This window comes from Heterodontus francisci, chromosome 1, assembly GCF_036365525.1.
Source record: "Heterodontus francisci isolate sHetFra1 chromosome 1, sHetFra1.hap1, whole genome shotgun sequence".
Lineage (NCBI taxonomy): Eukaryota > Metazoa > Chordata > Chondrichthyes > Heterodontiformes > Heterodontidae > Heterodontus > Heterodontus francisci.
Window position 1 is genome coordinate 86,390,562 of NC_090371.1, and position 144,179 is coordinate 86,534,740.

General features: G+C 42.9%; 2 protein-coding genes across 8 annotated transcripts; both read right to left on the reverse strand.

Annotated features, from left to right (window-relative positions):
* Positions 1–6,081: 6,081 nt before the first annotated feature.
* On the reverse strand, positions 6,082–62,515 carry fancg (FA complementation group G). 3 transcript variants are annotated; one of them, XM_068032715.1, is made up of 14 exons: positions 62,364–62,515; positions 59,587–59,671; positions 54,442–54,567; positions 53,126–53,316; positions 50,042–50,201; positions 47,682–47,812; positions 46,612–46,758; positions 43,019–43,185; positions 42,282–42,348; positions 39,811–40,205; positions 36,665–36,714; positions 16,646–16,813; positions 12,176–12,311; positions 6,082–9,184 (listed from the first exon to the last, which is right to left on the reverse strand). In XM_068032715.1, the coding sequence occupies exons 1-14, from the start codon at positions 62,436–62,438 to the stop codon at positions 9,055–9,057; spliced, it is 2,028 nt and encodes a 675-aa protein (XP_067888816.1). In that variant the 5' UTR covers positions 62,439–62,515; the 3' UTR covers positions 6,082–9,054. The 3 variants fall into 3 exon arrangements, with proteins under 3 accessions (XP_067888816.1, XP_067888817.1, XP_067888818.1); XM_068032716.1 differs by lacking the exon at positions 59,587–59,671 and having other exon boundaries at positions 62,364–62,445; XM_068032717.1 differs by lacking the exons at positions 54,442–54,567; positions 59,587–59,671 and having other exon boundaries at positions 62,364–62,445.
* Positions 62,516–66,080: 3,565 nt separating this feature from the next.
* On the reverse strand, positions 66,081–114,326 carry pigo (phosphatidylinositol glycan anchor biosynthesis, class O). Of its 5 annotated transcripts, none has more exons than XM_068032718.1 (10): positions 113,363–114,326; positions 109,652–109,795; positions 105,169–105,292; positions 99,999–100,158; positions 89,560–89,736; positions 82,890–84,498; positions 73,944–74,147; positions 70,215–70,390; positions 69,745–69,815; positions 66,081–67,794 (listed from the first exon to the last, which is right to left on the reverse strand). In XM_068032718.1, the coding sequence occupies exons 1-10, from the start codon at positions 113,868–113,870 to the stop codon at positions 67,665–67,667; spliced, it is 3,303 nt and encodes a 1,100-aa protein (XP_067888819.1). In that variant the 5' UTR covers positions 113,871–114,326; the 3' UTR covers positions 66,081–67,664. The 5 variants fall into 5 exon arrangements, with proteins under 5 accessions (XP_067888819.1, XP_067888820.1, XP_067888823.1 ...); XM_068032719.1 differs by having other exon boundaries at positions 67,683–67,794; positions 70,223–70,390; XM_068032720.1 differs by lacking the exons at positions 66,081–67,794; positions 69,745–69,815 and adding an exon at positions 72,725–72,804 and having other exon boundaries at positions 70,306–70,390.
* Positions 114,327–144,179: the final 29,853 nt, after the last annotated feature.

Here is a 144,179-nt window from a genome sequence, read left to right on the forward strand (position 1 = left end):
GTTACTAGTGGTGTACCGCAAGGATCTGTTTTGGGGCCACTGCTGTTTGTCATTTTTATAAATGACCTGGAAGAGGGTGTAGAAGGGTGGGTTAGTAAATTTGCGGATGACACTAAGGTCAGTGGAGTTGTGGATAGTGCCGAAGGATGTTGTAGGTTACAGAGGGACATAGATAGGCTGCAGAGCTGGGCTGAGAGATGGCAAATGGAGTTTAATGCGGAAAAGTGTGAGGTGATTCACTTTGGAAGGAGTAACAGGAATGCAGAGTACTGGGCTAATGGGAAGATTCTTGGTAGTGTAGATGAACAGAGAGATCTTGGTGTCCAGGTACATAAATCCCTGAAAGTTGCTACCCAGGTTAATAGGGCTGTTAAGAAGGCATATGGTGTGTTAGCTTTTATTAGTAGGGGGATCGAGTTTCGGAGCCACGAGGTCATGCTGCAGCTGTACAAAACTCTGGTGAGACCGCACCTGGAGTATTGCGTGCAGTTCTGGTCACCGCATTATCGGAAGGATGTGGAAGCTTTGGAAAGGGTGCAGAGGAGATTTACTAGGATGTTGCCTGGTATGGAGGGAAGGTCTTACGAGGAAAGGCTGAGGGACTTGAGGTTGTTTTCGTTGGAGAGAAGGAGGAGGAGAGGTGACTTAATAGAGACATATAAGATAATCAGAGGGTTAGATAGGGTGGATAGTGAGAGTCTTTTTCCTCGGATGGTGATGGCAAACACGAGAGGACATAGCTTTAAGTTGAGGGGTGATAGATATAGGACAGATTTAGAGGTAGTTTCTTTACTCAGAGAGTAGTAGGGGCGTGGAACGCCCTGCCTGCAGCAGTAGTAGACTCGCCAACTTTAAGGGCATTTAAGTGGTCATTGGATAGACATATGGATGAAAATGGAATAGTGTAGGTCAGATGGTTTCACAGGTCGGCGCAACATCGAGGGCCGAAGGGCCTGTACTGCGCTGTAATGTTCTGATGTCAAGGGCAGTCACTTTCACGTCACCTCGAATTCAGCTCTTTTGTCCATGTCTGAACCAAAGCTGTAATAAGGTCAGGAGCTGAGCGGCCCTGGCGGAACCCAAACTGAACGTCACTGAGCAGGTTATTGCTAAGCAAGTGCCGCTAGATAGCACTGTTGATGACATCTTCCATCACTTTACTGATGATTGAGAGTAGACTGATGGGGTGGTAATTGGCCGGGTTGGACTTGTCCTGCTTTTGTGTACAGGACATACCAGGGCAATCGACCACATTGCCGGGTAGATGCCAGTGTTGTTGCCGAACTGGAACAGCTTGGCTAGGGGCGCGGCCAGTTCTGAAGCACAAGTCTTCAGTACTATTGCCAGAATATTGTCAGGGCCATAGCCATTGCACTATCTAGTGCCTTCAGTCGTTGCTCGATATCACAGAGTGAATCGAATTGGTTGAAGTCTGGCATCTGTGATGCTGGGGACTTCAGGAGGCCAAGATGAATCATCCACTTGGCATTACTGGCTGAAGATTGTTGCAAATGCATCAGCCTTAGCTTTTGCACTGATGTGCTGGGCTCCCCCGTCATTGAGGATGGGGATATTTGTGGAGCCACCTCCTCCAGTTAGTTGTTCTCCTGAATCAATACTGTCACCCCATCTCCTTTCTTCCCCTATTTATCCCAAATGTCTTGTATCCAGGAATATTTAGTATCCAGTCTTGTCCTTTATTAAGCCAGATCTCCTTTATCACCACATCATCATATTCCCCCGTGTCACTCTGTGCCAGTAGCTCACCAGCCTTACTTACCATACTCTGTGCTTTCACATACAGTAAACCTAATTTATAACTTGTTGCATTCCCTCTTAATCTGACCCCACCTAATACCATACGACTTCTTAGTCTAGTGCTAGCTGTCCCTCAGTCCTTTGTGCACCTTGTTTTCCCTTTCTAATGTTACATTGTTTCGAGCAGGCTCGAAGGGCCGAGTGACCTACTCCTGCTCCTAATTCGTATGTTCGTAAATAAATTGTCCATGTGACAAATTCCATTTGATTTTGCCAATTACACATTTAAAATTTTTTTATTGTCATATGTAAAATCATGTTATGTATAGTTTGTTTTCACATATTCTTGGTAATGCATTATATATTCCAAAGGTTGCTAAACTAACTGAATTCTTGTTTCTCTAAATATCTAAAATATCTATAATTGAGAGGAACTGGCAGGAAAAAGGTAACAGTGCATTTATTTTCGGTATTAGGTGATGAATCAGACTGAGTGACAAGTGAGTTACCAAGATCAGCCTCAAGTTCCAGTCATCAGTAAACCCAGAGCACTAGTTTATCCCACTGTAAAAGTGTGGTGCTAGATATTGGCTGCCACTTTGCTTATCTCTTTTCCATTGAGATGGTGGTGATTGATGGAACGTAGGAGCAATGGGAGGCCATTTAAGCCCTGTTCTGCCATTCAACGAGATTATGGCTGATCTGTGACTTAACTCCATCTATCGCCTCTGCCTCCCTTATTAAAAAAAATTCATTCACAGGATATGGGTGTCGCTGGCGCGGCCAGCATTTATTGCTCACCCCAATTGCCCTGGGATGGTGGTGGTGAGCCACCTTAACAAATGAATGGCTTGCTAGACCATTTCAGAGGGCAGATAAAAGTCAACATTGCTGAGGATCTGCAGTCACACCTAGGCCAGATCAGGTAACGACAGCAGAATTTTTCCCCTAAAAGGACAGTAGTGAACCAGATGGGCTTTTAACAACAATATATTAGGTACATGGTCACCATTATTGTTACTAGCTTTTTATTCCAGATCCAGAACTGAATTTAAAAATTTGGCCGCTACCATAGTGAGATTTGAATTCACACTCTCCAAATCAAGAGTTTAGACCTCTGCATTATTAGTCCAGTAACATAAGCATTATGCTACCATTCCAGGAATAACACTTAATACCTTTGGTTAACAAAGATCTATCAATCTCCAATTTCAAATTAACAATTCATCTAGCACTAATTGCAGTTTGTGGAAGAGAGTTCCCAACTTCTACTACCCTTTGTATGTAGAAGTGTTTCCTAACCGGAAAGTCCTGGGTCCATTTTTTTTGACTATACCCCTTAGTCTTAGACTCCCCAACCAGTGAAAATAGTTTCTTTCTATGTACCATATCAGTTCCCTTTACTATCTTGGAAAACTTCAATCAAATCACTCCTTAACCAGCTAAATTTCAGGGCACAACCCTATTTGTAACTGCTCCTCGTAAATTAACCCTTGGTATCACTCTAGTAAATCTACGCTGCATTCACTCCGAGGCCAATATATCCTTCCTAATACGTGGTGCCCAGAACTGCTCACAGTACTCCAGGTGTGGTCTAACCAGGGCTTTGAATAGCTGAAGCTTAGCTTCTACACACTTGTGTTCTAGTCCTCTAGATATAAAGCCCACATTTCATTAGCCTTTTTAGTTATTTTTGTTATTTCATGTCCACGACATTTTAACAATCTATGTACATGGAGCCCCCCACCCCGCCCCGTCTCACAGAGTCAGAGTTATACAGAACAGAAACAGGCCCTTCGGCACATCGTGTCTGTGCCGGCCATCAAGCACCTAACTACTCTAATCCCATTTTCCAGCACTTGGCCCGTAGCCTTGTACGCTATGGCGTTTCAAGTGCTCATGTAAATACTTCTTAAATGTTGTGAGGGTTCCTGCCTCTACCACCTCTTCAGGCAGTGCGTTCCAGATTCCAACCACCCTCTGAGTGAAAAATTCTTTCTTCAAATCCCCTCTAAACTTCCTGCCCCTTACTTTAAATCTATGCCCCCTGGTTATTGACCCCTCCGCTAAGGGAAAAAGCTTCTTCCTATCTATGCCCCTCATAATTTTGTATACCTCAATCAGGTCCCCCCTCAGCTTTCTCTGTTCTAAGGAAAACAACCCTAGCCTTTTCAGTCTCTTCATAGCTGAAATGCTCCAGCCCAGGAAACATCCTAGTGAATCTCCTCAGCACCCTCTCCAGGGCAATTACATCCTTCCTATAGTGTGGTGCCCAGAACTGTACACAGTACTCCAGCTGTTGCCTAACTAGCGTTTTATACAGCTCCATCATAACCTCCCTGCTCTTATATTCTATGCCTCGGCTAATAAAGGCAAGTATCCTTTTGACTTCCACTATTTCTAACTTTTCACCATTTTGAAAGTACTCTGTTCTAAATCTTTTAGGTCCAAAATGGATGACCTCACACATGCCTACATTTGAATCCTTTTGCCACAGTTTTACCGATTTGTTTCACCGAATATCTCTTGTTACTTTTATACTTCCATCTACAATGCTTGCAATGCTGCCTATCTTTGTGTCATGGGCAAAATTGAATATGTGGCTTTTTATCCTGCCAATTACAATACCTGCCCATTATCCTTACTCGGTTTCCTGCTGCTCAGCCAATTTCCTAAGCAGGTCAATAACTTGCTTTCAATTCCACGAGCTTCAACTTAGCTAACTGTCTCTTAAGAGGGACTATATCGAATGCCTTCTGGAAATCCATATAAGATATTCACCTGTCCACTACTTTAGCTAACTCTTAAAAAGATTCAACAAGGGTAGCAAAGCCAGGGCTCCTCTGATGACGAAGGAGATAGACGACATAACAAAACAAAAAAATGGAGAAGTGTTTGATGCATATCAGGTGAATTTTTCAAGCGAGAACCAGGCCAAATACAATAAGTTGAGAGGGGAAGTGAAGAGGAAAGTAAGACAGCAAAGAGAGAACATGAGAACAGAATGGCAGTTAACATAAAATGGAACCCAAAAATCATCTACCAGCATGTAAATGGTAAACAGGTAGTAAGAGGCAGGGCGGGCCTATGCGAGACAAAGAGAGTGATATACGTTTAGAAATGAAGAGCAAGGCTAGAATACTTAATGAGTAGTTTGTATTGGTGTTTACTCAGAGGATGCTGACAAAATATCAGTAGAAGTGGAGATGATAAAGATAATGGATGGGGTGAAAATTGATAGGCAGGATGTACTGGAAAGGCTGGCTATGCTTAGAGTGGATAAGTTGCATGGTCTGGATGGCTTGCATCCTAGTTTGCTAAAGGAAGTGGGAGTGGAGATAGTGGAAGGGCTTACTATAATCTTCCTATCTTCCCTATTTACAGTGGGGATGCCAGAGGGTTGGAGAGTGGCAAATGTAACATCCTTATTTAAGGAAGGGTGTAAGGACATTTCTGATAACTACAGACAAGTCAGTTTAACATCAGTGGTGGATAAGGTTTTAGAAACAAGAGAAGAAAAAAAAAGGACACTTGGAGAGGTTTGAGTTAATTAAGGAGAGCGTGCTTTACTAATCAAATTGATTTTTTTAATGAAGTAACAGAGAATATTGATGAAGGGAAAGTAATGGATGTTATCTATGGATTTTAAGAAAGCATTTGACAAAGTCCCACATAAAAGGCTGATTAACAAAATTGAGGCTCTTGGAATAGGAGGGTCAGTGTCAGCTTGGATAAAAAATTGGCTTAAGGACAGAAAACAGAGAGTCGTAGTACATGGTCATTTTTCAGACTGGAGGAAAATACAGTGATGCTCCCCAAGGTTCGGTGCTAGGAGCAGTGCTTTTTTTAAAAATATATTGGAATAGAGTAAAATTTCAAAATGTTTTCATGGAGGTGTGGCAGACAGTCAGAATGATATCAATCAACTGCAACAGGACATAGCTAGCCTAGCAGAATGGGCAGATGTGGCAAATGGAATTGAATGCAGACAAGTGTGAGATGATGCATTTTGACAGAAGGGATAGGAGAGGTAATATAAACTTAATGGCACAGTTCTAAAAAGTGTGCAGGAACAGAGGGCCTGGGTGGGGGGGGGTGCATGTGCATTGATCTTTGAAGGTGACAGGACATATTGAGAGAGCAGTTAGCAAAGCATATGGGATCTTAGGCTTCATAAATAGAGGTACTGATTACAAAAGCAGGGAAATTATGCTGAACCTTTATAAAGCTCTGGTTAGGCCACAACTAGAGTATTGTGTCCAGTTCTGGTCACCACACTTTAGGAAGGATGCAAGAGTCCTTGATAGGATGCAGACATTTACCAGAATGGTTCCAGGGATATGGGAGTTTGGCTGATCGACTGAAAATTTTCAAGGTGTTCAGTTACCCTATCCTTAATTATAGAATCTAGGAATTTACCAACCACAGATGTTAGTCTAACTGGTCTACAATTCTCTGGTTTCCCCCTCTCACCTTTCTTAAATAGCAGAGTGACATGCACAATTTTCCAATCTAAAGGAATGGTTCCAAAATTGAGAAAACTTTGCAAGATTATAGTTCGGGCATCTGCAATGTTCTCACCTACTTCCTTTAAAACCCTGGGATGGAAAGGATCAGGTCCTGGGGATTTGTCACTCTTTAGTGACATTATTTTCTTCATTACTGTTATTTTGCTTATGTTAGTTTTGGTGAGTCACTATTCCTAATTCAATATTAGTTTATTTGGGATGTCTGGCATACTATCCTCTTCTACTGTAAATACTGATGCAAAGTTAATTTTTCAACATGTCTGTCGTTTCCTTATTTTCATTTACAACATCACCATTGAGTTTTCAGGGGGCCACACTGCTCCTGATCATCCTTTTTCCTACTATAAATTGTAAACATGTTGATTTTGATATCCGCTGAAAGATTTTTTCCATTCTCCTTTTTGTAGCTCTTATGATGTTTTGTCACCTTTTGTATTTCTCCCAGTTGCCTGAATCTGTGCTAGTTTTTGCTTGTCACTTTTTTTTTCTGCAAGAGGTACCTATATTGCCTTTATGAGTGAATTGAGAGTATGGTGCATTAGTATGGTTTTGGTGGTGCTGCAGTGAGAATCTGTAGGGTACAACAACTTGCATTTGTACTGACACCTTTAATGTACTAAAACATCCTAAGGTGGTTCACAGAAACCTTATCAAACAAAATTTGACAGCCAGCCACATAAGGAGATATTAAGACAGGTGACCAAAGGCTTGGTCAAAGAAGTAGTAGGTCTTAAAGGAGGAGGTAGAGAGGTTGAGGGAGGGAATTGCAGAGCTGAGGAACTAGGCAGTTGAAAGCATGCCCGTCAATAGCGGAACCATTAAAATCAGAGATGCACAAGAGACCAGAATTGGAGGAGTGCAGAAGACTCAGAGGTCATAGTGCATTCTGACCTTCAGCCCAGGGCTCTCTCATCTCATCTTTCCCTCTCAGTCTGACTAACATCAATCTTTAATTAAACTGACTAACCCAGCTCATGCCACTCCCTGCCCTGAACAAAATCTAATTTAGCAAATGAACAGATTTCTCACAATAGCAAAGAGTGCGATCAATAAAATGTTAAGACATGTTTTCAATATCTTAAGTACCCCAGTTCAGAAAATCCATGAGACCCAATCCTAATCTCCCAGACCTGCTCCCTAATGAATTTAACCTCATGAGGGTTAAGTTTAGCTCAGTAGTGTAGGTAGTTTTGGGGTGGTTAGAATTAGCTTTGCTTTATTCTTTAATTTGATACCAACACATTAGTTAAAGGAATCAGTTTTATTACCAATGTATTAAAAGAAATCAGTCACAATTAATCCTAAAAGCTTGATTGAGTTTTATGAGGTCTATATGTATGAAATTGTGCATGCCTTGATTATGTAGCTTGAATACAGCTTTAATAATGTAGATATATAATGATAATGTATTGCCTGTATCAGCACAAAAGAATTGCAAACCCTGACAACCTTCAGTAGCCTAGCAAAGAATAAGTTTGTGTACAAATTTCATATTGTCTGTGTAAGCACAAAGGGATGATAACTAAAATGAATAGAGACTTTCACAGCTGCTGACAGGTATCCCGTCACCTCAAGTCCTAATTAAAATAGGCTAGCAACTGATATCACAAGGTCTGAGCCAACCATCAGACCAAATGCAAGGTGGCCTGATGGTCAGAAAGGGTTAAAAGTCAGGGTCTGCAATGCCTCAGTACACAGAGAACCAGAAGATTTCCAGAAGTGAAACCACAGAAGTAGAAGAACTTCAGCACGTGGCATGGAGAGAACAAAAGAATCATTAGACCAAATAGACTGAGGGTTTTTGTGCCACCTGCAACCAAAACTCAATCGGAAAGTGCAACCATGAGAGCTGTAAAGTCACAACCTGAATTTTGCAAGTATAACTCACTATTTCTGAATAAAGTTTTCCTGAATTACTACACCAAGTATCCTGTTGCCATATTAGTCATAGTCTTATTGGGACAAGAGTTAAGAGTGAGACCCACTTATAGTGGTAACATTTTAAAAATTAAAGAAAGGTCCTCCCCTAAGGTTGCAGGGTCAACTGAAGTTTTCAAGGCTGAAATTGATAGATTTCTATTGGATAAGTATCAAGGGATATACAGCAAAGGCTGGTAAATGGAGTTGAGGTACAGATCAACCACAATTGAGGCGAATAGCAGAACAGGCTCGAGATGTTGAATTCTGTTCCTATGTTCTGTGGTGGCACAGTCAGAAATCCTAAAGCATGACCTCTTATTAGAATACCAGAATCTGGTCTTGTTGCTCATTCGTGAAATTTGAAGTCAAATATGTTTTTATACAAAGGATACTTGGATCTCCAGAGATAATTCTTTCTTCATGCAACATTTGTTTTTGTACAAAATGTTTCATACTTGGAAATATATAAACATGCACTTTTGTCTTCGTGTGATGAGAACTTCATAAATATACATACAAAATCCTAACGCAAGTTATTTAAAATTAGTTCATTTCAATAGGTTGAATCATATAATAAACCAGTAAATGGATTTATTTCAAACCAACAGAAAAAGACACTTTAACATCTAGTAATGACGAAGTTAGAAATCTTCTTGTATTCTTTCAACACTGGTTTTTGGAGTACAATCGACACAAAGGTTTGCGTCCTGGGCAAATTAAACAATAGACAGACAGACAATGTCTGTTCTTGGACATCATTTAATTTGATTGCTTACTCAGTATATTCACCACCGTTTTCTTTGAGTTGGACCTGGACAGTTTGTGAAGGTCATGAACAAGATGTGGGTCACAGAAATGGCACAGTTAGTTTCTCTTCGGAATGACTGCTGCAATATGTCTGCAACTTTTTAGAAACAGCTTCTTCCTCTGAAGTACTTACTTCTTTGAGGTGAGAAATCAAGAATAAGGGAAATTTTCTGAAAGACAAAACAGAATTTTTAAAAAAATAATCCAAGATGGGAGTGCTGGGTAATGGGATATTTTTCTAGTTTGATGCCCACCTTCAGCGTTCGACATTAGGGTATGGTACATCAAGGGCCAGATGGATATTAAGCATACCTGCACATTGCTTCAGTGTGGAGACCTCAACCTTGGAAGAGTATCCTTTAACAATCAGTATAAATGTTTCTCTTTCCTCAAGACTCAATTTAGTCTCTTGTGGTGGGATGCTGCGCCCCCAAGAACCAGGTTGAAACTGCCCAAACTTATTTTGACAAAAAAAGACTTGCGTGCCAACAGGCCACTGGATTTAAATTGGAAGTACAGAGTACTTTGATATCCCAGGGCCAAAATAAACCATTTTTCATATTTTGGACCTTTCAATGAATAGATGTTGTCTACGAAAACATTTGTATGCATTTTTCCATAAAAAGCAATGGGTTATTAATATATTAAGGCCTGGATTTTCTGCTAGGTTGTACTGTTTTACAGCACAATTCACCTGAAAAAGTTTTTGCAATCTTTAGCGCTAGTTTAAGAGAAAACTTTGCTTAGAAGCTAGCCAGAAGCAGAGTCCCAATTGAATTCATCACTATTGCGAGCTTCTGCTAATTGTGCCTGTTTGCTGGCCTTTGAGGTGGCTCTTAAAACTGAGCTTTTATCGGGCACGAGGACACTAATGGGCACATTTTAAAAGCTTTTGACTATAATTATTTTTCTTAGTTTACTAAGAAAGTGATATGTGTATACCAATATAACTAGCAAATGTTCCTGTGTAGTTCGGTTATTTAAAGTTGGGCTACTCAGAGCTGGTGGACTAGACAAAAATTAAAAATGGCGAGTGGAACATTTCCCCTATCCATACAAGTGTCATCACCCAATGTCAGCATTAGGGACTTCCAGATCAGGTATTGCACAGCCAAACTCCTTTCACTCGACCCGTGTCAGCCGTGACTAAGTTGATAGCACTCTCACCCGAGTCAGAAAGTGGTGAGTTCAAGTCACATTCCAGGACTTCAGCACAAAGATCAAGCCTGACGCTCCAGTGCAAAACTGATGGAGTCTTGCACAGTTGGAGGTGCCTTCCACATGTGACTGAGGTCCCATCTGGTGGATGTAAAAGATCCCATTGCACTAAATCTAGCCTAATTTAGTTTAGTTAGAGATACAGCACTGAAACAGGCCCTTCGGCCCACCAAGTCTGTGCCGACCATCAACCACCCATTTATACTAATCCTACACTAATTCCATATTCCTACCAAACATCCCCACCTGTCCCTATATTTTCCTACCACCTACACTAGGGGCAATTGCTAATGGCCAATTTACCTGTCAACCTGCAAGTCTTTGGCATGTGGGAGGAAACCGGAGCACCCGGAGGAAACCCACACAGACACAGGGAGAACTTGCAAACTCCACACAGGCAGTACCCAGAATTGAACCCGGGTCGCTGGAGCTGTGAGGCTGCGGTGCTAACCACTGCGCGCTGTGACCATGAAACCACTGTTGATTGTTGTAAAAAAAAAAAAAAATTCTGGTTCACTAATGTCCTTTAGGGAAGGAAATCTGCTGTCCTTACCTGGTCCGGCCTACATGCGACTGCAGACCCACAGCAATGTGGTTGACTCTTAACCGCCCTCTCAAGTGGCCTAGCATGCCACTCAGTTATCAAGGGCAATTAGGGATGGGTAAAAAAATTTCTGGCCTTGCCAGTGAAGCCCACATCCCATGAAAGAATAAAGAAAAAAAAACTATTTCAAAGAAAAACAGCAGGGTTATCCCCTGGTGTCCCCCTGACCAATACTTATCCCTCAATCAACAGCACAAAAACTGATTATCTGGTCCTTATCACATTGCTGTTTGTGGGAGCTTGCTGTGTCTCCTACATTACAACAGTAACTACACTTCAAATGAAAGCAAAATACTGCAGATGCTGGAAATCTGAAAGAAAAGCAAAAAGTGCTGGAAATAATCAGCAGGTCTGGCAGCATCTGTGGAGAGAGAAACAGAATTAATGTTTCAGAACTCTGATGAAAGGTAACTGAACTAAAAAGTTAACTACACTTTAAAAGTATTTTACTGGCTGTAAAGCGCTTTGGGCAGGGGGGGGGCAGGTCCTGTGGTCGTGAAAGGTGCTATCGAAATGCAAGCCTTTTTTTTTTCTATCAACGCAACCTATTCCAAACTTTTCAAAAGCACCTTGTTACTTTAAAAAGGTGGGATTTTTTTTTCTGCTTCCATGCCTACCATATTGTCTCCAAGTGGGATACACAATTTAGTGCTGAATTGGGAATAGTTCTGGGGGGTTCACACCTATTTGGAACTGGATTGAGACTGACCCAACATTTCAGAGGATCCTTACAGATAGTAGAGACAGGAGCCTTTCAAAAAAACAATCTGGGATGGAATCAGCCCTAGCCTCAAAAGGTGAAAGTACAGTGAGTTAAATCACCACATCACCCACTGTTCTTTTTAAATTTATTCTCGGGATGTGGGCATTGCTGGCATTTATTACCCATATCTAGTTACCCTTGAGAAGGTGAAGTTACATCTTGTAGTGGCTTAGTAGGCTATTAGAGGTTAACCAGGTTGGTATGGCACAGAAGTTACATACAGGCCAAACTAGGTAAGAATGGCAAGTCATCTCCCATCAAGGAGCTAAGTGAACCAACTGGGTTCTTAAAATAATCCAACAGATTTCATGGTTACTTTTAATGGTACCAGCTTTTTATATCTAGATTTTAAAAAATGAATTCAATTTCTAAAATTGCCATGGTGGAATTTAAACTCATGTTCTCTGCATTTTTTGTCCAGACCACTGGATTGCTGGTTCATTAACATCACCACAACACTGTCATATCCCACTTTTTTTTTAAATAACAAGAGAATCTTAGGATTCCTTAAATAAATCTTTATGCTTCAAGGTGCTTTAGACTTTTAACATAATGTTTCAACTCAATTTTACTTACTTTAAAGCATTCCCTTGCTCCACATTTTCTGCTGATTTTGCTGAACTGCAGGATTTTAGCCACAAAGAGATAGCTTCCTGCTTCCTTTCAAGTTTCCACAGAACTTGTACCAGATTATAGATGGCTTCAAAACTACCTACAATGAAAAGAAATTAAACTCATTTTGCAAGAAATACCCTGGATACTGGTTTTATAAGTGCTCGACATAAAAAAAGTAGATATGCATAGCTCAGTAGACATTTATTTAAGGATTTACAAGATGCTTACTTCTCAGGCATTTTTTGTTGCTGCTGGAAACTGGTTTATTATTTACCAATGAGTCATGCCAAATGCTGCAGCCTAACTTAGAACTTAAGCTCACCACAGGCGCCACACTGTCAGTAGCAACAGAGATCACATCCACCCGTATGTTTATGTTAAAAGGTTATTCCAAACTGCCATTGGGAACAGGACTTAATAGCCAATCAGATTTGCACAGACACATAAAAGAAGTCACAGATGCATTGGTTGCTAGAGCTAAGAATTTTGTTCCCATCCCTTATGGAGGACTGGCGACAGAACGACTGGGCATGACAAAACGGCAGGATTCCTCAAGGTCCAAGGTGTCTTAAGTTCACATATCCAGCCAGATATTCTCCTTTGTTCAATGCCACTAGCTACATCAACAGGAAAGGATTCCACTCTCTGAGGTTCTGCTGAGGGAGTATAAGCAGCTAGGGACAAAATTAAAAAGCAGAACCATGTAGATACAAATCTCTGGATTATTAACCGAGCCACAAACAAATTGGCATCAGGTCAATAAGATCAGAGTGTTGACTGTGTGGCTCAAAAGAATGGTGTGGGAGAAATGGGTTTCAATTCATGGGGTGCTGGCACCAGTACTGTGGAAAGAGGGAGCTGTTCCATTGGTACCGGCTTCACAAGAACTGTGCTGGGACCAGTGCCCTGCTGAATCATAACTAGGACTACAGATAGGACTTTAAACTAAATAGTCGATGGGGGGTTGGGGGGGGGGGGGGGGGGGGGTGTTGGCTAAGGGGAAACTTAGGATGTTAAAGGGAAAGGACAAAGCAATAGTGCAGGGTAGTGACACGGGTAATGATAACCAGAGTGACAGGAAGTGACAGAGAGGTGGTTGCAAGGTGACCAAGGCTGGGAACTGAATATTCAGGCGCATTTGACATTTTGGAAGGATAGGCAGAAAGGAAAAGGAGGTGGGGTTGCTCTATTAGTAAAGGATGAGATTAGTACAGTAGTGAGAAATGATCTTGGCTCAGAAGATCAAGATGTGGAATCAGTTTGGGTGGAGATAAGAAATAGCAAGGGAAAGAAGTCAATGGTGGGAGGCCCCCAACAGTAGTTACATTGTAGGACAGAGTATAAATCATAGAAATAATGCGGGCTTGTAAGAAAGGTACTGCAATAATTGTGGGTAATTTCAATCTTCATATAGATTGGACAAATCAAATTGGCAAAGGTAGCCTTGAGAACGAGTTCATAGAGTGCATTTGGTACGGTTTCTCAGAATAATACAGTGTGGAACCAACCAGGTAACAAGCTATCTTACATCTGGTAATATGTAATGTGATCTCATATTAAAAGGATCGTCCAGGAAAGAATGATCATAAAATTATGAATTTCACATTCACTTTAAGGGTGAGAAAGATGGATCTGAAAGCAGCATTTTAAACTTAAATAAAGGATATTACAAAGGTATGAAGTCAGATTTGGCTAAAAAGGATTGGGAAAAATAGATTAAATGATAAAATGGTAGATAAGCAATGGCAGACATTTAAGGAGATATTTCATAATTCTAAACCAAGATAAATTCCTTTGAGAAAGAAAGATTTGAAAGAGAAAGATGAAGCATCCGTGGCTAACTAAGGATGTTAAGGATAGTATCAAATTGAAATAAAATGCGTACAATGCTGCAAAGATTAGTTGTAGGCCAGAAGATTGGGAACATTTTAATAACTAGCAAAGGATGACTCTTAAAAAGAGAAAATGGATGAGAGTAAACTGGCAAGAAAAATAAAAACAGACAGTAAGAGCTTCTACAAGTATATAAAAAGGAAAAGGGTAGTTAAAATAAGCATTGGTCCTTAGAGGATGAGACTGAGGAATTAATAATGGGAAACAAGGAAATGGCAGAGACTTTGAACAAATATTTTGTATCTAACCTCATGACAGAAGACTATAAAAAAATCCCAATAGTAGTAGAAAATCAGGGGGCTAAAGGGAAGGAGGAAGTTAAAACATTTATCATCACAGAGAAAAAGTACTAGGCAAGCTAATGGAACTTAAGGCTGACAAGTCCCCCGGACCACATCCTAGGGTCTTAAAAGAAGTGGCTGCATTGGTTGTAACCTTCCAAAATTCCCTTGATTCTGGAAAGGTACCAGCAGATTGGAAACTGCAAATGTACCACCCTATTGAAGAAAGGAGGGAGACAGAAAGCAGGAAACCACAGGCCAGTTAGACTAACATCTGTCATTAGGAAAATGCTAGAATCTATTTGTAAGGAAGTAGTAGCAGGACATCCAGAAAATCATAATAAAATCATGTTGACACTGCTTGATTGTATGAAAGGGAAATCTATTTGGCAAATTTGTAAAGAGTACTTTAAGGATGTAACAAGCAGGGCGGATAAAGGGCAGCCAGTCGATGCAGTGTATTTGGATCTCCAAAAGGCATTCAATAAGATGCCACATAAAAGGTTACTGCACAAGATAAGAGCTCATTGTAATAATAATATTATTAGCGTGGACAGAGGATTGGCCAACGAACAGAGAGCCAGGATAAATGGGTCATTTCAAGTTGGCAAATTAACTAGTGATGTGCCACAGGGATCAGTGCTTGGGCCTCAACTATTCACAATCCATATTAATAACTTGGATGAAGGGACCCAGTGTATTGTAGCCAAATTTGCGGACGATACAAAGTTAGGTGGGAAAGCAAGTTGTGAGGACACAAAGAGCCTGCAAAGGGATACAGATAGGTTAAATGAGTGGGCAAAAAATTGGTAATGGAATATAATGTGGGAAAATGTAAGGTTGTCTACTTTGGCAGGAAGAACAGAAAAGCAGATTATTTAAACGGAGAGATTACAGAATGCTGCAATTCAGAAGGATCAAGGTATCCTCGTATATGAAACACAAAATGTTAGCATGTGCAGGTAATTAGGAAGGCAAATGGAATGTTGGGCTTTATTGCAAGGGGGATGGAGTATAAAAGCAGAGACGTCTTGCTAAAACTGTACAGGACGTTGTTGAGACCACACCTGCAATATTGCATATAGTTTTGATCTCCTTACCCAAGTAGGGATATATTTGCAGGGATATACTTGCATTGGAGGCAGTTCAGAGAAGATTCAATGGGTTATTCCTGCAATGAAGGGATTGTCTTATGAAGAAAGGTTGAGAAGGTTGGGCCTATACTCATTGGAATTTAGAAGGATGAGAGGTGATCTTATTAAAACATAAGATCCTGAGAGCGCTCGACAGGGTAGATGCTGAGAGGATGTTTCCCCTTCCAGAAGAATTGGGGGTATAGTTTGAGAATAAAGGGTCGCAAATTTAAGACAGAGATGAGGAGGAATCACTTCTCTCAGAGGGTCGTTAATCTTTGGAATTCTCTTTCCCAGAGAGCAGTGGAGGCCGAGTCATTGAATATATTCAAGGCTGAGATAACCCAAATTTTTGAACCATACGGGAGTTTTGTGTCATGGGGAACAGGTGGGAAAATGGAGTTGAGGCCAAGATCAGATCAGTCATGATCTTATTGAATGGCAGAGCAGGCTTGAGGGGCCGTATAGCCTACTCCTGCTCCTATTTCTTATGCTGTCATGCAGTTGGCACAACAAATCACACAAATCCCATTCATGCCACCTAGTGAAAGCAACACAGCAAGCCAAAAACAATGCTTGCACATAATTACATAATTTTATTCCAAACCATATGTATGTGCCCAGTGCTTCCAACCAGAGATTCATTACAGCACAGAGGAGGCCAATCAGCCCATCGAGTCATGCTGGCCCTCTGTGGAGCAATCCAGTCAGTTCCACTGCCCTGCTCTATCCCCAAAGCCCTGCAAGTTTATTTCCCTCAAGTGGTTATACAATTTCCTTTTGAAATCATTGATTGTCTCCACTCCTACCACCGACGTAGGCAGAGAGTTCCAAACAACATGTTTTTTCCTTTGTTCTAGTTGCTATGTGCAGTTCTACAATTAAGGTTGTGTTTCTAACCCCTAACGATGCGAGTGCAGGTAGATAAAACCATAAAAAGGCCAACAGCATTTTGGATTTTATGAATAAGACTGGGTTTATATTGATCTTTATCAGCAAAAGCATACATGAAAGGAACCAGATCCACAAAATGCTGTTAGCATGAAATACTGATAGTTAGCATGCATGGGGCAATTAATGTTTACTCATTGGAAACACAACACTCAGTTCCAAAAATAATGTACCAGGATACGCTTGTAGACTCAGCTGGAAATTTTGCAGAGCTTCTCGGTCCTGACCCCTTTCTGCCAGCTGCATTCCTCTTCCAGTAAAAGCCAAAGATTTCAACTTTTGCAGGGTTTTAATCTCCATAATATCCTCTTTCAAGGTTTCAAGCTGATCGTCAGGCTCTCCTGCAAGACATGCATTTAGATTCATTTCTGTTTGCAAATTTTATGCAGGTGTATTTCATTATCTTTGGAAGTTTTTACACTGCTGGCAGATCTTACATACGAACATAAGAATTAGGAGCAGGAGTAGGCTACTTGGCCCTTCGAGCCTGCTCCGCCATTCAATGAGTTCATGGCTGAACTGATTACTCCAGATTTGCACCTACCCCCGATAACCTTCCACTCCCTTGCTCATCAAGAATCTATCTACCTCTGCCTTAAAAATGTTCAAAGACTCTGCTTCCACCGCCATTTGAGGAACAGAATACCAAAGACTCACGATCCTCAGAGAAAAAAATTTCTCATCTCTGTCTGAAATGGGCAACCCCTTATTTTTAAACAGTGACCCTAGTTCTAGATTCTCCCATAAGGGGAAACATCCTTTCCACATCCACCCTGTCAAAACCCCTCAGGATCTTATATGTTTCAATCAAGTCGCCTCTTACTCTTCTAAATTCCAGCAGATAGAAGCCTAGCCTGTCCAATCCTTCCTTGGAAGACAGCCCGCCCATTCCAGGTATTAGTCCAGTAAACTTTCTCTGTACTGCTTCCAACACATTTACATCCTTCCTTAAATAAGGAGACCAGTACTGTACACAGTACTCCAGATGTGGTCTCACCAATGCCCTGTATAGCTGAAGCATAACCTCCCCTACTTTTGTATTCAATTCCACCCGCAATAAACGATAACATTCTATTCACTTCCCTAATTACTGGCTGTACCTGCATACTAACCATTTGCGATTCATGCCCTAGGACACCCAGATCCCTCTGCATCTCAGAGCTTTGCAATCTCTCACCATTTAGATTATATGCTTCTTTTTTATTCTTCCTGCCAAAGTGGACAATTTCCCACTTTCCCACATTATACTCCATTTGCCAGATCTTTGCCCACTCACTTAACCTATCTATATCCCTTTGTAGCCCCCTTATATCCTCGTCACAACTTACTTTCCCATCTATATTTGTATCGTCAGCAAATTTGGCTACAATACACTGGGTCCCTTCATCCAAGTCATTTATATAAATTGTAAAAAGTTGAGGCCCCAGCACAGATCCCTGTGGCATACCACACGTTACATCTTGCCAACCAGAAAATGACCCATTTATGCCTACTCTGTTTCCTGTTAGCTAGCCAATCTTCTATCCATGCCAATATGTTAACCCTACACCATAAGCTTTTATTTTCTGCAATAACCTTTGATGTGGCACCTTATCAAATGCCTTCTGGAAATCTAAGTACAATACATCCACAGGTTTACCTTTATCCTTTATTGTTACCAGAAAATAAAAGGTAGGGACAGAACGTGTGAATGTCATATTGCACCAAGGAATCGTACAAGAGTAGGGAAATTTGATAATAGAACTTTAGGGCGGCGCAGTGGCTAGCACCGCAGTCTCACAGCTCCAGCGGCCCGGGTTCAATTCTGGGTACTGCCTGTGCGGAGTTTGCAAGTTCTCCCTGTGACCGCGTGGGTTTCCGGTTTCCGCCGGGTGCTCCCACAGCCAAAGACTTGCGGGTTGATAGGTACATTGGCCATTGTAAATTGCCCCTAGTGGTAGGAGAATTGTGGGGATGTGGTAGGGAATATGGGATTCGTATAAAATGGGTGGTTGATGGTCAACACAGACTCGGTGGGCCGAATGTGCTGTATCTCTAAATAAATAAATAAACAAACTTAAAGGCTTTGGTATCTGAATGCATGAAGCATTCGGAATAAAATTAATGAGTTAACTGTGCCAATAGAGATGAATGGATATGATTTGGTGGCGAGTACTGAGACGTGGTTGCAGGGAAACCAGGTTTGGGAACTGAACATCCAAGGGTACTCAGTATTTCGGAAGTATAGGCAGGAAGGAAAAAGGAAGTGGTGTAGCTTTGTTAATAAAGGAGGAGATCAGTGCTGCAGTGAGAAATGATATTGGCACTGGAGACCAAGACATACAATCAGTCTGGGTAGAAATAAGAAATAGCAAGGGAAAGAAGTCCCTAGTGGAAGTAATCTATAGGTCCCCAAACAGTAGTTCCACAGTGGGGCACAGTATAAACCAGGAAATACTGGGGGCTTGTAAGAAAGGTACGGCAATAATCATGGGTGATGTTAATATGCATATAGACTGGATTAATCAAACTGGCAAAGCCTCGAGGGAGAGTTCATTGAATGTATTAGAGATTGTTTTTTTGGAGCTATATGTTGTGGAACCAACCAGGGAGCAGACTATTCCAGATTTGATATAGTGTAACGAGGTGGCAGAACCCTTGGGAGTGTTGACAGGCAGAGAGATCTGGGCGTACAGGTCCACAGGTCACTGAAAGTGGCAACGCAGGTGGATAAGGTAGTCAAGAAGGCATATGGCATGCTTGCCTTCATCGGTCGGGGCATAGAGTATAAAAATTGGCAAGTCATGCTGCAGCTGTACAGAACTTTAGTTAGGTCACACTTAGAATACGGTGTGCAATTCTGGTCGTCACACTACCAGAAGGACGTGGAGACTTTGGAGAGGGTACAGAAGAGGTTTACCAGGATGTTGCCTGGTCTGGAGGGTATTAGCTATGAGGAGAGGTTGGATAAACTTGGATTGTTTTCACTGGAACGACGGAGGTGGAGGGGCAACATGATAGAGGTTTACAAAGTTATGAGAGGCATGGACAGAGTGGATAGTCAGAAGCTTTTTCCCAGGGTGGAAGAGTCAGTTACTAGGGGACATAGGTTTAAGGTGAGAGGGGCAAAGTTTAGAGGGGATGTGCGAGGCAAGTTCTTTACACAGAGGGTGGTGAGTGCCTGGAACTTGTTGTCGGCGGAGGTGGTGGAAGCAGGTACCATAGAGACGTTTAAGAGGCATCTTGACAAATACATGAATAGGATGGGAATAGAGGGATACGGACCCCGGAAGTGGAGAAGGTTTTAGTTTAGGCAGGCATCAAGATCGGCACAGGCTTGGAGGGCCGAATGGCCTGTTCCTGTGCTGTACTGTTCTTTGTTCTTTGATTAATAAATGATCTCATTGTTAAGGATCCTCTAGGGAAGAGTGATCACAGCATGATAGAATTTCAAATTCAGTTTGAGGGCGAGAAACTGGAGTCCCACACAAGCGTTCTGGAGTTAAAAAAAGGTAATTACATAGGCATGAGGACAGATTTGGCCCTAGTGGACTGGGCAGGAAGACTAAAAGGTAGGACAGTTGATGAGCAGTGGCAGATGTCTAAGGAGATATTCAATTCCTCCCAACTAAAATATATTCCAGAGAGGAAGAAAGACTCTAAGAGGGGGAAAATACATCCATGGAAGTTAAGGATAACAAAGACAAAAACGAAGGCATACCATATTGCAAAGGCCAGTGGCAGGCTGGAATATTGGGAAACTTTTAAAGATCAACAAAGGGTTACTAAAAACGTAATAAAAAGAGCAAAGTTAAATTATGAAAGAAAACTAGTGCAAAATATAAAAACAGATAGCAAAAACTTCTATAAGTATATAAAAGAGAAGGGAGTAGCTAAAGTGAATGTTGTTCCCTTGGAGGATGAGACTGGGGAGTTAATAGTGGGGAACACAGAAATGGAGGAGACACAAAATCAGTATTTTGCCTCAATTTTCACAGTGGAGGACACTAGTACCATCCCAATGGTAACAGGTAATGTGGAGGTTATAGAAAGGGAGGAACTTAGAACAATCATCATCACTAGGGAAAAAGTAATGAGCAAACTATTGGGATTGAAAGCAGACAAGTCCCCAGGGCCTGATGGCCTACATCCTTGGGAATTAAAGGAAGTGGCAACGGAGATAGTGGATCCACTGGTTATAATATTCCAAAAATCCCTGGATGCAGGAAAGGTTCCAGTGGATTGGAAAAATGCTAATATAACTCCCTTATTCAAAAAGGGAGGGAGGCAGAAAGTAGGAAACTATAGACTAGTTAGTTTAACACATGTCGTTGGGAAATTGTTAGAATCCATTATTAAGGAAGTAAGAACAGGATATTTAGAAAGTCAAAAATGCAACCATCAGAGTCAGCATGGTTTTATGAAGGGTAAATAGTGTTTCACTAATTTGCTAGAGTTCTTTGAAGCTGTAACAAGTAAAGTGGATAATGGCATCCTATAGATGTAGTGTATCTGGACTTCCAGAAGGCATCTGATAAGGTGCCGCACAAAAGGTTAATACACAAGGTAAGATCACATGGAGTTAGGGGCAATTTATTAGCTTGGCTAGAGGATTGGTTAACCAACAGAAAACAGGGAGTCGGGATAAATGGGTCCTTTTCTGGTTGGCAAGATGTAACTAGCGGGGTGCCACAGGGTTCGGTCCTCGGGCCCCAACTATCTGCAATCTATATTAATGACTTAGAAGGTACTAAAGCCAAATTTGCAGATGATACTAAAATAGGTGGGATAGCAAGTTGCAATAAAGAAATTTACAAATGGATAGGTTAGGTGAATGGGCCAAAATTTGGCAGATGGAGTTTAACGTGGATAAGTGTGAGGTTATCCATTTTGGTCGGAAAAATAGAAATGCAAATTATCTAAATGGAGAGAAACTTCAGAGTGCTTCGGTGCAGAGGGATCTGGGTGTCCTCATGTATGAGCAGCAGAAAACTAGTATGCAGGTACAGCAGGTAATAAGGAAGGCAAATGGAATATTGGCATTTATTGTCAAAGGAACAGAGTATAAAAGTAGGGAAGTGTTTCTGCAACTGCATAAGGCATTAGTGAGACTGCACCTGAAGTATTGCGTACAGCTTTGGTCCCCTTACTCGAGGATGGATGTAGTTGCATTGGAGGCAGTTCAGAGGAGGTTCACTAGGTTAATTCCAGAGATGAGGGGTTTGTCTTATGAAGAGAGATTTTTTTTTTAATTCATTCATGGGATTTGGGCGTCGCTGGCCAGGCCATAATTTATTGTCCATCCCTAATTGCCCTCGAGAAGGTGGTGGTGAGCTGCCTTCTTGAAACGCTGCAGTCCATGTGGGGTAAGTACGCCCACAGTGCTGTTAGGAAGGGAGTTCCAGGATTTTGACCCAGTGAAAATGAAGGAAAGGCGATATAGTTCCAAGTCAGCATGGTGTGTGACTTGGAGGGGAACTTGCAGTTGGTGGTGTTCCCATGCATTTGCTGCCCTTGTCCTTCTAGAGTCATAGAGAGATACAGCACCGGAACAGGCCCTTCGGCCCACCGAGTCTGTGCCAACCAACAACCACCCACTGATACTAATCCTACATTAATCCCATATTCCCTACCACATCCCCACCATTCTCCTACCACCTACTTACACTAGGGGCAATTTACACTGGCCAATTTACCTATTAACCTGCAAGTCTTTGGCTTTGGGAAGAAACCGGAGCACCCAGCGGAAACCCACGCGGTCACAGGGAGAACTTGCAAACTCCGCACAGGCAGTACCCAGAACCGAACCCGGGTCACTGGAGCTGTGAGGCTGCGGTGCTAACCACTGCGCCGCCCCAAAGCTAGTTGGTAGAGGTCGCGGGTTTGAAAGGTGCTGTCTAAGGAGCCTTGGTGCATTGCATCTTGTAGATGGTACACACTGCTGCCACTGTGCATCCGTGGTGGAGGGAGTGAATGTTTGTGATGGGGTGCCAAACAAGCAGGCTGTTTTGTCCTAGATGGTGTCGAGCTTCTTGAGTGTTGTTGGAGCTGCACCCATCCAGGCAAGTGGAGAGTATTCCATCACACTCCTGACTTGTGCCTTGTAGATGGTGGACAGGCTTTGGAGAGTCAGGAGGCGAGTTACTCGCCTCAGGATTCCTAGCCTCTGATCTGCTCTTGTAAACACGGTATTTATATGGCTACTCCAGTTCAGTTTCTGGTCAATGGTAGCCATAGGATTTTGTTAGTGGGGGATTCAGCGATGGTAATGCCATTGAATGTCAAGGGGAGATGGTTAGATTCTCTCTTGTTGGAGATGGTCATTGCCTGGCACTTGTGTGGCGTGAATGTTACTTGCCACTTATCAGCCCAAGCCTGGATATTGTCCAGGTCTTGCTGCATTTCTACATTGATTGCTTCAGTATTTGAGGAGTCACGAATGGTGCTGAACATTGCACAATCATCAGCAAACATCCCCACTTCTGACCTTATGATTGAAGGAAGGTCATTGATGAAGCAGCTGAAGATGGTTGGGCCTAGGACACTACCCTGAAGAACTCCTGCAATGATGTTCTGGAGCTCAGATGATTGACCTCCAACAACCACAACCATCTTCCTTTGCGCGAGGTATAACTCCAGCTAGCGGAGGGTTTCCCCATTTCCCACTAACCTCAGTTTTGCTAGGGCTCCTTGATGCCATACTCGGTCAAATGCTGCCTTGATGTCAAGGGCAGTCACTCTCACCTCACCTCTTGAGTTCAGCTCTTTTGTCCATGTTTAAACCAAGGCTGTAATGAGGTCAGGAGCTCAGTGGACCTGACGGAACCCAAACTGTGCGTCACTGAGCAGGTTATTGCTAAGCAAGTGCCACTTGATGGCACTGTTGATGACACCAGAAATGTTGGAAAAGGTTATGAGACACAGGATTTATAATCATCTTGAAAAGAATAAGTTCATTAGCGATAGTCAGCACGGTTTTGGGAAGGGTAGGTCGTGCCTCACAAACCTTATTGAGTTTTTCGAGAAGGTGACCAAACAGGTGGATGAGGGTAAAGCAGTGGATGTGGTGTATATGGATTTCAGTAAGGCGTTTGATATTGATAAGGTTGCCCACGGTAGGCTATTGCAGAGAATACGGAAGTATGGGGCTGAAGGTGATTTAGAGTTTTGGATCAGAAATTGGCTAGCTGAAAGAAGACAGAGGGTGGTGGTTGATGGCAAATGTTCATCCTGGAGTTTAGTTACTAGTGGTGTACCGCAAGAATCTGTTTTGGGGCCACTGCTGTTTGTCATTTTTATAAATGACCTGGAAGAGGGTGTAGAAGGGTGGGTTAGTAAATTTGCGGATGACACGAAGGTCGGTGGAGTTGTGGATAGTGCCGAAGGATGTTGTCGGGTACAGAGGGACATAGATAGGCTGCAGAGCTGGGCTGAGAGATGGCAAATGGTGTTTAATGCGGAAAAGTGTGAGGTGATTCACTTTGGAAGGAGTAACAGGAATGCAGAGTACTGGGCTAATGGGAAGATTCTTGGTAGTGTAGATGAACAGAGAGATCTTGGTGTCTAGGTACATAAATCCCTGAAAGTTGCTACCCAGGTTAATAGGGCTGTTAAGAAGGCATATGGTGTGTTAGCTTTTATTAGTAGGGGGATCGAGTTTCGGAGCCACGAGGTCATGCTGCAGCTGTACAAAACTCTGGTGAGACCGCATCTGGAGTATTGCGTGCAGTTCTGGTCATCGCATTATAGGAAGGATGTGGAAGCTTTGGAAAGGGTGCAGAGGAGATTTACTAGGATGTTGCCTGGTATGGAGGGAAGGTCTTACGAGGAAAGGCTGAGGGACTTGAGGTTGTTTTCGTTGGAGAGAAGGAGGAGGAGAGGCGACTTAATAGAGACATATAAGATAATCAGTGGGTTAAATAGGGTGGATAGTGAGAGTCTTTTTCCTTGGATGGTGATGGCAAACACGAGGGGACATAGCTTTAAGTTGAGGGGTGATAGATATAGGACAGATGTCAGAGGTAGTTTCTTTACTCAGAGAGTAGTAGGGGCGTGGAACTCCCTGCCTGCAACAGTAGTAGACTCGCCAACTTTAAGGGCATTTAAGTGGTCATTGGATAGACATATGGATGAAAATGGAATAGTGTAGGTCAGACGGTTTCACAGGTCGGCGCAACATCGAGGGCCGAAGGGCCTGTACTGCGTTGTAATGTTCTAAAAAAAAAAATCACTTTACTGATAATTAAGAGTAGGCTGATGGGGCGGTAATCGGCCGGATTGGACTTGTCCTGCTTCTTGTGTACAGGACATACCTGGGCAATTTTCCACATTGCAGAATAGATGCCAGTGTTGTAGCTGCACAGCTTGGCTAGGGGCGCGGCAAGTTCTGGAGCACAGGTCTTCAGTACTATTGCCAGAATATTATCAGGGCCCATCGCCTTAGCAGTATCCAATGCCTTCAATCGTTTCTGGATATCATGCAGAGTGAATCGAATTGGCTGAAGTCTGGCATCTGTGATGCTGGGGACTTCAGGAGGAGGCCAAGATGGATCATCAACTCGGCACTTCTGGCTGTAGATTGTTGCAAATGCTTCAGCCTTATCTTTCGCACTGATGTCTGGGCTCCCCCATCATTGAGGATGAGGATATTTGTGAAGCCACCTCCTCCAGTTAGTTGTTTAAATGTCCACCAGCATTCACGGCTGGATGTGGCAGGCCTGCAGAGCTTAGATCTGATCCGTTGGTTATGGGATCGCTTAGCTCTGTCTATCGCATGCTGTTTACGCAGTTTGGCACGCAGATAGTCCTGTGTTGTCGCTTCACCAGGTTGACACCTCATTTTGAGGTATGCCTGCTGCTGCTCCTGGCATGCCCTCCTGCACACTTCATTGAACCAGTGTTGGTCTCCTGGCTTGATGGTAATTGCAGAGTGGGGGATATGCCAGGCTATGAGGTTACAGATTGTGGTTGAGTACAATTCTGCTGCTGCTGATGGCCCACAGCGCCTCATGGATGCCCAGTTTTGCATTGCTAGACCTGTTCGAAATCTATCCCATTTAGCACGGTGGTAATGCCACACAACACGATGGAGGGTATCCTCAATGTGAAGACGGGACTTCGTCTCCACAAGGACTGTGCGGTGGTCACTCCTCCCAATACTGTCATGGACAGATGCATCTGCAACAGGTAGATTGGGGAGAGCGAGGTCAAGTATGTTTTCCCCTCTTGTTGGTTCCCTCACCACCTGCCGCATACCCAGTCTAGCAGATATGTCCTTTAGGACTCGGCCAGCTCGATCAGTAGTGGTGCTTCCGAGCCATTCTTGGTGATGGACATTGAAGACCCCCACCCAGAGTACTATCTGTGCCCTCGCCACCCTCAGTGCTTCCTCCAAGTGCTGTTCAACATGGAGGAGTACTGAGTCATTAGCTGAGGGAGGGCAGTAGGTGGTAATCAGCAGGAGGTTTCCTTGTCCATGTTTGATCTGATGCCATGAGACTTTATGGGGTCCAGAGTCGATGTTGAGGACTCCCAGGGCAACTCCCTCCCTACTGTATACCACTGTGCCACCACCTCTGCTGGGTCTGTCCTGTCGGTGGGACAGGACATACCCGGGGATGGTGATGGCAGTGTTGGGACATAGTCATATTCACGGAATCATACCTGACAGACAATGTCAGGCTGGTGCTTGACTCGTCTGTGGGACAGCTCTCCCAACTTTGGCACAAGCCCCCAGATGTTAGTAAGGAGGACTTTGCAAGGTCAAAAGGGCTGAGTTTGCCGTTGTTGTTTCAGCTGCCTCGGTCGATGCCGGGTGGTCCGTCCGGTTTCATTCCTTTTTATTGACTTCGTAGCGGTTAGATACAACGGAGTGGCTTGCTGGGCCATTTCAGAGGGCATTTAAGAGTTAACCACATTGCTGTGGATCTGGAGTTACATGTAGGCCAGACCAGGTAAGGACAGCAGATTTCCTTCCCTAAAGGACATTAGCAAACCAGATGGGTTTTTACAACAATCAACAATGGTTTCATGGCCATCATTAGACTCGCTCTTTAATTCCAGATTTATTAATTGAATTCAAATTCCACCTTCCGCTGTGATGGGATTTGAACCCATGTCCCCAGAGCAATACCCTGGGTCTCTGGGTTACTAGTCCAGTGACAATACCACTACGCCACCACCTCCCCCCATTGAACAGTTTAGGCCTTTACTCTCTGAAGTTTGGAAGAATGAGAAGAGATCTAATTGGGGTATAATAAGATGCATAAGGGGGTTGACAAAGTAGACGTAGAGAGGATGTTTCTTCTGGTGGGGCAATCTAGAACAAGAGGTCATCGTTTTCGGATAAGGGGTAGCAGATTTAAAACAGAGACGAGGAGAAATTACTTCTCTCAAAGGGTCGTGAGTCTGTGGAATTCACTATCCCAGAGTGCGGTGGATGCTGGGACATCAAGTAAATTTGAGGAGATAGACAGATTTCTAATTAGTAATGGGTTGAAGGGTTCTGGAGAACAGGCAGGAAAGAGGAGTTGAGGCCGAGATGAGATCAGCCATGATTGTATTGAATGGTGGAGCAGGCGCAAGGGGCTGAATTGCCTGCTCCTGCTCCTAGTTCTTATCCACAGCACATGTAACTCCCTCAAAGAACTCCAATAAATTGGTTAAACATGATTTCCCTTTCACAAAACCATGTTGACTCTGCCTGATTACCTTGATTTTTTCTAAGTGCCCCGCTATAACATCTTTAATAATATCTTCTAACATTTTCCCTAAGACAGCTGTTAAGCTGACTGGCCTGTAGTTTCCTGCTTTCTGTCTCCCTCCGTGTTTAAATAAAAGGAGTTACATTCACTATTTTCCAATCTAATGGAACCTTCCCCAATTCCAGGGAATTTTGGAAAATTAAAACTAACACATCAACTATCTCACCAGCCACTTCTTTTAACACTCTAGAATGAAGTCCATCAGGACCCGGGGACTTGTCAGCTCCCAGCTCCAACTATTTGTTCAGTACCACTTCCCTGGTGATGGTAATTTTCTTGAGTTCCTCCCTCCCTTCCATTTCCTGACTTACAGCAAATACTGGGATGTTAATTGTATCCTCAATAGTGAAGACCGATACAAAGTATCTGTTCAATTCATCTGTCATCTCATTATCCATTATTAATTCCCCAGACTCACTTTCTATAGGACCAACGGTCACTTTGTTAACACTTTTCGTTTTTAAATATCTATAGAAACTCTTACTATCTGTCTTTATATTTCTAGCGAACTTTCTCTCATACTCTAATTCTACCTTCCTTATCAATATTATAGTCATTCCTTGCTGTTTTTTATATTCCCTCCAATCTTCTGACCTGCCTCCCATCTTTGCATAATTATAGGCTTTTTCTTTAAGTTTGATACTATCTTTAACTCTTTTAGTTAACCACAGATGGCAGGTCCCACCTTTGGAATTTCTCTTTCTTGTTGAAATGCATCCATTCTGTGTATTCTGAAATATCCCCTTAAATGTCTGCCACTTCATGTCTATTGACCTATCCCTTAACCTAATTTGCCAGTTCACTTTAGCTAGCTCTGCTTTCATGTCCTCATAATTGCCCTTATTTAAGTTTAAAATACTAGACTTGGACCCACTCTTCTCACCAACAAATTGAATGTAAAATTCAATCATATTATGATTGCTACTACCTAGGGGTGCCTTAACTATAAGGTCATTAATTAATCCTATCTTGTTGCACAATATCAGGTCTAGTATAGCCTGCTCTCTGGTTGGCTTCAGAACGTATTGTTCCAAGAAATTATCCCGAAAACATTCTATGTACTCCTCAACTAGGCTACTTCTGCCCATCTGATTTTTCCAGTCTATACGTAGATTAAAATCCCCCATAATTAATCGCTGTACCTTTCTGACTAGCTGCCATTATTTCTTCCTTTATACCCCGTCCTACAGTGTGGTTAATGTTAGGTGGCCTGTACACCACTCCCACAAGTGATTTCTTGACTTTATGATTTCTCACCTCTACCCAAACTGCTTCTACATCCTGGTCTCCTAAACTTAGGTTATCCCTCTCTATTGCGCTAATCTTCTGTGGCATTGCTCATGGTGAGTGATCGGATTTGCTGTTTTAGGACATTAGAAGCAGTTCTGCCATGGGGCAGAACATTATAACCACTGATTTACAGTGACAATACTTCTATTAAAAATTATAGGGTTTGTACTGGAGGCGCATTCTTCTGTGAAATATGCACTTAATTTTTCAGTTAACATTTTCAAACACAGAATACACAGCAAGGCAGTATGCAAAACATAAAGTTGGAGGTAGCTGTCTGACATTCAGCATTACTGGAAAGGGGGAATGGAATTTTGTTTTATGTTGGGGCAGTCCTGAGCTTTGGTAACATAGGTGGATGGTCTTGAGCTTTGGCTGAAGTGGGGTAGGACTCTGGAGTATGGTTGTATCTTTTGGTTGTTTGTTCTGACATTACCATAGATGGGAAACTTACACACACAGCTTTCTGTTTTTGTCACAGTGTTTGAGTCAGCTTTCAGCTTTCTCCTATTATAAATCCCTATGTCCACATTTATTATAGCTGTTGTCTATGTAAACCTGTCACTCTGATTACAGATTCTGGCCATCAGGTTCTGAACAAGTTGCTAAAAATGCTGTCTAATTCCCACCCCCAACCACCAAAAAGCTATTTTTGCCATCACTAAGTGTCTAGTGTCCAATAACAGCTAAGAAAAAAAAATCATATTTCACAAAGGACAATTAAATGTACCCAATGAATTGTCTTTTGTGTTTTTAGTGCCTTCACTCAAGCTTTAATTTGAAGGTTCCAGCCTCTCCCAAAGACCTGGACTTGGTATTTTTGCTTTTTGATGCGAGTCAGCTGAACTTAGATTGTGTTGTCTAACAATGTACTTAATTTCCCAAGTTGTACTCGCGTTGTTCAATTCGAAGAACTAGTGGAATATGCAAGCAGTTTCAGAACAACAGTGTTTCAAAATTAATTGAAAAGCTGAAGTTAAATTTCAAAATCTTTATTCAAGTAAAACTGATATTGCTTTTTTTTTGAAGTGTGTGTGACTGACTACACACTTGTTGCAGTTTTAGTTTTGTGTGTGATAAACTTCAGAAAATCTGTTGAGCTCAGGAGACAGACTACATTTTATTGCAAATTCTTTTTTTTTCAAACAAAATAGTATAATTTAAAGTCAAACAGCCTCTAATTATCTCACCAGATTATCCAGCTACATTGATAATTATAATATTTATATGTTCCACCTAACAGCTATCAGAGAGTGACAGAAGAAAAGCAGGAAGAGGAGAAATGAATGGTGGAAAGTGAAACTGACAAATATTAAGAAAAGCACATAGGCAGGCCCTTCCCTCATTGTATTTTTTATTCTTTAAGTTGAATGTTGAACGCAATCAAAACCTCTTCAAGGAAACTACAAAGGGAGGAGAGCAGGGGGAATAGTGGAGAGCAACTAGTTAAAGATGAGGGAGGCTCTGCTTTCTCACCACCTTGCCCTGTGAGAGGGAGCGGGAGTGGGGCAAAGGTGAATGGAGCATTAAGGGTGATGTGCATGATAGAATAAAAGGAGAGGGGAGAATACTGAAATTGAGAGAGTAGTTCAAAGGGAAAATGTAGGGGAAGTGACTAAGGTAAGGGGTGGTAGGAAGGGACATTGTAGCAGGAAGGGATAAGGAACATTATGGGAGCAAGAGGGGAGAATGGGAAAGAAGTCAATGAGGCCAGATTTTTCCTAAAACCCCATCTCCAAATACAGCCTGCAGCCATCGCTGACTCCTTTCCCCATCATCTCCCATCCAAAAAGTGGGAAAAAAAGTGAGGAAAAATGACGCATAGGAACATAGGAGCAGGAGGAGGCTATTCAGCCCTTCGAGCCTGCTCCACCATTCTAGATCATGGCTGATTGTCTACCTCAAAACCATATTCCTGCACTATCCCCATATCCCTTGATGTCATTAGCAACTAGGAATCGATCAATCTCTGTCTTGAACTTACTTAGTTACTGAACTTACACCACTCTCTGGGGCAGAGAATTCCAAAGATTCACCAACCTCTGAGTGAAGAAGTTCCTCCTCATCTCAGTCCTTAATGGCTTGCCCTTTATTCTGAGATTGTGTCCCCTGGTTCTAGATCCCACAGCCAGGGGAAACATCCTTTCTGCATATACCCTGTCTATCCCTTTAAGAATTTTTAAAGTTTCTATGAGATCGCCTCTCATTCTTCTAAATTCCAGACAATACAGACCCAGTCTCCTCAATCTCTCCTCATAGGACAATCCCACCATCCTCGGGAGCAGTCTGGTGAACCTCTGCTGCGCTCCCTCTATGGCAAGTATATCCTTCCTCAGGCAAGGGGACCAGAACTGCTCACAATATTCCAGGTGCAGCCTCACCAATGTTCTATACAATTGAAGCAAGACTTCTTTGCTTCTGTACTCAAATCCTCTTGCGATAAAGGCTAACATACCATTTGCCTTACTAATTGCTTGTTGTATCTGCATGCTAGCTTTCAGTGACTAATGAACAAGGACACCCAGGTTCCTTTGTACATCAACACTTCCCAATCTCTCACTATTCAAGAAATACTGTGCATCTCCGTTCCTCCTACCAAAGTGGATAACCTCACACTTATCCACATTATATGGCATCTACCATGTTCCTGCCCACTCACTCAGCCTGTCCACATCCCCTTCAAGTCTCTTTGCATCCACCTCACATTCCCACCAAGTTTTGTATCATCTGTAAACTTGGAAATATTACAATTGGTCCCCACATCCAAATCATTGATATAGATTGTGAACAGCTGAGGCCCAAGCACTGCTCCTTGCGGTACCCCACTGGTCACAGTCTACCAACCTGAGAATGACCCATTTATTCCTACTCTGTTTTCTGCCTATTACCCAATCCTCAATCCATGCTAGTATTTTACCCCGAATCCCATGTGCTTTAATTTTGCTTAGTAACCTCCTATGTGGGACTTTATCAAAAGCCTCTGAAAGTCCAAATACACCACATCCACTCTGCTAATAACATCCTCAAAAAACTCTAACAAGTTTGTCAAACATTATTTCCCTTTCATAAATCCATGTTGACTCTGTCCAATCAGACCATTAGTTTCCAAATGTCCAGTAATCACATCCTTTATAATAGATTCTAGTATTTTCCCTACTGCTGACATCAGGCTAACAGGTCTTTAGTTTCCTGTTTTCTCTCTCCCTCTTTTCTTAAACAGTGGGATTACATTTGCAATCTTCCAATCTGCAGGCACCATTGCAGAATCTATAGAACTTTGAAAGATGATCACCAATGCATTCACTATCTCTGTAGCCATCTCTTTCAAAACTCTTGGGTGAAGATCATCGGGTCCCGGGATTAGTCAACTTTCAGTCCCATTACTTTCTCCAATACTACTTTTTTACTAATCCTAATTTCTTTCAGTTCCTCATTCTCACTGAACCCTTGGATTTCAATTATTTTAGGGGGACTTCTTGTATCTTCCTCCGCGAAGACACACACAAAGTAATTATTTAGCTTCTCTGCATTTCTCAATTTCCCATTATAAATTCTCCTGTCGCTGCCTGAAATGGATCCACATTTGTCTTGGCCAATGTTTTCCTTTTTACATACCTATAGCAGCTTTTACAATCCATATTTATATTGCTTGCTAATTTACATTCATATTCTATTCTTTCTTTATCAATTTCTTGATCCTCCTTTGCTGAATTCTAAAATTCTCCCAATCATCTGGCTTATGATTTTTTTGGGCAACTTTATAAGCCTCCTCTTTGATCTAATACTACCTTTAATATCCGTTGTTTGCCACAGTCGACTCACTTTCCCTATTGGGTTCTTTTGCCTTAAAGCAATGTATGTTTTTTGAAAACCATGCATTAATCCTTTAAATACTAGCTATTGCCAATCTACCATCAAACCTTTTAATGTATTTTTCCAATCCACCACGGCCAACTTGCTCCTCCTACCTTCATAATTCCCTTGTTTAGATTTAAGACACTAGTTTTTGGATTGAGCTATCTCTTTTCAAACTTAATGGAAAATTCTATCATACAATGGTCACTTTTCCCTAAAGGTTCTTTTACTACCAGATTATTAATTATCCCTTTCTCATTGCATAATACTAGATCCAAAATAGCCTGTTCCCTAGTTGGTTCCTCAACATATTGCTTCAGAAAACCATCTCGGACACATTGTAGGAATTCTTCCTCCACAGCATTGGTGCTCATTAGATTTACCCAGTCTATATGAAGACTTAAGTCACCCATGATTGCTGCATTGTTCTTGCGACATGCACATCTAAATTCCTGATTTATACCATGCCCTACATGACCACTACTGCTTGTTGGCCTGTAAACCACTCCTACCAATAATTGTTGTCCCTTGCTGCATCTTAGCTCCACCCAAATAGATTCTACATCCTGTTCTTCCAATCGAAGATCCTCTCTCACTAATGCACTGATCCCATCCCTTATTATCAGCACTACCGCACATCCTTTTCCCTTTTGCCTGTCCTTCCTAAATATCAAACATCCTTTAATATTCAGTTCCCAGTCTTGGTCACCCTGTAGCCATGTCTCCATAATGGCAATTAAATCATACCTGTTTCCTTCTACTTGCGCCATCGACACACCTACCTTGTTGTGAAAGCTGCGTGCATTCAGATAGAGTACCTTTAATTCTGCCATTTTAAGACTACTCTGTATTTTGACGCTGGTTGGTTTTAGCATTTGTTTCTGCTGCTTTCCACTTTCATTCACAGCTTTTCTGACTTCCCATAACCAGCTTTGTTTTTCTCCTATCTGAATTCCCTCACAGGTTCCCACCCCACTGACATACGAGTTTAAACCCTCCCCAACAGCACTAGCAAATCTCCCTACGAGGATCTTAGTCCCTGTCCTGTTAAGGTGTAACCCGTCCATCTTGTACAGATCCCACCTTCCCTAGAACCAGTCCCAATGCCCCAGGAATCTAAAGCCCTCCCTCCTACACCATTTTTCCAGCCACATGTTCATTCGCTCAATCTTCCTATTTCTATACTCACTAGCATGTGGTACTGGGAGTAATCCTGAGATTACTGCCTTAGATGTCCTGCTTTTCAATCTCCTTCCTAGCTCCCTAAATTCTGCTTTCAGGACCTCATCCCTCTTTCTACCTATGTCATTGGTGTCAATGTGGACCATGACTTCTGGCTGTTTACCCTCCCCCGAAAAAATGTTCTGAAGCTGTTCATTGACATTCTTGACCCTAGCACCATGGAGGCAACATACCATCCTGGAGTCACATCTACGGCCACAGAAAGAAGAACAAGACGACAGAGATAGTTAATGAGTGACTGTGGTCTATGACTTACCATGTGCAACAGCACAGAAGATAGACTATTATGAAACAAATCAAACTGTTATCTGGTGAAAATGGTTAGTCGTCTCAAAATTGTAATGGCACTGCACGTATAGCATTCGGTGACAAATTGCTAACAATGGAGTTTATGCAATGGTCACCAAATAAATACACAGGGATCAACCATCAGCCCATAAGTTAATTTTCTTGGGCTTGACAGCATTAGACTGTTTATAGTATTTGGCTATTTTGTGGAGTTGGAACCTGGAGCTTGGTAACACAAGGATGCGCAATATAGGGATTGCTCACTGGGTGATACTTAATGTCTGGTAGTAGCACAAGGGAGAGTGTTTACAGTGAGGGCAGAGGGTCCAGAGATATTCAGTACTGTTGTGAGGTGGTGAGGGAGGGGGCATTGGTTTCAGCATTATGAAGGACAGAGTATATAAAAATGACATCCAGAGGGGGAGATTCCTGGAGCATGCATGTTCCAGAAGGGTCAGGATCTCAGAGTTTTGTTATACTTGAGGAAGCCTGGGAGCATTGGGAAGGAGGTCCTAGAATATGAGAGTAACAAGTATGAATGCTGGACTTTATAGTATGGTTCCTTTTTTTTTTTAAAAGAAAACTGTGATCTTTAATGCAGTATAGAAAGGATTCAGAGGAGACATGTGACCTCACGCCAAGCCTATCCAGAGACAAACCAGGGGTCTTGGTTACCATGAACACAAGGAAACCAGATCAAAGACCCTTTTCAAAGCAGAGTGCAAGGTTGTAGTACCTGAAGGACAGTGAGTTTCACTTTCCCAGACTCTCAGATCGTAAACAAGGAGCCAGGAGTTCTAAAAATGCAAGTTCAAGTTACAATTGCTAACACCTGAATACAAAGGAAGACCCAAGTAGTTTTGCTATGGCCAGACCTATAGTAATCATCAAATGACTATCAACTTTTGTTCTGGATAAATTCAACAGGCTTTCCTAAGTCGGACAGGCTGTAAGGAAGCATGGAAGACACGAACACCAGAGAGCAAGAGCACGAGAGCAACTGCTCTCAGAACACTGATACAGTGAAAGGCTGCTAAGATTTGAACCCAGTTCGAAGCCTTCAGGTTTGCGGAGGAGAAAAGACCAACAGGGTCACCAGAGATTGCTTTATTAACAGAAGACCAGTCAAGTATGCTTGGAAGAAGTGAGCAAAGAGGACATTGGCTTTGTCAAAGACACTGGGAGATTGAACCTATTGCAACTGGGAGGAGTTTGGGACCTTTTAACTGCAAAGGTACCATTTCGAGGAGAACACTGTGTAACGTCTAACTGTAGTATGGAGTTAAAAAGGTGTTAAGTAAATGGAAAATACCTTTCTCTGTAATTTAATGTATTAGCTACCTACTAAGTAGTGTTTGGTAAGTGGATTTTTAGTTGCTATTATAGTAAAAGTCTGAAAACCTGTAATCTTGTTGTGTAATTCTTCAATTGGTCTGGGGAGGTCAGATCTCTTGTTTTTAAAGTTAATGGTCTTTACTGAGGTCGTAACACAAGGACTTGGAATCAGTGAAGGGAGGAGTTTCATGTATCTAGTAGCTTTGATTAGTAAACTATGAATAGTTTCCTTATTATTTACATAATTCTAGAAGTTTCAACTTCCCCCTTAATTCTTAGTGCTCTTGGAATTTATCATTTGTGTAGCACTGCACAGGGAGATTCTTCACACTACTGAGACTCCAACAAGCAGATGGTTGTTCACATGGTCCAAGCCTGGATGACTGACAGACTTTGAATGCAATGACCAAGTTCATAATCAAAGTGCCTCAAGAATACCCTCTACTGGTGCTGCTTCAAACATCAGGCCTCTAAGAAATACAATGCCCCTATGCCCCCCACCAACTGAAACAAGATGATAGGTATAGATTGCTTAAACTGTAAAATATCCTGAAAAAACTTTTACCTTTGATTCTCCCACCCACCTCGCCACATAGTTGTTTGCTAATTTTCTGCTTGGTTGTCATGCTACATGCCCTGTCACATAAACTCTGGGTTAAATATGTTCATGTGTGGGGTGAAAGTTCAACTCCAGTAATATATATCTCATACACAGAATTTAGCCAGTCGCTGGGACAATTTCCAGCATTCAGGTGAATTCCCAGCACAAGCCCCAGGCTGCAGGCTATTTGAACATTAAATAAAGAACTTCATGGATACATTTCGGTAATTTTATTTTTGTGTTCATTTTTTGATATGGATTGTATTATTATTATTTAAGCTGTACACACTGACCTAAGTGAAAGAAAAAGGTGGTTGGAAACAGTACAAGAAAAAAATCTGAGCAGTTTTATGAAACTATTTTTGAAAAAATATTTGACGGGTTTGATTACTCACACTTCCACTGGTTATTTGTTCCTCATTGAAAGTCACTACTTTTGATTTGTTCATATTCATAAGTCGTTATTTTAGTCAAACACCATTTTTGTACTTGGAAGTATGGCACTTTTGAGACTATACTTTGTTATGATGCTTTGGCTGCAGACTAGGCACAAGATTTAACCGATCCCACTATCAACAAATTATGACCTTGGTGGAAAAGTTCCTTTGAAAAGCATAAGCGCACACAGCCTTGCACTTTGTCACAGAACACCACAAAGTATTTGATTTCAAGAACAGCTTGATCTCCATACAGTCAAAAATCAAAAACCGTACCAAACTTGATGACACATTTGGTGGTGCTCAGACTATTTTGGGTTACATTTTGATAACTAAATATGTTCAGTGAATATATTTTTTTAAATAAAATTTTTGTTGAATTATTTAGAATATATAGTTTACCTGAATCAAGAGGGCAGACAACCTGAACTTTAACGAGCAAATTTACAGATCTGCAGAAAAAAAATACACACATCACTAATCTGGTGATAGACTACTCAGCCATTAATGCAGAAATAACATACACCACAAAGGATGAATATCCTTATTATAAGCATCAATAAACTCCTCTCAAACACTGTACAATAAAAGTCCTTAATAGTTCAGAATCATAGAATGATACAGCACAAAATGAGACCATTTGGCCCATTGTGCCTGGGCCAGTTCTTTGGAACAGCTATCCAATCATTTCCACTTCCCTGCTCTGTCCCAATAGCCCGACAATTTTTTCCACTTGAAGTACTTATCCAATTCCCTTTTGAAAGTCATCACTGAATCTGCTTCCACCACACAGGCTGTGCATTCATGATAACACCTCGCTGCATAAATTATTTTTCCTCGTGTTACCTCTGTTTTTTTTGTCAATTATTGTAAATCTGTGTCCTCCGGTTACTGACTTCTGCCACTGGAAACAATTTCTCCTTAGTTACACGCACAAAACCATTCATGGTTTTGAACACCTCTATCAAGAGGGGAAGGAAAAACGAAAGAAGGAAGTGGAACAGGGAAAAAGAGGAAAAGGGAAGATGATGCAGGGGGTATAAGTTTTGGTTGCCACATTACAGAAAGGACATCATGGCACTACAGAAAGATGCAAAGGGCTACTAATGTAGTACCTTGTATCAGGCACTTGAACTATGATTTACAGCAGCAGAGTTTATTTACATTAAAGAAAAGGAGACCAGCAGGGATCATCTTGAATTGAATCCTAAGAACTGTATACAATGCCCTTGAAAATGTGATGCATCGGCTAAAACTCAAAAAAAGAGGGAAGGAACAGTTTGAAAGATGCATTGCTGGCTTGGCCAGCATTTATTGTCCATCCCCAATTCCCCTCGAGGAGGTGATGGTGAGCTGCCTTTTTGAACCATCATCTGTCTATGATTGAAACAAGGCTGTAATGAGGTCAGGAGCTGAGTGGCCCTGCCGAAACCCAATCTAAGCCTCAGTGAACAAGTTATTGCTGAGCAAGTGCCGCTTGATAGCACTGTTGACAACCCCTGCCATCACTTTGCTGATGATTGAAAGTAAAAACTGATTATGAGATAATTGACCAGGTTGGATTTGTCCTGCTTTTTGTGGACAGGACATACCTGAGCAATATTCTACATTGCCGGATAGATGCCAGTGTTGTCGCTGTACTGGAACAGTTTGGCTCGGGGCGCAGCTAGTTCTGCAGCACAAGTCCTCTGTACTATTGCTGGAATGTTGTCAGGACCTATAGCCTTTGCAGTATACAGTGCTATCATTTCTTGATATCACGTGGAGTGAATCGGATTGGCTAAAGACTGGCATCTGTGATGCTGGGGACCTCAAGAGATGGATCATCCACTAGGCCCTTCTGGTTGAAGTTGGATGCAAATGCTTCAGTCTTGTCTTTTGCAGTGATGTGCTGGGCTCCCCCATCATTGAGGATGGGGATATTTGTGAAACCTCCTCCTCTCCTGCTGTTTAATTGCCCACCACCATTCACGACTGAATGTGGCAGGACTGCAGAGCTTAGATCTGATCCGTTGGTTAGGGGATCGCTTAGCCCTGTCTATTGCGTGCTGCATCCACTGTTTGGCATGTATGTAGTCCCGTGTTGTAGCTTCACCAAGCTGACACCTCATTTTTAAGTATGCCTGGTGCTGCTCCTGGCATTCCCTCTTGCACTCTTCAGTAAATTGTTGGTGAATTGTTGCCTGTTTGGGCAATCCATAGTTGATAAAAGTCAACCTTTCCGCTGGTTGGAGTCATACCTAGCACAAAGGAAGATGGTTGTGGTTGTTGGAGGTCAATCATAGTCTGAGGACATCACTGCAGGAGTTCCTCTGGGTCGCGTCCTAGGCCCCAACCATCTTCAGCTGCTTCATCAATGACCACTACTCCACCATAAGGTCTGGTGGGGATGTTCACTGATGATTATACGATGTTCAGTACCATTCCTGACTCCTCAGATACTGCAGCAGTCCGTGTCCACGTGCAGCAAAACCTGGACAACATTCAAGCTTGGGCTGATAAGTGGCAAGTAATATTCATGCCACACAAATGCTGGGCAACGACCAGCTCCAACAAGAGAGAATCTAACCATCTCACCTTGACATTCAATGGCATTACCATCGCTGAATCACCCACTATCAACTTCCTGGGGGTTACCATTGAGCAGAAACTAAACTCGACCAACCATATAAATACTGTGGCTACGAGCAGATCAAAGGCTGGAACATCTGCGGCAAGTATCTCACCTCCTGACACCCCAAAGTCTGACCACCATCTGCAAGGCACAAATCTGGAGTGTAATGGAATACTTTCCACTTGCCTGGATGAGTGTGGCTCCAACAACACACAGGAGGCTCGAGAACAAAGCAGCCCTCTTGATCAGCACTCTCCCCACCACGTTTAACATTCATTCCCTCCATCACACAGTGGCAGCAGTGTGCACCATCTACAAAATGCACTGCAGCAGCTCACTCAGGCTCCTTCGACAGCACCTTCCAAACCCGTAACCTCTTCCACCTTGAAGGACAAGAGCAGCATATGCATGAAAACAGCATCACCTGCGAGTTCCCCTCCAAGCCACACACCATCCTGACTTAGAACTATATCACCGTTCCTTCACTGTCACTGGGTCATAATCCTGGAACTCCCTTCCTAACAGCATTGTGGGTATTGCTGCACCAGGTGCACTGCAGCGGTTCAAGAAGACAGCTCACCATAACCTTCTCAAGGGCAATTAGGAATGGGCAACAAATGCTGGGCTTGCTAGCAACATACACATCCCAATGAATTAAAAAAAGCAATTCTAATAATACGTTGGACAGACACTTGCAAAGAAAAATCAATGGAGGGAGATTAGGAGTGATTTGCATATTCTGCCTTGAAACTGAGGTGGGCTTGTTGGGCCAAAATAACCTTTTCCACTCCTGTATATTTCTACTTTCCTCGGCTACTAAACAATGCAAGACATGCTATGACACAGTAGCATGGAATATCAGTAAATACTTTGTGCTTAGCATTATATAACTTGCAATCCTGCAAAGGATAATATCCTTGTAATGGTAACTCACCGGCTAAAATTAGCAATTGACTCATTATTATTTTTTAAGAGAGCAAAAGCTTGTCCTTGATATAGAAATGCAGTTGCTGCCCATAAAATATAATTGAGGGTTTCTTTCTTCTTTGCCCAAAATGTCTCTGACTCACTGAAGCATTTTGACTGAGAACTCTGACAACCGGTGTTCATTTCTAGAACTTCAGTGCTTTCTGAGCAATCACCAGACAGCCATTCATTAACTCTAATTTCAAATGTTAATTTTTCTGAAAGTAAACTTGACATTTTGCAGGCAATTTCCTCACAAACAGTTATGACATCGTTATATCTCTGACATCGCAGGAGAGATACTGCTGCTTCCAAATAGATTTCAGGTATTCGAGGAATGGTGTGGTCTGCTAGAAGAAATACCTATGATAAACCACAATAATAATTAAACATTGAAAACAATGACTTGCTAAATCCAGGCAGAACAATGCTTGTTAAAAGTCAGCCTGCAGCCAATGGGAGCTGACTCACCACCGCACTAGAAAAGAAAGACAAAGATGGAGAGGTGCAGAATAAAAAAAGTCAAGCAGAGAGTCGCAGAATGGAAAAGACAGATAGAAGAACAAAGAGACAGACAGTAACAGGAAGACAGCAGAAACAGGTAAGAGGAGTGTATTCTTAGACTTAATGTCTGCAATACAACACGAGACATTAAAAAAATTAAATATACTGTCATTTGTAAGCATTTTTATGGATGTTTCAATGTTAAATATGTCCACATCAATGTTACATCTGGCGACATATGCTGTGTCATGTTTTAATAGGGTTTTCCCATTGTGACAGCGCTGCTGGAATATTTCCAAGAACAGATTGTGTCTGTCTGAAGTTCCTGGTCAGAATAGTTTTTCAGCCTGTGTGACAGTCATCTTTATAAAGGTAACAAAGGCAGGAAAAGACTAAATTTTCCCTTTAAATGCCTTTTTTTTGTAATTGTTTTTAAAAGAGAAAGTTTTGTTCCTTTACAGGTTTCCTGGAACAATATCACTATTTATCTCAATTGTCATGGTCAAAGCTGCTCTGTTTCACTATTATTGAGTGCATCCCCTATCCTGGGCCTGATGCAGCCATCAGATTCCTCCTTCGAGAACCACTCCATCCCATTCCACACACCCCCATGCACCACACCATCCCCCACCAGCTCAAAGAGCTTCACCTGGCACTTCTCGCATCCTGATTTAGCCATCCTGGGCAATATTGCACCTTCCCCAGCAGCTGCTTCATCATCCAGCTGTCATCTTGCTTCTCTCCTCAAAAGTTACTGCTCCTTGTTCCAGCCTGGATCAACCCCAGCTACGAGTGTGGGCCCTATCTTTGGTTTCCAAAGCAGACTCCCAACTTCCCAGCTCCACTGTTGAATTCCCAGCCTGTTCTAGGTCAGACATGTTCCCCCACCTCCCACCCATGCCCACCCAACCCAACCTCAGGCCCATTATTACCCCTTGATGCTCCTCAATATATTGGCAGCACCAATTTGACTGTCTGACCTCAGTCTCAAGCACCTCCTTGCTAATCAGTCTCTCTGCTGCCTGCATGACAGCCTCACCCCCAAATAAGCAATCCTGTTCTATGCCAAGATCAACATGACAGTCAAAACATGCTAATTCATTATTTGTTAGCCATAAAAATCAGGGTTCCCCTCCTGCCCCATCTTACTCCACCAGTCATCCTCTTCGCCTTCACCCTCTCCCCCTTGACACCCTGCCACTCCCTTCTCCTTCACCTTCCCAATTTCCCATTCCTCTTCTCCGTCCCATTTCCCCCCACCCCCAACTCCCCTCCACTCTGGTCACACTTATCTTACAAGTTTCACTGGTTGCACCATTGCTGTCACTCCTAGTAGGTTTCAGTTCTTATCTGGCGGACGTAGATTCTCTCCGGCCCGGCCTCTATCTTCCTTCTGGTCTTTCACAATGCTCCATTGATTTCTCCCACCCCTAACAGTCTTTAACTCTGTTCTCTCATTCGCCCATCTCCAACGTTGCTCCATCTTCTACATTGGTTGGCTTGTAGCTCTCTTTCGCTTCCCCCCCCAATATCCTATTCTCTACCTTCCTCCTACACTTGGCTCTACACTCTCTACCTTCCTCCAACTCCTAACCCCACTCTGCCTTCGCCCTCCAGCTTATGATCTCCAATGCTCAGAACTTCCTTAGCCTTAGTCCACTTATTCCCCCTACCCAAAATAACCTTACTTGACCATAAGACTTTGTCATGCTTCTCATATACAATGCCAAGGAAGATCTACTGTCATTAATGATAAGGGCAGAAATTACCATCGTCCATTCAGAATGAGTCTGAGCTTGTAATCATACACAGTAGTACATTCTGGGCTCAACATTTATCACTGAATCCTCCATATTTTCTCTTCAACAGAACTTCATTTTCTAAAAATTCAAAAAAATGCCATGCAGATATCTTATGTATCAGCAAATGACTCACTTCCTGTTGGGATGCCTCAAGAAACGAAGTCAGTAGATCAAGATAATGTTCTGCTGCCTCTTCAACTCTAAACAAAATTGCAGAAAGTGAAACTAAATATAAAAGCCATCAAAATAAATTTGTGCTTCAGTCTTAAGGTACAAAAACATTCCCTAGATGGCTCAACAAGTGTGTTCAATGAGTAGCTGAGCCAATTCAGATGGGGAAAACATCCCAGGTTGAATTCCTGAGCTATGCCAAGTCTCAGCCAGGGCAGCAATAAAGATAAATAATGGACCTCAGTACTTCTGGGCTAAAGATTGAAAAGTCAGCCAGGGCTCCAGCTCCTGATCACTTTTTGTGACTTCACCTTTCAGCCCCTGTATTCAAACAGCTGATTTATCCAGGCTTACACATGGATAATTGCAACTTGGGCAGGAATAAAAGGATAGCCAGTGCCCATGGAATTGTAACCTAGCAAGGAGTCAATGTTTCCAGGAAAAGAGGAAAAACTAGCAAGAAAAAGCATTAAAAATTGAAAACTAAATTCTTGATCTTGAGTTGCAATTCTGAAGAATATTTCAGATCAATCACCCTTCCCTTCATAGGAAAAGGTTCAGCACCTCATATTCTATCTATTCTTGGAATGTGGGTGTCACTGGTTGCCCTGAGAAAGTGGTGCAGGCTGCCTTCCTGAACCACAGCAAGCCACTTGTTTTCGATATGCTGTTTATATTGTGGGAAATTTATAATAGTACCTTCCTATCTGTAGAAACCTCCTTGCAAGGGAGTGCTTTACATGCACCTGGTTTACACAGGTCAATAAATGACATGTTGCAGGAATCCGTACCAGGTGTTCAGGTTTAATCAACACTTGAGGATCAACATGATTGCCTTCTTTAAACTGATCCCAATTTTCCAAAGCCTAGAAAAGAAAATTAACACATTCTGCATTTCAGTTCACCAGTATCTAATTACAACTCAATATAAGTTACACTGAATTTGAATTAATACTGTGCAAGTTACAGCATGAAGGGAATTATTAATTGGATGTAGAAAATGGGCATAGAATAAAAAAGGCTGGACTGTCCATATTATAGATCTATATCTTAATCACAGTTCTATGCCACAAACAATCATGTATTCATTAGCTACTCATAACTAGACAGTTTCCTTAAATATTAAAGCAATAAGAACAGCCAATTCTAATAGATACAAAATTTCATAGATTCAGTATTTTACAGCATATTCAAGAGTTGATTCAAGCCAAATGCACTGTGCTGACTCTGAAAAGTCCCAATTCCTGCCTTTTTGTCTCACTTTTGTTTGACTTTTTTTCAAATATTTCACCACCTCCCTTTTAAAAAGGTATTTATGGATTCTGCTTCCAGTACTATTTCTGTTAGGGCATTCCATGTCCTAACCCTCTTATTTATGGAAACAGCTGCTGCTTTCTAAGGATGTGGATCAATTGAGAATTGTTTGCTTGTGTTAATTGGTAGCACAATTACTCAGAAGGTCATGGATTCATGTTACAATCCAAGACTCCTAGGCAGATAGTTCAGTGCAGTACTGTCGTATTATAAGAGGCACTTCTGACACTTTCAGGCCTTAACTCCATAGGAATCAAACTGAAACTCTGGTTACCACAGTAGTTTACTGATACATGAGTCCCATTGTATGCTCCTGGCCTATGGATAGAAGAATAAACACCATCAGAATCTGTGATCTAGGCTATATAACAAGATTTATTAAAGAGCAGCATAAAGTCAATACGGCAGGATCTACTTAATTACACAACTTTTAACTTACATCTCCTCCTGGATAAAAATTGTTAAAACAACAACACTTTGTTCACCTCCTCTCTCCTCACTATCCCAGGCCCCAAACACTCCTTTCAGGTGAAGCAGCGATTTACTTGTACTTCTTTCAATGTAGTATACTGTATTCGCTGCTCACAATGTGGTCTCCTCTACATTGGGGAGACCAAACGCAGACTGGGTGACCGTTTTGCGGAACACCACCACTCAGTCCGAAAGCATGACCCCGAGCTTCCGGTTGCTTGCCATTTCAACACTCTCCCCACCCCCTGCTCTCATGCTCACATCTCTATCCTGGGCTTGCTGCAGTGTTCCAGTGAACATCAACGCAAGCTCGAGGAACAGCATCTCATTTACCGATTAGGCACACTACAGCCTGCCGGACTGAACACGGAGTTCAATAATTTCAGAGCATGACGGGCCCCCCATTTTACTTTTATTTTTAGTTATTTTTTCTTTTTTACAATTTTTTTTGTATGTTTATTTCATTTCCTCTTAGTTTGTTCAGTTTGCTTACCCACTGTTTTTTTCCATGTTTGTACTTGTTCATGTTTCATGTTTGTTCAATCTTCAGTCCGTTAACACCCTATCTGTACTAATGCTTTGTCTTTCAACACACCATTAACATATTGTTTGCCTTTGCTCCATGACCTTTTGGTCAGCTATGTGGCCTCGTCCAATCTACACCTTCTCCTATGTTATCTCTTGCCCCACCCCCGCCTCACTTGCTTGTAACCTTTGACATTTCTAATATTTGCCAGTTCCAAAGAAGGTTCACTGACCCAAAACGTTAACTCTGCTTCTCTTTCCACAGATGCTGCCAGACCTGCAGAGTATTTCCAGCATTTCTTGTTTTTATAACACTTTGTTCACTCCCTAAGCAATATTAAATTCTGGATTATATCCTGAACACAAAATTTGAACACTGTTTTGCCTGCTCCATCAGAGTCTTTAAGGTCTTCACCTCTTATCGCGATAGTCCAGAACGATGGACAACTAGGAGCTTGTTGCTTGGCATTTACCTCCGATACTTATCAAGTTTGACAAGAGTAGAAGCAAACAAAATGGAGTCTTCTACAGGTGAATCAAGTTCATCAAACTAATGTGTTGGTTTCCTAAACTCCTCACTCCATCCAGTTACAAGGTACGAGCACAGTACTTCACCTAAACTTTGATTCATTTTAGGACAAGGCAGACAATCTGTATTCAGAGATTTTTACTTGCCTTGTAATCAAATGCATTAGCACAGGGATAATACTTTTAAAGTGACATTTTATATGCTAGCCAGCAAGATATATTGGCTCCAACATATGTAAAAACAAATTAGTAGTAACCAGATTTAAAGTGACCAACCACTATAGTCTAGAACTAGGGGGCACAGTCACTATAAGGGGTTTGCCATTTAGAACAGAGTCGAGATGAAATTGCTTCACTCAGAGGGTTGTGAATCTTTGGAATTCTCCACACCAGAGGGCTGTGGATGCTCAGACGTTGAATATATTCTAGGCTGAGATAGTTCAAATTTTGGACTTCAAAGGAATCAAGGGATATGGGGATCCAGCAGAAAAGCGGAATTGAGGTCAAATATCTCACTAAGATCAGAACATGTAAACACTCTGGATCCCAGATTCCTATGTGAGGGCAACATAATACCAAAGGAACCTGGAAAAAGTAAGTTTGCCTTTCTGCCCATGATTAAGGCCAATAAATTGAAGGAATACAATTGCCAAAACACGAGACTCATCACTGAAACACATAGAATGTTGTGCAGTTACTATTCTTACCCAATATATACACACTAAAGTAGTCAGAAAGTTAGGGTTTGTCCATTCCAGTGTAAATACCCTTTTAACAGCGTGCTAAATCTTATTTAATGCCAAACCACCTCTCCGGCCATTATTGTTGGAGATTTAGAAAGATTAAAAATGTATTTTTTACTTTTTCTTTCTCTTATCTCTCTCAAACCAATCTTTCTTTCCTTTTTAATTTCGCTTTTTGATTTGACATTGAATTCAATATTCCAACTAATACTTCCTGTTTCAGACTCTGGGCTACACATCAACAATTCAATTTTATTGGTAAAGGAGAATACACAGTTGCTTGCCATGTTTGCACAGGTCCCAGATGCTCTGTAGAGAGTACTGCATGTTTTCAATAATTGGCTGACAGGAACTTCCAGTACAAAAGCCCATGGAAGTCTATGTGCAAGTGTAACAAACGGCTAGTGCTGTTCGTTCCCCACTGACTGAAAAATCGGGCCCTAATGTTTCTTTTAATCCACATACAGCATCGGAACTACTTCACCAGCATGCAAAGAACAATTCAATGTCTAACTAGTGTCTAACAGATGGTCATCAGCATCGCTGCGTCTTCCAGGATGAATCAATTCAGCGCATAACCTGATGCATGCCTTCAAAGCATAAACATTGGCAAACAATTGCGTTGAGTGTGTAACTGGCCCCACATTAACTTGTTGAAAAATTGACAGGTATGTAAATCAACATAGCGTGAAGAATAAAACTAGAACTCACCACACTGAGATGTCTAAGGGCCTCAAGCTCAGCTTCCACCATCTCCAGCTGTCGATACACCTTGGCAGCATGATACAACGCAGAAAGGCAATGGATGTCTGCTTGAAGAGCCCACCTGAAATACTGCAAGGCAGTTTGTGGTCTGTCCTAAAATAGATAAATTCGAAAATCAATTTTAAAAATTCTTTCATGGGTTGTGAGCATCGCTGGCAAGGCCAGCATTTGTTGCCCATCCTTAACTGACTGTAGAAGGTGGTGGTGAGCAAGTGTAATTGGTTTATAAAATCTTACCCTTACATGCAACATTAAATTTCAATGATATTTTCATGATGTTTGTTGAAATTTTAATTTACAAACACTTTGGCTGAGCTGCAGCATTCAAACCACTTTACCGAGTAAACTAAAACGGGATGAATACTGCTTTCATCTTTGGAAAATACAGGCGCAGCTTAAATTGAATTTAACTTGCCAGGGAGGACAGAAATTAAACACAATCTGTTCTCAGTGATGCCATGAGTGCAGATGTTGTCTAGACTGGGGACCAAAATTGGTTCATGCAAATAGCGTGATCTACAACACTCATTTCAGATCTTGTATACACACAGCTATAGTTTAAAAATTGCAAGGGACTACGACTATGCCCTTATTTAGAAAACCCAAATTGCCAGAGGCCTGTTACAGGGCTTTAGCTACCTGCATTCACTTCAAGAAATGATGTACTTGAACCCCTAAATATTTGTTTCTCTACATCCTTTTACTAAAGATGACGTTTTCTTTGATCTGAGATTTGATTGATTCAGTGATGTATATTGCTGCTGAGAACATCAACGCAGGAATCCGAATGAGCTAATTGTGTGTGTGCATTGTGTATGGGAGATACAGTCCAATTAAAGGAACTTGCTGTTAAATTATGAATCCATATGTAAACAAAATTTAAAATTGCCCTTTATCAAAATTCATTCTCAGTTTAACTTTTAATATTCTTCAGATATTTTCCTTCACTCTTACTTAAAACAGAATTCCTTTTCTGATTTTAAACACAACGCAACCCAATTATTGATTTTAGGTACCATTTGGACTGAGCTGTAGCCGAGCAGAGTATAGGTCTCTGCCAGAATTCTCTTGGAGCAAAGTCCCTCAGCTGCTTGCTGCAAGCTATCAATGGCTTCCAGGTAATTACCTTCTTGCATTTTACGAAACCCTAACAAGGACACAAGAAACAGACAATACTTATTAATCTCTTCACCTAACAATAAGCTACAAGCAGTTTGTAACATTCGGTCACAAAGTTATCAAGCAGCAAATAAGCTCGTTCTCAAAGTTACTGCATATAATCATCTGCATTGATGGTATAGTCACTAAAACACTGTTTAAAAATGAAAAAGGGGGAAAAGTAATATCAAATCTTTTGCAAGTAAGGGCCACAAACCAGCATCAACTAACCAAACTCCTTAAGTCTTTAAACACCTTACAATGACTCTGCCTATGAATCAACCAATGCTGCAAGACAAAATTAAAAATTAAAAACCCAATTATGATCAAAAAATAAAACATTGCAGACAAAACAATGCAAACAAAAAGGAAGTCAGGCAGACAATGGAAAAAAAGGAGTCAGTTGATGTTTCAGCCTCAAGACCTTTCTTCAGGACTAGGAAGTATTACAGATGAGCATTTAAAAAGCTTTTTCCTCTTTTCCTTGTTGTGTTCCCTTTTACACAGAAATCGAGCCAAAAGAATTGGACAAGGAGTCAAATCTCGTGAGGCAGCTGCCATATTGTGTGCATTATATATGTATGTATATAGTTCTTAGGTTCTTATATAGTCATAGAGATACAGCACTGAAACAGTCCCTTCGGCCCACTGAGTCTGACCAACAACCACCCATTTATACTAATCCTACATTAATCCCATATTCCCTACCACGTCCCCACTATTCTCCTACCACCTACCTACACTAGGGGCAATTTACAATGGCCAATTTACCTATCAACCTGCAAGTCTTTGGCTGTGGGAGGAAACCGGAGCACCCGGCGGAAACCCACGCGGTCACAGGGAGAACTTGCAAACTCCGCACAGGCAGTATCCAGAATGGAACCCGGGTCACTGGAGCTGTGAGGCTGCGGTGCTAACCACTGCGCCACTTGTGCAGTCCAGCATATTGCTGAAATATTCCTATATATCTGTAGTATTTGCCTATATCCTGCACTTTGATACAAATTCATTGTATGTGGAGCAGTTCAGGACATTTCTAAGAGATGTGATAGGTGCTATAGAAATGTAAGTTTATCATTTCATGGGGAAGGTTCTCAGAAGCTAATGCTGAAGGACTCATAAAATGTTGCTGCTTGATGAATTCATCATGCATTCATAAATATGCTTCTCAGCTTAGCAATTTAACTCAAAATAATGACAGTGCTCAGCCCTTAAAGAAGATATATGTGAAGAACTACTGATAAAGTTAATAGTTTATCGAGTGGGCTGGAAAGTTTTTAAAAATGTAAAATCTAATCAAATTTTGCTAATGTAGAATTTACTCCTTTTCATTTAGAAAATTGTTTTAAGAAACCAATTATATATTTCGAAACACTTGCAACTCAAGGTGCAAAAAGGAAAACTTTCCAAACACTTACATTAAAAGAATTAAAGGTTTGTCCCCTCAAAGTCAGCAGGTTGTTCCTTCAAGCCCCACTGCAGGACTTAAGCACAAAATCCAGGCTGTTATTTCAGTGCTAGGCTCTGAAGTGCTGCCTTTCAAATGAGATGTTAAGCAGAGACCCTCTCCTGCCTGCACAGGTGGACATAAAACAAACCTTGGTAGAACTGAAAGGGAGTTTTCTGGGTGTCCTGGCCAATATTTAAGTCTCAACCCACATCACAGAATCATTTACTATTTGTGACACTGAGCATCAGTTGGCTACCAAATTTTCCTATTCATTGGCTGTGAAGTGTTTTGAGATGTCACAAGAGTACTGTACGAATAAAAGTTCATTCTTCTTACAGGGAAAGATAGTGGCACAGCACCCCAGTGGTGAGACAGAAGCTCACACCTACAGTCATTCCAAACCCTCTGAGGTTTCTACCTGTGCTGTCTCACAGCAGGAGTGCGAAGAGAGAAAAAAGGGAAAAGTCCACAACAGGCATTACAGGATGGCTGAGAAGAATCCTGGCAGAAAACTGATAAATGGCACAGAAAAAAAAATCTCGGATAAGAGAAAGATCCAAACTTCTGTGTTGAGGGCTGTTTTTCAATTGATAGCTAAGTATATCAGCATATGGATTGCATGTAAAGTGTAATATCATAAATAATATGACTCATTCATGTGATTCAATCCTACAAAGAGCAACAGATTTTCACACATGCACAAAACCTATTACTGGTCTCATTAACTAATGAGTTTAAAATTAGGTCCATAATTGCTTAGACTGGTACCTCGAATAAACATAGAACCGGTGTAAATCAACTCTCCCAGACTGCTGAGACTTTGTATCAATATAAGATGACTTCCATTTCTATCTTTTAAAAGGTCACCAGTTTTAATGCAGTGCAACAAATCATCAGAATGCATATTCACACCAGATGCTGAGGAGCCCTAAAAACAAAGGAAAGAGGTAAGTGGAAGAATGACAGTTATACATTTACATTATTGAAGAGTGAGTTCACAGACCAAAGTTAGCAGGCTAAATCTACATTTCACAGACAAGTATTGTTTTAACCAAATATATGATGTGTTTCATCAACTGATTATAGAGCAGCCTTCGAAAATGTAGTGCCATGTGCATAAACAGCAAGTAGTCAATTTCAGGAATAGAATGTTGAGTTTGGCTGGATTAAAAGGAGATAAACCTCGACTGGAATGATTTTTAAACTTGATAAAGGCAACTAATTTTCAACTGGGCCACTGGAGTGCACCCGTTATCCTTCTGCTAAACAAGACTGAGTGAAAGTGTGTCACCCCTCCCACGAATAAGCAAAATAAAACAACAGATTGCGAAACTGGTTATCAATCTGTAGAATAAAAAACACCATTTCAAAGTTTCACCATAAGTACAGCTTTTAAACCTTTTATGATTCAGTTCATATTATCCTTGTATTTCCTTTGGGTTATTTTCCACTGATTTTCTAAATTAATCTTTTTTGAACTGGATGTTGAAATGGTGCAGTGGAGAGGCAAGATACATGTTCCATCAACCTTACCCTCATAGGAACATGGAGAAAGTTCTACAGACCAAGCCATCCCATTGTAGATTAGTAGCAATTTGCAGCTTGTCCATGTTGTAAACATCTGCTGTGACTGCTTGAGAGAGCCACCAGTACTTCCATGTGGGGAATAATGTGAAATACACATCCTATTCAGGTTAGGATGACAGCACCCCTCATCCCTCAGTATTCAAATCACTGGTATAACTACATTTATTTTCTTCTCCAATGTCTCTAATTACCTTTAAGGAATTATGTATGAATATGGACTTGCTGCGTGAAATGAACATTTTCAAGTCTACTGTTAACAAGATAAAGTGTCAAATAAGTGGTCTCCATTAACGAGGCCTGGTTGTCCACTCTAGCCATAAATTAGAAAATAAACATAAGAAGCCTCACTGAACAGGCTGTTCACACTCTTTCTGCCCAGGCCAGCATTAAATGGCCTATTTCTATACACCAGGGCTTTGAAATCCATTTTGATTGACATCTTTGATCAATGGTGAATATCTGTTTATTTCCTCTTGTACCAGCTTGAATCAAAGGGGAAGGAGAGATAGAACAGAGGAACAGCATATGTCTTCAGCTCCCTCCCTGCACCACTATAATGGGCCAAAGGCTATGGAGACTTGAAGCGTCAAGCTTATGTAAAAAAAAACTCAAGGGCACACGAGCCAAGTTACTGCAGAGTAATTCTATAACTGCATTAATGACTTCTGGCATTTTGAAATGGTTTTAAATTACTGGTGAAAAATCAAGTATTCTAATACTGTAGTTATTTTGTTCCTGGGCCCATTTGGCTGCTGTGTTATTTTTGTTTTCGAATAAAAACGAATGGCATTTAAGCCTGAACTCTATGTTATGTCAGTGTTTTATTTTCTGCTGTTTTGAGAAGATCAGGAGTATGGTGAATAATTTGTCACAGAACTTGCAGTGGTGTCATTTCCAACGCAAACCCGAACCATAAAAGAGTTTACAGTTCGTCCGAAGGTCCATTTTGCCAGTTTCAGTTCAGCCTTAGGAGTTGACTTTTGCATTGAGCACGAAAAATTACCTGGAGGGCACCTGAACCTTAACACCACTATTCCCCACAGCACCAAAAGCTAATATTTATTTTCCAATGTTCACAGTAAAAGACTCCGAAAGCAGTCTCCTTTTCATTTAGTTTTCAAAACTACAAAAGTATTAATTATCAGGAAATATTCTGAAAATAGTTCTAAAGATCTAAAAAAAAAACTTGGGGTCATGATGCAAACTATACTGTGGCAACACTGCCAAAATAGTCCAATAAAAAGAATCACATGCTGCCCTGTTTTACAACACACTTCTGTTATCCAGGATCAAAATGTCAGGTCTCTGACAAATCATCCACCTTTTGTTCAATTGTATAAAACTAGCTGCTCAGGATCCTGATGCTCAAATATAGAGGAACATTAAAAAAAACTGCAGCTACACAACCTGGTTAAATATATACGGACAGTGAAAAAGACTGTACCTACTTTTACAGAGGCACAGCATTAGCGTTACTGATTCAGCTCTGCCACAGATATTTACTTGGGTTCATAGAGTCAACTACTCCCTTAAACAGTCTGTTCATTTGCTTCTTACGAAAGCGAACGCCCACTGTCCTATATTTATGAATAAGGTAGCAAAATCCAAGACTGTTATAATGAAAGTCCCTTGTATTCAGGACTGGATCACCACAGGTGTATTTCCTCAATCTGTATGCAAGTGGACCAATTTAACAATAAATGAGATGATGTTCAGTTTCATTTGTAAGCTGTTCTATTCCACAGTAGGCAAAACATGCAGAATACTGCCTATACTGAGCAACACTTAGTTCAATCAGTACAATTTCTGTTCACATGTGATTACGAAGTACACCACTGAAGTTTGGTGTGCCATTTACACAACACCATGAATTATCCCAACCAAGACACAGGTTCTTCTTTTGCAACCTGCCTCTTTGGTATCTTTATGTTCTGGATTATAAAAGCATCTCTCAAAACCCCCAGGGATCAAAAAAGATTTCCAACACCAAGATGCAAAGTGTTTCTCTGAATAAACAAACATGACTGATGAATTGGTTATTGTCTGGGTCTTAGAAAAACATCTTCCCATCCTACACAGTGAACAAAATTCACCTGAACAATCTACACCTCAGCACAGGGTTGACTTGGGAAACTAATCGTTCTGAGCAAGCTTTTTGCTAAAAAAGTTAACTAGCTCACATCCAAGTCAACCATGATAAAATGAGCAAAGAATCCGGAACCACGACAATAAGCAATGAATCTCTAATTGCCTTGTCACACTTACTCTGTCTCTCAGTATGCGAAGTGCAGCATCAATCTTCTCCAGTTGATTATTAATCAGCCACAACACACATTGCAAGTATATCAGTTGATCAACTGCCTGAATAAAAGTTGGGTCATGGATGCTCTGAAATATCATTCCCCATAATTTCATGATGTCCAGTCCATCATAATGTCTACCATAAGCTTCCAATCCTGTTTTAAAAAATTGCAAACAACCATGAAACACCAAGCGATCTTAAAAGTCTTGAATGTGTAACAATAAGCAAGCTTGCACTATTATTCCTATATTAAAACACTCAGGTTAGGCAGAATCCAAAAGTAAAAGTTCGTTTCATTGGACATCATTCACTAAAATGGAATAATTTGGCCGTGGCAGCAAGGGATGTATTCTAAAGAAGTCACAACAAATTTTTATAAAACATTGAACTGGTCCGGAAAGAGCCTCACAGAGACCCTTCGCAAGAGGAGGCAGCTAGGATGTGCTCCACAAGGGGATAAGAAAATTGATGAGCAAGTCACTGTGCTACTCTTGCACACCATCTCTCAAAAGAGTCAGTCTCGGCTCAGTGGTAGCATTCTTGCCTCTGAGTCAGGTGGTTTTGAGTTTAAGCCCCACATCAGAAACTTGAGCACATAATCTAGGCCAACACTTCAGCGCGCACTGAGGGAAGGCTGCACTGTCAGAGGTTCTGTCTCTGGGATGAGATGTTAAATCTAGCCCCGTCTCCCCTCTAAGGTGGAGAGGAAAGACATCATGGCACTTCTCAAAGCATTCTCCTGGACACTTATTTCATTGCTGTTTGCCTTATGCAAATTTTGTGTCATGTTTCCCACAAAATGCAACAGTAAGCAAAAGTACATCATTGGTTGTAAAGTGCTTTGGCACATCCTGAGGTTGTGAATGGTGCTTTTTTTTAAAATTCAGTTAGTTTTCAATAGTATTTAACTGTCTACTAGAATAGATCATTGCAGGTGTAATTTCATACAACAACAAATTTAAATATCAGAGAGTTACTGTATTGAAGAAAGTAGTGTTTATTGAGGGAGAAGCAGCATTAGTCACTTATTGCAATTGCATGTGCCTGCGGTGCAATTATATAATTTTTATCAGAAGCAGCAGTTTGTACACAAACTTTAAAAAAAATTTCATTAAGTCAATGCCCCTTTTACATTTGCAAGAAGGTAACCTGAAAGAACAATTAATTACATCCTGGAGCTGGTTGTGTGTGTCTATTTTGGGGATGGGGAGACAGTAAATTGCACAGTAGTTATAGCAAACTTACAAACAGTCCACTGTATATTAAGTTTATAACTTACCTCGGACGAGTCCCTCATACAAAGAGTTATCATTTTGATTGACGTCAGAAAAACTGATACTTAAAACAACTGCATTGTACAGAATAGTCAGTTCCAAGGGAAGGCTGGGTACAGTTGGTGGCAATCCTGCACAAAGACCATAAAGAATTGGTATGCACTCCAATGGAAGGAAAGGAATGGTTACCCAGCTGATGAGCCAGAAGACACCAGAACATTTATCCACTGTACTGGCAATGAAGCAGAACACACTGTCTTATGAAAATACTGTACCATCAGACTCTACAATAACAGTGATTCCATACATGGAGCAAATTCTGACTTCAATTTTTTTTTACATTTGTTTAGGGGGATGTGGGAGTCGCTGGCCAGGCCAGCATTTATTGCCCATGCCTAATTGCCCACAAGAAGGTGGCGGTGAGCTGCCTTCTTGAACCACTGCAGTCCTTGGGGTATAGGTATACCAACAATGCTATTAGGAATTAAGTTCCAGGATTTTGACCCAGCGACTGAATGAACAGCGATATAGTTCCAAGCCAGGATGGTGTGTGGCTTGGAAGGGAACTTGTAGGTGGTGGTGTTCCCATGCATCTGCTGCCCTTGTCCTTCTAGGTGATAGAGGTTGTGGGTTTGGAAGGTGCTGTCAAAGCAGCCTGGGTGAGCTGCTGCAGTGTATCTTGTAGATGGTACACACTGCTGTCACTGTGCGTCGGTGGTGGAGGGAGTGAATATTGAAGGTGGTGGATGGGGTGCCAATCAAGCGGGCTGCTTTGTCCTGAATGGTGTCGAGCTTCTTGAGTGTTGTTGGAGCTGCTCCCATCCAGGCACATGGAGAGTATTCCTTCACACTCCTGACTTGTGCCTTGTAGATGGTGGACAGGCATTGGGGAGTCAGGAGGTGAGTTACTCACTACAGAATTCCCTGCCTTTGACCTGCTCTTGTAGCCACAGTATTTATGTGGCTGGTGCAGTTCAGTTTCTGGTCAATGGTGACCCCCAGGATGTTGATAGTGGGGGATTCAGTGATGGTAAAGCCATTGAATGTCAAGGGGAGATGGTTAGATTCTCTCTTGTTGAGATGGTCATTGCCTGGCACTTGTGTGGCACGAATGTTACTTACTACTTATCAGCCCAGGCCTGGATGTTGTCCAGGTCTTGCTGCCTATGGACATGGGCTGCTTCAGTATCTGAGGAGTCACGAATAGTGCTGAACATTGAGCAATCATCAGCAAATATCCCCACTTCTGACCTTATGGAAGAGGGAAGGTGATTGATGAAGCAGCTGAAGACGGTTGGGCCGAGCACACTACCATGAGGAACACCTGCAGCGACATCCAGGCACTGAGATGATTGACCTCCAACAACCACAACCATCTTCCTTTGTGCTAGGTATGGCTCCAACCAGCAGAGTTTTCCCCGATTCCTATTGACTGCAGTTTTGCTAGGGCTCCTTGATGCCATACTCGGTCAAATGCTGCCTTGATATCAAGGGCAGTCACTCTCACCTCACCTCGAGTTCAACTCTTTGGTCCCTGTTAGGACCAAGGCTGTAATGAGGTCAGGAGCTGAGTGGCCCTGGTGGAATCCAAACCGAGTGTCACTGAGCAGGTTATTGCTGAGGAAGTACCGCTTGATAGCACTGTCAACGACCCCTTCCATGACTTTGCTGATGATCGGGAGTAGATTGATAGGGCTGTAATTGGCCTGGTTGGATTTGTCCTGCTTTTTGTGCACAGGACATATCTGGGCAATTTTCCAGATTGCTGGGTAGATGCCAGTATTGTAGCTGTACTGGAACAGCTTGGCTCGGGGCGCGGCTAGTTCTGGAGCACAAGTCTTCAGTACTATTACCGGATGTTGTCAGGGCCCATAGCCTTTGCAGCAAATGCTTCCAACGACAAGATGTCAAGAGGTCAGTCAGTTAGTTCAACAAATAGAGGGCAAGAAATTCATAAATCAATCAGAGGCACATTCTCCAGTGGCCACTTACTTTCTCAACTGTGGTAGGAACCATTTTAAGAATGTCTAAATAAGGATGAAATTACCATATATCTAGATAAAGACAAAACAGTCGAAGTAGCCAGCATGAATTTCAAAAGGAACAATTATGACAAACCTCATAAAATCCTTTGATGGGACAAATGCAGTGGAGGTGGTGCACAAAGACTAGAGGAAAGCACCTGACAAATTACCACACAAGAGATTACTAGCGAAAATTCAGAAGTATGGAATTAGTGGGAGGATAGACAACTGGATTAAACATTGGGTAGAAGGAAGAAAAGAGAGGGTAGGAGATAAGGGCAGTTTTTCCTGAATGTTTGGAATTTGGTAGCAGTGTCCAAAAGGGTTCAGTTCTGGGACCAATTAAGTTCACTATGTACAATGATTTGGATGTAAGGAGAGAGTGGTGTCGAAATTTGTAGATGGTAACAAAATAGGAATTCGTTAGAAGACCAAAGGAACTGCAAAGGGATATTGGTAAGATGGGGTAATGGGCTAATAAGCAGCAGATGGAACCAGTGTTCCCTCCAAGCTGCGCAGCAGCACAGTAACCCAAAATTTCCCAGGTAGGCCACACACAAGTCGGCCCCTTTAAATTACTGTGCGTGCATGACCGTGCAAAAGAATTTGAAAGGTCTATGCAATTAAACCAATTGGCTATGCACTACAAAAAAATTAGAGGGTACATTGAATGGGACTCAATGTCAACAAGTGTAAGGTAGTACTATTATATTTAGGTTAAAAAAGAATAATTATATTCTGAATGGAAGCAGGCTCAGTGCTGTGCAAGAGGGGATGGATTTGGGCATATGTGTTCACAGGACATTAAAGGCAGTATACGACAGGTTGATAAAGTTGTAAAAAGCTAATATTTTTATGAGATATAGAATATAAAATTCAACAGAAAATGACAAGCTGATATAAAACCTTAGTATGACCTCAGTTAGAGTACAGTCTGCAGTATTGGGCTGCATATTCCAGGAAAGACATTTAGGCTACAGTGCATATACACTGGAATGCTGTGACATGAGGAAATGTTAATACAAAGAAATACATCCATTTTTTTTCTCATTAGAACAATGCCAATTATAGGCAATATGATAGTGTTTAAAATTATGAAAAGATTGGACAAAGGGGATAGAAGCACTGTTTTCAGTAGTTGAAAGATCATAGAGAGAACTATCATAGAGATACAGCACTGAAACAGGCCCTTTGGCCCACTGAGTCTGTGCCGACCATCAACCACCCATTTATACTAATCCTACATTAATCCCATATTCCCTACCACCTACCTACACTAGGGGCAATTTACAATGGCCAATTCACCTATCAACCTACAAGTCTTTGGCTGTGGAAGGAAACCGGAGCACCCGGAGGAAACCCACACGGTGACAGGGAGAACTTGCAAACTCCGCACAGGCAGTACCCAGAATTGAACCCGGGTCACTGGAGCTGTGAGGCTGCGGTGCCAACAACTGCGCCACTGTGCCACCCTTGATCTGTGCCAGATCAAGAACAAGGGGCCATAGATGTTAAATGGAAGAGATTTAGAAGAGAGCAAGAGAAACCTTGTTACAAACCGAGTTGAAGGGTTGTCAAATTCACTCCCATAGTTAGTGGTTGAGGCAGAAACTATGTCATCATTCAATATTAGATGGAGATTTTGATGAAGGAAAGGAAGTTGAAAGGATATGGGAACAGGGTGAGTAAACAGGACTATTTGCTCATGTCAGGTAAACAGCAACATTGACTGGTTAAGATGAATGACCTGATCCTCAAACCCACAAGTAACAATCTATATGCCTGTGACAAAGGTAAACTATCCTTCCTCATCCTCCATGGCCCATCTGCAGCCTTTGACATGGTTGATCACACTCATCTTCCTCCAATGGCTCTCCACTGTCATCCAGCTGGGTGGGATTGTACACACCTGGTTCCATTCTTATCTATCTAATCGGAGCCAGAGAATCATTTGCAATGGCTTCTCTTCCCACTCCTGCAATGTCACCTCTGGTGTCCCCAAGGATCTATCCTTGGCCTGCTATTTCTTATTTACATGCTGCCCCTCGGCAACATCATCCAAAAACACAGCGTCAGCTTCCACGTATACACTGATGATACCCAGGCCTACCTCGCCACCACCTTCTTTGAGCACTCCACTGTCTCAAAATCATCAGAATGCTTACCCAACATCTAGAACTGGATTAGGGGAAATTTCCTCCACTTAAATATTGGAAAGACTGAAGCCATTGTCTTTGGTCCCAACTAAAAACTCTGTTCCCTCTTCCTGGCAACTGTCCAAACCTGATCCAGACAGTCTGTAAACTTGATGTTCTATTTGACCCCATGATGAGCTTCGGACCACTTATCTGCACCAACACTAATACTGCCGACTTCCACCTCCGTAACATCACCCAACTCCACTCATGCCTCGGCTCATCTGCTGCTGAAACCCTCATCCATGCCTTTGGTACCTTTAGACTTGACTATTTCAAAGCACCACTAGTTGTCCTCCCATGCTCTGCTTAACGTCAATCAAAACTCTGCTGCCTGTGTCCTAACTCGCGTCAATTCCCATTCACCCATCACCCCTGTGTTCCCAGTTAAGCAACACCTCGATTTTAAAATTCTCATACTTGTTTTCAAATCCCTCCATGATCTCACCCCTCCCTATCTCTGTAATCTCCAGCCCCACAAATATCTGCGCTCCTCCTAATCCAGCCTCTTGAGCATCCCCGATTTTAATCGCTCCATCACCGGTGGCCGTGCCTTCAGCTGCCTGGGCCCTAAGCCCTGGAACTGCCTCCCTAAACCCCTCTGCCTCGAATTCCCTTTCCCCTTTCAAGATGCTTCTTAAAACCCACCCCTTTGACCATGTTTTTGGTCATCTGCCCGAATATCTCCTTATTGTGGCTCGGCATCAAATGTTACTTTATAATGCTCCTGTGAAGCACCTTGGGACGTTTTGTTACCTTAAAGGTACTATATAAATACAAGTTGTTGTAGTAAAGTTTATGTATTTCTATATATATGAAAGCTGTAAATGTAAACGTTTAAATCCCTAAGATGGCTAGATACATATAATATGAATGGTAATACAATTACACAAGCTGTAATGAGTGGTAGCATCAATAAATGCATTAGTACCTTGGATCTTCTCCAGTAGTTTGCAGAAAGAAGCATGGGTCTGTCGCACGATATCTCTCCGATTTACAGTAAGGGTATGAATACTCTGTGGGGGGGGTGGGGGGGCGAAGAAAGATGGCATTGTACAGAATAAACCCTGTGCAAAGATGTAAACGTAAAAGCTTCAGGCTTACAAAGATGCAGGGCATGCATATCTGTTGGGGGGGGGGGGTTCGCGATCAATTGTTAAAACAGAAACAAAAAAAATTTAACTGAAATTTTTCTGCAGCTTCTTAAACAGCCCTCGGGACAATACTGCATTAGTGTGTTGCATCTATTCTGTAGCTGCTTTTGTCATTCTTCTTTACATCAATGTATACAAGTTATCAGACTGACAGCCAAATGTCAAAAAGCTCAGATCCAAAGGCAAATCATATATTTGCTCAATACTGATCATTTTAATGGAAAATTTTCCTGTCCTAGCAAGCTATTGCTTTCTCAGCTAAGGGTGGTGTATTGTTAAAACATACAGCGTCATAGACAGGTCGGATGAAAGTTCTCATTCTTGATTTCCCACAGTGGTCAGATTTTGCAGTCAGCAATATACAAATAGCACCAGCTGTTAATTATTTACTTTCTGTGGGCTCTTGCGCCTCCTCAATTTTAAGTGCTTTACCATTGGCGGCTGTGCCTTAAGCTGCCTAGGCCCGAAGGTCTGGAATTCGCTCCCAAAATCTCTCCACCTTTAAGATGTTCCTTAAAACCTACCTCTTTGACCAAGCTTTTGGTCACCTGTACTAACATTTCATGTGGCTTGGTGTCAAATCTTGTTTGAAAACCCTCCTGTGAAGCTCCTTGGGACATTTCACAACATTATAGGTGCCATATAAATGCAAGATGTTCATGTTCTGGCAAGTTGAGTGGGTAGCTATCATGTTAAGTACTGCAACTTCATGTCCTTCCATGTGTTTCACTGCTGAGTCTCTTTAGTAACAAGGAGTGCTGACAGCCTCACCATTATATTTAACCACAAAATCCTGGCTGAAGTTTCTGAACTTAGTTGTACTATGGGGAAGTGGAGGAAAGACAACAGCAGCAGTGCAAAGTGAAAACACTGGTCATGATAAATTATTTACTGTGAAGTAATTAGTTTCAGTAATGATTTCACAACTTTAAAATATTCTAATACAGTTTGGCTGCTGCTCTTTTTATTTGTTTTGGTAAAAAGAATTTTTGAACTGATAGGTTTGATTTTCTGCATACTACACCTGCAAGAGCTGGGTAATGTAAGGTCAATATATCAACACCTCAGCAGGCTCTGGACTAATAATTGTTTTCAGCTCCATTGCAGAATTTTGTACAGATTAATTTTTCCTTTCTCATCCCACAGTGACTACAGCTCTGATCCATCAAACACATTAATGACTTTGACGTGAATATAGGAGGTATGATCAGTAAGTTCGCAGATGACATGAAAATTGGTGGTGTCATAAATAGTGAGGAGGAAAGCCTGAGATTACAGGACGATACAGATGGGCTGGTAAGATGGGCGGAGCAGTGGCAAATGGAATTTAATCCTGAGAAGTGTGAGGTGATGCATTTTGGGAGGACTAACAAGGCAAGGGAATATACAGTGGATGGTAGGACCCTAGGAAGTACAGAGGGACCTTGGTGTACTAGTTCATAGATCACTGAAGGCAGCAGCACAGGTAGAGAAGGTGGTTACGAAGGTATATGGGATACTTGCCTTTATTAGCCGAGGCACAGAATATAAGAACAGGGAGGTTACGATGGAGTTGTATAAAACGCTAGTTAGGCAACAGCTGGAGTACTGTATACAGTTCTGGGCACCACACTATAGGAAGGATGTGATTGCACTGCAGAGGAGATTCATTAGAATGTTGCCTGGGCTGGAACATTTCAGCTATGAAGACAGACTGGATAGGGTAGGGTTGTTTTCCTTAGAGCAGAGAAGGCTGAGGGGGGACATGATTGAGAAATACAAAATTATGAGGGGCATTGATAGATTAGATAGGAAGAAACCTTTTCCCTTAGTGGAGGGGTCAATAACCAGGGGGCATAGATTTAAGGTAAGGGGCAGGAGGTTTAGAGGGGATTCGAGGAAAAAAAATTTCACCCAGAGGGTAGTTAAAATCTGGAACGTACTGTCTGAAGAGGTTGTCGAGGCAGGAACCATCACAACATTTAAGTATTTAGGTGAGCACTTGAAACGCTATAGCATACGAGGCTACGAGCCAAGTGCTGGAAAATGGGATTAGAACAGGTAGGTGCTTGATGGCCGGCATAGACACGAAGGGCCTGATTTTGTGATATATGACTCTATGACTTGTCTTCTTACATACAAAGTGATTGGAGTCAGGAAGTTTAGGTTGCTGAGGGAAAAGGGGTGGAGTGGGGGTAAAGTGCTCAGGCTGGGAGGGAGAATAGTCTATTAGTCAGGTCCTGAAGCTGGAAGTGGATCGGGATCTCGGACAATGACCGACAGAATGGCTCAACTGGATAAAATGGTGATAAATTCTTGCTATGAGAAAACCCCGAGTGAACTACAACTGCAGGTCCTAGCCCATCTGCACCGTGTGCACGTCTCCCAAGCCCCATAATGTCAGACTCGGTAAATTTCACTCATTTAACTTTAAAATGAAATAATTTTCTATGGTTTGTAACTTAAACTTCGGGACTGCAACCTTTCTTAACCTCTAACTACACTTGAAACCATATAAAGCGAGAATCTTGTTCCCACGTTTACCGCTGTTGGGCAAGTCCAAAATCCGCTTTACCTTCAACTGTGCCACTAACTTGCTGTTTTCTTCAGTCCACATCTCCAAACACCCTTTATTACCGCTGCTGTCCATGACTTCCTTTCCCAGAAAAACAATATTAGAACGCAAAATAACAGCCGCATGGAATCCTGCAACATAAATAGGAAGTCCCGCCTCCCTACATTGTCAAGAGGCGCTTTCACAAACCGACGTTCTCATTGGACAGATAGCATTCACTAATTGGTTTAAGGATACGTCAATCAAAAAAAGAGACTGCTTTTACGTTTAGATGGAAAGCGCGGGTAACAGTAACACTTCAGGAAGGGACAGGTGTTCTGTTGATATTTGCAGCTAAGTGTCACACCTTTCCACTTCAACTGTTCTGTTATAATACAAGCAAAATACTGCGGATGTTGGAAATCTGAAATAAAAACAAAGTGCTGGAAATACTTAGCAGGTCTGGCAGCAACTGTGGGGAGAGAAGCAGAGTTAACGTTTCAGGTATGTGACTTTTCATCAGAACTGTTCTGTTACCTAGTTTATTTATATCCTTATTAAAAAATGGATACAACTCTAGTCCCACTCCCCTGCCTTTTCTCTGTTGCCCTGCAAATCTTTTCTCTTCAGATAATTATCCAATTCCCTTTTGAAAGCTGCATTTGAATCTGCCTCCACTACACTTTCAGGCAACACGTTCCAGACCCTAATTACTCGCAGCGTAAATAAGTTTACCCTCATGTCACCTCTGGTTCTTTTACCAATCATTCTAAGTTGGTATCCTCTGGTTCATGACCCTTTCACCTACGAGAATAGTTTCTCCCTATCTACTCTGTCCAGATTTTGAACACCCCTATCAAATCTTCTCTCAACTTTGTCTTCTCTGATAACAACTCCAGCTTCTCCAATCCTTGTAACTGAATTCCCTCATCCTCATAAATCTTTTCTGCATCTTCTCCAATGCCTTCACATCCTTCCTAAAGTGTGGTGACAATACTCCAGTTGAGGCTGAAGGTTCACCATAACTTCCTTGCTTTTGTACTCTGTGCCTCTATTTATAATTTTGTCCCAGATTATCATTAATAGCTTTCCCACCACCGATGTTAAACTGATTGGCTGATAGTTGCTGGGCCTATCCTACACCATTTTTTTGAACAAGCATGTAACATTTGCAATTGTCTCGCTCTCCAGCACCTTCCCTACATCTAAGGAGGATTGGAAGATTATGGCCAAGGCCTCCCTAATTTCCACCTTTACTTCCCTCAGTAACCTCTGATGCATCTGATCCAGTCCTGGTGAATTATCAACTTTAAGTACAGCCAGCCTTTCTAATACTTTTATTAAATTTTTAGCCCATCCAGTGTCTCAACTACCTCCTCTTTTACTAAGATTTTGACAGCATTTTCTTCCTTGATAAAGACAGTTGCCCGGCCCTCTGCATTTGTAAATCCCTTTTTGGTCCGTTATCAGCCCTACTCCTTTCACCACAATGTTATGATTTATATGCCTTTAGAAGTCTTTTGGATTCCTTTATGGTGGCTGCCAGTCTCTTATACTCTCTCATTGCTTCTCATTTCACTTCCCCTCTGAACTTTCTATATTCAGCCTGTTTCTCATGAGTATGATCAACCCAACATCTCTCATACACTCACTTTTTCTGCTTCATCTTGCTCTATCTCTATCATTGAGAGTTCCAGCTGTTTGTTGTGCCTTTCCCCCTCTTGGGAATAAATATCACTTTAAAGGCAGCCCATTGTTCAATTACAGTTTTGCCTGCCAATCTGATTCCAATTTACCTGAGCCAGATCTGTTCTCACCTCATTGAAATTGGCCCTCCCCCAATTAATTGTTTTTACTCTGGATTGCTCCTTGTTCTTTTCCACAGCTAACCTAAACCTTATGGTACTGTGATTACTGTCACTTGATCCACCTCATTGCCCAGAACCAGATCCTGTAATGCCTTCATCCTAGTTGGACTGGAAACATTGACCTAGAAAATTCTCCTGAACACAATTTAGAAACTCTTTCCCCTCTTTGCCCACTACACTCTCACTATCCCAGTCTAGTTGGATAATTAAAGCCCTCTATTATAACTATAGTTTTTGCACCTCATTTCCTTGAAAATTTGTTCCTCTATCTTTCCCACTAGTTGGTGGCCTATAGATTACACCCAGTTGTGTAATGGTTACTTTTTCTTAAATATTTAGCCAAAGTCTAAAGACTCCCAGCATTGTTGAAACTAGGAAGTTACATTCACTGTTAAAATCACAAAGTTTTTTTCATTTTTTTCACACCATTGAGTATAGCCCAGAAATGTAAAATTTAACTTCATCTCCACTATGTTCATTTTACTGTGGTGGCATTTTGTAGCATAATATTCACCAAATATTAATTTTCTTGATCCGAAATTGGAATTTATTCCTTCAGTTCTCCTTTATTCTTACTCCCTCCTTTGCTCCTCTTAACACCCCCGCCCCCCCCCCCCCCCCCCAACAATAATCTTATTTGTCAAGCACAATCCAGGAATGAACAATATTCCATTTCCCAATAACCCATACTTCTTTCCTCCAAGAACTAAATGAAATAAAGCTCCTGAAGTGGAGGCCTTTTATGAGAACCAGAGTGCTAGCAGGGGACCTACACCATCTGTGTTACCTTTAGTTTCTCAGAAACTTGCAGATACACTTGTGCATTGTCAGCATTTCTGTTTTAATTTCAAACTGCATATGCTGCCTTGATTTTTTCAACTTCTCACCTTTTTCATGGGGCCATTTTCATTAGAACAGAAATTAGGGGTGATTGACAGGTGTTTTAAATTACTAAGGGATGAAAAATAGAACAAAACATTAAATGTAAGTGATGGCAGGCGAAACATTTTACACAGGGACAGAAATATATCGGTACAGAGCAGACACATTGAATTAAGACCAGTTTGTGTGGAGGATAAACCAATGTGGACTAGTTGGGCTGGACAGCTTGTTCAGTGTTGTAATTTCTATTTAATTCCATCTATTCTATGGTGTGTTTTTCCTTGCTGCAGCTATTCAAATGTTCTTTGTTTAACCAATATCTTGGTTAATGTTTCATTTTATTGCCTGACTCTGTTGATATATTACATGAGCAATCTTCCCACTGAGATCCTCTCTTTCCCTTCCTTTTTGTGATACTCACAAAACCTTCTTTCTGTCTTTTAATTCTGAAGGGCCCAGACCACAACAACTGACTTGGTACTCTCCATGTTTGATTAAGTTGCTGTGCATTTCCAACATTTTCTGGTTTTTGTTTGCTTTGCCAGCATTTGCTGTTTTTCTTTACTGCAAAAATCACCATCAATGCTGTGCTGAGTTGCATTTGTTCAATTTGTAGCCAGGGTGCAAATTGAAATTAATGCATGAACATAAAACCAGTTCCCAAATCAAATTATTAGCAACATTCAGCAAACTTTTAAATTAAAAGTAAACAATACGTTTCTATGCACGATTAGGTGGTAAAAACGACAGTCCTGATCATTTAGAAACAATTTTAGTGTTTTTAATGTGTTAGAACTTCAATTGGGGTCGGACCAGAGCAGAACAAAAATAATGTGGGTGGGCAAATGAAGGTCACACACTTCCATGTTCAGAAAGTGGGAAAAAAACACACTGGAAAGGCCATCTAACCAAGCTCCAGTAGGCCACCTTATGTTCAATTGCAAAAGGGATGATGTGTGACACAGAGGTGGTAAATAACGTTCAAGAATTGTGACCAAAATCATGCAAGAATTTTATTTTTCAAATATAAAGGCAGCAAACAAAATCTGTATTCAACTTTTATTTTTGAATTTGTTTAAAAATATGCGGACATTATGGAATTACAAAAACAAGTAATTCAACATTAAATCTGCAAGACAAAAAAAATCAACACCATTATAGCACTCAACATTATCTACAGCATTCATGTTGTCTCATTGATTTCTGGGGTAGAAACTAATTATTATGCACTGCAACCATAAATCCTTAAGATAATGCAGCTTCTTCAATGTAATCATTGGTAATCAATAAGTTATTAATTTCTGACCATATTCACAAACGTATTAAAAATAATTAAGCCTAACTTAAGGAAATGTTTGTTACTGAAACCTCAGTTTTTAGAAGATATATATTTTTTAAAAATTAGAGCAATGCAAAATCATATATTCTTCATTGTATACCAGTTCCACATTCCAGGATGAATACTCTGCTTGTATAACAGAGAATAATTGAGGAATAAAAGAAAGCAAAATACTTTCCAACATAAAAATCAATTGAAAGCAAAATACTGCAGATGCTGGAAATCTGAAATAAAAACAAGAAATGCTGGAAATACTCAGCAGGTCTGGCAGCATCAGTGGAGGGAGAAGCAGAGTTAACGTTTCAGGTCAGTGACCCTTCATCAGAATATATAAAAATCAATTGTTTCATTTGTCCCAGATTCAATGATCCACTTTGATATTTCAAAAACGGAGGGATCTATTGCTATGAAATCCAGAATGTGATTTATTCAAACTAATGAAATTTGTACATAGCTTACAAGCATTCCACAAAATACTTGTGCTCACTTGGTTTTAGTTATACAAAGTGACTGCATGATAGTACAGCAATTCCTCTAACAGGTTTACAATCAGGGCCATCATTATCACATTGAAATTTAGTATTCACATTTTAAACGTTTTGCACCTATTTTTGTTTTGAAATTAAATCTACCAAGCAATAAGAATTTGGCACTCTAGAAAAACCTACACTTCGAGTGCGCAAGCCCGATCCATTTTAAAAGATGGGAACAGTTCTTAAATAACTAAATAAAATGACAGGTAGAAAGTATACAATGATACAGTTGACTAATTTAAAATTTCTTTTTTTATACAGTGAAGTACTTTATGCATAAAAAAGACCCAACACAATAGTAGGTGACATGCTTTTGTACTGGAACCCATTTCTGCTGATGCTCTAAGAACTTACCATCAAACCCCACAAAGTGTTAAATACATATTTTTATCTCGTACAAATACATTTTCTCAAGTAATCATTTGTCAACTGTAGTAGAAATGGCAAAAACATTGTTTTTCAATCACAGTGGGTCAAACCTCTTTTTCACTAGTGTGCACAATGAAACGACAGCATTTGTTTGTTGGCTAAACAAGGCATTAAGGTAAATTGTGCTTCATTTACAGCAGCAACTTCTGATGTCAAGATACAATACAATAAGATACAGTTCATTTTCTCTTGGTATGCAATTTGTTTGGCAATCTGTCCCATTGTAACTATCACCGGTAGTCCCTGCTGAGCCTTGTAGTCGTGTTAATAACTACCTTGATTGCTTCAGAAGGAGTTCTTTAAACCACTTGTTGACAGCAATATCCACACGCATCATGAAGCAAAAAGTGATAAGAAGGTAGATACTTGTCACAACAAAACCCAAAGCCTCAAAAAGAAACCTGGGAATGTAAAGGAAAAAAAATAAACCTGGGAAATGATTGGTACTCCTACATCACTATAGAAGGCAAAAGTGAGAATAATTGGCTATTAACCACTGCATATAACAAAGTGAAGGGTTAGAGACAATTCATGCATACCACAGTTGCAAGAGTTGTGCAAGTCTCAAGCTTGTATTTAAATAGCCTGCTTATTATGGTCAAATATTATAATACTTTAATACCACATTACCCTTATTAGTATGGACCACTGCAAATGCACTAACATTTTTCATATCTCTGAAGTCGCTTTCACCCTTCTCTAAGATTATGAAATGGAGAAGGGGGGCAGGGAGGCAAAGGAAAGAAATTTGTGGGTGAACCTGCAGAAAGGCAGGATAGTTTCACCTGCCATTAAATATACTCTTCCAGCATTATAATTTGTATATAAAGTGAAAAATTCTCCAGCTCAAAAAACAAATCACAAAGAAAAATACTTAATTGATCTCATATCCAAGGGAAACAATTTTAAGTGCTGCAGGTCCAAAAGTAGCCTCATGAGGCCCACTGTGCCAGTATTCCAATTGGGACAGACCTGCCTTGATTAATTACCCAGCATAGCCATCATCATGAGCAGCAACTGACACCCTTCCCGACCCTGAAGAGAGTCTCAAGTCCAAGATTTGATAACTGTTGTGGCCTACAAAACAAAGGCCAGCCTCAACATTGGTGGAATGAAGAAAGATGCCAGTTCCCATTCAGGTGGCTAACAGTCAGCCCAAGATGGATTACATCTGTGACTTAGGGCAAGCATTCCTGCCACTCAGATCCAGATAACTGCGTAAACCAATACCCAACATGATAAAGAGCTTCAAGCTGGTTAAAGTAATGGGAAAGTTACCAGTGCACATGCTGGTTTTACTTATAATGCATTACACATATATTTAATAATATCTAGGGGGAAATGTTCAAAGAGAGGACCTTTGCACTCACTCTCCTCTTCTGTTCCCATTCACTCTTTCCAAGTGGCATTTTCCTTTACCCCATAGTTTTTCTGTGACCTCAATTTTAACAGTATATATTAATACAATTCCCCTACACTGTCAGGTTCAGTAAATCGCCCACATCACTTTTCCAGGGTGAAGTCATCAGTTCACTGTTGACCTAATCTACAACAACAAAATGTACATCATCTGGTGTGCTAGTTCACATTTTCTCTAAAAACAGATTGCACAGCCAAACTAAAGATACAGAAGTCCTTTGTGCCCATGCTTTTACAAAAGTGAGAATGTAAACCATTAAAGCACTACACCACAATTTCAATTTATAACAAAGCACTGTCTTTTTAAGAAAATAATTAACCAATCCTATTTAATCTGAAGTAATTGTAGCACTAATAAAACAATTATATCAGAATTACAACTGGAAAAATGTACTAAGTTTTATAAAACATCCAGTTAATAGTTTTTCCTTTACTTTGATTGGCCTTCATATGACATAAGTAACTAGATTCCAAAAGGGATGTGCCTATATCTCCATTGGAAAAAATAACTAAATGGAACCCCTTTAAGCGTAAAATGTATTAATTCATTTTGGCCTGTCCTTAAAATGTATGAAAAACTGGTGCTGCATATATATATATATACACTTGTCTCCATTTTTGTAAAAATTGTTCCATACAGTGCACTCTCTCAAAACAGCCAAATTTTGCACTATTTCATTGTAATAAGAAACTATTTCATTGTCTACATTGAAAATTACAGAATCTAAATTCTTGATTTTGTACAGTAATAAAACAATGACATCACTGAAGACTTGAGTACCTTCTAATGCATGAGTAGTAAAATCAATATCACTCCTTAAACAAATCAATTCTTAATATTTAACATATCAATTCTTAATAATTTGTGTAATTCAACTTCTATGCTTCCAAATTGCTATTAGTTAACAACTCACTACCGACGGACAACATACTTTGGTGCGAATATCTTCCACACCATTAGGTGTCTCCTCAATACAGCAGCAGCGCACACAGAAGCAAGGAGCTGTGTAGAGAAAGAAAACCGCTTATTCTACTTTTCCTTAAATCTCAAAAGAACGAGAACATGTAAAACCTTTAATTGTAAGTATGTCTGTTTTCACAGACAATGCAGTTTTTTTTCAACAGCATTTCCATATCTACCTGTTTTTCAATGGTATTATTTGCAGCAAGTAAAATCTGATAATCACCACTTGGTCAGTTAGTTTAAACATTTCTAATTAAAGTCACAGTGCCCAGTTAGTACTTAACTCAATATTTCCAATCTCCCCAATATTTTAAATATCTGCAATCTGATGTACATTATGCAGTTCATCAAATTTTATGGCATTGCGGCTAATTCAGTATTTTTTGCAGAATTATAATATTTCAATTACTTTTGCATTGAACTGACAATATAAAGTACCTGCACACCATAGACAAATAAGTATCGCATTCCCAGTTGCAGCATGGCTACAGAAAACAGCTGAGGATTTTCTCGCAACTTCATCTCCATCACCTGATCCTCATCTTCAGATTCCTTTGAGTTAGAGTTCTTCACTTCACGAACAAATGGCCAAAGCAGCAACAACGGACATCCAACTACCTCAAGAACATAACTGAAAAGTCAGTTAAAAGTTTCAATGCATTTATTGCATGGCTGATACTTTCACATTAATGTGCTTTTAGTCACCAGTTCTTTTTCTCATATAAATGCATGCCTAGTAATCTAGTTACCCAAGAAGCTGGTGTTAAGCAAATAAATTACACGATATGTAGTATACCTTCAGGTGGCTTTCTATAATCATTCCCTCCCCCACCCTTTTGAAACTGCTAGAGATGGTGACTGTGAGTGGGATACGGTTCCACAGATATTAGAAGTCCTCTGGTGCCTCATTGATTCACTTTCAGGCATAAAGTACAGGAGCCAGGAAGTAGACAGCCTGGCCAAGCATGATTAAGTTAGAGTCATAGAGAGATACAGCACTGAAACAGGCCCTTCGGCCCACCAAGTCTGTGCCGACCATCAACCACTCATTTATACTAATCCTACATTAACCCCATATTCTCTGCCACATCCCCAACTTCCCTCAATTCTCCTACCACCCACCCACACTAGGGGCAATTTACAATGGCCAATTTACCTATCAACCTGCAAGTCTTTGGCTGTAGGAGGAAACCAGAGCACCTGGCAGAAACCCATGCGGTCACAGGGAGAACTTGCAAATTCCGCACAGGCAGTACCCAGAACCGAACCCGGGTCGCTGGAGCTGTGAGGCTGCAGTGTTAACCACTGCGCCGCCCCTCCTTTGGGTAGTTGCGGTAGTTTAAGTCCCGATGCTGCAATAGGGATGAACCAGTTAAAAATGGATACAACATAGGAATACTGGCTGCTAGTTAAATTACTATATTTGTGATCATGCATTCATGTTTCGGAGTACTTTGATGCTTCACTGTGCCATTTACAAATCTGAATAGCACCCTCAGCCAAGCTGTTCCAGTACAACTATAACACTGGCATCTACCTAACAATGTGGAAAATTGCCCAGGTATGTCCTGTACACAAAAAGGACAAATCCAACCCAGCTAATTACCACCCCATCAGCAAAGTGATGGAAGATGCTGTCGACAGTGCTATCAAGCGGCACTTACTCAGCAATAAGCAGCTCAGTTTGGGTTCCACCAGGGCCACTCAGCTCCTGACCTCATTACAGCCTTAGTCCAAACATGGACAAAAGAGCTAAATTCAAGAGGCGAATTGAGAGTCACTGCTCTCGACATCAAGGCAGCATTTGACTCCGTGTGGCATCAAGGAACCCTCGCAAAACTAGAGTCAATGGGAATCGGGGAAAACTCTCTGCTGGTTAGAGTCATACTTAGCACAAAGGAAGATGGTTGTGGTTGTTGGAGGTCAATCATCTCAGTCTCAGGACATCACTGCAGGAGTTCCTCAGGGTAGTGTCCTAGGCCCAACTTCAGCTACTTCATCAATGACCTTTCCTCCATCATAAGACCATTCGCGACTCCTCAGATACTGAGGCAGTCTGTGTTCATATCCAGCAAGGCCTGGACAACATTCAGGCTTAGGCTAACTGGCAAGTTACATTCGTGCCAAGTTACATACATGCCACACAAGTGCCAGGCAAAGACTATCTCAAACAAGAGAGAATCCAACCATCTCCCCTTGACATTCAACAGCATTAGCATCGCTGAATCCCCCACTATCAACTCCCTGGTTGTTACCATTAACCAGAAACTAGCTGGACTAGACATATAAGTACTGTGGCTATAAGAGAGGTCAGAGGCTGGGATTTCTGCAGCAAGTAACCCACCCTCCTGACTCCCCAAAGCCTGTCCACCATCTACAAGGCACACGTCAGGAATGTGATGGAATACTCTCCACTTGCTTGGACGAGTGCAGCTCCAGTAACATTCAAGAAGCTCAACACCATCCAGGCAAGTTTGGCACCCCATCCACCACCTTCAACACCAGCATACAGTTGCAGCAATGTGCATAATCTACAAGATGCACTGCAACAACTCACCTTCGACAGCACTTTCCAAATCCACGACCTCAACCACCTAGAAAGACCAGGGCAGCAGATGCGTGGGAACACCACCATCTGCAAGCTCCCCTCTAAGCCACACACCATTCTGACTTGGAACTAAATCGCCATTCCTTCACTGTCGCTGGGTCAAAATCCTGCAACTCCCTTCCTAACAGCACTGTGAGTGTACCTATACCACATGGACTGCAGCGATTCAAGAAGATGGACAATTAGGGATGGGCAATAAATGCAGGCCTAGCCAGCGATGCCCACATCCTGTGAAAGAATAAAATAAAAGGAATTATTTCTTAGCTAATCATTTATGGTGGGTTCCCTCTCCGCAGTAAATAAATACACCTTGGAGAAGTAGAAGCACAGGGCCTCTCACCTTTGTGCCAAGGCAGTTTTCTTAAAGCTGACTACGATCACCAACACAGAATCTGTGGAGTATGTCTGGAGTCCGTTTTACTGAAAATATGGATAAAAATACCTCAATCAAAGGGGAGATAAAGATAGATAGATGAAGGGGTGGGGGTATAGGCAACACACAGTATAAAAAAGTGAAAAACAGAGGTTAATCTGCAGTTTAATTCTTTATAGGGCATGAACTTAGTAGGAACTAAGCTCTCAGCTGTTGCTTTACAGTGATGGCAGGTATGCAAAATATTAGAATGGTGGCCCAGCAAATTTTCCTTCTCTCTCTAGCTCTGAGCCTCCATTACTCAGAGAAGAAAGTAAAATCTTAAGTTCAAAGCTCCAATGGCTTAGCTGGTTATAGCAGTAAGTAGATGAGCCATAAAAACAAGGAAGGTTCCAAATATGAATTCTGCCACGTACTATGTTAGCTGACCTCGGCCAGGCTGATGAGGGAAGGGGAGAAGCAGACACTGGCCTCGCATCCACTAATAGAAAACAGAAATGCTGCCAGTGTTACTACTGATTGCTATTCGAAAATCACTGCTTGAGGTGCTGCTAGGAAGGACAGTCAGGTTCAACTACAATGCACTCAGTGGACTGTGCTGGCTCTTTGCATGAACATTCCAGAACTAATCTCACTGCCCTGCTCTCTTTCCATGGCCTTGTAACTTACTCTGCTTCAAAAGTTTATCTACTTTTCCCTTAACAGTCTCTACATTAACTATTCCTTGTGGTAACGCATACCATGCTGCAGCAGCACTCTGCATACAATGTACTACAGCTGACTAGAGCTGATGAAATAATATCCCAGAAAGGAGTCAACATCTTCAGAAATAGTAGAGAGGAACTTTTTTTTTTAAAAAACACTCAAGTTCATAATAACTACTACAATTACCTTCAAATTTACAACATGTCCAATCACTTCTTGAAAAATCCGCAGATTTTCTTAATCAAGGCATTGAGTTTTTTTTTTAAAGTCTCAAGGAGACATTTGTGAACTTGCTTCAGCGATCTATTTGAAGTACTTCAGGAACTTGAGATTATTTTTTTAAAGGCATCCATAACAGGCCAAGTAGTCTTTGACTACAATAGCAGATCTCATATTTCATGCCACAGTATTCTTCACAGATTAATTTTTTAAAAAGTCACTGTTGAATATTGTGGATGTTTTGAAGCAATGAAATAATTACCTGCGAACAGAATATGAGAAGCAAAGGTGTTCATTCCCACCAATAGTGCTGGTAGTATATTGCTGCTATGGCCTTCAATGAACCCAACAAAAGCTGCATTCCACTGGATAGCTGGGAATGTTGGCTGATGCCCAGTGGCATAGAAGAACTGTGTAGCTGAAAAGGCCCAGGATGTAACTGCATACCAAGGGACAGAGAAACGGCCTTCAAAAAAATAATATAAGTCAGTACCAAACATTGCTAGGGTTACCTGTGAAAATCAAATAACTAATGACTAGTTTGAAAAGCAACTTCTCAGCCACCTGATGACAGTTTTAAATAGCAACATTTAAACAAAACGTGATGTGACCAGTTTGAACTATATAAACAAACTACAACTCGTGAACTTTCACTATATTCAGTAAAAAGTTATGCATGCAATATACCCACTCTCATTACACCTGTCTAAGAAAGGTCAAGACACCCAACTATTTGGAGAATCTACTGCAGAAACAATTCAAGATAATTACAATGAAAGGAAGGAACTTCAACAGTTAATCAGTGTTTTGTTCTTGGGATGTGGTAAAAGACTTGCATTTATATAGCGCCTTTCATGATCTCAGGACGTCACAAAGCGCTTTACAACATTGACACCTGACAGTATTATCCCTAGTTGCCCTGAGGGCATTGACAGTCACCCATGTAGGGTGAAACTGGAGTCATAGAGGCCAGAGCCACTAAGGGCAACAGGTTCCTTTCATGAAAAACATTAGTGAACCAGTTGTAGTCACCTTTTATGGTCATTTTTCTGCCTGGCGCTTGTGCACAAATAACCAGATTGATTGAAATTGAATTCACAGTTTAACAGTAGGAACATGGACTCATGACCTTCAGCTTACTGGTCTCATACGATAACCACTAGGCTACATTTAGAAAAGTACAATTTTATGAACAGTTTAAGACTTGGGTTTGATCATAATATTTTAAACACAAGATACAAATAACAGTAGATTCTATCTGTTCCAAATACCCACTAACAAATGATTGTAAACAGTTGCCAAAGTGGCACAACAGTGCTTGCCTATCAAGCACCTGACAATCACCACATCTACCTTTCTCCAGATGACCCGTTAGGAGAATGAGCCTGCCAATCTCTTAAGTACATTAAGAGCATGTTAATTCTGGGGTTCAAATTTGGATCTGCTTGTTACATGCCTCGTGCTCAAGCAGTGCTGTCCTACCTATCCAGTGCCTCCAATCATTTGTTAGTGACAGATGTGTGGCACTTCACTTATGTGAGGGACAACAGAGGGACCAGTGCTTGCAGAATTGCAACATATCATGAGCCAACAACAAAACTTGCATTTATGTAGTGCCTTTTAAACAAAGAAAAATGTCCCACGATGCTTCAAAGAAGCATAAAGGATAAAATGGATGACTGATTAAAAGTGAAAGGTATTAGGAGAGCTTATCCAAAGCTTGGTCAAAGGGGTAGGTTTTGAGGATGGTTTTACGGAGGAGGGGGAGGGATTGAGGGAAGGAATTCCAGTCAGTATCGCCTGGACAGGATGAGAGAAAATTGGGCAGATTTAAAAACAGAACAAAATTCGCAAAGAATGAGAACGTCATAGCAGGAAGCCATTCACTTCATGTTTTCACAAACCCTTCTGACCTTCCCCTCTTTAACCCTGAACTATCAATCTGTAGCAAAGGCCTCAGATTCATCCCCTTACATCTATACCTCAATGAGCTTATCATGACAGGGAGCTCTTTGCCCAGTGCCTTCGCCTCTGCACCCACTTCTTTGGTCAGGATTCTTGGCGCACCCCACTTCCCTCCCCCCAGCGAACCACTTTTTTCCCCCGTCTTCAGAATTCTTGTTCCACCTGGATCCATCCCTCTGGCCTCTCTAGATCTTTTCATTGAGAACTGTTGGTGTGACATTGGCTGTCTCAAATTTCCTGCTCCCCTCATTCACCCCAACCTACCTCCATCTGAACTTGCAGCACTCTGTTCCCTCAGGTCCAAACCTAACATTGTCATTAAACCTATTGACCAGGGTGGTGTTGTTGTTTGGCAAACCAACCAACCAGGGGCGGCGCAGTGGTTAGCACTGCAGCCTCACAGCTCCAGCGACCCAAGTTCAGTTCTGGGTACTCCCTGTGACCTTGTGGGTTTCCGCCGGGTACTCCCACAGCCATAGACTGTGGCCAAAGGTTGATAGGTAAATTGGCCATTGTAAATTGCCCCTAGTGTAGGTAGGTGTTTTTTTTTTATTCATTCATGGGACATGGGTGTCGCTGGCCAGGCCAGCATTTATTGCCCATCCCGAATTGCCCTTGAGAAGGTGGTGGTGAGCTGCCTTCTTGAACCGCTGCAGTCCATTTGGGATCGATGCCAGGTGGTCCGTCCAGTTTCATTCATTTTTATTGACTTTGTAGCGGTTAGATACAACTGAGTGGCTTGCTAGGCCATTTCAGAGGGCATGTAAGAGTCAACCACATTGCTGTTGGTCTGGAGTCACATGTAGGCCAGACCAGGTAAGGACAGCAGATTTCCTTCCCTAAAGGACATTAGTGAACCAGATGGGTTTTTACAACAATCAACAATGGTTTCATGGCCATCATTAGACTAGCTTTTAATTCCAGATTTATTAATTGAATTCAAATTCCACCTTCTGCTGTGGTGGGATTCGAACCCATGTCCCCAGAGGAATACCCTGTGTCTCTGGGTTACTAATCCAGTGATAATTGAGGGAAGGTGGGGATGTGGTAGGGAATATGGGATTAAATGTAGGATTAGTATAAATGGGTGGTTGTTGGTCAGCACAGACTCGGTGGGCCGAAGGGCCTGTTTCAGTGCTGTATCTCTCTATGACTCTATAACGTCCAACCTCTACCTAACGAAGGCCAAATGTCAACTCTGACACCTCCTCCTACCTCCCCCCAGGGGCCATGACCCCACCAGTGAGCATCAAGCTATCATTTCTAAAACTGTCACTGACCTCATCTCCTCTGGAGATCGTCCCTCTGTGGCCTCCAACACCACACAACCCACTTCTACCTCCTTCCCAAGATTCACAAACAGGCCTGCCCTGATAGACCCATCATTTCAACCTGATCTTGCTACACAGAACTGATTTCTTCCTTTTTTTTCCTGTCACTCTCCAGTCTCTTCCCAACTACATCCACATCTCTTCCCAACTATATCCACATCTCTTCTGACACCCTCTGTCACGTTAAGTTTCCAATTTTCTGACCCTAATTGTCTCCTCTACACCATCAGTGTCCAATCCCCTTACACTTCACTCCCCGCCAGGATAGCCTTACAGTTCTCCGCTTCTTCCTTGAATAGTGGCCCAACCAGTCCCCATCCATCACCCTCCTCTGCCTAGCGGAACTTGTTCTCACATTGAACAACTTATCCTTTGATTCCACTTACTTCCTCCAGAAAAAAGGTCTGCTATGGGAACCCGTATGGGTCCTAGCTATGCATGTCTTTCTAGACATTCTTTGTTCCCATCCTACAAACATACGAATTAAGAGCAGGAGTAGTCTACTTGGCCCCTCGAGCCTGCTCGGCCATTCAATAAGATCATGGCTGATCTGATTGTAACCTCGACTCCACATTCCCGCCTACCCTCGATAACCTTTCACCCGCTTGCTTATCAAGAATCTATCTACCTCGGCCTTAAAAATATTTAAAGACCCTGCTTCCCACTCCCTTTTGAGGAAGAGAGTTCCAAAGATTCACGACCCTCTGGGAGAAAAGAATTTCGCCTCATCTCGGTCTTAAATGGGTGACCCCTTATTTGTAAATAGTGACCCCTAGTTCTAGATTCCCCCACACGGGGAAACATCCTTTCCACATCCACCCTGTCAAGACCCCTCAGGATCTTATATGTTTCAATCAAGTCACCTCTTACTATCCTAAACTCTAGTGGATACAAGCCTAGCCTGTCTAACCTTTCCTCATAAGACAACCCACCCAATAAGGAGACCAATACTGTACACAGTACTTCAGATGTGGTCTTACCAATGCCCTGTATAGCTGAAGCATAACCACCCCTACTTTTGTATTCAATACCACTTGCAATAAACGATAACATCCTATTCACTTTCCTAATTACTTGCTGTACCTGCATACTAACCTTTTGCGATTCAAGCACAAGGATAACCAGATCCCTCTGCATTTCAGAGATCGGCAATCATTCACCATTGAGATAATATGCTTTTTCATTCTTCCTGCCAAAATTGACAATTTCACATTTTCCCACATTATACTCCATTTGCCAGATTTTTGCCCACTCACTTCACCTATCTTTATCCCTTTATAGCCTCATGTTCTCTGCACAGCTTACTTTCCTACCTATCTTTGGGTCATCAGCAAATTTAGCAACCATACCTTTGGTCCCTTCATGCAAGTCATTTATATAAATTGTAAAAAGTTGACGCCCAAGCACTGATCCCTGCGGCACACCACTCGTTACATCTTGCTAACCAGAAAATGACCCATTTATGCCTGCTCTCTGTTTCCTGTTAGCTAGCCAATCTTCTATCTATGCCAATATGTTACCCCCTACACTATGAGCTTTTATTTTCTGCAATAACCTTTGAAGCAACACCTTATCAAATGCCTTCTGGAAATCTAAGTACAATACACCCACCAGTTCCCCTTTATCCACAGCACATGTTATTTCTTCAAAGAATTCCCAATACCTTGGTTAAAAATTATTTCCCTCTCACTAAACCATGTTGACTCTGCCTGATTATCTTCAATTTTTCTAAGTGCCCTGCTACAAAAGCTTCTAACATTTTCCCTATGACAGAGTTTAAGCTAACTGACCCATAGTTTCCGCTTTCTATCTCCCTCCTTTTTGAATAAAGGAGTTATATTTGCTATTTTCCAATCTCATGGAACCTTCCCTGAATCTAGGGAATTTTGGAAAATTAAAACCAACGCATCAACTACCTCACTATCCACTTCTTTTCAGACTCTAGGATGAACTCCAACAGGACCCAGGGACTCGTCAGTCTGCAGCTACAACAGTTTGCTCAGTACCACTTCCCAGGTGATTGTAATTTTCATGAGTTCCCCTCTTCCTTTCATTTCCTGATTAACAGCTATTTAAAAATGTTACTTGTATCCTCTATGGTAAAGACTGATGCAAAATACCTTTTCAATTCATCTGCCGTCTCCTTATTTTCGATTATTAATTCCCCAGACTCACTTTCTACAGGACACAATGCTCACTTTGTTACCTCTTCCTCTTTAAATATCTATAGAAACTCTTACTATCTGTTTTTATATTTCTAACTAGCTCTTTCATATTCTAATTTTTCCCTCATCAATCTTTTACTCATTCTTTGCAGTTCTTTATATGCTGTCCAATCGTCTGATCTGGCACCCACCTTTGCGCAATTAAAATCTTTTTCTTCAAGTTTGATACTATCTAACTTTTTTTTAGTTAACCACGGATAATGGGTGCTCCTTTAGGAATTTTTCTTTCTTATTGGAATGTATCTATTCTGTGTATTCTGAAATATCCCCTTAAATGTCTGCAACTGCATCTCTATTAACCTATCCCTTACCTAATTTGCCAGTTCACTTTTGCTAGCTAGGCTTTCATGTCCTCATAATTGCCCTTATTTAAGTTTAAAATACTAGTCTTGGACTCATTCTTCTCTCCCTCAAACTGAATGTAAAATTCAATCAGATGATGATTGTTGCTGCCTAGGGGTGCCTTCACGATGAGGTCATGAATTAATCCTATCTCATTGCACAATACCAGGTCTAGTATAGCCTGCTATAAAAACAGTAAGTGCTCGAAATACTCAGCAGATCAGATAGCATCTCTGGACAGAAGCAGAGTTAATGTTTCAAGTCTGTGACCATTCATCAGAACGATGAACAGTTCTGATGAAAGGTCATAGACCTGAAATGTTAACTCTGCTTCTCTCTCCACAGATACTGTCTGACCTGCTATTTCCAGCACTTTGTTTTTATTTCAGATTTCCAGCGTCTGCAGTATTTTGCTTTTAGTCTAGTATTGCATGCTCTCTGATTGGCTCCAGAACATGCTGTTCGAAGAAACTATCCCAAAAACATTCTATGAACTCCTCAACTAGGCTACATTTGCACATCCGATTTTTCCAGACTATATGTAGATTAACATCTCCCATGAATATCGCCCCCAGGTCCCCACCCTCACCTCGTGTTCCGGTACAGTGACGACCGTAATTGATGCCGTTTCCTGCTCTTGCCCCAAACTGAAAAATTACATCAACTTTGCTTCCAATTTTACCCTTCCCTCGCCTTCTTATGGTCAATCTCCAACTCTTCCCCTCCTCGACTTCTCTGTTGCTATTTCTGGGGAAAGGCTACCAATCAATATCTACTATAAAGCCCACCGATTCCCACAGATACCTTGACTACACTCTCTTCCACCCGCTTTCTATAAGTATAGGGACTTTATTCCATTCTATCAGTTTCTCCATTATTCTGACAATGGCACCTTACATACCAGTGCTTCCGATAAGTCTTCCTTTTACCTCAGCTGAGGAGTCCTCTCCATCATTTTCAGGGCCAACGCCCGTGTCCGTTCCATTTCCCGCACATCTGTTCTTACCCCTTCCCCTCCCTCCCAGAATCACGATAGGGTTGCCTTCATCCCCAACTTCCACCCCACCAGCCTCGATATTCAACAGATCATTCTCTACCATTTCCACCAATTTGCCACCAAACATCTCCCCTCCCCTTTCTGCATTCTGAAGAGACCATTCCCTTCATGACACTTTGGTCCACTCCTCAACCACATCCAATACCCCCTTCCCTTGGCAACTTCCTATGCAAGCGCAAGAGATGCAACACCTGGCCTTTAAATTCCTCCCTTCCCACTGTCCAGGGTTCCAAACACTCCTTCCACATGAAGCAGCAATATACTTGTACTTCTTTCAATTTACTATACTGTATTCACTGCTCATAATGCAGTCTCGTCTACATTGGGGAGACCAAGTGCAGATTGGATGACCGCTTTGCAGAACACCTCCATTCTGTCAACAAGAATGACCCTGTGCTTCCAGTTGCCTGTCATTTGAATTTTCCAACCCACTCCCACTCTGACCTTGGCTTCCTGCACTGTTCCAACAAAGATCAATGTGAGCTGGAGGAACAGCACCTCATGTTTTGATTAGGCACTTTACAGTCTTCCAGACTCAAGACTGAGTTCTACAATTTCAGATCATAACCTCTGCCCCCATATTTTGGACAGCTGCTGATGATTCTGCTGTTCCCCTTTACCCCTCCTCTAGACCCATCTTTTGATTCTTTACTTGTCCCATTACCATCCCCTTCTGCCTTGCACCATCCCTTTTGTCATAATCTTTCCTGCCTTCCACCTCATCACACACCCTTTTTTTCTTAACTACAACAGTGACTGCACTTCAGATAGTAGATCATTGGCTGTAAAGCGTTTTGAGATGTCCGATGATCATGAAAGGTGCTATATAAATGCAAGTCTGTCTTTCTTTCTTTAAACCACCTTTCCCTGTCTCTGCTTTTTCAAATCTGTTGTATCCCTAAGTTTTCCAGTTCTAATGAAAAGTTAACACGGTTTCTCTCTCCACAGATGCTGCCTGACCAGCATTTTCATTTATCTCAGAATTCCAGCACCTGCAGTCTTTTGCTTTTGTAGCCATTCACCCCATATTTGTGCCAGCTCTTTGAAACAGCGAATTACTTATTTCCATATCATTTACATTTTTTTCTATTCCAAATATTTATCCACTTGCTTTCCAAAAACAATATTATGGATTCTGCTTGGGCATGTCATGTACTAATAAGTATTTGCATAAAAACCTCCGAGCCTCTCTTCATTTTGGTGGGTATAAATTTATGCTTTCTAGATGCTAATTTACTCACTTGTAAAACTATTTTTGCAAGTTTGCCTCGTCTGTCCCAACAGCTAAAATCTCATATCCTCTCAATGAATCTCTTCTGCACCCTCGCATGAATTGAACATTTTTCCTGAAGTAAGGCATCTTGATAGGAACATAGGAGCAGGAGTAGGCCATTCAGCCTGCTCCACCATTCAATATGATCATGGCTGATCATCCACTTCAATGCCTTTTTCCCACACTAACCCCATATCCTTTTGTCATTGGTATTTAGAAATCTGTCAATCTCTGCTTTAAACATACTCAATGACTGAGCTTCCACAGTCCTCTGGGGTAGAGAATTCCAAAGATTCTCAACCCTCTGAGTAAAGAAATTTCTCCTCATCTCGGTCCTAAGTGGCTTCCCCTTATTTTGAAATTGTGTCCCCTGGTTCGAAACTCCCCAACCAGGGGAAACATCTTACCTTCATCTACCCTGTCTACCCTTTTAAGTATTTTGTAGGTTTCAATGAGATCACCTCTCATTCTTCGAAACTCTAAAGAATACAGGCCCAGTTTCCCCAATCTCTGCCATCCCAGGAACAAGTCTGGTGAACCTTCGTTGCACTCTCTCTATGGCAGTAATATCCTGCCAAAGGGGATCAAAACTGCACACAGTACTCCAGGTGCGGTCTAACCAAGGTTCTATACAATTGAAGCAAGACTTTACTACCCCTGTACTCAAATCCTCTTGCGATAAAGGCTAACATACCATTAGCCTTCCAAATTGCTTGCTGCACCTGCACGTTAGCTTTCAGTGACTTACTGACAAGGATCACCTTGAACTTAAGGTCTGTGCGACCTCTTTGGGCCTGTTACAATTTTTAATGCTTGAGCACATATTCACAATAAAATCGAGATATTAAATACACAGAGGTTTGCACAGTTTAGAGGATACTGCTCAAATATAAAAATGTTTCACAGTGAAGTTAGAAAGGACCAATAAAATTAAATGTTATTTATAAACCCTGAAAAGTACTGTCACTTACTTAGCAAGTGTCTTTAATGACACATATGCTAACCAACTACATACCAGTGTTATCAGACTGTAATGAAAGGTTCTTTGCTGTACGATGGATTTCAAGGAAAGAAAATCCCTCCAAGAATAACAGCAGGAAAGCCAGTGACATTCTCTCATTATGCAGCATAATAAGTAACAATGTCAAAAGAGAAAGGACGGTGAGAAGTGCAGCAGAATACACAGTTCCCAAGCCATAAGCAGCCACCGTCCGTGTCTTCATGTGGTTGTCATTAAAATATATTTTCATTGATTGCTGCATCTTACGGTATATCAGTGGAACTACATATAGAGAGTCAACTTCCATTTCAGGAGTGTCTTTGTAGGAAGGGACAAGAGTTTCATCAGACTGCCTGCTGTCTTTTACAAACACAGTGATCGGATTCCACAGGACGAGAAGGAAGCCAGTTATTACCAGCCCAAAGACAATTTCTGGGACCACGACTGCAATCTTCTTTGTCAGATGCTGAATTTCAATGGAGGTTTCTTCTGGAGCAGCATTCGCAGCCCAATAGCAGCATAAGCAAAATACAATAAATGGGAAACCCAAACGTACAAAAAACACAACCAAGTGTGAGCTGTTGAGGTTCCCATAATGAAGGAACCATTTTCGAATGAGGTAGACCAAGACTACAAGTGATGACACTGACAGGATATAATGGAAGTTCCTTTGCTGACTATTATTTAACCTTGACAAAGGTTTCAGGAAAGGGGAGGGCTCACAGTTTGCAAGTTCTTCACGACAGTTATAAAAGCTGTTGGAGAAAAGAACGCACAGCAGGAAGGCCATCAGGAAGCCAATTAAATAAAAAGATTCTCGTTTATATGAAATGGAACCAGGATTCTTTTGCATTTCTGGCACAAATGGTGTATTTAAACAATAACTGCTAAGTTTTCCATTCCATTTTAATTTTAGGACAGTAAAGGTCACAAGAGATTTCAAAAGGAATGATACTACTTGCCCTTCAGTTACTACAAAGCTATTGGAAAACATAGCTAGGCACCGTAGTAGGGGAATTCCCAAAGGTACAAAGAACTTCAACCAACTATTCCACTTCTGCTGAATGCTAGCATTGGAGCTTTGGGCCAGTTTATTTGCAATGTGATCGTTATTCCATTTCAATCTCCAGAAGTTCCAATGGAAGCCCGCATGTGATCCAATAGCTACCCAGCAAAATATTACCAGAGGTTCCACCACAATACCAGATGTCAGCATCCAGATATAAACTACTAATCCTGCAGTCAAACCCAAGATGACTGGATATAAAAGAAGCTGTTTGTACAAAGATTCAAATGTTGGTGCAGTTTCAGATACCAGAAAACAATATACACAGGTTGCTGCTAGAAGTACAATGCCAAACAGCATGTGAGCAGGGTTGAATCGTGCCCATGATTCTTGACACATTTCCTTGGTCTCTCTCAAGTAACGTTGCTGTGTGATTAACAGCTTTTGAAACCTTGTATGATGATCCTGGTCAGGAACAAATTTTTCAGAAATCTGCAGGTTTGAAATCAAGTCATTATACTCAGCCATTGCAGTGGAAAACAATTCCTTCAGATATTTCAGCTTTGTCACAGGGAGATCCTTGGCAGCAGAAGAGTAGGATTCCAAAAATCGATTCACCTACACAAGAACATAAGATGGTGTAAAAAAGATACATATACCACAGTTGCAAATGTGATGCATCATTTTTTTGATTTTTTCAATAAAACTCTCCTGCATTTTACTAGTACTTTAGCAACAATTATATTCAAGAATGGTTTAACTTCCATAAACTGCAAAAACCTCAAAGGAGGCACTAAGCTATAGATGACCGTTTCATTTAAAAATGGTAATTTAATCCCTAGAAAACTATTTCAACATTACCACACTTATACAGCTCCTTGTTGAATGGCCAAGTAATGGGCCTTCCAATCAGTTAGCTGTAGGTTTGGAAGTTAGACATTGCGATTATCCTCACCATCTCTGGGACTTAAGAAAGAGAAAAACAGAAAGTCATGATTTTCATTTCTGACCAGTTTACAGTGCTGTAAAGAATTCTTTTGGATATCAGAGGATGATGGAATCCAGGCACGCACATGACGTCTACTTGGGTAAAGAATCAGAAGGTTTCGAACAGCCCTGGAACCATTGCCCATAAGAAATTAATGGTGGGAAAAGAAGTTACAGATTTAAGGGCATAACTTCCATGATTACCCAGATTAAACACTTCACTTTGAAGGATTACACTTCACTATGAAAGATTGCTACATCTTGGGAAAGACATTAACCTGACTCTGACCAAAGACAATTATAATAGTAGCCCTCAGCCCAAACCGTTCCAAATCTGCCTATGCATCCTATACAACAGTACAGAGATCCCTATGGAAAGGACTGGCATAGAATACACACTGAAAAGAATTAGTACGAAATTATATAGAATTTTACATGCAACAACATTTTACTAGCTTATGCAGAAGCTTTAACTTTCCAAAATGACATTTTCACTACTATGCACTATGATTGATGACTAAAAATAGAAGCTTTCACCCTTTTCATCTGAAAAGTATGTTTGATCCAATCAGCTATTGAGCCAGTTTCCAATATGGATATATTGTTCACAAACACAGTTAGAAACCAAGCACGCTGCACATTTGGCACTACGTGCAGAAGGTGGCCATTCAGCTTGTACTGGCTGAACAAGAGCTTCCAGCCTAATCCCACTTTCCAGCTCTTGATCTGTAGCACTATAGGTTACGGCACTTCAAGTGCATATCCAAGTAATTTTTAAATGCGATGAGGGTTTCTGCCTCTACCATCCTTTCAGGCAGTGGGTTCTATATCCCCACTACCCTCTGGGTTAAAACATTTCGCCTCAACTCTTGTATAATCCTTTTGTTAATTACTTAAAATCTACGCCCCATGGTTATTGACCTCTCTGCTAAGGGAAATAGGTCCTTCCAATGCACTCTATCTAGTTTTATACTCTGCAATTAAATTTTCCCTCAGCCTCCTCTGTTCCAAAGAAAACAAACCCAGCCTATCCAATCTTTCCTCATAGCTAAAATTTTCCATACTGGTAATATACTCAAATCTCCTCTGTACCCTCTCTAGTGCGACCACATCCTTCCTATAATGCAGTCACCAGAACTGTATGCAATATTCCAGCTGTGACCAAATGAGTGCTTCACACAGTTCGGGCATAACCTCCCAGCTCTTCTATTCTATGCCTTTGCCAATAAAGGAAAGTATCCCCTATACCTTCTTTTCCACCTTATCTACCTCTCCTGCTACCTTCAGGGATCTGTAGACATACAATCCACAGTCCCTCTGTTCCTCTAAACTTCTCAGTATCCTACCATTTGTTGTGTATTTTCTTTCCTTGTTTGCACCCCCCCAAAATGCATTACCTCACACTTCTCTGGATTGAATTCCATTTGCTACTTTTCTGCCCATGTGACCAGTTCATCGATATATTCTTGCAGTCTACGGCTTTCTTCTGCACTATCAAGCACACAACCAATTTTTGTATCTGAAAACTCCTTAATCGTGCCCCCTACATTTAAGTCTAAATCACTGATATATACCAGTAAAAGCAAAGGACATAGTACTGAGCCCTATGGAACCCCACTTGTAACAACCTTCCAGTTACAAAAACACTGGTCAACTGTTATCCTTTGCTTCCTGCCACTGAACCAATTTTGGACCCAACTTGCCACTTGCCCTTGTATCTTGTGAGCACTAAATTTTCTGTCCAGTTTGCCATGTGGGACTTGGTCAAAAGCCTTGCTAAGATCCATGTAGACTACAACAAATGTGCACCCTCATTGACCATCCTAATAAAATTTTTGAGGAAGTAATAAAATTAGTCAGACACAATCTTCCCTTAACAAATCCATGCTGTCTGTCCTTGAACAATTTGTGTCTTTCTAAATGCCAATTTATACTGTCCCTCAGAGAATTTTTTTCCAATAATTTGTACACCACTAAGGTTAGGCTGGCTGGCCTGTAATTATTCGGTTTATCCCTTCCTCCCTCTTTAAACAATGTTGCTAACCTTAGTAGTCCTCCGGCACCACACCTGTAGGCAGAAAGGATTCAAAAATGACGATCAGAGCTTCTGCTATTCTCTCCCTTGCTTCTCTTGGGAGCCTGGGATGCATTTCATCCAAGCCTGGTGATTAATCAAAGATGCTAAACCACTTAATATTTCCTCTTCCAGTCCCTTCATCTCACCCAATATTTTACACTCCCACCCGCACCCCCCAACTACAAAGTCTGCATTGTTCCCCTCTATTGTGAAAACAGATGTAAAGAATTCATTAAGAACCATGTCCTCATCGTCTGCTCCACACACGTTACCTTTTTGTGCAAGCCCTACTCTTTCCTTAATTATCCTCTTACTCTTTACATATTTATAAAACATCTTTGGGTTATCCTTGATTTTACCTGCAAATATTTTTTTCATGTCCTCTCTTTGCTTTCCTAATTTCTGTAAGGCTCACATTACCATACCAGCATATTTATACCTCCCCAAATCTCCCTGTGTGTTGTACTTCACTGGCAAACATAAGATAGGAAACCTTACCCAACTAATGTCATCTATGCAGTCACTTGAAAGTGCACAAAAGCAGTTATAATAACTGCCTCTCCATGCAAAAGAACTTGGGCTACTCTATTCTGTGCATCTAGGCAATAAGGATTCACCATGGTCAGTGCAAAATTATAACATGCCACGTACCATAATTGAACATAACATTTTTCCGAAATTTGAAATGGTTTCATCATTGATGGAAGGGGTCGCCGACAGTGCTATCAAGTGGCACTTGCTCAGCAATAACCTGCTCAATGACGCTCAGTTTGGGTTCCACCAGGGCCACTCAGCTCCTGACCTCATTACAGCCTTGGCCCAAACATGGACAGAAGAGCAGAACTGCAGAGATGAGGTCAGAGTGACTGCCCTTGACATCAAGGCTGCATTTGACCGAGTATGGCATCAAGGAGCCCAAGCAAAACTGGAGCTAATGGGAATCAGGGGAAAGCTTTCTGCTGGCTGGAGTCAGACCATGCACAAAGGAAGATGGTTCTGGCTGTTGGACATCTCAGTCCCAGGACATCACTGCAGAAGTTCCTCAGGGTAGTGTCTTAGGCCCAGCCATCTTCAGCTGCTTTCCTCCATAAAGTCAGAAGTGGGGATGTTCATTGATGATTGCACAATGTTCAGCACTATTTGCGACTCGTCAGATACTGAAGCAGCCCATGTCCATAAGCAGAAAGACGTGGACAACAGCCAGGCTTAGGCTGATAAGTGGCAAGTAACATTCGTGCCACACAAGTGCCAGGCAATGATGATCTCCAAGAAGAATGAATTTAACCATCTCCCTTTGATATTCAATGGCATTACTATCGCTGAATCCCTCACTATCAACATCCTGGAGGTTACCATAGACCAGAAACTGAACTGGACCAGCCACATAAATACCGTGGCTACAAGAGCAGGTCAGAGGCTAGGAATTCTGCGGCATGTAACTCACCTCCTGTCTCCCCAATTCCTGTCCATCACCTACAAGGTACAAGTCAGGATTGGCACCCCATCCACCATCTTCAACATTCACCCTCTCCACCACCAATGCACAGTGACAGCAGTGTGTACCATATACAAGATGCACTGCAGCAGCGCACCAAGGCTCCTTCGACAGCACCTTCCAAACCTGCAACCTCTATCACCTAGAAGGACAAGGGTAGCAGATGCATGGGAACACCACCACCTGCAAGTTCCCCTCCAAGCCACACACCATCCTGGCTTGGAACTATATCGCTGTTCCTTCACTGTCACTGGGTCAAAATCCTGGACCTCCCTCCCTAATAGCACCTTTGGCATATCTCACCCCAAGGACTGCAGCGGTTCAAGAAGGCAGCTCACTACCACCTTCTCAAGGGCAACTGGGGATGGGCAATAAACACTGGCTTAGCCAACGACACCCACATCCCACGAAGATTCAAAAATTTTTTGTCAAATTAGACAAGCTAACATAGAAATGTTAACTAAAAATTGCCTATTTGCAAGGAAAGGAGAAAGAGGAGTTTTTTTTTTCTATTCATTCATGGGATGTGGGCATCGCTGGCCAGGCCAGCATTTATTGCCCATCCCTAATTGCCCTGGAGAAGGTGGTGGTGAGCTGCCTTCTTGAACTGCTGCAGTCCATGTGGGGTAGGTACACCCACAGTGCTGTTAGGAAGGAAGTTCCAGGATTTTGACCCAGTGACAGTGAATGAACTGCGATATAATTCCAAGTCAGGATGGCGTGTGACTTGGAGGGGAACTTGCAGGTGGTGGTGTTCCCATGCATTTGCTGCCCTTGTCCTTCCAGTTGGTAGAGGTCGTGGGTTTGGAAGGTGCTGTCTAAGGAGCCTTGGTGAGTTGCTGCAGTGCATCTTGTAGATGGTACACACTGCTGCCACTGTGCGTCGGTGGTGTAGGGAGTGAATGTTTGTAGATGGGGTGACATTTGTAGGAATGACTTTTATACACATTTTTAATGAAGCATCTAAATCACACTTGCCTCTTCAATTGATTCTCGATTGATACAACATGGTCTAGAATTAAATTGGATGCAACTTGGGGCAGGGGCAAAAACATGAGAAAATGAAAATATAACACAAGCGTGACAAAATGTGAACCCTGCAAATCTTGCATTACTGTACCTGTATAGCATTGATGTGAAGTGCTTTTGCCTGTTCAAGATACTGATTATCATCCAGCTTTGGATCAGAGGTAAACATGTCCACCATCACCATGCCAATATTACTGTATGGAATAGGAACCCCAAGTAGAAGAGCCAGGGTTGGTACAAGATCTATCTGAGACACAACCTTAGGGTCCTAATAGCAGAGAACAGAAATAAAGACAATTAATTAAGTAACTACATAAACACCTCCACCAAGTGTACATATTATAGGAATACAGTCCATCTTGATTTTGTAACTATTTAAATGAAAGATGCTTATTAGAAATTTTCCACACTATATTAAACTTTATTTAAATTATGAATTGCATCTCACCCTGAACAGGACTTCTGTCAGTCTTAGTTATCAAATTAAAATGATTGCTTCGTTGTTAACAGGTGATAAATGCAAGTTCTTTTGCTTCTTTCATTACATCAGACTGTTCCACTATAGAACTAGAACAGAAACCACACGCCAGGAAACAAAGGGTAATTGTTGACGGCTGCTTTAGCGACTTGAGGGCTGTTTCCAGTGGCATTCCGCAGGGCTCAGTACTGGGTCCCCTGTTTTTTGCGGTATATATTAACGATTTGGATGTAAATGTAGGGGACACGATCACGAAGTTTGCGGACGACACAAAGATTGGCTGTGTGGTAGATAGCGAGAAGGATAGCTGTCGGCTGCAGGAAGATATTGATGGTCTGGTCAGATGGGCAGAAAAGTGGCAAACGAAATTTAACTTGGAGAAGTGAGAGGTGATGCATTTGGGGAGGTCAAACAAGGCAAAGGAATACATGATTAATGGGAAAATACTGAGAATTGTAGAGGAAGTGAGGGATCTTGGAGTTAATGTCCACAGATCCCTGAAGGTCACAGGACAGGTGGTTAAGAAGGCATAATTCTTTCCTTTATTAGCCGAGGTATAGAATACAAGAGCAGGGGAGGTTATGCTGGAACTGTATAACTCTTTGGTTAGGCCACAACTTGAATACTGTGTGCAGTTCTGGTCATCTCATTACAGAAAGATGTAATTGCACTGGAGAGGGTACAGAGGAGATTTACGAGAATGATGCCAGGACTGGAAAATGCAGCTATGAGGAAAGATTGGATCGGATGGGGTTGTTGTCCTTGGAATAGAGCAGGCTGAGGGGAGTTTTGATTGAAATGTACAAAATTTTGAGGGGCCTGGATAGAGTGGAGGTGAAGGGTCTATTCACCTTAGCAGAGAAATCAATGTCGAGGAGGCATAGATTTAAAGTGATTTGGTAGAAAAATTAGAGGGGAGATGAGGAAAAATTTTTTCACCCAGAGGGTGGTGGGGATCTGGAACTCACTGCCTGAAAGGGTAGTTGAGGCAGAGACCCTCAACTCATTCAAAAGGAGTCTGGATGTGCACCTCAAGTGCCGTAATCTGCAGGGCTACGGACCAAATGCTGGAAGATGGGATTAGAATAAGTGGATCATTTTTCAGCCAGCACAGACACAATGGGCCAAGTGGCATCTTTCTGTGGCTTAAACTTTCTATGATTCTATGTGGTACAATGAAGAATGTATGCCTGTGGTGCTTTATAGATACCGTAATAAAATGAATGCAAATAATTGGAAATAAAAATACAAATTGTGTATAAAGATTTTATATAATTGCAAAGGTTCAGGAAAAACAGGGAACATTGATAAAAGTGTGAAAATGCATTTGCATGGAAATATTTTTGTAGGTATTTTATATAAAGCACTTAAAATAAACATAATTTGTAGGTTTTAGACAATACAACAAAGTATTCAGAAAATATTTGTCAGTTTTCAATTGTTTCAAATCTTTATTTCAAATTTGTGGGCAGCGCAGTGGTTAGCACCGCAGCCTCACAGCTCCAGGGACCCGGGTTCGATTCCGGGTACTGCCTGTGTGGAGTTTGCAAGTTCTCCCTGTGTCTGCGTGGGTTTTCTCCGGGTGCTCCGGTTTCCTCCCACAAGCCAAAAGACTTGCAGGTTGATAGGTAAATTGGCCATTATAAATTGTCACTCGTATAGGTAGGTGGTAGGGAAATATAGGGACAGGTGGGGATGTTTGGTAGGAATATGGGATTAGTGTAGGATTAGTATAAATGGGTGGTTGATGTTCAGCACATACTCGGTGGGCCGAAGGGCCTGTTTCAGTGCTGTATCTCTAAACTAAACTAAATGTGAAACTGGAAATGTAGCGATTGCAGGATAGGTTGTGAAGTACGAAACATCAGGGCAGATAACAGTGTGCCTTGCATTTAGCATTGGTAAGTGGGAAAGAGGTTGCGGTGGTAAGTGGGTGATTAAAGGCTCAGTGACAGGAAGTGCTGAAAAGTTAGAGAAGGTTTCAGAGGGGAGGCGGTGGCATAATGGTAATGTCACTAGACTAGTAACCCAGAGCCCCAGGCTAATGCTCTGGGGACATGGGTTCAAATCCCACCAAGGCAGTAGGTGGAATTTGAATTCAATTAATAAATCTGGAATTAAAAAGCTAGTCTAGTGGTGATCATGAAACCATTGCCAATTGTTGTAAAAATCCATCTGGCTCACTAATGTCCTTTCGGGAAGGAATCTGCCATCCTTACCTGGTCTGGCCTACATGTGACTTCAGACTCAGACCCACAGCAATGTGGCTGACTCTTAAATAGCCTAGCAAGCCACTCAGTTGTATCAAACTGCTACCAAGTCTAAGAGAAGGAATGAAACCGAATGGACTACCTGGCATCAACCGAGACACTGGAAACGACGGCAAACAAAACCCTGCAAAGTCCTACTTACTAACATCTGGGTCTGCCAAAATAGGGAGAGCTGTCCCACAGATTAGTTAAGCAACAGCCTGACAGTCAAACTCACAGATCATACCTTGTAGACAATGTCCCAAACACCATACAGAGGATAGCAGGATGAGGTTTGAGCAGGAAGTGAAGGATGGTGTAGTTATAATGAGGAACAAGAAGGGTAAAGGTACCGAATAAAGTTATATATAAGCACTGAAGATGGAAATTTTGGAGTGTTTCATGGTGCACTTTAAAAAATGGAGCACATAATCAGCAGCAGGAATAAGAGTCATTTAAAAACAACACTTGGAGGTGGGGCTTAAAAGGAAACAGCAAAAGTGCACTTAAAATTACAAGCATTGGGAGTGACACTGAAAAAGAACAAAGATCTGGAATGGGACTCAAAAAGAACAAACCACTTTCCATTAGGACTCACACTTGAGCTGGCTTAACATTCTGCTCTTTCAGTTTCAGTCTTAAAAATTGTGGAGCAAGCAGGCCAGGTGGAAATGAGACAGCAGTCCAGAGGGAGAAGGCAGCAGTGCTTTAACTGTTCCTTTTTTTTTTAAAGTTTCCATCAGAGCCAGAGGAAATCACAGAAAAGCCTGAAGTGGCCAGTGCTGAGCCAGCAACATCTCAAAATACACCAAGCATTTTAAATGTTGGGGCTATGTATGGAGATGCTCATGGATGAGTGTTTTTCTCACCTGTCTGTTGCATTAGTGTTGCTGCTTCTTTTGCCCTTTATCTCCTCTTACTCCTGTCTCTGCCAAAGAACTTGGCATATGTAGGGTAATGATGCTGGAGATTCATGGGTTGGGGTGGCAAATGGGTGAGGGGGAAAGGTAATGGGCTAGGTGGGCCCAGCAAGAGGTAGAAAGCCTTGATGGTGGAGCAACAAGAAATGGCAGGTGGTGAATGGGGAAAGCAAGATGGAAGCTGGGGCCACTATACAATAGACAGGAAGGGCTGGCCCAACACTGCAGCCTGAAACAGAATCAATAGTTGCTTTAAAGAAAAAATAGGGTTGCAACAATCTTGGGATCTCTGTGCAAAAAGAGTTAATGCTAAGAACAGTGACTAATGTTTGAGAACACATCACATTGGTGAGATTTGAGCTTTGCTGGCAAGGCTAGCATTTGTTATCCATCCCTAATTCCCTTGAGAAGGTGGTGGTGAGCTGCCTTCTCGAACTGCTGCAGTCCATGTGGTGTAAGTACACCCACAATGCTGTTAGAAAGTTCCAGGTTGTTGACCCAGTGACAGTGAAGGAATGGCAATATAGTTCCAAATCAGGATGGTGTGTGGCTTGGAGTGGAACTTGCAGGTGGTGGTGTTCCCATGCGGCTGCTGCCCTTGTCCTTCTCGGTGGTAGAGGTCAGGTGTTTGGAAGCTGCTGTTGAAGGAGGACTGACAAGTTGCTGAAGTGCATCCTGTATATGGTACATACTGCTACCACTGTGCACCAGTGGTGGAGGGAGTGAATGTTTAAGGTGGTGGATGGGGTGCCAATCAACCTTTGTCCTGGATAGCGTGGAGCTTCTGGAGTGTTATTGGAGCTGCACTCATCCAGGCACTCCTGACTTGTGTCTGATAGATGGTGGACAGGCTTCTGGGAGTGGGGTGGCAAGTTCCACACCACAGAATTTCCAGCCTCCGACCTGCTCTTATAGCCACAGTATTTATATGGCTGGCCCAGTTAAGTTTCTGGTCAATGGTAACCCCCATGATGTTGATGGTGTGGGATTCAGCGATGGTAACGTCATTGAATGTCAAGGGGATTTGGTTAGATTCCCTCTTCTATAAAATGGTTATTGCAAGGCACTTGTGTGGCGCGAATAATACTCAGTTATCATCTGGTTATACTTACTCTCAGAGATGCTACATGCTGACTTGTCACAGTTGAATGGAAGGATGCGTCATTGTTTGACCAAGATAACTGTACCAGTCTCTTAGGAAAATGGTACCCTTATCTCAATTGTTATTTCAGGCCAAAGAAAATGATTAGATCTGGGACTGAATTTTTGCACGGAGGCGGGAAACAGGAGCCAGGTTTGTTTTCTGGTCAGAAACCCACTTCTGGTGGGATTCAAATCCCGATTTTCACGTGGGAAGTTGATAATGGAGACAGGTTTCCTGTCCAATTCGAGCCAGTGGTGATGGGAATGGAGACAGATGTTTAGACTCCCCACGGCAGCCATCACTGAAGAAAACTGCACATCGTGCAAAAGCCTTCCACAGACCGAAGGAAGGGGAGATGAGATGACTCGAGAGCCAGAGGTCTAGCACCCGGTGCAGGGCATCACTTGCTTCATTGATGTGGACCTAAATCTCATGTTGGAGGCCAAGAGAGAGAGAAGAGAGATCCTTTTCCGGGAAGAGGCCACCAGCTGAGACCAAGCAGGCCAGGCTCCAGGTTGCTGCTGCCATGAATGGCAGAAGCGAGACAAGGAAAACTTGGATCCAGCGCTGAAAAGGTTCAACAATCCCATGCGTTCCGGCAAGGTGAGTGCAACCTCAAACCCTCTGGGTATTCACCCTTCAGCAGACACACCACCTAAGGAGCCTTGGGGCGCATGTTGCTCCTGAACATGGGAGGCGTGCGCGCCCAGGGCAATTACTGACCCCACAGAATGGCCTGTCACCACTGAAACACACAGCTCCTAATGGATAGGCACATACAACATTGGACCCAGAGGGCAGCAGTGCCTTATCTCGCTCTCTTTTGTCCTTGCAAGCGAAACACACGTTAAACGCAAAGGAGAGGGCCATACGGGAGAAGGGGTGCCCTTCCTGCTGCACCTGGTGACCACAGAGGGCAAAGTCGTCATTTAGAGGATGAAGTGCACTCCACCCTGTCCGATAGCGTGTCGCGCACATTGTAATATTCACTTGCCTCAGCACTGCAGAGGTTTCCACTCTCCTAGGCTAGCTCCCATCATCTCTTCTTGTGTCTCCCACAGGTGCAGACATCCAACCCAGGGTACTCTCCCTCTACAGGACCTGAGCTGCACGAGGAAGCAGCAGCACTGTCACACCTTACAAGCACACCGTCCACCAGCATAGGTACTCTCAGCTCGGTGGGTTCTCGTGTGCGTGTGCAGATGTGGTGGCACGGCATTAGTTTGCAGGAAGAGCTGCTAGAAGCAGAGGAGGCTCAGTCCCTTTTGGAGGAGGGAACATGGGCCCTGCTCCGCTGGGCACAGACCTAGGGCCTAAGGAGTCACAAGAATGAAGGCTCTACCTTGAACAGCAGCAGATGATGTGCTCCCACATGTCAGAGTCCCAAGTGAGGGGTCATGGGCAGAGGATAGAGGTGTCCGTCCAGCTCATGTGCACCACCATGGCTCAGGGCTATGAGCACAAGAGATCCTCCATAGAGGGTGACCAACCTCAGAGAGCCAAACGCGGCATCATTGAGTGGAGTCTGGAACTGCATGCTGACGTCCGCGGGATCCATGAGACGCTGGGTAGTGTGCACCGCTGGTGGCGCAGAGATCCTTGGAGGGGATGCCAGCAGTTCCCCAGCTGGTGTCCTCCACCAGGTACCCATTGTACCCGGCAAGGTTTGAGGATGTAATAGAGGGGGAGGATGCCCTCATCGTCCTCCTCGGCCCCTCTGACTGAGGAATCATCTGCACAACAGGGCCAAGTGATGGAGGCTACCCGTGTAATGATGCAGGTGCAGCAGCCCCCAGAGATACCGCCACAAGCACCTCCACGAGGAAGACAACCACCACATGCATCTCAGCAGCAAGCCGAGACATGTGAGCAGGCAGCCTCCACCTCCTCCGAGGCCACAAGGGGAGCACTGCATAACATAGAAACATAGAAAATAGGAGCAGGAGTAGGCCATTTGGCCCTTTGAGCCGGCTCCGCCATTCATTATGATTATGGCTGATCATCCAACTCAGTAGCCTGTTCCCGCTTTTGCCCCATACCCTTTGATGCCTTTGGACCCAAGAGCTGTATCTAACACCTTCTTGAAAACATAGTGTTTTGGCCTCAACTGCTTTCTGTGGTAGCGTATTCCACAGGCTCACCACTCTCTGGGTGAAGAAATTTCTCCTCATCTCAGTCCTGAAAGGTTTACCACATATCCTTAGACTATGACCCCTGGTTCCAGACTCCCCCGTTGGAGTGGCCAAGTACGGAGGTCATTGCGTCACACAGAGCACTACTGTCTATGTTAACTAATTTTCTCTCTACAACTTTATAAATATGACATGTTAAGGCACACTTCTGAGACTCCTTTTATTGCTACTGTGGCAGGAAAAGTGGCATGAAGTGGGACCCTTCAAGGTGAGGGCATCGCCACTGAGCACTCGTGTTTCCATCATTGGCGGTAAGTGATTAGAAGTTCCAGGCTGCGTCTTCCACCCATGTGTTAACACAGGTATCACAGACTCCCCTCCATGTCATGCCCCTCAACCTGGCTCAGAGGGACTCAGGTGAAACTTTCCTGAATCAGGAGATCCCTGACATTCTAGGCATCTTCACAAGCCATTTGTGCCCCAAGCAGTGCCCGGCCACTGCGTCATACAGCAGGGGCACCTCTCTGTTCTGTGCCATCTCCCTCCACTTTCTCCTCTTCTCTCATCACCTGCTCCTGCTCTTCCTCTGATGAGCTGTCTCCTTCCAGGGCCTCATTGCCCTCAAGATCCACACCTATCTGGAGGGTCATGTTATGGAGAATGCGGCAGACCACCACAATGACTGAGACCCTTGCAGGAGGACGCCACCCGACCAGTGCAGGCATCGGAATCGCGTCTTCAGAAGGCCAACGGCCTGTCAATGGTTGTCCCAGAGAGCAGATAGCTTTGGTTTTATCGCCTCTGTGCCTCTGTCTGGGGCTCCCGGAGGGGTGAGAAGCCATGTCTTCAAGGGATATCCCTTGTCCCCGTCCACATACTTTGGGTTTATAGAGTGAAGATCTGAGGCAGCGTGGACTGGCGGAGGATAAGGAGTCATGGCAGCAGTCAGGAAAGCAAGCACACACATGGAGGAAGCTCTTGTTGTGATTGCAGACCTACTGGCCTTTGAAGGCATGGAGGCCCTCCCCCCGTTGATGAATCTTATTGGGTGATCAGTTGGTGCCTTGATGGCCTCAGGGGTGTAATCAAGAATGCCCTGGACCTGGGGGAATCCAGTGATGGCCTCTGTGCCTACAAGACCGCGTCCGTTTGAAATGAATGTACTGCCCAGGGCTGGGAAACAGGGCATCAGTGACCTGTGAGATGCACTGGTGAGCTGCTGTTTGCGAGATGCCAATAAGGTCTGCAGCAGATCATTGGAAGGAGGTAGGAGTGAAAAAGTGCAAGGCCACAGTGACTTTGACTACTACTGGTACAGTGCAGTGACCAGTGCTGCGAGGTTTTTGGCGACGAGGTCACAGATGTCTGTGACCATCTGCCTGGAGAGTCGCAATCGCCTGTGGCACTGGGTCTCGAACATCTCCAGGTAGCACCGTCTTTGGCTTCCAATGCCTTTCTACCCCCTTACCTCTCCTGTGTCCTTCAGCTGCTCAGAGTTCTGCTCTTCCTGCGGAGGGTGTTGCCTCTCTTCGCCATTGGGCCCAAACTCTGACAGTCATACCCCCATTGCCAGCTGCAGCCTTCCTTTTGGGCAGGAGGCTGCCCAATTGTGATTGGCAGCCTTGCCCCCTGCTATGCCAAGGGGTGCGGAGCCCGTTCAATACCTGGCCAGAGTGCCTACTCTCCCTGTCACCCAGATGAGTCTGCCTCTGCCCCACTTATGGGCCCGGGGTGATTCCTGTCCTGACTGGCTCCCTACTCTGTACCTGCCTCCCATCAGCTGATCTGCAACTGACAGCATGTATAACCTGTGCGCTCCCTTCAAAATTCCACCCTTCAGTGCTAATAAACCACTTCAATTAGCCTCAATTGGAATGTGGGCACAATTCCTGTCCCACACCTACCCCTCCCCACCACCCACCCAGCAAATATTGCCAGCGCCAGGATTTTCAGGCCACCCACCCGCCTCCCAGGGGATGGCGGACGTGAGCCAAAATGCAGCCCCTTGTTTCTATCAAGTAATTAAAATTTGTTTGCCTTTGCATATCTCTATCTGAGATAAAGACATCAAAAAGGGAAATCTCTCCAATAAAATGAATCACTCAACTGGTTAGTTACTTCAATTGGTGGGAAAAGAGGCTTGTACCTTGTGGGTGGCACAGTGGTTAGCACCACAGCCTCACAGCTCCAGCGACCCGGGTTCAGTTCTGGGTACTGCCTGTGTGGAGTTTGCAAGTTCTCCCTGTGTCTGCGTGGGTTTCCTCCGGGTGCTCCGGTTTCCTCCCACAAGCCAAAGACTTGCCGGTTTGATAGGTAAATTGGCCATTATAAATTGCCCCTAGTATAGGTAGGTGGTAGGGAAATATAGGGAATATGGAATTAGTGTAGGATTAGTATAAATGGGTGGTTGATGGTCGGCACAGACTCGGTGGGCCGAAGGGCCTGTTTCAGTGCCGTATCTCTAAATAAAATTAAAAATTAAAAAATAATATATAAAAGATGGAGATGTATAGAGATATTGATTGGTTGGTTGCAGGAGTTTAGAGTGGCTTGGATAACGAGAGAAGATTAAACTAATGAATATCTTGTGAAGTAGGACTTCATGCTGAAGTGTTGTGTGACATTTTGTGCCAAAGAGGGAGATCTGCATCACTCATATGCAAGTTAAGCTTCAGAATGGAAGCAAAGTTATTCGAGAACCGATATAAGAAAGAAGAAATACTATCATGATGTTGGAGAATCATCATTCCAACATGTTAGACAGTTCATATGAGGTACATTTTAGACATCTAACAATCCCTAGATGTGGATGGTAAATCTCTCGATGGTTCTGGGATGAGTAAAAATGCAAGGGTTAATGATTAGTTTGGTGCCTTCTTAATTAATATCTCTTAAAGGTTTATGAATTTACTAACTACAGTGTCCTTATAAGCAAGAAACCAAAACTGGACCAAGAGGGTTGGAAACAGCCCAAAATACAAATATTTTAAAATGCAAAAGATGAACTTTAAAACCTAGAGTCAAACAAAACGAAATAAAAATGGCTGAGTGACTTGATCACAGCACCACCAGGACAAGCAACTGTTTACACTGGAACTCCTATTGTAGATATTTACATACAAGTTCTCAAATGTTTTCATAGCATTTTACATTGTCAATGTTGACATTGAAGAGGACAGAAAATGAGCTTGACAGGAAGTGCAATCATATGTAAGAATTTAAATTTATATTTAAAAAGGGGAATTATACAAGCACCAAACATTAAAAAAAAAGTTATAACCAAAAGCTTTGCATCATTTCTATTTGAAACTGCAGGAAAAGTTATGACATACTATCTATGTAATGTAGTTTAAATTACCATTGGATCGGGAATTATATACCAAGTGGAGTGTATGGAAAGCAAATGGGATAATCCTGTTTTTTGTTGGGGACAATCATGTATTAAGACTATGTATTAAGTATGGGTTTATCTGAAGTCACCTATATGTAATATGTAAGAAACTACAATATGTTTTACCTGTATTCCTATGACTCAATATGCATTCAAACCACATCTCTGGCAATATAACAGCAAGATGAATAAAACATTCTTCAAAGCAATACTTACTTCAGCAGGTTTTATCCCAAACAGGGGAAGTGGGCTATAAATAAATAGTGCTGCATTGACTTCCCCTTCACTGTCGCCCCCATGATCTCCCGTATTTGTCATTCCATGATCCCCCAGGACCACCAGCAAGGTGTCATTCTGAAGTTGCCCAATCACTGACCTATCAAATACAGAAAAAACTGTAACAGCAAAGGAGGCAATTCTACATCTAGATTGAGAGTGTATAAAATAACAGTTCTCTAACAAGGAAACAGAGAAACGCAATTATATATCGGTTTTCATTTCTTTAGGATTTCCATCATCTTAAAACAATTGACGTCCCTGATGCACTTAGGTAAATCATGCAACTTTGATTTTAAACATATCACACTAGCTTGAAATCTTCAAATACTTGCAAATATTATAATGCAGTTATTTTATCCTGAATTCCAGAATAAAACTTGTCAGTTCACCATAGGTTATTTACTATAGCCCTTTGCCAATACTGCTACCAACAGGTAAGTAACCAGCGCCAACGTCTTTGTAATTCTAACTTTGCAGCTATTACCAAGTAGACAAGGTTTGACATCTCATTTCTCACCCCTCCCCCATCATGTACCAAAGTGACTCAGCTTCACTTTGTGCTTCACTCAGGAGTACAATGTGGAGAATTGAGACCACAAGGGCAAATACCATCTCTCTATAGTGCAGCACAATGACGTACAGTTTGCTACATGAGATCACTACCAGACTGCTTCTGTACCTTTTTAGATTGTTTAAAAGTAATAGTGCACCATTATGCAATTTCTGTATTCCATTTATATTTATTTTGTCTTCGCTCACTTTAGGCAGCACATAAGCAGCTGTGCAAAGCAGTCCATGGTGACTGATCATCCCTCCATTATAAAAAAAAGAACTGCCTGATAAGACACTTAAATTCAAAGTGAGGCATCATAGGTCTAAATTTGCATCCTACTACACTGTACTAATTATGCTGTGTCAGTTTAGCTCAGTTGTGGCAATGTCACAAATGAGTCATAAATTTGTGGTTTGAAGCACCATTTCAAAAACTTTTACAAACTAGGCTTACACTACAGTACATTGCTATGGGAATATTACATTCTCAATGGTGGCATCCTATTGATGAGATGTTAAATTGAGATGTGATGCAGATTCATTATAAAGATCCCACGACACCACTTGAAGATCAAAGAGTTTTCCTGGGTGCCCCGTGAGACATTTTTCTTATTTATGATTATTCTTTATATTCCTCAAAATCAATCAAGCTCTTGAAACATTGAGGTCAAGCATTCATAGATGTTTTAAATATATAGTACTTGCACGTGCTTAAGCATACACTTAATATATAGTGCTTAACAACCACACCTCATGGTGGAGGACTCAAGCAGTCCCAGATTTGAACTGAGTATCCAGGCTGATCGAATCCTCCAAATCCTCGTTACAATGTGCCACTTATTATTTCCCTATCAAAATGTCCGTGTATGACAAGGCACACAGATCTCCACATTTTTTTCCACACGAGCTTTATTTCTTTGAACCACACAGTTGTGACTAATGGGTAATTTTGCAATACTTCTATTGATTGACAAGCATGAAAATGTAAATCTCTTGTTTTCCACTCCTTTCAGCTTCTTAACTGAGAAATTTTGTACATTTCAAAACTACATAATTATACCAAAAGTTAAAATACATCTCCATATCAGGAGAAACTAATTTGTATTACTTTCTTTAGTAAATACACTGATTTTCTTACTTGCATGGTATTTTTCTGTTGGGTTAATACGATCAATCTTCTTCTTTGGCCTCCTTATCTCGAGAGACAATGGGTAAGCGCCTGGAGGTGGTCAGTGGTGTGTGGAGCAGCGCCTGGAGTGGCTATAAAGGCCAATTCTAGAGTGACAGGCTCTTCCACAGGTGCTGCAGAAAAATTTGTTTGTCGGGGCTGTTACACAATTGGCTCTCCCCTTGCGCTTCTGTCTTTTTTCCTGCCAACTGCTAAGTCTCTTCGACTCGCCACACTTTAGCCCCGCCTTTATGGCTGCCCGCCAGCTCTGGCAAACGCTGGCAACTGACTCCCACAACTTGTGATCAATGTCACAGGACTTCATGTCGCGTTTGCAGACGTCTTTAAAGCGGAGACATGGACGGCCGGTGGGTCTGATACCAGTGGCGAGCTCGCTGTACAATGCATCTTTGGGGATCCTGCCATCTTCCATGCGGCTCACATGGCCAAGCCACCTCAAGCGCTGCTGACTCAGTAGTGTGTCTTAGCTGGGGGTGTTGGCCACCTCGAGGACTTCTGTGTTGGAGATACGGTCCTGCCACCTGATGCCAAGTATTCTCCGGAGGCAGCGAAGATGGAATGAATTGAGACGTCGCTCTTGGCTGACATACGTTGTCCAGGCCTCGCTGCCATAGAGCAAGGTACTGAGGACACAGGCTTGATACACTCGGACTTTTGTGTTCCGTGTCAGTGCGCCATTTTCCCACACTCTCTTGGCCAGTCTGGACATAGCAGTGGAAGCCTTTCCCATGCACTTGTTGATTTCTGCATCTAGAGACAGGTTACTGGTGATAGTTGAGCCTAGGTAGGTGAACTCTTGAACCACTTCCAGAGCGTGGTCACCAATATTGATGGATGGAGCATTTCTGATGTCTTGTCCCATGATGTTCGTTTTCTTGAGGCTGACGGTTAGGCCAAATTCGTTGCAGGCAGCCGCAAACCTGTCGATGAGATTCTGCAGACACTCTTCAGTGTGAGATGTTAAAGCAGCATCGTCAGCAAAGAGGAGTTCCCTGATGAGGACTTTCCGTACTTTGGTCTTCGCTCTTAGATGGGCAAGGTTGAACAACCTTCCCCCTGATCTTATGTGGAGGAAAATTCCTTCTTCTGAAGACTTGAACGCATGTGAGAGCAGCATGGAGAAGAAAATCCCAAAAAGTGTGGTTGCGAGAACACAGCCCTGTTTTTTTTTTTTTAAAGAGATACAGCACTGAAACAGGCCCTTCGGCCCACCGAGTCTGTGCCGACCATCAACCACCCATTTATACTAATCCTACACTAATTCCATATTCCTACCACATCCCCACCTGTTCCTGTATTTCCCTACCACCTACCTATACTTGTGTTTCACGCCACTCAGGATAGGAAAGGGGTCTGATGAGGTGCCGCAATGTTGAATTGTGCCTTTCATATTGTCATGGAATGAAGTGATGATACTTAGTAGTTTTGGTGGACATCCAATCTTATCTAGTAGTATTATCTAATACGATCAGTATAACACCTTTATTTAATTACTTGACCAAAAATTTCTCTCGTCACATATAATTTTTAAGTGAATTTTAATTATAAGTCTGCCTTTGATGCACCATTCAGTACGAGTTGATTTCCTCCCATTCTACAGAAACCTTAATGAGAAGGACGTATTTTACCCAGATGGTTTCCTTTAGTATGATATGGCTGCCTCCACTGAACTTCACTCATGTTGCAGGTGGCTACTTCATACTAAAATCTGCTGGCGCTGGAAGGGTCAGTCTCAGTTCAAAAGATGAGTGGTCATCAACTCAGAGTATTCCTAACTATTTTACAATATTAAAATTTAAGAATCATACTTCCCTATTTAACAAGGGTTAAAAGCTAATATTATTGCAATACAGGGACAAACCACTGACCACCTCCAGGCGCGTATCCATTGTCTCTCGAGATAAGGAGGCCCAAAAGAAGGAAGGAAACAGGGACAAAGCAATAGTGATATGACATTAACACACTTCAAGCCAGTCTGAGTAATTCTTTCCTTACCCCCGGCCAACATTCATCCCTCAGCCAATACTGCCAAAAATATTAACTACCCATTTAACACACTGCAATTTGTGTAGGAAGTTGCTGTATACAAAATGGCTGCTGTATTTGCATACATAAAAGAAAGTTTTACAGTTAATTCTTATGTTTGGCAGCTCTGTCATATTAAAAAAAAGTAAATCACTACTTCCAGACTATCAAAGTAAACACATTGCAAAAACCTGGGGGTAAATAACTACTTACTCTCGACTAGGCAATTAAAACATAAGACGATATGGATTGGAAAAACACAACTTGGACCAATGAATCTATTCTTTCCATAATTAGAGTACTGCAAAAAATCTTTTTCTCATCATTGGGGAATTGTGTCTCACACACACACACAAATCCTAGTTTTCCAACTGGCTGCAATGTGTCGAATGCCTTTAAAAAAATATTCAGTAACAAGGTCACCTTGTCCTTCTTCAAAAACAAAGATTAAAATGCCAAATTGAGTTTTTTTGGCACTTTCATTTCTGAAACAATGATTTTTTTTATTCATTCATTCACAGGATGTGGACATTGTTGGCAAAGCCAGCATTTATTGCCCAGCCCTCTACAACTGAGTGGCATACTAGGCCATTTCAGTGGGCAGTTAAGAGACAACCATGTTGCTGAGAGTCACACGCAGGCCAGACCAGGTAAGTACTTGGCAGATTTCCTTCCCTAAAGGACATGAGTGAACCAGATAGGTTTTTAATGAAAATCCATTAGTTTCATGGTCACCGTTACTGATCCTTTATCCAATGCTACCCAGTTACAGAAGGGTACCTCTGCTGATGGACAGAATGCACCTTTGGCTGCATATCCAGGTTCTTACTCAAGAATGCCACTGCCATCTCGAGGCTCATTTGCGCCTGCAACATCCAGCAACATGCACCCTGGAGCCTCAGTCCTTCCACAACCAAGCTGGCAGTATAGTCCTCCGCAACAGTCCCATCCTGTCAGCCAGCCTCCAGCAAGGATGCAAGCAAATCCAGATTTGCTCTTTATCCAGATTTATTTCATTTACTGAATTTAAATCCAACTGCTAAAGTGGAATTTCAACTCATGACTCCGGATCATTAGTCCAGACCTCTGGATTACTGGTTCCGTAACATTACCAATATGCTACCATGCCCCATATTTCCTTTCTCTCGCCCAAGATACTGAAGTCAATAATAGTATTACAAATGCCTAGCTGAAATTAGAGAACACAACACTGATCAAGTGATAGTAATAGGATATTTCTGGTCTATATGGCTCACAATTACATATGGTTGTCTATTTACCAGACACGCCATTGCAACAACCTTCAAACATTTCTAACTGACGACCCGACACCAAACGTACCTCAGCATCTTGTTCATCTGGCCGAGCTTTTCTGCCATCGCTGGATGATGAGGCCCATATCTATGTCCACAGTGGTCAACTCCTAGAAAGTGTGCAATGAGCACATCCCATTCATTCTCATCCACTAAAAGTAGAGAACAAACTTGCATTTAGAGTAGAAATCACGACACTAATAACTGCCAAAACAGAGGCAAGAACAAATTAATCATATGTTGCATGGTTAAAGGCAAAGCTGAAAGAACATTATGAACCATTACTTCTATTTGCCTCATCTACACACATTACTCTTTACAAATAAAAACTTGTTAAAGTGACTCACGATTGAAAAATGTAGTCATTACAAGGTCAAAATGACCACAGATGAAAATTAGTACTTGAAGACAACTAGTACAAGCCAAATGAACAAATAAGGACATGGATAATACAAAAAAATTCTACCTTCCAGATTAAAAACTACAGGGAGTAGTTTTATGAATGCGTAGCAAGCATGGGTCATCACTCACATAATACATAAAAGGAACTCAAGTACATACCCTCCATGATTAGGTATGGTAACCTATTGTTATGGTATTGGACGAGCAATCCAGCTGTGGCGAGTTCAAATCCCACCTTGGACTAGGTTGAGAAACTGAATTAATTCAATCCCATGATTTATGATCTGGTACCACATAAAACAACCATGAAACCTGCTGGATTGTCATAAAAACCCAATTGGTTCATTAACGTCCTTCAGGGAAGTGCACTTACCTGATCTGGACTATACATGACTCCAGTGTCACACTACATGGTTGACCTTTAATGCCCTTTGGGCATCTAGAGGTGGTCAATAAACGTAGCCTTGCCGATGTCACCCGCATCCTGAGGACTTTTTTTTTTAAATATAAACTTCCCATCTATTAAAACAGATGGAAAACTTATGCCTGAATTCCCAATGCCAATGACCAAGATTATAGAAATATCGTCTGGAAATGGCCCATATAACTTACTCAACTTAATTTTCTCATTAAGTATTAATAAAAGGTTCAATTCAACATGCTATTTTAATTTATAAAGGGTACCTCTGTGGTACAGATGTTGGCAGACTACTGTGTTGCACAGTGGTAGTATAAGAATTTGCCGTGAAAAAATTAAAAACACCAATTCATATTACAAATCTGGTGAAAATATATAACACCACAGAAAATCTCAGAATTGATACAGCACAGGAGGCCGCCATTCAGCCGTCATGTCTGCGCTGGCTTTCTGAAGGCGCAATTCACAGAGTCCCACCACCCCCCACCTCTCCCCATAGCTCTGCATATTCTTCCTTTTCAGATAACAATCCAATTCCCTCTTTAATGCATCTATTGAACCTGCGTCCACCACACTCAGGCAGTACATTCCAGATCCTAACCACTCACTGTGCGAAAAAGATTTTCCTCCCGTCTCCATTGCTTCTTTTGCCAATTACCCTAAATCTGTGCCCTCTTGTTCTCAATCCTTCCATGGGAACCGTTTTTCCCTATCTGCTCTGTCCAGACTCATGATTTTTAACACCTCTATCAAATCTCCTCTCAACCTTCTCCTCTCCAATCTATCCAACTTGAAGGTCCTCATCCTTGGAATCATTCTCATGAATCTTTTCTGCACTGTCTCTAAAACCTTCACATCTTTCCTGAAATGTGACACCCAGAACTGGACACAATACTCCAGTTGAGGCTGAACCAGCGTTCGATACATAACTTCCTTGCTTTTGTACTCTATGCCCCTACTAATAAAGCTTAGGATGCTGTACACTTTATTAACTGCTCTCTCGACCTGTCCTGCAACCTTCAATGACTTACGCACATATACACCCAGGTCCCTCTGCTCCTGCACCCCCTTTAGAATTGTACCCTTTATTTTATATTGTCTCTCCGCATTCTTCCGACCAAAATGAATCACTTCACACTTCTCTGCATTAAATTTCATCTGTGACTTGGCCACCCTTCCACCAGCCTGTCTATATCTCTTTAAAGTTCTATACTATCCTCCTCACTGTTCACAATGCTTCCAAGTCTCGTACCATCGCACATTTTGAAATTATGCCCGGTACATTATCAAAAAGGAGGTGGTGTTGGGTGTCTTGCAAAGCATTAAGGTAGCTAAGTCCCCAGGGCCTGATGGGATCTACCCCAGAATACTGATGGAGGCAAGGGAAGAAATTGCTGGGGCCTTGACAGAAATCCTTGCATCCTCATTGTCTACAGGCGAGGTCCCAGAGGACTGGAGAATAGCCAATGTCGTTCCTTTGTTTCAGAAGGGTAGCAAGGATAATCCAGGAAATTATAGGCCGGTGAGCCTTACGTCAGTGGTAGGGAAATTATTAGAGAGGATTTTTCGGGACAGGATTTACTCCCATTTGGAAACAAATGGACTTATTAGCGAGAGGCAGCATGGTTTTGTGAAGGGGAGGTCGTGTCTTACTAATTTGATTGAGTTTTTTGAGGAAGTGACAAAGATGATTGATAAAGGAAGGGCAGTGGATGTTATCTATATGGACTTCAGTAAAGCCTTTGACAAGGTCCCTCATGGCAGAGACTGGTACAAAAGGTAAAGTCACACGGGATCAGAGGGGAGCTGGCAAGATGGATACAGAACTGGCTCGGTCATAGAAGACAGAGGGTAGCAGTGGAAGGGTGCTTTTCTGAATGGAGGGATGTGACTAGTGGTGTTCCGCAGGGATCAGTGCTGGGACCTTTGCTCTTTCTAGTATATATAAATGATTTGGAGGAAAATGTAGCTGGTCTGATTAGTAAGTTTGCGGACACAAAGGTTGGTGGAGTGATGAGGATTGTCAGAGGATACAGCAGGATATAGATCAGTTGGAGACTTGGGTGGAGAAATGGCAGATGGAGTTTAATTCGGACAAATGTGAGGTTATGCATTTTGGAAGGTCTAATGCAGGTGGGAGGTATACAGTAAATGGCAGAACCCTTCGGAGTATTGACAGGCAGAGAGATCTGGGCGTACAGGTCCACAGGTCACTGAAAGTGGCAACGCAGGTGGATATGGTAGTCGAGAAGGCATACGGCATGCTTGCCTTCATCGGTCGGGGTATAGAGTATAAAAATTGGCAAGTCATGCTGCAGCTGTACAGAACTTTAGTTAGGCCACACTTAGAATATTGCGTGCAATTCTAGTCGCCACACTACCAGAAGGACGTGGAGGCTTTGGAGAGGGTACAGAAGAGGTTTACCAGAATGTTGCCTGGTCTGGAGGGCATTAGCTATGAGGAGAGGTTGGATAAACTCGGATTGTTTTCACTGGAACGACGGAGGTGGAGGGGCGACATGATAGAGGTTTACAAAGTTATAAGCGGCATGGTCAGAGTGGATAGTCAGAAGCTTTTTCCCAGGGTGGAAGAGTCAGTTACTAGGGGACATAGGTTTAAGGTGAGAGGGGCAAAGTTTAGAGGGGATGTGCGAGGCAAGTTCTTTACACAGAGGGTGGTGAGTGCCTAGAACTTGTTGCCGGGGGAGGTGGTGGAAGCAGGTACCATAGAGACGTTTAAGAGGCATCTTGACAAATACATGAATAGGATGGGAATAGAGGGATACGGACCCCGGAAGTGCAGAAGGTGTTAGTTTAGGCAGGCATCAAGATCGGCGCAGGCTTGGAGGGCCGAATGGCCTGTTCCTGTGCTGTACTGTTCTTTGTACACCAGGTCATTTATATCAGGAAGAGCAAAGGTCCTAACACTGACCCGAGGAACTCCACTACAAACCTTCCTCCACTCTGAAAAAGATCCATTAACCCATACTCTGTTTCCTATCACACAGCCAATTGCGTATCCATGTTGCTACTGCCCCTTTTATCCCACGAGCTATAACTTTGCTCACAAGTCTGTTGTGTGGCACTTTATGAAATGCCTTTTGGAAGTCCATATATACCACATCAACACAATTTTTAAAAAATTCTTTCATGGAATGTGAGCAGCATTGGCAAAGTCAGCATATGTTGCCTATCCCAAGTTGCTGTTGAGGTTTTTTTTTATTCTACTTTACACAAAAGTGACATTCTAAATGTTTGATCTCTCGTGAAAAACAACTATTAGCTTCATCAATTGACAAAGATTTATTCTCCAGCACTAAGTTATACCATCTGTGTGAAGGCAATGTTCAAAGAGTTTGGAAATCTATTTGTTGACATCTTGACCCAACATCTTTCACCAGTGCTCAGGAAAGATGGCTTTCTGAGCCAAACCTTCCTATAACCTGCACAAAACTAAACCAGCAGCACAAACATGCAACTGCTTTGTCGCTCAGCAAGCACAGTTCAGTCAATAATAAAGTGATTTTGGTTTATTTTGTACATAAATGTCACATGCAAATTCCATTAAGGATCAATAGTTGAAGCAGAGTCAGCCTGCTCCTTTAAATACTAAACTAACAAAGTACGTACTCTTAGCCATTGGGATACTCAAGTTCCAAACTGCAAGTTTCAAAAAGTCATTACTTGTTACCTGTTGTATAGATGTGTTGAAGGATACCATCATCCACTGTGTGAAGATCTTTCACATTGAAAGAAGGAAAGGGGAATGATTTGAAAAACTTATTTGGAAACAGACCTTCCCAAGTGTCATCTCCCATGAAAACCACTTTCTTCTCTAAGGGAGTAAAATTCAATTAAGAAAATGATTCACTGCGGTTCAACTGATAAAATGCTCAAATGCACATTTCCTTATACTGTACTTATATTATTTAGTCAGTGTAAAAGCATTTTAAATAACATGACTATTTTAACAGTATAAAACTTGTACAACATTTTCTGGCTGTAAATAGATAATATTGTACAGACACACATACATATATGGCATCCTCCGAATCAATGGCCCACAAAAAAATGATCAACTTTATTACCTATGCTTCCAAATGTCTTTTTCTAGATACCTGCCAAATCCAGCTCATCAGCACACAATATTGGTAACTTCCTACCACATGCCCAACTGAGACCCACATTATTTCCAGGGCAAAGGCTTGTAGGATTATCTAGAACCAAGTCGAAAGAATTCCAGCCTCAAGTAACAGCGCGACCCTCCAGGCTAGCTGGTCTGGAAGTACAGCAGACCTCTTACTCATATGTCAAACTACAGAGCTGTTGCAGAGTGTTCCTATGTGACTGTGACAAAGGTAAACTTTCCCTGCTCATCCTTCTCGACCTGTTTGTAACCTTTGACATGGTTGACCACACCATCCTCCTCCAACCCCCTTCAATGTCATCCAGCTGGGTGGATCTGACTTCATTTGGTTCCATTCTTAACGAATCATAACCAGAAATTTTTTTTTTTTATTCGTTCCTGGAATGTGGGCATCACTGACTAGGCCAGCATTTATTGCCCATCTCTAATTGCCCTTGAGGTGATGTGGCATTGCCTTCTTGAACTGCTGCAGTCCACGTAGGGTAGGTACACCCAAAGTGCTGTTAGGAAGGGAGTTCTAGGATTTTGACCCAGTGACAGTGAAGGAACAGCGATATAGTTCCAAGTCAGGATGGTGTGTAGCTTGGAGGGGAACTTACAGGTGGTGGTATTCCTATGCATCTGATGACCTTGTCCTTCCAAGTGGTAGAGGTCACGGATTTGGAAGATGCTGTCCAAGGAGCCTTGGTGCGTTGCTGCAGTGCATCTTGTAGATGGTACACACAGCTGCCACTGTGCGTCGGTGGTGGAGGGTGTTTGCGAATGGGGTGCCAATCAAGCAGGCTGCTTTGTCCTGGATGGTGTCGAGCTTCTTGAGTGCTGTTGGAGCTGCATCCATCAAGGATATCTGCGTTCCTGTAATTCTGGTGTCTTGTGCATCCCCAATTCTTCACCCAGAGAGTGGTGAGCCTGTGGAATTCACTACCACAGAAAGCAGTTGAGGACAAAACATTGTATGTTTCAAGAAGGAATTAGATATAGCTCTTGGGTCTAAAGGGATCAAAAGGTATGGGGCGAAAGCAGGAACAGGTTACCGAGTTGGATGATCACCCATGATCATAATGAATGACGGAGCAGGCTCAAAGGGCCGAATGGCCTACTCCTGCTCCTATTTTCTATGTTTCTATGTTAACTTTAATTGCTCCACCATTATGGCCGAGGCTTCAGCTGCCTAGGCTCCAAGTTTTGGAATACCATCCCTACAGCTCTCTGCCTCATTTTCCTCCTTTAAGACACTCTTTAAAACCCACTTCCTCAACCAAACTTTTGGTCTCTATGTAGTTGGGTGTCATATTTTGTCTCATAATGCTCCTGTGAAGCACCTTGGGATGTTTTATTACGTTAAAGGCACTACATCACAGAAATCAATTGAAATATACAGCATGGAAGGAGGCCTGTCAGCTCATCGTGCCTGCGCCGGCCAATAAGGAGCCATCCAGCCTAATCACACTTTCCAGCTTTTGGTCTGTAGACTTGTAAGTTATGGCACCTCAAGTGCATATTCCAAGTACTTTTTAAATGTTATGAGGGTTTCTGCCTCTACCACCCTTTCAGGCAGTGAGTTCCAGATCCCTTCCACCCTCTGGGTGAAAAAATTTCTCCTCGAATCCTCTCTAAACCCCCTACCTCTTACACTAAATCTATGCCCACAGTTATGGGTCCCTCAACCAAGGGGAATAGGGCCTTCCTCTCCACTCTATCTGGACTCCTCAATGTTATACACCAATTAGGTTTCCTCTCAGCCTTCTCTGTTCCAACTAAAACAACCCTAGCCTATCCAATCTTTCTGCATAACTAAAATTGTCCAGTCCAGGCAACATTCTTGTAAATCTCCACTGTCCCCTCTCGTGCAATCACATCTTTCCTGTAGTGTGGTGACCAGAACTGCATTCAGTACTCCAGGTGTGGCCGATCTAGTGTTTTATACAGTTCCAGTATAACCTCCCAGCTCTCAAGTCTATGCCACAAATAATAAAGGCAAGTATCCAGTACGCTACCTTGACCACCTTATTTACCTATCCAACTACCTCAGTGATTGGTGGACATGCACTCCAAGGTCCCTCTGTTCCTCTACACTTCTCAGTATCCTACCATTTATTCTGTATTCCCTTGCCTTTTTTACCTTCCCCTAATGCGTTACCTTATACTTCTCTGGATTGAACTCCATTTGCCACAGTTCCGCCCACGTGAAGTATCCATTGATATCTTCCTGCAGTCTACAGGTTTCTTCTTCATGATCAAACACACGGCCAATTTTTGTATCGTTTGCAACCTTCTTATAAGTACCCCCTACATTCAAGTCCAAATCATTGAAATACATACCACAAAGGGACCTTGTACTGAGCCCTGCGGAACCCCAATGGAAACAGTCTTCCAGTCACAAAATCACCCATTGACCATTATCCTTTGCTTCTCGTCTGAGTTAGTTTTGGATCCCATGGGCTTTTAGTTTCGTGACCATTCTGTCATGTGGAACCTTGTCAAAAGGCTTGCTAAAATCTATATAGACATCAATTGCACTACCCTCATCGACCCTCCTTGATATTTCCTCAAAATTCAATGTTTGTCAGACACAAACTTCCCTTAACAAATCCATGCTCACTTAATTTGTGTCTTTCTAAATGAAGATTTTCCTGCCCCTCAGAATTTTTTCCAATAATTTTCCTACCACTGAAGATAGGCTGGTTGGCTAGCCAGTAATTACTTGGTTTCTCCCTTTTTAAACAATGGTACAAGCTTAGTTGACCTCTATTCCTTTGGCACCACACCCGTAGCCAGAGAGGATTGGAAAATGATGGCCTCTGCTATTTCTTCTCTTGCTTCCCTTAACAGTCTAGGATTCATTTCATCTGGGCATAGGGATTTATCCACTTTCAAAGATGTCAAACCCCTTAATACTTCCTCTCTCACTATGTTAATTTCATCTAATATTTCACACCGCTTCTCCTTGATTGCAATGTCTGTACCATCTCTCTCTTTTGTAAAAGCAGATGCAAAGTATATAAGTTGTTGTTGAATAACTTGAGTCCAATCTCCCAATTCCAAGCTAATGTGACCAGAGATTTTGTGCTTACAAGGCTAACTTGGAAATGTAAGAAGGCAGCATTACATGCCAGTTTTTGAACATCGATTGTGGTTATTATTGGGAGGAAAATTATGAAACATAAAATTTAACAGATTTTCAAAAAAAATATACAAGTGTAATTTACTAATGACCCAAAAACACAACCCATCCTCCCGTTTTAGCTAACTTACCATTTTGCACAAATTGCTGAATCAAGTTATCTTCCTGAATTGCAGAAGATGCAAAGTTGCTGCCAACATCTATAAAGGTGGGTAAAGTGCCAGTAGTCATGCCTTTAATCCTCTGCATTGTGGTTGTGGGAGGATCAGCTCTGAACTGGTAAAGCCTGGCGTGTTCAGGTTTAGAAACGACATTGTGATAGATCACCTCCAGTTTGTTCTCAAACGGTTTGGGATTCCTGTTTTTTGGGTTGTATTTGGCAAAGTCAAACCTCAAAGCGTCTATAACGAGCACAACCGCCTTGGAAAACCGTCGGGACATCCAACACGAGTTGAAGTCTTGGTTGAAGCACGACTCTTGGTGGCCGCCTCGGGCCGCAGTGATTGTTGCCTCCTGACAAGAACTGCAGTTGCGGAGTTCCACTCGAACCAGCAGGAAACCGCTGAGGAACAGGCCGAGGCCGACATAGAAGAGCAGGCAGCTCCAGCAAAGGGAGAGCACGGTCACCATCCTCGGCATTGCTGCAGCTGGAATTTACCATTCAAACTTCAACGCTGCAAAAATCGACTGGTGGGATTTCAACTGCGCCAATGTCTGTGTGAACGATATTTAAAATAGAAAGTACAAACAGCGACCAAACCGGCACACTTTCATCCTCTGGATTTCTCTGCAGAGAGGTTTGTACCCGAACAAGTTGCGCAGTGTCAACAAACCCCCAGCCCCATCGCCTCAAACAAACCAACATCACACCCAGAAGGTGGGGGACCGGTCGCTACCACTGAAGACACCAGGGTCCTGCTTAAAAGCCAGCGGATTAATAAAATGGTCCTGAGTTTGCGGGCGCGACCGGGCCTCCAGTCACCGTCCGCCCTCCCAATAAGGCCGAGGTCACTCACTTGGAACCCCACAACGCGAGCAAACCGACAGCTTCCAACCTCCCGCCACACCACGGGCAGACTGCAGCTTCCAGCCCGCTCACCCTCCCGCCACAGCGCCATCCACAGCACGGGCAGACTGCAGCTTCCAGCCCGCTCACCCTCCCGCCACAGCGCCATCCACAGCACGGGCAGACTGCAGCTTCCAGCCCGCTCACCCTCCCGCCACAGCGCCATCCACAGCACGGGCAGACTGCAGCTTCCAGCCCGCTCACCCTCCCGCCACAGCGCCATCCACAGCACGGGCAAACTGCAGCTTCCAGCCCGCTCACCCTCCCGCCACAGCGCCATCCACAGCACGGGCAGACTGCAGCTTCCAGCCCGCTCACCCTCCCGCCACAGCGCCATCCACAGCACGGGCAAACTGCAGCTTCCAGCCCGCTCACCCTCCCGCCACAGCGCCATCCACAGCACGGGCAGACTGCAGCTTCGGGCCTGCTCACCTTCCCGCCACCCATAGCATAGGCAACATTTTGCGGAAACTATCAGCGCTACCTTCCTAGAGGAAACAGGAGCAATAACTTGCATTTCACACAAGGCTGTTAAATACAGGGACGACCCAAGGAGTTTCACAGAGTCACAAGGAAAAACATAGATCCCAGCGAAAAAACACGTTACATAGAAAGATTTTCCGCACAGAAAAGAAGCCATTTGGCCCATCATGTCCATGCTAACTGGGAAAGAGCTATCCAGGTATAAAAACAGCAGATCTGGCAGCATCCATGGAGAATGAAGCAGAGTTAACGTTTCAGGTAAGTGACCCTTCATCAGAACTGGCAAAGGTTAGGAATGTAATAGATTTTAAGCAAACAAAGGGAGGGTGGGGCAAGAGATAACAAAAGGCAAGGTGTTGATCAGACAGAGGGTCACAGAGAATAACTGACCAGAAGGTCATGGAGCAAAGGCAAACAGTATGTTAATGGTGTGCTGAAAGACAAAGCGTTAGTGCAGAGAGGGTGTTAACTGACAGAAAAATGAACAGCCCTGACCCAAAGCACAAATATGAAACGAACAGTGGGTAGGCACATAGTAAAAAATGAATGATGAAACAAACTAAAATAAAACAAATAAACAAATAATAAATAAGAAAAAATAACTAAAAATAAAAAGGGGGGCCCGTCGTGCTCTGAAATTATTGAGCTCAGTGTTCAGTCCGGTAGGCTACAGCCTAATCGGTAAATGAGATGCTGTTCCTCAAGCTTGCGTTGATGTTCACCGAACACTGCAGCAATCCCAGGACAGACATGTAGGCATGAGAGCAGTGGGGTGTGTTGAAATGGCAAGCAACCGGAAGCTCGGAGTCATGCTTTCAGACTGAAAGGACGTGTTCCGCAAAGCAGTCACCCAATCTGCATTTGGTCTCCCCAATGTAGAGGAGACCACATTGTGAGCAGCGAATACAGTATATTAAATTGAAAGAAGTACAAGTAAATCGCTGCTTCACCTGAAAGGAGTGTTTTAGGCCTTGGATAGTGAGGAGAGGAGGTAAAATTAGGAAGGCACCACGGGAAGGGGATGAGGTATTGGGGGTAATGGAGGAGTGGACCAGGGTGTCGTGGAGGGAACGATCCCTTTGGAATGCTGACGGGAGGGGAGGGGAAGATGCATTTGGTACTGGTATCGCGCAACACCCTGGTCCACTCCTCCATAACCCCCGACACCTTGTCCCCTTCCTACGGCACCTTCCTCTGCAATCGCAGGAAGTGTAACACCTGCCCTTTTACCCCCTCTGCCCTCACTATCCAAGGCCCCAAAAACATCTTTCAGGTGAAGCAGCGATTTACTTGTACCTTTTTATTTTTAGTTATTTTTTCTTTTTTATTCTTTATTATTTATTTTATTTTAGTTTGTTTCATCATTCATTTTTTTACCATTTGCCTACCAACTGCTTATTTTCAAGTTTGTGCTTTGGGCCAGGGCTGTTCATTTTTCTATCAATTAACACCCTCTCTGCACTAATGCTTTGTCTTTCACCACACCATTAACATACCATTTGCCTTTGCTCCACAACCTTCTGGTCAGTTATTCTCTGTGACCCTCTGTCCTATCAACACCTTGCCTTTTGTTATGTCTTGCCCTACCCCCGCTTTATTTGCATAAAACCTATTACATTTCTAACCTTTGCCAGTCTAATGAAGGGTCACTTACCTGAAACGTTAACTCTGCTTCTTTCTCCACAGATGCTGCCAGATCTGCTGAGTATTTCCAGCATTTCTTGTTTTTATTTCAGATTTCCAGCATCCAGTATTTTGCTTTTATTTAAGAGCTATCCCGGTCTTGGTCCATAACCCTGTATTGCCCGCATCTCATGCATATCAAAGGGCTTTTTAAATACGGTGAGGGTTTCTGTCTCTGCCACCCTTTCAGGCAGAGAGTTCCAGACCCCCCACTACACTCTGGTTGAAAAAAAATTACTCTTCATCTTTCCTCCCATTCTTCCACCAATTACTTTAAATCTATGCCCTAGTCATTGACCTTTCTGCAAAGGGGAGGTGTTGGCTTAGTGGTAGTGTCACTGGATTGGGGACATGGGTTCAAATCCCACCATGGCAGATGGTGAAATTTGAATTCACTTAATAAAATCTGAAATTAAAAAGCTAGTCTAATGGTGACCATGAAACCATTGTTGCAAAAACCCATCTGGTTCACTAATGTCTTTTAGGGAAGGAAATCTGTCCTCCTCACCAGGCTGGCCTACATGTGACTCCAGACCCACAGTAATGTGGTTGACTCCTAAATGCCCTCTGAAATGTCCACTCTGTTCAAGGGCAACTAGGGATGGGCAATAAATGCTGACCTAACCAGCGACACCCACATTCCATGAACAAATTTTTAAAAAGAGGTATCCACTCTATTTAGACCTCTCATAACACCTCAATTAAATCTCCATTCACCATCTCTGTTCCAAATAAAACAACCCCAGCCTATCCAATGTTTCTTCATAGTTAAAATTCTCTATTCCTGCTAACATCCTCATACAAGGAACAGTTATGAACTAAAGTGAACTGGAGCAATTATGAACTGATGAACTAAACTCCAAAAACGGAACACATTTTTACTGCAGACAAGATGGAGTAAGAGGTCAGATGACCTCTCCTGTACTTCAAATGTACGTAATGAGTGTTGGAGACTAAACCCATCATCACGTCTGGATTAGTCCTGGGGAAGGCACATTAAACTGCTAAACAGCCCATTCAAGATTAAATGGCTCCTATCTTCAAGAATTGGGCTGACAATGACCTTCGCAAACAGGGAGATTCCAGGTTCAAAGCCAAGATAATAGGTGGGACATAACACCACTTTATCAAGATAAGCCACATTCAAGCCCCATTGTGTAACAATGGTCACATGGTCAAAGACATTGTACGAACAAACCAGGGAAGAGCATCTATGGTCAACTGACTGAAACCAAGCCTGACAAGGTAAAAGATAAGATTAAAAAAAGAGTTTGCTGAAAGACAGAAACAGAAAGCCAGTCATCCAGGAAGTGGAGAGATCCATTCTAGCCAAGAAGACGACCCTGTCTGTAACATCTTTAAACCACAGAGGCAGAGACTGCAAGGTGACCTTGAAAACTCCCCACTAGGATTCTTGCCACTGACTTTGATGAAGTCTTAACCAGAGGAGTCTGCAATACTTCAGTGAACCAAGAAAAGTAACACCAGGCCTGCACCGCGGTTAAAAATTTCCTCCCAGAAAACCAAGAAAATTTCAAAGTGAACCCTTTTTACAACAATCGGACTTAAATGCATGCTATCCTCTAATCTCTATCTCTTCTAGTGTGTGTATGTCTGTGTATATGTGAGTAGGTGAGGTTGTGAATATTTTAGAGTATTGCTTAATAAATAATTTATCTTTCTTTTAATCCTATGAGAAAACCTGTCATTTGTCTGTTTATTTGACCACTAAAACACTCAGGGACTAAAATAATATTTTTTAAAAACACTGTATACGGTCAGTTGAGAGGTGAAAAGTGAAAGTCACCCACACCATCTCCCCGCTGTCCCGAACAACATCCTTCTTGTAATGCTGTGACCAGAACTGTACACAATACTCTAGCTGTGATCGAACTAATGTTTTGTATAGTTCTCGCATAACCTCCTTGCTCCTTTACTCTAGGCCTCGGCCAATAAAGAAAATATCCCGAATGACTTCTTGACCGCCTCATCTCCTTGTTCTGATATCTTCAGGGATCTGTAGATACACTCCAAGGTTCCTCTGTTCCTCTACAATTTTTAGAATCCCACAAGTTATTGTGTGTTCCCCTGCCTTATTTGTCCTCCCCAAATGCATTACCTCACACTTGAGGCCTTCAATGTTAATTTTCTTGCACCATTAACATTGAAGGCCTCAAAAACCCTGCTAAAGTGGCCCTTCTCAGTCAGCGCCTTACCGCCACCATCTCAACCTCCAACCATCAAGAGCCACTTTGTGCCATTAGTGCCTGGTTGACCCTAAAGGCCACCATAACAAGCAGCTGCAAAGAGGTCCTTGGCTTCTCCACCAAGAAGCATCGTAATTGGTTTGATGAGAATGACCAAGAAATACAGGACCTAATTGAGTGTAATTTAAAGCCTTCGCAGACTGGAAGCCTCACCTCACATCCAAGGTAAAGCAACAATCCTACAGGCCCCTGAAGGTAGCAATGCAGCAAAAAACCTGGGACATAAAAAGAAGTGGTGTGTAGAAAGAGTGTGAGAGATCCAGCAACTTGCAGACACCAACGACATGTGTGTTTTTTTCAGCACTGTCACAGCCATCTATGGCCCAAGCACTCAAGGGCCCACCCCGCTGAGAGCCAAACATGGAGATGAATTCATCAAGGACAGGGAGGCAGTCAGTGCTTGCTGGAGGGAACATTTCAACTTGAATCTCCTCAACTCCATCCCTCAAAGCCCCGCCCAGCTCAGTCTCAGTGCTACCCAAGCCCGGAGCGAGGTCAAAAAAGTCATTCAACAGCTGAAGAACAACAAGGTCTCTGGAGCAGATGGAATCCTGACCAAAATCCTGAAACATGGTGGAGATACACTCCTGGCATGACTGCACAACCTCCTAACCCTCATCTGGGATGAGGAGTGCTTGCAGGGAGACTTCAGGGATGCTGTGATCGTGACCGTATTCAAGAAGGGAGACATGACCAATTGCGGCAACTACAGAGGAATCTCCTTGCAGTCTGTTACAGGTAAGATCATTGCAAGGATCCTCCTCAGTTGCCTCCTCCGACTGGCTGAAGAGCCCCTTCCGGAGTCACAGTGCGGTTTTCACCCATCGAGAGGCATCAGGGATATGATCTTCACCGTGCACCAAATCCAAGAAAAATGCTGGGAACTATGCGATCGCTATGCATGGTCTTTCTCGACCGCAAAGGCTTATGGAGCATCCTGCTCAAATTTGGCTGCCCTCAGAAGTTTGTCATCATTCTCCATCTACTCCATGTAAGACATATAAGCCGTGATCCTCATCCATGGCACCACCACAGACTCAGTAAAGACTGGGGTTAAGCAAGGCTGTGTCTTCACACCAACTCACTTCTCAATTTTCCTCTAAAATAAAAGCAAAATACTGCAGATGCTGGAAGTCTACTTTTTTTCATGTTTGTGCTTGTGGCTGTTCAGTTTTCAGTCCATTAACACCCTATCTGTATTAATGCTTTGTCGTTCAACACACCATTAACATATTGCCTTTGCCTTTGCCCCATGACCTTCTGGTTGGTTATTCTCTGTGACCTTGTCCTATCTACACCTTCTCCTTTGTTATCTCTTGCCTCACCCCCGCTTTACTTGCTTAAAACCTTTCACATTTCTAATATCTGCTAGTTCTGAAGAAAGGTCACTGACCTGAAACGTTAACTCTGCTTCTCTCTCCACAGATGCTGCCAGACCTGCCGAGTATTTCTAGCATTTCTTGTTTTTATCTCAATTTTCCTCGCTGCAATGCTACACCACACGCCCAGCAAACTACCTGCAGGTGTGGAGATAATCTACAGAACAGATGGGAAACTGTTCAACCTATGGTGCCTTCAATCCAAAACCAAAATCACTCCAACCTCACTCGTCGAGCTTCAGTATGCAGATAACATTTGTGTGTGTGCTTACTCTTAAACTGAGCTCCAGATCATTGTCAACTCCTTCTCCAAAGCATATCAGAAAATTATTCTTTCACTAAACACATGGAAAACAAAGATTCTCATCCAACCAGCTCCCACAACACAACACCTCCCCCTCTCAATCACAAGCAACAGTGAGGTCCTGGAAAATGTGGACCATTTTCCATATCCTGGCAGCCTTCTCTCAGCAAAGGCAGACATTGAAGACAAGGTTCACCATCGCCTCCAATGTGCCAGCTCAGCCTTCGGCCAACTGAGGAAGAGTATATTTGAGGATCAGGATCTCAAACCCGAGACTAAGATCATGATTTACTGGGCAGCAGTAATCCCTTCGCTTCTATCTGTTCAGAGACTTGGACAACCGAGAGCAGGCACCTCAAAGCACTGGAGCAGTACTACCAGAGGTGCCTCCACAAGATCCTCCAAACCTGGTGGCAAGAACGGCAGTCCCATAGCAGCATCCTCTATTAAGCCAATCTGCCCAGCATCGGGACACTAATCGCCCAGAACTAGCTCCGCTGGGTGGGACATGATGTTTGCATGTCTGACACCAGACACCTGAAGCAGCTGTTCTACTCAGAACTTGGTCGCAGCAGGAGACTCCCAGGAGGACAGTGGAAATGCTTTAGAGATGTCCTGAAGGCATCCCTAAAGTGATCAAATATCCCTGTTGACCCATGGAAGTCCCTGGCTTGTGACTGTCCTAGATGGAAAAAGCTCATGCAGGAAGGCATCTACACCTTGAGGGATTTCATCGGGAATATGTGGAGTTGCAGTCAAGGCATTGATAGGAGCACACAAATCTTCAAACTACTCATCCACCTGACCCTTCAAGCACCACCTGCCCCTCACGTGGCAGAGTCTGCAGATCACGCATTGGACTTATCAACCATCTCAGAACCCATTAAACCGGAGTGGAAGCAAATCATCCTTGATCCCGAGGGACTGCCTAAGAAGAAGACCTCACACTTCTCTGGATTGAATTCCATTTGCCACTTTTCTGTCCACCTGACCATTGATATCTTCCTGCAGTCTACAGTTTGCTTCCTCACTACCAACAACACAATCAATTTTTGTAGCATCTATTAGGAGGGGTAATCAAAAGCTTCAGGAGGAACATATAGGAGGATTGAGAGGCAGAGATGGAGTGGTTCAGGGGGGGAATTCTACAACATAATGACAAGATAGCTGATGATATGGACACAAATAGTGGGGTGGGAAGGATATAGTCTTGGGAACTGAGACTTCAAGGAGGGTTTTAGTTCTAGAGGAGGTTACAGAGAAGAGAGGCTCTGGAGGGATTTAAATGTGAGGATGAAGATGTTAAATTTGAGGCTTTGGAAGGGCACCAATATAAGTTAAGTGAATCCCAGCCAAATGATGAAGAATGAAGCTTGGCACAGATCCTTTACTTGATGGTTGGTTTATTCACAGAATGCAGCATTACAATCTCTGCCTCCTATTTGCTCTCTCCTTGCCCCAGCAGGCTCTCTTTAGCTCCTTGCGCTAGGCCTTAATTAACCTGTTTATCGCTAATAACATAATTAACCTACTATTAACAGTGAAGACGGGTGATGGGCAACTAAGACTTGTTGCAGGATAGGATATGGGCAGCAAAGATTTGGATAAGCTGAAGTTTATGGATAGTGAAGGATAGTTGGCTTTCCAGGAGTGGAATATAGTGGAATAGTCGAGTATGGAAGTAACAAAGGCAAAGCATGTGATAGTTTGAGCAGAAGATGAGCTAAGGTCAGAGCAGAGGTAGACAACATCCTGATACGCTTACCAGTGTTCAGCAATTTGAAAATGCTGGATCTTACAATGAGTTGTTCTACTTATACCATGCCACTCGAGAGGAACTCCTATTTCTTACTTTGCAAGTGCTCAAATGTTTAAGCATAGTCAAAAACCAAGGAGAGAGAATAAGAAGCTGGTCCATCAGAACTGTCCCATCCCAATAGAGTACACCCTGTACAAACCATCAACCCCAACAGTTATTGACAGGTGAGAGATGATAGGCATGGGCTCCTTTTTCACCTCCCAACTGACCAAAGACAGAGTTTTCAAAAAAAATGTTTTATCCCGAGTGTTTTAATAGTCAACAAGCAGACAAATGATAGATTTTCTCTAAGTTTAAACAAAAGATAAATGTTTATTATACAACACCCAAAAATGTACGCAACTTGATCCACTCTCACGTGCATGCAGATACACACACATACACACACACTTGCACAAGAAAAGATAGAGATTAAAAAATAACACGCATTGGGTCTAATGGTTTTAAAGAGTCCACTATGTTTCCCCGGGTTGAAGACTTAGAACAGTGCAGGCCAGTTTTCTTTTCCCTTGCTCACTGAAGAAAAACTTGGGAGGTCTTGGAAGACAGATGCGCTGCTGCAGACTTTTTTTGTTATATTCCAGCCAAAGGCCACAGACAAAGTCCTGGTATGATTTCTTAGGTAGGGAGTTCAAAGCCAAACTCCAGTTGCTGCCTACCTGTAGTTTCAAGCTGGTAATCTTAGGCAGTGTTCTGTCTCTTTGATGGCATAGATGGATCTCTCTCTCTCTTCCCCTTCTGGATTTTTCTGCCCAGAATGTCTCTTATTAAAACGCCTTATCAGAAAGCTGGTTTCTGTCATGTGACCCGAGTTTCTCTCTCATTGCCCTCACACATGGTGTCTGATGATTTGTTAGACAATGGGGATGGGTGTTACTCATCTTCATTCCGTCTTGATAAAGTGAAGTTTTTTCACATCCATTTTCTTGAATTTGAATTTGGAGTCACCAAGCCTACAACAACATTGCTCATCCAATTTGTTGGAGAGAAGTAACCATTAACACAGAAAGGGTCATTTATATTTTAATGCCTTCTCCAAGGCTTGTCCAGACATGAAGATTGACTCTTGCAGTTTCCATGTATATTAGTGGTACAGGATAAGGTCACCTGATCTCTCAACTCCATTTTGTTTTGTAGGAAAAGTGTCCATTTTGGGTTTGTTTCATAAGTTCATGATATAGGTGCTCAGCAAGGGGGACGTGTGCATGGAGGGGGAACTCCGCAAGGGGAATGTGTGCATGGAGTGGGGTGCTCAGCAAGGGGGATGTGTCTCATAAGTACTTTTTAGTTCCTATGAGGTGCTGTGGACCATCAGCAGCAGCAGAACTGTATTCAACCTAGAGCACAGGTAGATAAGGTGGTTAGGAAGGCATATGGGATACTTGCCTTTATCAGCCGAGGCATAGAATATAAAAGCAGGGAGGTTATGATGGAGCTGTATAAAATGCTAGTTAGGCCACAGCTGGGGTACTGTGTACAGTTCTGGGCACCACACTATAGGAAGCATGTGCTTGCACTGGAGAGGGTGCAGAGGAGATTCACCAGGATGTTGCCTGGGCTGGAGCATTTCAGCTATGCAGAAAGACTGAAAAGGCTAGGGTTGTTTTCCTTAGAGCAGAGAAGGCTGAGGGGGGACATGATTGAGGTATTCAAAATTATGAGGGGCATCGACAGGGTAGATAGGAAGAAACTTTTTCCCTTAGCGGAGGGGTCAATAACCAGGGAGCATAGACTTAAGGTAAGGGGAAGGAGGTTTAGAGGGGATTTGAGGAAAAAAATTTCACCCAGAGGGTGGTTGGAATCTGGAACGCACTGAAGAGGTGGTAGAGGCCGGAACCCTCACAACATTTAAGCAGTATTTAGATGAGCACTTAAAACACCATAGCATACAAGGCTATGGGCCAATTGCTGGAAAATGGGATTAGAATAGTTAGGTGCTTGATGGCCGGCACGGACACGATAGGTGGAAGGGCCTGCTTCTGTGCCGTATAACTCTATGACTCGAACCACAATCTGTAACCTCATGGCCCGGCATATCCTGCACTCTACCATTACCATCAAACTAGAGGATCAAACCTGGTTCAATGAGGAGTGCAGGAGAGCATGCCAAGAGCAGCACCAGGCATACCTCAAAATGAAGTGTCAACCTGATGAAGCTACAATACAGGACTATTTGCATGCCAAACAGTGGAAGCAACATGTGATAGACAGGGCTAAGGGATCCCACAACCAATGGTTGATCAAAGCCCTGCAGTCCTGCAACATCCAGTCATGAACAGTGATGGACAATTACGCAAATAACTGGAGGAGGATGCTCCACAAACATCCCCATGCCCAATGATGGGAGAGCCCAGCATGTCAGTGCAAAAGACAAGGCAGAAATATCTGCAACCATCTTCAGCCAGAAGTGCCGAGTGGTTGATCCATCTTGGCCTCCTCATGAAGTCCCGAGCATCACAGATGTCAGTCATCAGCCAATCTGATTCACTCCATGTGATATCAAAAAATGGCTGAAGGCACTGGATACTGCAAAGGTTATGGACGCTGACAACATTCCGACAATAGTACTGAAGACTTGTGCTCCAGAACTAGTTGCGCCCCTAGCCAAGCTGTTCCAGTACAGCTACAACACTGGCATCTACCCAGCAATGTGGAAAATTGCCCAGGTATGTCCTGTCCACCAAAAGCAGGACAAGTCCAACCCGGCCAATTACCACCCCATCAGTCTCGATCATCAGCAAAGTGACGGAAGGGGTCATCGACATCAAGCGGCACTTGTTCAGCAATAACCTGCTCACTGATGCTCAGTTTGGGTTCCGCCAAGGGCACTCAGCTTCTGACCTCATTACTGACTTTATCCAAACATGGACAAAAGAGCTGAACTCTAGAGGTGAGGTGTGTGTGACTGCACTTGATATCAAGGCAGCATTTGACCCAGTATGGCATCAAGGAGCCCTAGCAAAACTGAAATCAATGGGAATCAGGGGAAAACTCTCTGCTGGTTGGAGTCATACCTGGCACAAAGGAAGATGGTTGTGTTTCTTGGAGGTCAATCATCTCAGTCACAGGACATCCCTGCAGGAGTTCCTCAGGGTAGTGTCCAAGGCCCAACTAACTTCAGCTGCTTCATCAATGACCTTCCCTCCATCATAAGGTCAGAAATGGGGATGTTCGCTGATGATTACACAATGTTCAGCACCATTCACGACTCCTCAGATACTGAAGCCACTCACGTCCATATGCAGCAAGATCTGGACAACATCCAGGCTTGGGCTGATAAGTGGTAAGTAACATTCGCACCACACAAGTGCCAGGCAATGACCATCCCCAACAAGAGAGAATCTAACCATCTCCCCTTGACATTCAATGGCATTACCATTGCTGAATCCCCCACTATCAACATCCTGGGGGTCATCATTGACCAGAAACTGAACAGGATCAGCCACATAAATGCTGTGGCTACAACAGCAGGTCAGAGGCTGGGAATTTTGTGACCTTCAACATTCACCCCCTCCACCCTCAACGCACAGTGGCAGCAGTGTGTACCATCTACAAGATGCACTGCCGCAACTCACCAAGGCTCCTTCGACAGCACCTTTCAAACCCATGACCTCTACCACCTAGAAGGACAAGGGCAGCAGATGTATTGGAACACCACCACCTGCAACTTCCCCTTGAAGCCACACACCACCCTGACTTGGAACTATATCGCCGTTCCATCACTGTCGCTGGGCCAAAATCCTGGAACTCCCTTCCTAAATAGCACTGTGGGTGTACCTACACCCCACGGACTGCAGTAGTTCAAGAAGGCAGCTCATCACCACCTTCTCAAGAGCAATTTGGTATGGGCAATAAATGCTGGCCGAGCCAGTGATGCCCACATCCCCTGAACGAATAAAAAAAAAGTGACTCCAGACTCACTGCAATGTGCTTGACTCTTAACTGCCCTCTGAAATGGCCTAGCAAGTCACACAGTTGGCAAGGGCAATTAGGGATGGGCAACAAATGCTGGCCTTATGAGTGACAACCACATCCCATGAAAGAATAAAAAAATTGCTCGGAGAATTTCAGAGTCAATCATTCCAAATCACTTTTACACAACTTCTTTGGCCAACACAAGAGCAGAACTAGTTGCTGGTCCTCTCTGTTAAGAATTGGTGCCTGGCTGAAAACATAGATTGAAAATTAGAGGGAATTTTTTGAACTCTGAGGAAAAGCGCAAAGGATAACATTTCGTGCTTATCTAATTAAGAAGGTGCATAAAATATTTTAATTCAGAAGTGTTATGAACAAAGAAATAAGGAGAAGACAGCCACAAAGAAGGGTTGTTTAGCATATCATTCACTTGCAACTTGTATACGCAAAATTTTGTGTGTGCCCTTCACAGATCCTTTGAAGTTGCAATGTTTTACTATACAGTTTCATCATGGTTTCCTCAGAATTGAGATAAAGGTTGCTTGTGGGCCAGTGTTTACATAAGTACTTTCTGGTAACCTTCAGGAGACAAAAGATATCAGCATACCAAAGACAGATTTAAACAAAATACTGTTTTGAATTCACACGTGAAAAGTACGTTCCCTTTGTATCTGGGAATGTTTAATGAATGATGATTGTTTTCCCTTTCAGATTCAGTTCACATCACCTCAACTGCTGAACAATCATTACCTTGTGGAGAGCTCTTACATATTTCCTACTTTAAACAATTATTTAAAAGGAATATCCACTTTACAATATACAATAAGAATATCTTAATTTTTAATTTTTTCAGTAAAAATCAATTGACTGACCACTTGGCTGGAATTTTACCTGCTCAAATCGGGCGTCCTCTAAGGCGGCTGAACCGAAAAATGGTGGGTGATGATGTTGCGTTGGGTCCCCGATGTCATGATGCCCAATCCCCATCTTACGCAGGTCAGACGGTGGGTGAGGTGGAGGCGCCGCTCGCCGTCCGATTTACATCAATTAAGGGCCATAGAAGTAGTTGAAAATCCAATTGACAGCCATTTTACGTCAGCTGTCACATTTTACGTTTGGTAAACGGGTCAAGGTGGGGGGGGGGGGGAGCGGCGGGAGTCGGGAACCCGGCGGCTTTAAAAGAGCGGCAACCAGTGTATCTGTGAAGGAGCTGGAGTACTGGATTTTTCTTTTTTTTCTGCTTAATTTCTGAGTTGATTGCAAGGTCGGGGCTAATATTGCTGGTTCTCCAGGGCTCACCTGAGTGAGTTAAACTTCCAGTAGGGCCACAGCATCAGTGACTTATTCTGTGTAGGGGAGGGGGGTTGTGAGTGCCAGTCCTTGCAGCAGGCAGCAAATAGCTGTCAACATTACATCTTTGGGATGCTGCAGCCATGGGCATTGTCCACTCTGGAGGCGGCCTATCTAGCGAGGAAGAGAACGCCACAAGGAGGGACAGGAGGACAACTGGCCTGGGAAATCAGCAACCTGCTGGCCAACTGCAGCCTGGTAATGGGGAAGGGGCAGAAGGTCACAGAGTGCGCCGGGAGCAAAGACGTGTGAGGAAACAAGTCTACCCGGCAGGCAGGGTCTACCACCCACGGTTGAGCTTTCTGCAGCTGTCGGAGCGCCAGTGCTGTAGAAGACTGAGCCTATCCCGAGAGACTGTCACATCTCTGTGTGGGATGCTGGCAGCAGAGGTCGCTTCCAACTGTGTGGGTGGCCTTCTAATGCCGGTCGCACTAAAGGTCACAGTCGCTCTGAACTTCTATGCATAAGGGTCCTTCCAGGCTTTCACAGGAGACGTGTGGAATCTCGCAGTCATCAGCGCAGTACTGCATTAAGGTGGTAACTGATGTCATATTCAGGCGTGCAAACCAGTTCATCAAGTTCCAGACAGACTTTGCCTGTCAGTCGAGAGAGCCAGAGGCTTCAGTGCCATCGTTGGGTTCCCCATGGTCCAAGGTGTAATTGACTGCACACGTGTGACCATTAGAGCACCTGCAGGTCAGTCAGGGGCCTTCATTAATTTAACAGAATGTGCAACTTGTCTATGATCACCGTAAGGGTATATTGCAGGTGTGTGCTCGTTATCCTGGAAGGAGTCACAACACATTCATTCTCCGGAACTCCCAGGTGCCAACACAATTCAGCTCCCCCAAGTGCCTGCACGGAATGAAGCAGAGGAACGGTACAATGCAAGCCATGCGACCATCGGAGTCACCATCAAGCAGACCATAGATTTTCTGATGCCTGGATCGCTCAGGTGGTGCCCTTTAGTATTCACCAGCAAGGGTATCTCACATTGCTGTCATCTGCTGCGCCTTACATAACCTGGCGCTGCAGAGGAGGGAGGCCCTGGATGATGAGGACAGTGTTCAGCATGAGGCATCCTCAGATGAGGAGGGTGAAAGGGTTGAGGAGGAGGAGGGGGCGCAGCCACCTGAACGCCAGAGGAAAGGAGTTGGAGGTTTGCAGGAGTTGAGCGCAAGGGAGGCTTGGGAGGCTGTAATACTCAGGCATTTCTTCTGATTGGAGGCTCATGACCCAGCGAGTGACACGTCAATCTGAATTCAGGCATTCACATCAGCTGGAAGCGCTAAAGCACAAACCTGCAGGTGCTAATCTCAGCTGCAATGGTCCACCTTTCCCTCAAACACAACATGGCCCAATGTGGCACCTCCCACAAGTCTCCATCTCATGCAGAACAAAAAGATCACCTAAAACATCATCATTGACTTGAGACAGATAAGAAAGCCAAGTGAGAAATTTAATAAGTTTTATGTGAAGTCGAACAACAAATAAATAATTCTAAATGGCACCAGTGACCCTAAGTGCAGTTATTGTAATTTCTTGAAACGTTTGAGAGTGCTCACGCGTGTCGTCAACCCCTCGCCGCCAGCCACAGCAGAGGCAGATGGCTGTTCAGGATGCCCCGTGGCCTGGGATGGCCTTGGCGGGCGTCCTCTGACTGTCCAAGGCCATGAGTGCCCTGGCATGTTGAGGTCACCCTGAGCAGTCTCAGGACCACCCTCTGTCACCCTGGGATTCTGAGGTGCTAATGTCACTGGCAGAGGGGACAAAGAGCCGCTGTACGCATCAGGAGCGCCTTGACAGGAGCCCATAGATGCATACTGCTGTTGCTCCTGTGCTCTCATGAGGCTCAATTGGGCCTCCCTGCTGACCTTAGAGGGATGAGCAGCTGTTGGATGTCAAGGGTTTTGCAGGGCCTACTGGATCGGGCCCTCTACTGCAGCCGCCAATCTGTTAATGGAGGAAGCCAGTTGCGCAGATGACAGGGACTGTGTGGTACTCAGAGCCTGGAAGGAAATCTCCAAAGTCCGAGCCAGAGCACGCATCATCTCTGGTAACTCTGCCAGATGTCCACGCACCTCATGCTGCACCTGCAACATCTCTCGAATGGATGTCCGCAGTATGAGGCTCAGCACTGGCCTGGCTTCCCACAGTCCTCCGAGTGTCAGAGACTTTGGCCGATACTGCCTCTGGCAGCTGGTCCAGCACTTGTGTGGTGCTGACACCAGGTTGTGACCATGAATCTGATGATGCTAACAGCCCAACCGAGGTAACTGTTTCTGAGCTGCTGCTTGGTGCGGGAAAAGGATGTGATGCTGCACACTCTGAGGTCCCCTCCTCCTCCTCAGAGGTGGACAGAAGTGCCTTGGAGACGCTGCCTGGCCTTTGCTGTGTTTCACCTGCAGGGGAAACAGAACGATCAGGTGTGAGCAACACTCTGGACTGAAGGACATGTCATTGACTGAAGTGTGGCCACATGTGTGTGAGTTTGAACTCGTGAGCAACCTTCATTGCTTGAGCCACCCCACACCCACACCCCGCCCACCCTCCTGGCCAGGTGCTCCAGCCTCACCATCAGCAACTGAGCGTCCTCCATCCTCCCTGCAAGCATCAATGCCTCCTCCACATTCGTGAGAATTGCGATATTTGCAACACTGACACCAGTCTGTGCCCTCTCTTGGGCATTCTGTGCCCTCTTCTCATGTGCAGACATATGACAATCATTTCAGTTACTTGGCTTATAGGAGCACCTGCTCATCCCTTGTGCTGAATTCTGCCTCTGGGACCATTGCCATTCATGTGTACAGTTGGCATGTTTCTGGACCATTATGTGTCTCAGATGTGCCCAGCATATGGCCCATGACAGGGTTGCAGCCATTCACTCCAGATGGATGGCTTCAAATTTGCAGCATCAACACCTGGTAACCCTCCTGTATAAGTTCAAAGCAATGATGACTGAGACATGCCCCTTACCCTGGGAACCCTCACAACATTTAAGAAGTATTTAGATGAGCACTTGAAATGCCATAGTATACAAGGCTACGGGACAAGTGCTGGAAAATGGGATTAGAACAGGCCGGTGCTTGATGGCCAGCACAGACATGATGGGCCGAAGGGCCTGTTTCTGTGCTGTATAATGCTATGACTCTATGAAGAATGCAAAAGGTCGTTGACCCACTTGTGGCACTGTAACCATGTCCTCTTCACAACCCCAGGTTGCTGACCTCCTCCGCAACCTCCCGCCATGCCTTCTTGGTGACTTGAGGAGGCCTCCTCCTTCTGTCTGCAGGGAAGACGACCTCCTGCCTTGCCTCAGCCGGCTGGAGGATGACATTCGGGGAGTCTTCTGAGAACCTTAGTGCCATGCAGTTGCCTCTCTATGACAATGCCGCAAGCGGGTTCTGGTCCTCCAAGGTCTCTGATAGATTTATGGATACTGAATGGGTTGCCCCTTTAATTGCAATGACACTTCTTTGCCCCTCAGCCAGGTATATACCTTGTGTTCAGCTCTAGCTCCCTCTGTGACGAAAGCAGCCCTCTCAGATCCACTGATGGTGCTGAAAACCCTTTTAAATGTTTTTTAGCACCTTCTTCCAGCTCTAGCTCTGCCCTTGCTGCGCTCACCTTCCCGCCTGCGCACACCTTCAAGCAGTAATCCACCACCAAGATGCTAATTGGTCAGTTCGCACTTGATCGGGGCAGCAGCTAAACGCAGAGCAGGAGCGACTTTAGCACCCGCTTCCGCCTGCCGGACCACGGACCCGCTGGGATAGGTAAAATTCCAGCCCTTATTTCTGGGGGCACTAAAACTGTGAGACAGCTGGGTTTCTGGTTACAAACTGTTCTCAATTGCACTACAACTATGAAAAGAATATACCTGGTTTCTAAGTTAGCTTCATTAAAATAATTTGTGCATGAGTCTGCATTTACACTCTCTTTAAGTATTAAAACAAAATGAACAGACAATCCCGAAAACAAAGGGCTAAATCTTAACTTCCAAAAATGGATGAGTTGGAGGTTGGGTGAGATGTTAAAACTGTAAAAATCTCAAACTTGACCACAACTCGGAAGGATGTGGAAGCTTTAGAGAGGGTGCAGAGGAGATTTACCAGGATGCTGCCTGGACTGAAGGGCATGTCCTATGAAGAAAGATTGAGGGAGCTAGGGCTTTTCTCATTGGAGCGAAGAAGGATGAGAGGTGACTTGATAGAGGGGTACAAGATGATGAGAGGCATAGATAGAGTGGACAGTCAGAGACTTTTTCCCAGGGTGGAAAGGGCTATCGCCAGGGGGCATAATTTTAAGGTGATTGGAGGAAGGTTTCGGGGAGATGTCAGAGGTAGGTTCTTTACACAGAGAGTGGTGGGTGCGTGGAATGCGCTGCCAGCGGTGGTAGTAGAAGCAGATACATTAGGGGCATTTAAGCGACTCTTGGATAGGTACATGGATGATAGTAGAATGAAGGGTAGGTAGTTAGTTTGATATTAGAGTAGGTTAAATGTTCGGCACAACATCATGGGCCGAAGGGCCTGTACTGTGCTGTACTGTTCTATGTTCTAACTCACCCACTTCCAGGTTTAATGGAGGAGGGACAGGGGCGGGCAGCCCACCTGCTCCTGGGAGGCAGCTGGGCCACTTAAATATTTTAATCAGGCTATTTTACAGGTTTAAACCTGGCTGGCCAGATTTGTCAGGCCTTGGGAAATTTGGCTACACAGAGGAGGTGAAGACAGCTTTGGGGAAAAGGTAAGCTCTTCCACCTGGGCTCCCAAGCTCCCCCACCCCGCATCAGACCACCTCCCTTCATCCATCGACCCCGGTCAGAGATTGGACCCCCTCCCCCTCCTCCCCACACAACCATGGGGTTGGGAATTGGAAAGCCCACTCCCAACCTCTGTCACTAGCAGCACCAGGCACCTTGCCTGCGATTGTAACTGCAGCTTCCTCCGGAGTGCTCCTTGCCGAATTGGAAGCCAGCCTGACTTCCGAGCAGGGAACCTGCTAAACCAAAACTGTACACGCTGTGGAGTCAAAATTTCCACACCACATGGGGAAAACCCAAACTTCAGTTTTTCCAGACAGAAAACATGCATCCCCGGCCTACGGAACCCATCCTGTCAAGATTCATCCGTAGGTCTTTCCCTGAATATGATTAGTTGTATATGGCACAAGGCTTTTATCGATTCCCACAAACTGGGCAATGAGAGGGGAGGAGTCGGAGGTTGGGGGGGTTTGCACCCACACCAACCCGATGCAAGTAACCTGCTGGCTGTCAACCTAGAATTCAGAGCCAGGGCTCTTGGCAGAACTGGCAGAGTAGGGTTCACACGCTGCATCTTCTGGCTCAGAGGTAGGAGTGTTACCACTAAGCCAAAGCCTCACTCCATGTTGCTTGTAAAGACATATTACATGTCAATGTGCATGTTGTGAACTAAAGGTCAGCTTGTAAATCATTAATGTCACTTCACACTACGAACAAAGCAACCTGCGAGCGTGAGACCAAAAGGTGAATGCATTTTAATACAACTTTGAAATCAAAATCTGAGGTCACACAAGTTCACACTTGCATTATTATACAATTGTACTGCTATCAGACTGTAATGTCACAACGGTAAAAAACGATATCAGAGAAGGTGCTTTAGAGATGCATACCCAAAATATAGTGAACTACTTCTGCCAAAATACAAAACAGTGAATGACATTAGATATTAGTTTTTCATAAAATATTCAAAAATGAATTGCTTTAAAACTGCAAAGGACAGAAGTCTACATCAATTTACATGTAAACCCTCCAACATAGTATTCCGTATTTGCTGCACACTGTGCACAAATGTGACCCAAGATCCTGCCCACCTGCTACTTTAATTCTCCATTCACTCCTATTTTGACCTCTCTGTCATTTGTCCTCTGAACTGTGTCAATGAAGCTCAAAACATGTTTGAGGAACAGCAACCCATGGCCATGTTTTATGAGGAATTTTGCAGAACTTTGGCCTTAATATTAACTTAACTACAGCTCCTATTTTCCTATTTTGTCTTTGGCAGCAATATAGAATGGATGTGCCTGAATTCCAGGATTGGAGAGGGGAGTGGGTTCGTGTTTGGTCAATGAACCTCATCCCTTTTGTCATTTCATCACTTCTGCCTTACATCTTCCCTTTTGTTCTTTCCACAACCACCCGCCGCACCCACCCCCCCCACCCCACCCCATTTCCTTGCCTCTGTACATGCTTAAAAACCATTGCATCTCAAACTTTTTCCAGTTCCGATGAAAGATCAGCAAATTGAAACATCGGCCTGAATTACTTTTGTGTGTGTCAGGACTCCAATGATTTAAAATACGAGGATATAATGTGTTCAGAAATGACAGAGAAGGAAAAAAGGGAGTTGGGGTGGCAGTATTGATTAGGGAAGACATTGCAGTGTTGGAAAGGGAGGAGGTCCTTGAAGGGAGTTGAGGAACAAAAAGGGTATGATCAGGCCTCCAAATAGTGAGAGAGAGATAGATGATCAAACCTGCAAGGAAATCTATAGAGTGGTGATGTCGAGGGACTGTAATTGCCCAAATATCGATTAGGATAATTCTAGAGTGAAGGGTAAGGAGGGGGAGGAATTTCTGAAATGTGTTCAGGAGAACTTCCTTGATCAGTATGTTCTCAGCTCAACTAAAAAGGAGGCATTGCTGGATCTGGGGCTGGGAAATGAGGTGGGCCAAGTGGAATAAGTGTGTGTGGGGGAGCACTCGGGTAAGAGTGACCATTGTATCATAAGGTTTAGACTCATAATGTAGAAAAGCACAGACCAAAATAAGGTAGAATGTCTAGGTTGTAAGAGGTCTAATTTCAATGTAATGAGAAGGAATCTAACCAGGGTAGAATGGAACCAAAGACTGTCAGGAAGATCTGTATCAGAACAATGGGTTATCTTTAAGGAAGAGATGCTTCAGGTACAGGCTAGGTACATTCCAACGAGGCAACCTCTCTGTAGGCTTTGGCTGGGGCCTCCTCTGTGGGCAATCTGTGGCCCATGGAGGGCCCCCGCCAGCAAGCAACACACCACCCTGGAACCCCCTCCCCCTGTACTGAATGCCTGCCCTCCCCCACCGCCCCCAATCACTGGAGCCTGCCGGACTGGCTCCAGGAACCCCGCATCTCTTACCTCAGGTCCGGGGCTGTAGCGCTGGGCCTGGGTCCAAAGCCTGGTGCAGTACCAGCAGTGGCCACCAGGAGTAGTGGTGCTGCTGATACTACTGAGCTGCCAGCCCTGTGATTGGTCGGCAGCTTTTGGAGGCGGGATCCCCATCTTTAAAGGGATGGGGGTCCCGGCCCCAGATTGATAATTGGCCTGGCACCATAGCATCACGCCTCGGGGGCTCTAAATGGCCAAGGCAGGAGTCCCCCACCGCCTTTTTGTCCCAGTGCCTGGAGCCCTGCTGGTGCCACAAAAATTCAGCTGTGTGTGTGCACCATTTCATGCTGAAACAAATCATACAATCTAACCAAAGTTTCTGTCATATAAAGACGATGCTTTGAATCATCGATCAAAATTTACAGATAAATAACATTTGTTCAGGATAGAGAGGACAAAGTTAACTAGTTTCAAAATCACTGTTTGAGCAATAAAAAAATCCCTTGCCAGAACTATGGGTTCTTAGAAGCTTTAATTATTTCAAGAACAGAATGTGCATGGGCATTCATGGCTAATATTCTTCTGAAAGAGTAATAACATTCACAGTGCCTGAATACGTAGGAAAAATGTCCTAAGAATTGTCTTAAATATGTCCTCAAAATAATGTCAGCAGTCAGACTGACAGAAAAGGAAAGGGTTACCACTACTTAAACCGTGAAGCTAAGACAAACAAAACATTCCTCACCAGGGATAGAAAACAATCCATCAAAATCACAGGCTTGGAGATGTCTCGTTAATTGGGAGTAAAAATGTCTTGCCTTATCTGGACCCTTGTATGACTCTTTTGTTAACAAAGGCCTGAGAAACTAGGGAGTTAAGTGAGCGACCTGGCATATCTAGATTTGGAGGTCATCGAGCGTACCAACATGGCTGTGTGAGGCGATTGACATCAAAAGCAATAAACTCATCTAATGCATGTCACTCAAATTAATCAATAGAATTGCAGTTTCTATGGAAATTATGTATAATATTCTGTTTCTTGCACTAAATTTCAGTCTAAGTCTTAAGTTTTGTTTGTTTATTTCTAATTCTTATGGTAATCTTTATAATACAGATCCCACCACTTAAAATGCCCATGTTTAAAACGGGCAGTCATTTATATTGGCCAAAAAGTGAAAACCATTAACTATCTGCATTAATCTCCATTTCAATGTTGCCAGTTATAGTGTCTTAAGTACTCCAATTATCTGGCACAGAAACAGCTGTGTTTACTCACCAATTCAACCTCATTAAGGTGCACTAAAGCAAGAACAATCATAAGTAATTTGTATCTCTTTAAGGTCCAATAACCTTTTGTACACTTAAACCATTCTGAACCCCTTTAAATGGCATGGGATTACAGTTTATACTCAGCACTGCCTGCAATAGTAAATATGACTGGAAAGAGGAAAGCATTGTCTCTAAGAACCAACACCACCCTCCTGAACAAAATTGTCAAGTTACCAAAAATAAGCATGATCTAACACAGCACATCAGTTTTCCAAAATCTACTTGTTGAAAAAGTGTGAAAAGATCCACAGTGACTGGCACCAGAATTCTAATCCGAACAGAAAAAATTGCAAGGGCAAGGAGGAGGAATTCAAGGAGATATGTCTTCACGGGTCACAGAATGCGCATGGGAGAGATGGCCTTATCAATGGCCCCCTTCTAGCCCAAAAGTTCAAGCAGTTGATGAAAGCACTTGGCAAGCTCAATTTTGTATCCTGCACTGCAATGCTTGTGAGGAGAGCGACAAAATGTCTGCATTTCCCAGCAAGAACCAAGACCCAGGAAGTTTTAAGGAGCTACCTGTTCTCTCCGCAAGCAGAGAAATACTGCTAACTGCTATGCTTGAATGACTGAGTAGCTGTCATGTGACAGGCCCCTCCCCATCTGTGGTTTTAAGCTGGTGTTTTTCTCTGCAGCAGAGGAGAAGCAACTGGTCTCTGACATGAGCAGACCCTAAGTGGAGGTCCCTCCCTCTCTCTCTCCATTCCAGCTTGAAAGCTTTCAAATCCTGCTTGTTAACTCACCACCTTTGCAAACTCCGGCTACAATCAGAAACCCCATTTGAGGAAAGCATCTGCATCGCTAACACCAAGAGACTCACCAAATCAATCACCTACCTCTTCAAACTAAAAGCCAGACGAATTATCAAACCCCACAGACTGTATACCTTTTTTTATGGACTTTAACTCAACCAATCTACCTTCCCCACTCTGTAACTTCCAGAGTGTGTGTGAGTGAAAGTTGGCACATTGTTTATTATTTTATTAGTTCGGTTTAGGTATAATAAAGTTAACCTCTTTCTTTGTTAACTCAAGAAAACCTGTCCAGTTGGTTCTTGCTATGATCATAGCAAGTAAATAATCAAACACCTACTGAATTGACCAGTACATCCATTTTAAGAAAGAATGAAACTGGTTGTGGTCTGACAAGGAGAGGGAAAAGAGAGAAGCTCTTCCACCCCACCTCACTTGACCGTAACAGAAATTTGGGGGCTTACATCTGGGATCAAACCCAAACACAAAAGGGAAATTGGAAGTGGGAAACCAAATCCCTAGCAATAATTTAAAAACTTCAAGACAGAGTTTCTTGTGGTTTTCAGTGCTAGAGTACTCAAATGTCCACATTCGAGGCCATTACCTTTCTAGAACAGAGTGAAGTAACTTGCGCCAGGTTAAAAGCCCTATCTGTTGAAGAGGTGCAGAATGTAGCTGGGCAGTTAGAGATTACTATCGTCCAAAAACTAGGAAGCATGAAATCCTAAAACATTTTAACACTGAAGAACTGGAGACAGGCATAGAATCTGAAACAGACAAAATAACATTAGCTAAGATAAACTAGAACAGAGGAGACTAGAATTAGAATTCCAGATGGAGAAAGAGCAGAGAGTTTCAGGAGAAGAAGAAAGAGCTTTCCAGAGAGAGAAAGAAGAGAGAGAATTCCAGGAAAGGGAAAAAGAAAGAACGTTCCAAAGGGAGTTAAGGCAGTTTAATTGAATAGAAGACGACTCAATGTACCCAGTGAAGGCACCGCTAGTGAGGGAGTTACCCCTAGCTCAGACCGGGTGCTGAGCTCTTAAAGTTCTCCCATTTGATACCAAAGTTAAATGAGGGGCAGCTGGAAGCATTTTTCATCTGTTTTGAAAAGCTTGCAGAACAGTTGAAGTTGCCAGTGGACAGCTGGACACTGTTATTGCAAAGCAAACTAACAGGAAAAGTCCATGAGGCTTATTCACTGGTGCCTGATGAGAGTTCATCAGATTATGAGATAACTAAAAATGCTACCCTGAGTGTACATGAGCTAGTACCGGAGATGTACTGCCAAAAATTCCAAACCCTCCGAAAGCAGCCTGAACAAACTTACATCGAGTTTGCAACTCGTTTTTGACAAATGGATATGGGCACTTAAGATAGAGTGCACCTATGAAAACCTTAGAAAGGTGATCCTCCTTGAGGGGTTTAAAAACTTGCTTGCCCTTTCCATAAGAAACCACGTGGAGGAACAAAGGGTTCCAAGAGCCAGGCAGGCAGCAATACTGGCTGATGATTATACAGTTGTTCACAAGCCCTTGTCCCAAGGGAAACCCTTCCCTAGTCACCTCCAAAAATCTGAAAAGGATAGAAGGTGGGAGAATGATAGGAGGATGATCAGCCATGAGCAAGAAGGGAGAGCTGGAAACACAAGGTGCCTTCCTCAGGCCAAAAAGGAAGGTGCTGAGAACAGGAGTGACACCTGGAAGTCTGTATGATTTCACTGTAACAAGGCAGACCATCTTCGCACTGATTGTTGGAAGTTAGAGGGAAAGCCCATAGGTTTAGTCAGGGTACACCAGACCAGTTCAGGAAAAGGGGCCCAAATGGAAAGGACAGCAGACCAGGCTGTGGCTTTAACTGCGGTAGTATAACCCAGTAAACCTACCGCTGAGAGTGCGGGAAAGTTAAAGTCCCTGAGAGTTACCAGGATTTTGTGTCCAGAGGAAAAGTGACCCCATACCCTCGACTGAGGTGAGTAAGCCCATAGTCATACTTCGGGATACAGGGTCCACCCCATCCCTTTTGCTGGGAAAAGGCATGACCTTTCCCCCGAGAGTGCATTGAATGCTAGAGTGCTAGTAAACAGTATCGGAGGAAAGTATATGCCCATACTTTTATACTGGGTGTACCTGGAGTGCAATCTTGATCAGGATCGGTAAATGTGGGGATTGTCCCTAGTTTATCTGTGGACAGTGTTGACCTGCCCCTGGGTAATGATCTGGTGGGAGTGAAAGTGGTAGCTTCGCCAGTGGTTTTAGAGGGACCAAAAGAGATTAGGTAGACAGAGCAATTACAGGAAAAGGTCCCTGGTATTTTTCCTGACTGTGGTGACCTGGTCCATGGCCAAACAAGCTCTGTCAGAGGAGGCTAAACTGGCACTGCAGACGGTGACCCTACTGTCTGGTTAGCTGAAACCTTCTTTGGGAAGTTAGAGGACCCAGAGGATGGGTTAAACAGATCTTCCTTGGTTGAGGCTGAGCAAGCCGACCCAGGGTTAAAAAAGTTAGCACAGGCTGCCCAAACTGAAGCAGAGGGAGTTCCAGAGTGCTATTATTTAAAGGATGAGGTGCTGCTGAGGAAGTGGAGACCTCCTCAGAGACCTGCAGATGAAGAGTGAACAGTGATTCACCAGGTAGTGGTGCCGCCGAGGTACTGTAGGGAAATATTAAGAAGAGCCCACGAGACTCCAATAGCTGGACATGTCAGCATCAGATAAACCCAAGCCCACATAAGACAGCATTTTCACTGGCCACAACTCCACTAGGATGTGGTGGAGTTCTGAGAGACTTGCCATACATGCCAGGTTGTGGGGAAGCCTCAACCTGTAATAAAACCTACACCCCTAATTCCCATACTAGCTTTTGAAGAACCATTCAGCAGAGTGCTGGTAGATTGTGTGGGGCCCCTGCCAAAAACAAAAGAGGGCTATCAGTATATTCTCACCATTATGGATCTGGCTACTCAATTTCCAGAGGCCATCCCTCAACGAGCTATCTCTGCCAAGGTAGTGGTGGAGGGACTAACCCAATTCTTCACCCGATATGGGCTGCCTGCTGAGATCCAGTCAGATCAGGGCACAAATTTTATGTCCAGTATTTTTCAGGAGGTCATGGGTAATCTAGGCATAACCCAACTAAAGTCCTCAGCCTACTACCCACAGTCACAAGGGGCTTTGGAGTGGTACCACCAGACCCTAAAGACAATGATCAGGGCTTACTGCGAATGAGGACCCCTATGCTTGGGACAAAGGGCTGGGATTTCTTCTGTTTGCTACCAAGGACTCACCTAATAGAAACATAGAAAATAGGAGCAGGAGTAGGCCTGTTCCTGTGCTGTACTGTTCTTTGAGGTGACCAAGAGGATTGGCGAGGGCAGGGTGATGGATGTTGTCTACATGGACTTTAGCAAGGCCTTTGACAAGGTCCCGCATGGTAGGCTGGACCAGAAGGTTCGAACACATGGGATCCAGGGTGAGCTAGCAAATTGGATACAAAATTGGCTTGGAGATAGGAGGCAGAGGGTGGTAGTTTAGATTAGATTTGAGATACAGCACTGAAACAGGCCCTTCGGCCCACCGAGTCTGTGCCGAACATCAACCACCCATTTATAATAATCCTACACTCATCCCATATTCCTACCAAACATCCCCACCTGTTCCTATATTGCCCTACCACCTACCTATACTAGTGACAATTTATAATGGCCAATTTACCTATCAACCTGCAAGTCTTTTGGCTTGTGGGAGGAAACCGGAGCACCCGGAGAAAACCCACACAGACACAGGGAGAACTTGCAAACTCCACACAGGCAGTACCCGGAATCGAACCCGGGTCCCTGGAGCTGTGAGGCTGCGGTGCTAACCACTGCGCCACTGTGGAGGGTTGTTTTTCAGATTGGAGGCTGGTGACCAGTGGTGTGCCGCAGGGATTGGTGCTGGGCCCTCTGTTGTTTGTTATATGTATTAATGACTTGGATGTGAATGTAGGGGGCATGATTAGTAAGTTTGCAGATGACACCAAAATTGATGGTATAGTGGACAGTGAAGAAGGTTATTATTTCATTTCATCTTAGTTTGTTCAGTTTGCTTACCCACTGTTTTTCATGTTTGCACTTGCTGCTGTTCAATCTTCAGTCCATTAACACCCTATCTGAACTAATGCTTTGTCTTTCAACACACCATTAAAATATTGTTTACCTTTGCTCCATGACCTTTTGGTCAGCTAGGTGGCCTTGTCCAATCTGCACCTTCTCCTTTGTTATCTCTTGCCCCACCCCCACCTCACTTGCTTATAACCTGTGACATTTCTAATATTTGTCAGTTCCGAAGAAGGGTCACTGACCCGAAACGTTAACTCCGCTTCTCTTTCCACAGATGCTGCCAGACCTGCTGAGTGGTTCTAGCATTTCTTGTTTTTATTTCACATTTCCAGCATCCGCAATATTTTGCTTTTATATCAATAAACTTTTGCTAGACAATGTTAAAAAAAGGATATTGAGCCAAGGTTGGAGTTGAGATACAGATCAACCACGATCTCACTGAATGGCAGAACAGGCTCGACGGGCAGAATGTCCTACTCTTATTCCCAAGTATTCCTCCCTGCTAATACCACCTATCTGATCCAGCCTTTGGCCCAAGGCAGCAACTACTGTATGAAACATTATTGATCCTGGAAGAGATCTGCAGCGACACTGAGTCCATCACAATCTCTCTCTTGGATATAGTACATCTGCTGAAAAATGCCTCAACTTAGTTAAACTGCAAACAATCCAGCATCGCTTCAAAATAGCAATTTTCTTTTGGTGAGAAATGCTGATCGGAGTTTGCCACAAATGCATATGGTGACAGCTACAGATGGGATGTCAGAGGAAGATTTCTCCACTCCATTTCACCTTGGTCAGCACACACTCCGTTTGTAATGGAAATAATGACATTGTAGAGGTGCTAGACACAATGCGAGTTCAAAATGAAAAGGAGGGAAACCAGGAATGGGTACAGGATCTGGACAGTGATTTTGGTTACTCGAGCCAATGCTTGCTCTGCTGTTCTCGTACTGCGACATGCTCTGGAGCTGCACTGAGATATAGAAGCGGAGTGGGAGATGCTCAGAAAGACTGAAATAATTTGCCATCCATACCCTCAGCGGGAGGCAATTCAAACTCTGATTCCACAGTTCTTTCGTGGAAACATGTACATGTACTACACAGATTCATTTTTAATTTAAATTACTTTTTTAATTTTGAATTTTTGAAACTGCTTTTTGAACATTTTTTGTTACATATGTATTTGATTGGTTTAAATAAAACTAATTGCATTGCATATAGTCTTGCTTGATTTCTTCATTCGTGAGCGACAGTATATTGGGCAATACTGGTTTATCATGTATAGTGGCAAATTTTGTTTGCACAAACGCACCTACTATAAACGGTGGGAACTACAAACGATGTAGGCATAATTTGTCTAATATGTGTATAAAGGTATCTTTGTAAACCTGTAAACTGCGTCTGCGACAAAGATGACAGAAAACTTGGACTGTAGAGCTATGCCAGGCAGATACGTCTGCCAATTAGATGTGCAGGTTTCCGAGATAAGGAGAGTTCAGATTTAAAACAGCTAGTTCAGAAACAAATTACAAGTCATAGAGTCATATAGAACAGAAACAGGCCCTTCGGCCCATCGTGTCCGTGCCGGCCATCAAGCACCTACCTATTGTAATCCCATTTTCCAGCACTTGGCCCATAGCCTTGTATGCTATGGCTTTTCAAGTGCTCATCTAAATACTTCTTAAATGTTGCGAGGGTTCCTGCCTCTACCACCCCCTCAGGAAGTATATTCCAGATTCCAACCATGCTCTGGGTGAAATTTTTTTTCCTCAAATCCTCTCTAAACCTCCTGCACCTTACCTTAAAGCTATGGCCCCTGGTTATTGACACCTCTGCTAAGGGAAAAAAGTTTCTTCCTATCTAACCTATCAATGCCCCTCATAATTTTATATACCTCTATCATATATCCCCTCCGCCTTCTCTGCTCTGAGGAAAACAACCCTAGCCTTTTCATTCTCTCTTCATAGCTGAAATGCTCCAGCCCAGGCAACATCCTGGTGAATCTCCTTTGCACCAGCGCAATCACATCCTTCCTATAGTGTGGTGCCAAGAACTGTACACAGTACTGCAGCTGTGGCCTGACTAGCATTTTATACAGCTCCATCATAACCTCCCTGCTCTTATATTCTGTGCCTCGGCTAATAAAGGCAAGTATCCCATATGCCTTCCTAACCACCTTATCTACCTGTGCTGCTGCCTTCAGTGATCTATGGACAAGTACACCAAGGTCCCTCTGTACTTCCTAGGGTCCTACCATCCATTGTATATTCCCTTGCCTTGTTAGTCCTCCCAAAATGCATCACCTCATACTTTTCAGGATTAAATTCTATTTGCTACTGCTCCGCCCATTTTACCAGTCCATCTATATCATCCTGTATTCTAAGACTTTCCTCCTCACTATTTATGACACGACCAATTTTCGTGTCATCTGCGAACTTACTGATCATACCTCCTACATTCAGGTCTAAATCATTAATGTATACTACAAACAGCAAGGGTCCCAGTACCGATCCCTGCGGTACACTACTGGTCACAGGCTTCCACTCGCAAAAACAACCCTCGACCATTACCGTCTGTCTCCTGCCACTAAGCCAATTCTGGATCTAAATTGCCATGGATCCCATGGGCTTTTACCTTCTTAATCAATCTCCCATGCGGGGCCTTATCAAAAGCCTTACCGAAGTCCATGTAGACTACATTAACTGCTTTCTGCTTAAGTGCAGAAAACAAATTTACCCAGGAGCAGAAGAACTAGGAGGGAATGAATAACAGCTCTATACTGGTCAGCTGTGGCTCAATTGGTAGCAGCCTCATCTCTGAATCAGAAGGTGCACATTCAAGTCCCACTACAGAGACTGAGTACAAAAATTTAGGTTGACACTCTAGTGCAGTACTGAGGGACTGCTGCACTGTTGGAGGTGCCTTTTTTTGCAGATGAGACATTAAACCGAAGTCCCATCTGTTCTTTCAGATGGGTATAAAAGATCCCATGCACTATTTCGAAGAGCAGCAGGGGAGTTCTCCTCGGTGTCCTGGCCAGTATTTATCCCTCAATCAGCATCACTAAAACTGATTATCTGATTGTGACATTGCTATTTGTGGGATTGTGCTTTGTGCAAATTGGCTGCTTTACTTCCTACATTACACAATGACTACAAAAATATTTCTTCGACTGTAAAGTGCTGACATCCTGAGGTCAAAGGTGCTATATAAATGCAAGTCTTTTTTTCTTTCACTTTGATGTCTCAGCAGAAGGCTTAGGAGACAATTCATCCATGTCAGCTCTATAGGATGAGGTTGTAGTAACCAGGAAACACTGCTAACTACAAGTATATAAATTTAATCCATTCAATAGACTGTTCTTTAATGTTGG

Excerpts from the sequence above, each read along its gene's own strand:
- pigo (XM_068032718.1), bottom strand. The coding sequence starts at position 113,870 with ATGCCGAGGATGGTGACCGTGCTCTCCCTTTGCTGGAGCTGCCTGCTC. Across the intron at positions 84,499-89,559 it reads TTCACATCAATGCTATACAG|GTGAATCGATTTTTGGAATC; the intron begins GTACAGTAATGC and ends GTTCTTGTGTAG. Across the intron at positions 67,795-69,744 it reads TGGAAGATATTCGCACCAAA|GTTTCTTTTTGAGGCTTTGG; the intron begins GTATGTTGTCCG and ends TTACATTCCCAG.
- fancg (XM_068032715.1), bottom strand. The coding sequence starts at position 62,438 with ATGGACAGCAGCGGTAATAAAGGGTGTTTGGAGATGTGGACTGAAGAA. Across the intron at positions 54,568-59,586 it reads ACTACTGGAGAAGATCCAAG|GATTGCCACCAACTGTACCC; the intron begins GTACTAATGCAT and ends GTCTTTGTGCAG. Across the intron at positions 12,312-16,645 it reads GAGTCTACAAGCGTATCCTG|GTAGTTTTGAAGCCATCTAT; the intron begins GTACATTATTTT and ends TTTTCATTGTAG.